Consider the following 144,179-nt stretch of genomic DNA (forward strand, 5'->3'; position numbering starts at 1 on the left):
CTAGAGTCTCCTCCTCCCATAATTATGTGTGATTTCATTTTAAGTTCCCAAATGTGTTCTTTGAAAATAACCCCTGTTTAAAATAATGACAGGCTCAGGATTTAAAATTTTATTTGGGGAATAAGGAAGAGAATGATATTGATTTAGGAAAAAGGAATGCATAAGAAATTATCTTGATTGTCATAAAATATAAATTATGTCATTATTTATCCAAGGGTTCAAAAAAGTAATATTTTTCTTGGTAATTGAGTCTATAGTCATAGAGGTATTTATTTAATAGCTGATTAGTGTAATATTTGTAATATTCTGCCAAAGCCCCAGGAAGTCTTTGAATATTCTAATGTATTTCTAAATAGTCTGCAATCAAGAAATGCTTATGGGATAAGATATTATACTCTTGAAGGATATGTTGAATAAATGTTCTGTGGTAAACCATGGCTTGTCAATAAAGGTGTGCACAAAAATAGGTAATCACTATCCTAGATTTTTCAATTATCAAAGCATCTTAACCACTTGAAATAGGAATAAAATGAGAGGACCTACATTTCTATGGTTATCTCATCTAGTAAATGTATGTTTTGTTGTCTAGACTGTAACTTCATGCAAATTGTCAGTCTCGTCTATATTTTCACATAATCTGACAGATTGGTAACAATGACAAAGCTCATTATATGAGCACATAGAGCCTTAGCTAGTTGAGCTGATTTTGAGCATACGATATTTTTATTTTTTCATTCCGAGAATTCAAAACCCCTTCTTATATATGAACTGTAACTTATATATGAAATGTAACTTATATATGAAATGTAATACTTTAATTTTATAACTGAATACTAAGTGTGGTTTCTACTTAAAATATGATTCCTAAATTCTGACATTTTGTTTCTTTTAATTAGATTACATATAGAACTAGTTATTAGATTTAATCTATAAATAGAATACTGAGCCATAACTGTCTATATCTCTTTTTCTTCATCTTTAAAATTAAAATAATAATAGCTAACTTGCAAGTCTGTTTTAAAGCTTAAATGCAATGTGTTATATCTGTTCATATAAAGTGCATACCAGAATGCCTAGTGTGTGAAGGTGGTTGTTATAGTTGTCACCACTGATAAAGATCACAGAAAATATTTTTTAAAACCTGATTAATATTTATTTTGTATTAATCAGAGATATAGGAAGCAAATGGTCCAAATGGTCTTTAAGTATGTTTCTTTTTTCTTGTTAGGATCCTTTTGTTTGAAAAAAGACAGAAAAATTCCACTCAAATGGCTTAAGTAAAAGAGCCTTCATTATTTCATCAAGCTGATACATTCAAGGGAAGTACTGGCTTTAGGCATGACTTATTGCAGGAGCTTCAGCATTTTCCCTCAACCCTATTACTCTTATTTCTCTTGATTCTGCTCTCTTCCATGTCATCATTCTCATTTTCCATATACTAATAAGGCAGCTGCCAACAACGCTAGATTGATCTCTCTGTCAGGTTCAAATGCAATGAAAAAGAAGGGATACCTCTCTATGTACATCTCATTGGCCATGATTGGACCATTTGTTCAACCTTTAATCATTCATAATGTCCAAAGGAATGTGATACTCAACTGGCCAGGTATGTTTGCAACCCTAGGGACCCAAGGTAAATGGAATGATAGTAAAGCAAGAATGGGTCTTTAGATAAATGTTGTGGTAAGCTTACTCGAAGGAAAAAATACATAGATTCAGACCATGTATACAACATGCTGAAAAAATTAGAATGTATTCAAAGAATGCTGCTCACTTTTTTTTTTTCTATTTTGCCCGCTGTCTTTTCTTTTTACCTTTTTAGATATGGGTATATCCCATATCTAGATTTGTTCTCATGTATGCAGACTTCTCTCTCTCTGATATTTCAGTGGCACTTTTCAGTCTGTCATCTAAATAGACTCATAAATGTATTTTGAGCTCCACTTTCTGTATCAGTTAGCTGTTATTGCACAACATACCTCTCTTAATGATTCTGAAGGTTGGCAACTTTGGCTGGACTCAGCTAATAAGATCCTCTGGTCTTGGCTAAGGTCAATCATACATCTCAGTCAACTTCCACTCTGGTTAAGTTGAAGTACTTTACAGTATGTAACACATAAAAGGAGTCACAAATTATTATGATTGTCACTGATAATATTTTTTTTCCAAATAAGAAAAGGAGTTTGTCTTTCTTTGTCTAAGTACAACTCTCTTTATAAAAGCAAAAGCTTTATGTATTTTTTCTGTAGCATCACTAATCCATAAACATGTAAGATAACACCATAAATGATGAACTCCCATTAATACAAATATCCTAATAAACTGTGTAATCTATGGCTACACTGGAATATCATTAATACCTTATATTTACTTGCGATGACTGTTGCTGCTGCCTATGCTACTGCTACTGGCCTTAAAAACCACATGTTAATCATATCAATATTTTTCAACTATGTGTTGTGTCCTCTGGAAAACACTGGGAATATCTAACACTGCCCAGATGACTGAAGTTTTAGATGTTTAAATGTCTGCTTGTAAAAAGACTTCTTTCAGAATATATTTGATTTCGTTCCCTGTTCCCAACCATTCTTGGCTATATTGATCTCAATTTTAACAGTAAACATTATATTTGTGCTATGATTTGAGTGTTTGTCTTTTTCAAAACTCATGTTGAAACTTAATCCTCTATGTGACAGTGTTGAGAGTTAGAACCCTTAAGAGGTGATTAAACCATGAGGGTTCTGCCTTCATAAGTGAGTTAATACATTCATGGATTAACGAATTAATAGATTAATAGATTAGTGAGTTAGCAGGGAGTGGGACTGGTGGCTTCATAAGAAGAGGAAGAGAGACCTGAGTTAGTACACTCGGCCCCCTCTCCATAAGATAACCTGAGCTCTTTTGGGACTCTGTAGAGAGACCATGCCATCAGATGATGTTCCTCAATCTTAGACTTTCTATCCTCCAGAATGTAAGAAATAATATCTTTTTCTTTGTATGTTACCCAGTTTCAAGTATGCTGTTATAAGCAACAGAAGACAAACACACACACACACACACACACACACACACACATATGGAAAGAGAGAGGGCAAAGGAGAGAGAGAGAGAGGTATGATGAGACAGTATTGCTAATTCAAAAACTCAAATAACTGGGGAAGAGTTCCAATTTTGGGTTTGTTTTTTACCCTTCCAAGAAAGATTCTAGTTAGTAAATGTATAGGCTAAATGTGAAAGACTAAGTTATGTGAATTAAAACATTCATTATAATCAAATATTTTACTATGGAGTTATTCCTTACTACCATCTTCTCTTTCTATGAAAAAAAGCAAAAATGTTTCTAAAACATGAAAATTATAGCCACAAACTACATGTGTATTAGGGAATGTAGCAAAGTCATTGAGTAAAAAAAAAAAAAAATACTGCTATATAGACAGTGTCATACTCTTCTTTCTGGTATCTATGTAAAGACTTCTATCGTATTCTTTGGTAAATTTTCTACATGTAGTCTTGGTTGTTAGCTGTAAATGGAGCCGTGTCCACCAGTTTACAGGCATGCATTTATGTTCTTTACGCTTGCATGGGTGTCACTGGGATCTCTAAAATTTGAGGTTGTTCCCTGGTATTATCTTGAATCCTGTTCCAATATGTGACCAAAATAATTGTCTCAAAATTATTATTCAGGAAAAAATTCATCAATTATGATTGAGAAACTTATAAATCTAGAGGGGAGTTGTAAATGAATGTTAATTATAGAAATTATAGTTGGAATATGTCTACCTTATCTTTGTAGCCCTTCGTAACTTTATAGTTACTACAATAAGTAAGTAATACTCTTCGTTGAATGAACGAATGAGTCAATGGATGAACTGATTAACATTGATCAACTATATTATTTTCTAGAAAATTTAAGTTTATGACAAACTGCCTCCCCGCCATATACTAATCATGTAATATCAGAGGAAGCAGCTTTCCATTTTAAGGAATCAGCAAATAAAAAGACAGTTAATTTTAACCATGCAAAGGATATTTGAAGAATATCAAGAAGGCCAGTACAGTTGGGATAAAAGGGAGTTAGAGAGGTAAGGAGCATCTAGATTATTTACTGCTTTTCAGGGTATGAAAATGTCTAATGAGTTATTGGAGGAATTGAGAAAATGAGTGACATAATCTGACCCATGTCATTTTATTACTTTTTAAAGAATATTCTGGCTGTGAGGAGAAAATGAAAGGGGAGGGGAGGAACACTTAAATAGAGAGATAAGTTAGGAGTGGGGGCCAAGTATTGTCCAGGAAAGAGATGCTAATGGCTTAAAATAGGGCAGAAGCAGTGGAGGTGGTTAAAAGAAGTCAAGTTGTTAATTTTTTCAAAAAAGAGAATAAACTGGTCTTGACCAACAGACTCAATGTTGATTGTGGAAGAAAGAGATGAGTCAAGGATGATCAACTAGGATCTTTTTAAAGAAATGGAGAAGACAGGAGGGGATCAAGTTTAAAGAATAAAGTTCAACAGTTATATTTTGAACCCACTAAACTTCAGAGCCCTATGGTAAGTAAGATTGGGGCTCTAAGTTTGGGCTATTTCTTCCTGGCTGAGTAAGCAACGTGACATTTTTGTATCTCATTTATGTCCTCTACTAAATAGAATTATAATAATAATATCTACCTCCTAAGGTTGTCGTGAGGATCAAATTAGTTAATCCATATAAAAATCTTAGAATAGTTTCCAGCACATTGTAAGCATTTATTGTTATCATTCTAGTAGAAATGTTTGTTATGTGAGTGTGGAACTCATTGATAAGCCAGAATTAAAGCTATAGATAGGATGTAAAGCCATGAGGCCAGATAAGCCCATATATGAGCACATATAGGGCAAAGAAAAACACCAGAAACAGAGCCCTGGGATATTCTTCCAGGTCAGGAAGAGGAGAAAGAGTTAGCAAAGGCGACTCAGAAAGATTGTCCAGTGCAGTTAGAGGAGAACCAGGAGTATGTGATGTTCTACAAGCCAAGGAAAAATGTCGTTAAAATGAAGGAATAATCTTGTTTGTTGGATGGAAATTAATAAATGAACATTGGATTGACTAAGAAGGAAGTTGTTGGCAACCTTGTCCCCAGCCTTTAGAACAGTTGTTAAAATAGAAACATGAATATACTGACTTAATGTGAAAATGACTGAAAAAATAAGTTACTTAGAATAAATTCTTTTTTAGAAGTTTTGCTTTTTGTGGAGCAGATAAGTGTGGTAGGATGTTGGAGGTGAATGGAGATTGAGGGGTGAATTATGATTCAGATGGGAGACATTTCAGCATGTTTGCAGGTTGATGGGAATAATCTTACCATAGACATTAAGGGAATTCTCCTAGTCTCATTCGTACCACAACATATTTGAAATGGAATGAAGGCACATTCGGATAAAGGGAACATTATCTACCTGCCTCCAAACAGAGAAGCAGCAATTGCCCCCATAGAGAGTAAAAATAAGATTTTGATTATACTACTTTCCATAGTCTATTTGTGTAAACATAAAAAAGACCACTTTTATTTTAACATAGAGAATATGGGATGGACACTCTAAGGAGAAGTTTTATGGTATTACTAAATTGTTTTTTTGTCTTTTACAAAAGAGATATATTGATATTTTATTACTAAATTAAAAATAATCTTATTCTCAATTGAGATAAAATAATGTCATGAAGCATATGGGATATGTACCTATCATATTACTAATATTGTTCCTAAGCTCCAAACAGTTAAATTTGTAATATACAATGATAAGCAAGAAGTTGGTCTATTTATTTCAGGTTCCCCATTCAGTTCTTTCAGTCTAGCTAGATCCAATCTTTCACTGAATATTTATGCATCTTGCTTCCTCTAGACCAAGTTATCTTTATAGAAGTGACTAATAACTTTCCAGGATCCTCGCAACTTAGGAATCTATGATTATACCATCTCGCCAATATCCTTTCCATTTTACATAAAATTAGGTCAAATAAAATTTTTAATGCTTTCCTGATAACTAACTTCTTTAAAAAGTGTTTCCTAAGTTAGTATTAGTTTGTTCTGAGCATTTGTCTTTGCTCCATATTTTCTAATCATTTGCATTTGCAGTAACAAATTTGAGCATTTAATATATGTTAATGGGCTCTTTCTAAGAGCTATATGTTGCTTTCTTATAAATAAACAAATGATTGACTCAAATATTGCCAGAGTGGAGAATCCTCATGTTAAATTGGCGTTGCTAGTTTATAGGCACAAAATATCTAGAGGGTCCCCATGGTCTAAATTTTTGGACAGAATGCTGTCTTTGGGAAGTAGCTTTTTATTACAAAGAGAATTAAGAAAAGATTAAGGATGGCTGTGACCATTATTACCACTTGTAAAAAAAAAAAAATCCTCAAGAATAATAACTACTCTCAAAGAGCAGCACCCTTCCCATCATTGTGACCACATTCATTAATGTGTTCAGCATTTATTGACCACCTAGTGTATTAACACCATGTGGGATGCTCAATAAAAAAATTGAAAATTGGAAAACACTCAGTCACGGCTACCAGAAAACTAATTGTCTAATGAAAAATAAACACAATGTGCATCTTTGCAGCACTGGTGGATAAGTCCTATAATAATGATGTAAAGTGTTCAATGGGAACAAAAATGGAGCTTTACATCATAACAGTTATAATGAGGAATCAGGGAAGCAAGCCTTCTTGAGAAAGTGACTGTTTTCTCAATTTTGAGGAATTAAATGTTAGATAACAAAATAAATCTGAGAAAGTGAAATCCTTCCAGGAGTACTTTTGTGTTAGATTTAATATACACAAATACGTGTATATGTGCACATGTGCATGTGGGTGTGTTTGGTGTTTGTGTGTGTGTATGTATGTGTGCCTGAGTGTGTGTTTAGTGTGAGGAGAGGCAAGCATGCTGGAGAGGAGGGGAGTGAAAGAAGTAGGAGAAAGTTAGGCATGCATCAGGCATACTCTGGGCCTACAGTATTGTCAGACATGCAAGGGTAAGGTCCTACATTAAGGCAGTTAAAGGGAACCAGGCATTGTCTATAACACATGCAAGTTTTAAATGAATCTTTGCCCTTAGTAGTATAAAAACAAATTGCCTCCTTAATAAAAAAAAATGAGGTCTTCCCTCTCTTCTTTTATAAACTTTATAGTTTTTTATTGTTGTTGTAACTAGTAGGAAAAACACCATAAAATTATTATTTTACAGTTCAGGATGTCAGAAGTCTGAAATGGATATTCTGGGGTAAAACCAAGGTGTCCACGAACCGCTAAGGGACACTCTGTTTCCTTGCCTTTTCCAATTTCTAGAGGCTGCCTGTATTCCTTGGCATACAGCTCCTCCTTTTATCGTCTAAATGCTGCTTCTGGCATCGTATCTTCTGTCTCGGACTTTGCCCTCTTGTCTCCCTCTTATAAGAATCCTTGTGATTACAATGGTCCATTTGTTTTTTGTTGTTGCTGTTGCCAAAAAAAAAAAAAAAAAAAAAAAAAAAAAACACACCTCAGACTGGGTAATTTATAAATAATAGAAATTTATTTCTTACAGTTCTGGAGGGTGGGAAGTCCAATATCAAGGTGCCAGCAGACTCAGTGTCTGGTGAAGTCTGCTCTCTGCTTCCAAGATGGTGCTTTCTTGCTGTGTCCTCACATGATGGAAGAGGCAGAAAGGCAAAAAAGGGACGAAATCTCTCTCTCAAGGCCCTTTAGAACATCACTAATCCATCCATGAGGGTGAAGCTCTCATGACCTAATCACCTCCTCAGGGCCCAACCTCTTAATACCACCATGTTGGAGGTTAAAGTTACAACATGTGAATTATGGAGGAACACACATATTCAAACCATAGCAGTCCCACCCAGATAATTAAGCATAATCTCCCCATTTCATATTTTTTGATCATATCCATGAAGTCCTTTTTTCCATGTAAAGTAATACATTTATAGGTTCCCAAAATTAAGATATGTCAATCTTAGAAGGGCTTTTATTCTGACTGCCAAATAAAATATCTGTTAATCATTGTGACTCCTACCTAGCTGTGAAATAGTTCAGTTTCTTTGTGTACATAGGACTGAGAAATCACTAGAGTCTTACTTCTGCTCCTCTTTAGCCCTATGATATGCTCATTCATTGGTTTAGCATAAATGAAGAAGAGGCAAAAGCTATTTTTGCTACTATAAATACTCTTAACCTCCTTTTTCCACTCCATGGTAAATAAGAGTTGCTGGGTCAGAATATGTTTTATATGAGCAGCTCTCACTTGCATATATTAGGCAAGTGAAAGATTGGGGTCAAAAGGGGTTTGTTTAAAATATCATCTTATTGAAATTTGCTCTGCAGATTGCTTCAAATTTAAATTCATGCCAATAGTGACAATAGATACCAGAAAATGATTTCATTTTGTTCTCATTTTTAAAATAAATTCATATTTAAAGAAAACTTTAAAATTATTATTATTGCACAATTCTCTCAAGAATGCGTGTTCTTTATATTATCTTCGCCTTCTAGATAATATAATAGAGGAATTGAAAAACTGAGATTTTGCCAGTTTCAAAGTATACGCAGAATCAGTGCTAACAGCATGTTGTTTCATCTGCTAGTGTTCTGCTTTAATGTGTGTGAATCTTCTTTATTCCTTTTTTATTTAACTCCCTCAAAAAAATGTTCTGCACAATCTGATTATGCTACGTTTACTCCTGACAAATAATCAGAAAGGATTACTTGGACTTTCTTAACCATGAAAGGAAACAAACATTAGCAGTACCCAAAGACATTCGGAATCCCACTGAAGAAAAATTACAGATTTGGGCTGTAGCTATTCAAAGTCATTTCTCTCCCTGAGCTCATGTTTATCTGAAAATGAATACAGTTTGGGCATGTTGTCTATGATAAATATGCAACATGTTGTAAGTGATGTTTCAAGGCAGACACTCTTTATGTGTTGGCTTCTCTCTGGCTCTTCCTATTTATTGAAAAAGAAACTCAAACATTTAGGTGCATTGTATGCTTTTGTTTTTGGCTTTTATGGTGTTTTCTTGGGGGGGGAGTCGTCTTTCAGCTTTAGAGAGAAATTGAAGTTTATCATTTTCATACCTGTTGAATAAGAACATTGGATTTATTTTTTGAATTTATCCTTTCGGTAAGCCCTCCTTTTAGTACACCTAGGTGAACTGATTTTTAAGATACACAATAAATTTTTTGAACGCTGCTGCCCAGTGTTGAAGTCCATTAGATCCTAAAATCAGGAAACATACATCTGTCATTGGCTTTGAAGAGAGTTTAAAGAATGTTTCTTGGCAAAATCATAATTGCTCATAACTGCTTATTTCATGCAAATTCTGACACACGTGGGACTATTAATGTCGTAATGCCCTCAATGAAATTGTACAGCTGCTACTAAAGGGCAAAACTGGGAAAGAGAATGTATCACGTGTGTGTGTGTGTAAGCACGTTAAATACTGTAGTGTTAAGTTTGCTGAGTTAGTCCACTGCTAAGATGATAACCAGAATAACTTTTGTAGATAAGATAGAAATACATTTCTCTTTCAGTAACTGTCCAAACTGAAGCAGTGCATAGCTGGTTTGGTAGCTGCAATGCTGCCGACCTAGGTTATTTTTCTCTTGTTCTGCCATCCTCAACTTACAACTTCCATTTTGTGGTTAAAATGGCTTCTCTAAGCAGTAACAGCAAGAAGAAAAAAGGTCAGTGGAGGGCACAAAATTTCCCTTTAAAAGTATGGCCAAGAAGTTGCTCATATTATTTACTCTTCCCTCCCATTAACAAGAAGTTAATCATGGCCGGGCGCGGTGGCTCACGCCTGTAATCCCAGCACTTTGGGAGGCTGAGGTGGGCGGATCCACGAGGTCAGGAGATCGAGACCATCCTGGCTAACACAGTGAAACCCCGTCTCTACTAAAAATTACAAAAAAATTAGCCGGGTGTGGTGGCGGGCGCCTGTAGTCCCAGCTACTCGGGAGGCTGAGGCAGGAGAATGGCATGAACCCTGGGGGGCAGAGCCTGCAGTGAGCGGAGATCGCGCCACTGCAGTCCAGCCTGGACAACAGCGAAACTCCGTCTCAAAAAAAAAAAAAAAAAAAAAAAAAAAAAAGAAGTTAATCATTTGACCACATCCAGCTACAAGAAAGACTGGGAAAGACAGGGAAATTCTAAAATTAGAATTTCTAATACTAAAGAAGGGAAGAATGGGTATTGGTATTCAATCAGCAGCCTCTGCCATACACTCTGGCATTGCTTTGGAGTGCTTTCAAAATTACTATATATAGGAGATTCAAAGACACAGTAGCACACCAGTGAACATTTTTTTCATTGCTAAATGGGGCTGCTTTTCTTCCTTGTTGCCTTCCTTCCTTCATTCCTCCTTTTTCCTCTCTCTTCCTCCAACTCATTTCCTGTATTTCATTCTTTTAGCAGCTTCTATGTGTCAGAGATTGTCCTATGCAGTAAAGTTCAGAATTGAAAAAGGCATTTTCTCTCTCTCTAACATAGTCATATAGGGGAAAGCAAGATATCAGCAAGATATCAGCAAGATGGTGAGTGCTATTTTAACAATGTGCTGTAGGGACAGAAAACAAAATCGTCCTAGGTAGGTCAGGAAATCACCAATAGGTAACATTTGAATTTGATCTTCAGAATGCTGCCCAATGCTTTGACCTGTTCCTTCTCTCTGTTTTGTTCAGCTCCAATCCCATCTAAAGACTTTATTGAAGGCTGGGCACAGTGCCTCAAGCCTGTAATCCCAGCACTTTGGGAGGCTGAGGTGGGTGGATCACAAGGTCAGGAGTTCAAGACCAGCCTGGCCAACATGGTGAAACCCTGTCTCTACTAAAAATACAAAAATTAGCTGGGTGTGGTGGCAGGTGCCTGTAATCCCAGCTACTCGGGAGGCTGTGAGGCGGGAGAATCGCTTGAACCTGGGAGGCGGAGGTTGCAGTGAGCCAAGATTTGGCCACTGCACTCCAGCTTGGGTGTCAGAGTAAGACTATGTCTCCGAAAAAAAAAAAAAAAAAAAAAAAAAAAAAAAAAAGACGTTGATAGCTAGGGTGCCGAAGTCTGGTACTGTAGACACTAAGACTGCTCATCATTATTTCCAATTCATCTCCTCCCATGCATAAACTAAGAGTGTACTTATTCACTCAAAGTTAGAAGTAGCCATGTGACTTGCTTTGGCTAAAGATACGTGAGCACAAGTGAGAAATATTACCTATGAGTGAATGCATTTAAAAGTTGGTGTGCTAGCCTTCATTGTATCTCTCTTGCCAGCTGCAATGATAGTGGAAGCATAGTTGATATGGAGATACAGAGCTGAGCTATCACATTCAGATCAGCTATACTGGAGAACTGCCCAGACCTAAAATACACTCCCAGAAAGATAAATTTTTGCTGCTTTAAGACATAGAGATTTGTGAGCTATTTGTTAAGCAACAAAATCTAGCTTCCTGTTAACTAATAACCAATTTTTCCTTCAGTCCACTCCTCTTACATGCTCTTTCTTTCATATTCACACTCTTATCCAAGAACAAAATGATAGTGATGATGTATGATTAAGGGTAGAACATTAGTTCTGAATTTTTCTCAATGAAATTAATTCCTAATTATTTTTCGATAGTATTATTATTAAACATTTTTCTTTGTACAATTCATTGGGGTTCATTTTAGATTAATAGTTTGATTTATTCTTTTTAAAAAGATGCTAAAAATTATCAGTTCAACAAGAAAGCAAAATACTTGGAATTCACTCAAAACACAAGCTTTTAAGAGTGAAATAATAAGACAGATTCATTTTTTTTTTGCTAAAATAGGCATCTGTGTATTTATACAATTTAATATAATCCATAATAAAATCTATTGAGATTTTAATATCTTTTGCAATATTCACCATGTATGACCTAGTTTTCTCTTTTACCTGCATAAAGCCTAAGATATTAGAACATGTAATTATCAAAACATGTATACGATTATAACTTTTGGCCAGCAGACATATATATCAGGCAGGGAACAGTAGGGAACCTGCCCTTGGTAATTGACCCTGAGAAACTGATCCATCTTCACCTGGTCTATTAGTAAGCCTTGAGGAATGTGCTAGAGCTATTACCAGTGTGAGCATGCAGAGACTAAAGGAATCTCAAAATCAGAGAAGTCTGAAGGGTATTAATGACGAAAAAGCAGAGAGAATGGTAAAGAGGACTTGAAGGGGTCTTCACCAAGTCCATATGCATCATGGGATGCTCTGTAGGGACTTAGCTAATGATGCTTGTCCCTCTCCAAGAATACAGCTCTATCTCTTCTTTTCTACAGTCATGTTCAGAGTTAAATGCTTACCTGTTTTTCTTACATTAAAAGTATTTGTGTGACTTTCTTGTATTTGTTGGTATTTTTTTTATTATTATTATACTTTAAGTTTTAGGGTACATGTGCACAACCTGCAGGTTTGTTACATATGTAAACATGTGCCATGTTGGTGTGCTGCACCCATTAACTCGTCATTTAGCATTAGGTTGGTATGTTTTAATCAATCACTATTTACCCTACGTAACACTACCCTCACAAAGTATGTTTAAAAAGTCAGCAAACTTACATAAAATTGAATGTATGGAAACTTATCCTTTTTAAATATGAGGTGTGTTCATATAATACTGTGAATTTAAACACATAAATTGTCTACGCAATCTACCGAAAATATTTAACTTATAAAAACTAAAATATGTATGTTTGTCATTGTTATTATTGGCTTAAAATGTTCACAGTTAAGCAATGCAATAGGATAAAGTATGAAAATCCACCAGTGAAATAAAATATGCAAAATTCAGGATAGTGTTTGATTTAGGATGGGATATGGTAGAAAAGGAGATGTGATTAGGGAGAAGGATATTCAACTTTCATGAAGTTTTATTTTTCAAGCTGGACTGAGGATTGGTGCATGGATTTTGTCATAACATTTATACAATTTTAAGTGTCTGAAATATTTTTATAATTTTTAAAATCTCATACTCCCTCAAACCCCCTTTCCCTATTTCATTTTTCCAAAAGTTTCAGGAGTTTTAAAAAATGGAGATAGTAAATCTCTTTTTAAAAATATTTGTTCCAATCATTCATTTTTTTGCTCTGATTGAATCCATTTGTTTACTCATGGTTTCAGCTACTTCTGAACCCATTTGATGACTTTTGACATAAATGTATTAGTACACTAGTATAAGTACATTTCTTGTTGACTATCAAGAAAATTTCTTTATTTTGATATAGTGAAATTAAAAGACAAGTTACAGAATTATACTGGATATAATTATAATATCTATATGTTATGTAATATATATTTATAATTATAATTAATATAATATAAATGGCTTACACTTGGGATTTTAGATTTTAGACTTTAAGGTTTATATAATATAGATTTATATTAAAATTATAATGATTATAATTCTATATAATATCGATTATAATATATATTATAATCGATATATAATATCTGTATCATATAGTATATGAAATTATAGATAGGCATGTACATTTTTCCTTTCTACAGATAATTTTGGAGGAAAGTATTGATTTGAGGTTTGGGGGCCTGAATTTTCAAAATAAATGCAATAACTGTCTTTTACTTTGCCATTATAGATCAAAACAATGATATCACTAGTTTAGGAGGATGTAGTTTTGATTTTCATTTTACTGTTTTTATCTGTTTATCTGCTCTCATCAACTGAGAAGCCATATAATAGGTTTTCTGATGACAGAGATTACTTCAGTTAAATTCTTCCCGTGGGCTAAGATAAATGGGTCATGTTTTGAATATTTATGAAAAATCTGTGCAGACAGTGGATATTTTAAGTGTATTTTCTTGTATTGTGATTTGTAATGTCTTATTAATATGGAAAAGTGATCTGTTATTTCCATCTAACCGTGTTTTTCAGGTGCTGCCCTGACTTGCTCTGTTTACAGTTTTTTGTACCCTCATTGTGTGTACCTCTCTAACTTCAGGGCTTTCTTTGTAAAAGAAGGGTCAGAACTTGTCACAGAGTCACAAAACATGTCAGATTTCAGGCCATTTCTCTGAGCTTGTCTGGGTGCAAAGCATGCACATTTGCATGGTGACCTTTGCAAAACCAAACAGAGAAGGTGATGTGAGGGTCATTTCCTAAGCCCAGCTAATGAACTGATTATCCCCAAATGCCTGGTAGTCTGCATAACAATGAAGAGTGGCAAGCTCACTTCAAATCCAGAGGGGCACAATAAATCTCTGAAGTAGAATTTTTAATAAACCGATTGTATATTAGCATCAGTATTTTAATTATTTGCTACTGAACCACCCAATGCCAAGAGATCAAATTGTTTACTAGAAAGAGGTGTATTGTCTTGCTTTCCAATATACTTTAACTTTTAATTATTTTCTTGTCCCTGAAGTATTGTTCTTTAAAGAGTCCCCCTTTTTTTTTTTTTTTTGATGATGAAGGTGGGGTATGATTAACAAACATGTTCCAGAACATTTCCAGAAAGAAAATTTGCAGGCATTTTCAGTTAAGCTTTATTTTTTTCTCTAGGGCTAATTGGTATATAAACAAATTAAGGATATTTTTATTATTATTCTCTCCCTATATGTATAATTTCTACACAAGCATGTGGTATAATATTTCCAAATAGGTATCATTGTTATAATTAGTTACAATGGAAATGATGTTAACAATATTTCAATAGGTAAATCTCCCCTGTCAGAGCAATTTTTAAAAGAGGAGAAATGGCTTACACTTGGGATTTTAGATTTTAGACTACAAGTTTTAAACTTGTGTATGCCTCTATGTTTGTTAAAGGTGATGACTGAACCAGAGATACTAATATGTAATAGAGAGGACACCATTTTACATCCATGGCTACTTGATGTTGATGTTCACTGACTGATTAATGTTGAATAATGTTAACATTAACTGATTTTGCACTTGTTTTCCGGGCAACTTTTTTCCATCAGTTTCTCTATTAGCTAGCTGTTTCATTCAACTACCAGTCAATCTGGCCTAGTTGTAGCATTGTTGATAAAGATTTCATGTATTGGCTGGGCACGGTGGCTCACGCTTGTAATCCCAGCACTTTGGGAGGCCGAGGCGGGCGGATCATGAGGTCAGGAGATCGAGACCACGGTGAAACCCCGTCTCTACTAAAAATACAAAAAAATTAGCCGGGCGTGGTGGCGGGCGCCTGTAGTCCCAGCTACTCGGAGAGGCTGAGGCAGGAGAATGGCGTGAACCCGGGAGGCGGAGCTTGCAGTGAGCCAAGATCGCACCACTGCACTCCAGCCCGGGCGACAAAGCGAGACTCCGTCTCAAAAAAAAAAAAAAAAAAAAAAGATTTCATGTATTTGCTATCTGTGTTCTAAATCTTATTCTTTGAAAAATAAATAAATAAAAGGGTATGGCACTCATGGCTCCCTATTATTACATTTATTTAGTATTTAAGCATATGGAGGAGATGACAATAGTTGACAACATTGAGAAAATGGATTTATTCTCCTTTTAAAAACTTTGCTGATACCTAATGTGTATTTCCCCGAATCTCTTCTCTATAGCATCTGGTCTATGTCCTCTTTCTCTGCCTGCATCTTGAATTTCAATGTTCAGTGAAATTGTCTCCATGATACCCCTCTTTTTTTCCTGATTTGCATTATCTTTGGGCATTCTCATCTACTCCTCTTTCTTCAACTGTTATCATATTCATATATATGTGTATATATATATATGTGTATATATATATGTGTATATATATATATATGTGTATATATATATGTGTGTGTATATATATATGTGTATATATATATATATATGTGTGTGTATATATATATATATATATGTATATATCACAACCCTGTCTTTCAAGTGTTGACCAATGTTTTAAATTCTATTAGCTACTTCCAGCTATCACAGGTATCCTAAATTCATGTGTCTAAAATTGGGTCCATTATGTTCTTTCTCAGAGCCTCTTCTCCTTTTATTCTCTTTTATTCTAATGGAATAGTCAATACTTACCTAGTAAATTAAGTAGAAAATTGTCTCTACCTTTCTTTACCGCTTCCCCAGGATCCTATAAGTCATCAAGTATTGTTTATTCAACCCAAGAAATAGCACCTGAATTTGTATTCTGTTCTGCATTTAATAAATTAATGCAGAAATTAATTTTTTCTATTAATTTATTTTATAAATTAATTTTCTCCCTCATTATTTCTAAGTATGTTATCTTAAGGACATCCTTTATAGTCTATCCTTTAAATCCATCCTTAATTGCTGTAAAACAGAAATAGATTTCTATTTATTTCAGATTGCTTATATCACTTCTTTTTCCGAATTAAATACCATTGATAATTCACATCAAATCCTTGGCCACTGAGAAAAATTCCAAACTCCTTAGCTTGCTCAAACTATCTCACCATGCATTTCCAGACTCATTCCCTGTGACTTTCCCCACTCATCTATGCTGGTCACCAAGACAATATAACTTTGACAAAGAACAGTTTCTACATAAAATACTTCCCAAGCTGCGTTTCGTGAGCAGAATGGTCTTTTTCTCAGTGCTCCCATTGTCTTTTGGACAATCTATAGTTCGGTACACTTGCCTAAATTAAAGATTTAGAACTCTAAATTTCCCATTAAACATAGCTCTAACAGCATAACACAAGTTATGATGTTACATTTTTATTATCTTTTAATAAAAATATTTTTAATCTTCCATTATGATTACCTTTGACACATGAATTATGTAGAAATGTGGAAATATACAACATACGTGGTAAATATTTAATAATTTTCAGTTATATATTTTAGAATTAATTCCTAGTTTAGCTGTCCTGGGGTTAGGGAAAGTACTTTGAATAACTTAAGTTTTTGTGGTCAAATATTTTAATAGACAATTCTGGTAAATGTTTTATATGATCTTGGAAAGACTGAATATTCCTATGATGTTAATCATAGCATTTTAGACATTTCATACAGGTCAAGTTAATTGTGCTATTCATGTCTTCATATCCTTACTAATTGTTTTATGTGTTTATCTCATCAGTTACAGGAAGAGGTGTATTAAAATGACATTCTATGTTTGTGTATATCAATTTGTCATTTTAGATCTATCAGTTTTTCCTCTACATATTTTGAGGCTAGATTAAATAGAACATACAAATCTATTTCTTAGAAGTGTTTCTTGCCTTAAAATTGATGTGTTTTTATATTAGTACAGCACCTCCGGATTGCTTTTGGTTTGCGTTTACAAGGTATATCTTTTTCTAATGTTTTACATTCAAGATTTCTACGTCCTTACATTAAGGGATATCTATTTGGAAGTAGCATATAGTTGAATCTGTCTTTTGAACTCCAGCCTGAAAATCTTCGTATCTTAATTGAAATGTTCATACAGTGTACATTTATTATAACCATGGATGTGTCTGTTTATATCTACCATATCACTATTTATTCTCCATTGTTTCTGCCTGTTCTAGTCTTCTTTTTCTTTGCTTTTGAGACTTCTTTTGGATTAATCAATTATTTTCAGTTATCACAAATGTTTCCTCTATTAGCTTGTGTTTACATTTTTTACTCTTCCTTTAACTATTAACCTAGAAATCACAGCATATTTTTTCCTTATAACAGAGCATATTTACAATTTTCCAGATAATGTTAGACTCTTAGTAGAGTTCCATCTTTTTAAATTCTTCCTTTGATACTATTTTTGTCATACATTTAATTCTACCTATAATTTAATCCCATAAGATACTATTTTGTTTCTATGGTCAAGATTTACTTAAATGTATCTACATATTGGTACTTTCTATGGCTTTTTATTCTTTCTCCATTTCTTATTTTTTCTATATAGTTCTATTTTCCTTTTAAAGCACTACATTCCCTTTGGTATTGTTTATATTGGAAGTCTCCTACTTCAAATTATCTCATTATTCTGAAAATGTCTATATTTTGCTTTTTGGCTACTGTGATGGTTAATACTGAGTGTCAACTTGATTAGATTGAAATATGCAAAGTATGAATCCTGGGCGTGTCTGTGAGAGTATTGCCAAAGGAGATTAACATTTGAGTCAGTGGGTTGGGGAAGGCAGACTCACACTTAAGCTGGATGGGCACCGTCTAATCAACTGCCAGCAGATATAAAACAGGCAGAAAAAAATGTGAAGAGGCTAGGCTGGCTTAGCCTCCCAGTCTACATTTTTTTTTTCCCATGCTGGATGCTTCCTGCCCTCAAACATGGGACTCCAAGTTCTTCAGCTTTGGTACTTTGAATGGCTTCCTTGTTCCTCAGCTTGCAGCTGGCCGATTGTGTGATGTTATGATGTTTAAGTTAATACTACTTAATAAACTCCCCTTTATATTTACATTTATATCCCCTTTATATATTATATTTATATAAAGGGGAGTTTACATATAAAGGGTTCTCTAGAGGGACAGAACTAATAAGATATATATAATATATAAATATATATATTATATATAAAATATATAAAATGTCTATTATATATAAAATATATATTATGTTATATATAAAATAAGATATATTATGTATATCTTTTGTTATATATAAAATAAGACATATATAACATATATAAAATAAGATATATATTATATAAAATAAGATATATGTCTTATATCTTTTATATATAAAATAAGATATATATCATATATCTATATATAAAATAAGATATATATCATATATCTTTTATATATAAAATAAGATATATATCATATATCATATATATCATATCTTATTATATATAAAATAAGATATATATCATCTTATATATAATAAGATATATATCGTATCTTATATATAAAATATAATAAGATATATATCGTATCCTATATATAAAATATAATAAGATATATATCGTATCTTATTATATATAAAATATAATAAGATATATATCGTATTATATATAAAATATAATAAGATATATATCGTATCTTATTATATATAAAATATAATAAGATATATATCGTATCTTATTATATATAAAATATAATAAGATATATATCGTATCTTATATATAAAATATAATAAGATATATATCGTATCTTATATATATAAAATATAATAAGATATATATCGTATCTTATATATATAAAATATAATAAGATATATATCGTATCTTATATATATAAAATATAATAAGATATATATCGTATCTTATATATATAAAATATAATAAGATATATATCGTATCTTATATATAAAATATAATAAGATATATATCGTATCTTATATATAAAATATAATAAGATATATATCGTATCTTATATATAAAATATAATAAGATATATATCGTATCTTATATATAAAATATAATAAGATATATATCGTATCTTATATATAAAATATAATAAGATATATATCATATCTTATTTTATATATCATTACGTAAAAATAAGATATATATTATGTATCTTATATATTATATATAAAATAAGATATATATTATATACATAATATATATATGACCCACAACCCACACTGCCATCAGCCTTTCCACCTTTGTCTGAGGAGATAAACCCTTGCTGCCTGAGGCAACAGTTATGACATCCCCTGAGGCAGTTGCCAGGCAAGATAATGTTGATTCTCCTCAGGAGCCACCCACAACACCCCTAGTTGCTTCTAGACCTGTAACTATGCTAAAGTCCCAGCGGGCCCCCAGAGGCAAGTTTTAGAGTGTGACCCATGAGAGGGTGAGCTACATTCGAAAAGAGCTGCTTGAATGTTCTTATTTATAGAAACAGAAATATGGAGAACAGGCATGGGAATGGATATTAAGGATGTGAGATAATGGTGGAAGAAACATAAAGTTGGGTCAGGCTGAATATATTGATTTAGACCCACTAAGTAGGGATTCTGCATTTAATGTTGCAGCTGGGGAAATTAAAAAAGTTTCTAATAATGTATTTGCTTGGTTAGCTGAAATACAGATTAAAAGATGGCCCACTGTGGCCAACCTGGAAATGCCTGATCTCCCTTGGGTTAATGTAGAAGAAAGGATCCAAAACCTTAAGGAGATAGGGATAGTGATGTAGATTAGTCACTTTGGACCTACTCATCCCAGCTGGAAGGGTCCAGAAGATATACCCTTGACCAATGCTTTGTAAAATAGATTTGTGAGGGTAGCACCTGTATTTTTTTAGAACTCTATAATTTCTCTTTTCTGTATGTCAGATCTAACAGTGGAAACTGCAGTAACTCAACTACAACATTTAAATATGGGGGGAATAATTGGATTCTGAGGTGGCAGCACCGTCAAAAGCGAGGTAGACGTAGCTACCATAATGGACAGCAGAGGCAAAGTGGCAATCAGAATAGTCTGACTCATGTAGAACTCCGGCATTGGTTAAATAATCACAGTGTTCCTAGAAGTCATATTGATAGGAAGCCTACTGCATTCCTACTTTATTTTATAAAGCAGAAAACGTCTGGGTCTAATGGACAAAAGACCAATTTGAATTTTAAGAACAGAGAATCATGGCCCCTTAATCGATTTCCAGAAATGAGCCAGTTTACAGACCCAAACCCCTTGAGTGAAGGGGAGGCTGGGTCCCCTGGAGGAAGGACCCAAGTACACTACTAACAATTTATGCTGTTAATCTTTCTCCCATCCTTCCCCAATGAGACATCCAGCCTTTTACCAGGGTAACTATGCACTGGGGAAAGAGAAATGATCAGACATTTCAAAGACTAGTGGACACTGGCCTTGAGCTGACGTTGATTCCAGGGGACCCAAAACATTATTGTGATCCTCCAATTAAAGTAGGGGCTTATGGACGTCAGGTAATTAATGGAGTTTAAGCTCAGGTTCAAATTACAGTGGGTCCAGTGGGTCCCCGGACTCACCCTGTGGTCATTTTCACAGTGCCTAAATGCATAATTGACATAGACATACTTAGGTGGCAGAACTCCCACATTGGCTCCCTGACTGGTAGGATGAGGGCTATTATAGTGGGAAGGGCCAAATGGAAGCTGTTAGAGCTGCCTCTGCCTAGAAAAACAGTAAGCCCAAAACAATATCACATCCCTGTAGGGATTGCAGAAATTAGTGCCACCACCAAGGACTTGAAAGATGGAGGGGTGGTGATTCCAGCCACATCCCTGTTCAACTCTCCTATTTGGTCTGTGCAGAAGACAGGTGGATCTTGGAGAATGACAGTGGATTATTGTAAGCTTAACCAATTTGTGTCTGCAATTGAAGCTGTTGTACTAGATGTGGTTTCATTGTTTGAGCAAATTAACACATCTCCTGGTATCTGGTATGCAGCCATTGACTTGGCAAATGCCTTTTTCTCCATTCCTGTCCATAAGGCCCACAGAAGCAATTTGCCTTCAGCTGGCAAGGCCAGCAATATATCCTTACTGTCCTACCTCAGGACAGTAAGGCTTTGTGTCATATTCTTATCTGGAGAGTCTTTGATTGCTTTTCACTTCCATAAGATATCACACTGGTCCATTACATTAATGACATTATGCTGATTGGATCCAGTGAGCAAGGAGTAGCAAACACATTGGACTTATTGGTGAGACATTAGCATGCTAGAGGATGGGAAACAAATTTGACTAAAATTCAGGGTTCTTCTACCTCCGTAAAATTTCTAGGGGTTTAGTGGTGTGGGGCCTGTCAAGATATTCCTTCTAAGGTGAAGGATAAGTTGTTGCATTTGGCCCATCCTACAACCAAGAAAGAGGCACAACATCTAGTAGGCCTATTTGGATTTTGGAGGCAACATATTCCTTATTTGGGTGTGTTACTCTGGCCCATTTATCGAGTGACCTGAAAGGCTGCCAGTTTTGAGTGGGGTCAAGAACAAGATAAGTCTCTGAAAGGTCCAGGCTGCTGTGCAAGCTGCTCTGACACTTGGGCCATATGACCCAGCAGATCCAATGGTGCTTCAGGTGTTAGTGGCAGACAGGGATGCTGTTGGGAGCCTTTGGCAGGCCTGCATATGTGAATCACAGCAGAGGCCTCTAGGATTTTGGAGAAAGGCCCTGCCATCTTCTGCAGATAACTACTTTCCTTCTGCGAGACAGCTCTTGGCCTGTTACTGAGCTTTGGTGAAAACTGAACGTTTGACAATAGATCATTAAGTCAACATGCAACCTGAACTGGGTGCTTTCTCACCCATCTAGCCATAGAGTGGGTCATGCACAGCAGCATTCCGTCATCAAGTGGAAGTGGTACATACACAGTCGGGCTCAAGCAGGTCCTGAAGGCACAAGTAAGTTACATGAGGAAGTGGGGCAAATGCCCATGGTCTCCACTGCTGCTACCCTGCTTTCTCTCCCGCAGCCTGCACCGATGGCCTCATGGGGAGTTTCCTATGATCGGTATACAGAGGAAGAGTAGACTAGGGCCTGGTTCACAGATGGTTCTGCACGATATGCCAGCACCACCCGGAAGTGGACAGCTGCAGCACTACAGTCCCTTTCTAGGACATCCCTGAAGGACAGAGGTGAAGGGAAATCTTCCCAGTGGGCAGAGCTTCCAGCAGTGCACCTGGTTGTGCACTTTGCAAGGAAGGAGAAATGGCCAGATGTGTGATTATATACTGATTCATGAACTGTAGCCAATGGTTTGGCTGGATTGTCAGGAACTTGGAAGAAGCATGATTGGAAAATTGGTGACAAAGAAATTTGGGAAAGAGGTAGGTGGATGGACCTCTTTGGTCAAATACTGTGAAGATATTTGTATCCCCTATGAGTGCTCACCAATGAGTGACCGCAGCAGAGGAGGATATTAACAATCAAGTGGATAGGATGATCTGTTCTGTGGTTACCACTCAGCCTTATTCCCCAGCCACCCCTGTCATGGTGGCAGGGATGAAGGTTATGCATGGGCTCAGCAACATGGACTTTCACTCACCAAGGCTGACCTGGCTATGGCCACTGATGAGTGCCCAATTTGCCAGCAGCAGAGACCAACACTGAGCCCTCGATATGGCTCCATTCCTTGGGGTGATCAGCCAGCTACCTGGTGGCAGCTTGATTATATGGGACCTCTTCCATCGTGGAAAGGGCAGAGGTTTGTCCTCACTGGAATAGACACTTATTCTGAATATGGGTTGTTTGCCTATCTTGTACTCTATGCTTCTGCCAAGACTACCATCAATGGACTCACGAAATGCTTTATCCACCATCACGATATTCTACAAAGCTTTGCCGCTGTCCAAGGCACTCACTTTATGGCAAAGAAGTGCAGCAGTGGGCTCATGCTCATGGAATTCACTGGTCTTACCATGTTCCCCATTATCCTGAAGCAGCTGGATTGATAGAATGGTGGAATGGCCTTTTGAAGTCACAATTGCAATGCCAACTAGGTAATAATACTTTGCAGGGCTGGGTCAAAGTTCTTCAAAAGGCTGTGTATTCTCAGAATCAGTGTCCAATATATGGTACTGTTTCTCCCATAGCCAAGATTCATGAGTCCAGTAATCAAGGGGTGAAAGTGGAAGTGACAGCCCTTACCATCACCCCTAGTAATTCACTAGCAAAATTTTTGCTTCCTGTTTCTGCGATATTACATTCTGCTGGCCTAGAAGTCTTAGTTCCAGAAGGAGGAACGCTGCCACCAGGAGACACAACAATGCTTCCATTAAACTGAAAGTTAAGATTGCCACTTGGACACTTTGGATTCTTCCCACCTTTAAGACAACAGACTAAGAAGGGAGTTATAGTGTTGGCTGGGGTGATTGACCCAGACTATCAAGATGAAATTAGTCTACTACTCCACAACAGAGGTAAGGAAGAGTAGGCATGGAATACAGGAGATCTATTAGGGAGTCACTTAGTATTACCATGCTCTGTGATTAAGGTCAGTGGGAAACTTTAACAGCTCAATCCAGGCTGTTATGGGTTACAAATGACCCAGACCCTTCAGGAATGAAGGTTTGGGTCACTCCACCATGAAAAAAACCAGGATCTGCTGAGGTACTTGCTGAAGGCAAAGGGAATAAGAATGGGTAGTAGAAGAAGATAGTCATCCATACAAGCTACGAGAACATGACCAGCTGCAGAAACAAGGACTATAATTGTCATGAGTATTTCCTCCTTCTTTTGTTAAAAACATGTTTGTGCATGTATACTCTTATACAAAGAAAACATCTTCATTTTATTTCCTTTAACTGTTGTTAGCTTTATGTAATAGCATGTCGGTTGGAGACTCTTGCATTTCCAGTTGTACAAAGGATAGTTGTATTATGTTACTTGTAATTATGACGTTATTACTGTCTTTATTTGAAGATCATGTATGATCTCAGGAGATGTGTATGGGTTCAAGTTGACAAGGGATGGACTTGATGGTTAATACGGAGTGTCAACTTGATTGGATTGAAGGATGCAAAGTATTGATCCTAGGTGTGTCTGTGAGGGTGTTCCCAAAGGAGACTAACATTTGAGTCAGTGGGCTGGGGAAGGCAGACCCACCCTCAATCTGAGTGGGTACCATCTAATCAGCTGCCAGCAAGTATAAAGTAGGCAAAAAAACATGACAAGGTTAGACTGGCCCAGCCTCCTAGGCTACCTCTTTCTCCCATGCTGGATGCTTCCTGCCCTCAAACATCAGACTGCAAGTTCTTCAACTTTGGGACTTGGACTGGCTTCCTTGCTCCTCAGCTTGCAGACGGCATATTATGGGACCTTGTGATTATGTGAATTAATACTACATAAGAAACTCATATATATGTATGAGTATTAAGTGTGTGTATATATATACATATATGAGTTTCTTATGTACATATATATACACACACAATAAACTCATGTATGTATCTCCTATTAGCTCTATCTCTCTAGAGAACCCTGAGTAATAAAGCTACCTTCAATAAGCTTCTTTGTTCTATGGGGATATTTGTCTATCAAGTCCTGGATGCCTGATAAACCCTCTAGCTTTTCTACTTATTCTAGGTAGAAGCATTAATTTAATATGTTACAGTGTCATAATCAGAAGCTAAAGCCTACAAATTGGATTTTAGGGTGCTTTCCCTGTACTTACTGAAATAACCATATAGTTTTGTATGTTTATTTTTTAAATCTGGTAAATTATGTTAAGAAATTATAATTTCAATACATGTTTGTATTCCTAAATAACACCAAATTTAAATTATATATGAATAGATAAATATACATTGTAATGTATTTATATCAGTATATATAATAATATTTTTGCTGCATTGGGCTTATAATATTGTATATAATTTTGTCTTCTGAAAGAGTTTAGATAAAGACTAAAATTATCTTATCATTTGTTAAAGCTATATAACCTGGTATGCATTTTGGGGGATAGATTTTAAATGACGGATGTAATTTCTTTTGATGGTTATAGATTTATGTAGGCTTTTAAATTCTTTTTGAGCAATAAATGATATTTTTCTAAGAAATTACCCATTTTGTCCATGTTTCAAATTCTCATGAATTTATTCTTTGATATTATCTTGCTTTTATCTTTTATTTAATAGACTTATTATTAGAGTTCACTCTTTTTCTATTATTACTATTATTATACAGTTAATTTTTCTTGCTGATTTGTTTGGGTTCTTTGAAGATTCTGGATATTAGTCATTTAGTTCGAATGCGTAGTTTGCAAAAAATTTCTCCCACTCTGAGGGTTATTTGCTGATTTTTTTTCTGTGCAGAAGTTTTTTAGTTTAATTAGATCGCATATATTTGTTTTTGTTGCATTTGCTTTTGGGTTCTTAGTCATGGATTCTTTGTCTGGAAGCCAAATGTCTAGAAGTTTTTCCCATGGTATCTTCTAGAATTTTTATGGTTTCAGATCTTAGATTTACATCTTTGATCCATCTTGAGTTGATTTTTGTATAAGGTGAGAGAAGAGGATACAGTTTCATTCTTCTGCATGTGGCTTGCCAGTTTTCCCAGCACTAATTATTGAATAGGGTGTCCTTTCCCCACTTTGTGTGTTTGTTTGCTTTGTTGAAGATCAGTTGGCTGTAAGTATTTAGCTTTATTTCTGGGTTCTCAATTCTGTTCCATTTGTCTATGTGCCTATTTTTATATTATACCAGTACTATGCTGTTTTGGTGACTATAGCCTTGTAGTATTATAGTTTGAAGTCGGATAATGTGATGCCTCCAGATTTGTTCTTTTTGCTTAGTCTTGCTTTGGCTATGTAGGCTTTTTTGTCATTCCATATGAATTTTAGGATTTTTTTTTCTAGTTCTGTGAAGAATGATGATGGTATTTTGATGGGAACTGTATTGACTCTGTAGATTGCTTTTGGCAGTATGGTCATTTTCACAATATCGATTCTACCCATTCGTGAGCATGAGATGTTTCCATTTCTGTCATCTATGATTTCTTTCAGCAGTGTTTTGTAGTTTTCCTTATAAAGATATTTCAACTTCTTCATTAACTACATTCTTAGGTATTTTATTTTTTTGCAGCTGTTGTAAAAGGGATTGAGTTCTTGATTTGATTCTCAGCTTGGTTATTGTTGTCGTGTAACAGTGCAACTGATTTGTATAGACTGATTTTGATTCCTGAGACTTTACTGAATTTGTTTATGAGATCTAGGAGCTTTTTGGATGAGTCTTTAGGGTTTTCTAGGTATACAATCATATAATTGGCAAATGGTGACAGTTTAACTTTCTTTTTTGGATGCCCTTTATTTCTTTCTCTTGTCTGATTGTTCTGGTTAGTACTTCCAGTAGTATATTGAATAGATGTGGTGAAAGTGGGCATACTTGTCTGGTTCCAGTTCTCAGAGGGAATGCTTTCAACCTTTCCCCATTCGGTATGATGTTGGCTGTGGGTTTGTCATTGATGGCTTTTATTACTTTGAGGTGTTTCCTTTCTGTGCCAATTTTTGGAGGTTTTTTATCATAAAGGGATGCTAGATTTTGTCAAATGCTTTTTGTTGCCTATTGAGATGATCATACAATTTTTGTTTTTAATTCTATTTATGTGATGTATCACATTTATTGACTCGCATATGTTAAAAGATCCCTGCTATGAAGCCCACTTGATCATGATGTATTATCTTTTTTGATATGCTGTTAGATTCAGTTAGCTAGTATTTTGTTGAGGATTTTTGCATCTATGTTCATCAGGAATACTAGTATCTAGGTTTCTTTTGTAGTTATGTCCTTTCCCGATTTTGGTATTAGGTTATACTGGCTTCATAGAAAGAGGAAGGATTCTCTCTTTCTCTATCTTTTGGAATAGTTTCAGTAGGATTTGGTAACCATTCTTCTATGACTGTCTGATAGAATTCAGCTGTAAATCCTCCTGGTCCTGGACTTTCTTTTGTTGGCATTTTTTTTTTATTACTTATTCAATCTTGCTGCTTGTTACTGACCAATAACAAGAGTTTCTTTTTCTTCCTCATTTAATCTAGTAAGGTTGTATAGTTCCAGTAATTTTCCATCTCTTCTAGATGTTCTAATTTGTGTGCATAAAGGTGTTCATAGTAGCCTTGAATGATCTTTTGTATTTTTGTGGTATTGGTTATAGTATCCCCCCATTTTATTTCTAATTGAGCTTATTTGGATCTTCTTTAAGCTTGCTAATGGTCTATCAAGTTTGTTTATCTTTTCAAATAACTAGCTTTGTGTTTCATTTATCTTTTGTATTTTTTGTTTCAATTTTATTTAGTTCTGCTCTCATCTTTGTTATTTCTTTTCGTCTGCTGGCCTTGGGTTTAGTTTTTTCTTGTTTCTCTAGTTCCTTCAGGTCTTATACTTCTTTTCTATCTCTTTGTCTCTCTATGGTAAATTCTGGGTAATTTATTCAGATATCTTCCAGCTCACTAATTATGTATAATTTCTTGAGTAATCTATCCAGTAATTTAAAACTTTTGTGTATTTATTTCTATAAAGTTATTTGCCTTTTTCCACATATGCCTTGTCTTTTTTAATTGTATCCAATTTTTTGCTTATATTCCCCATTCTGTATTATATTTAAAAATATATTTTATACATACTCATTTTTAAATCTGTATTTAAAAGTTCTTATGAGAATAATCCTCCTATTGTTTTTGCTGACTCACATTTTGGCCAGATAAGTATGCTGACGCATATTTATTTCAACATAGGAAAACGTGGTGTGTGATTTGTTAACTCTTGGTTGGCTTTATTTGTGAGAATGCTACAAATTTTAATTTGTGGATACTTTCATTTAGAAACAATTTGGGATATTTAGTAACCAGAGATAACTTTAATTACTTCTAAATTGAGGTTTTCATAGATTAATCAGCTGTAAATCTGAATTCCACTATTACATGGAGAAAGTGCTATGGCTTAAAAATTCTGATAGAATACTTTCCTTATCTAGAGCCAAGGCTTTTAATAGTGACAGGAGGCAGACACATCCTAGGCAGACAGGGACAGGTCCCTGGTAAAACCCCACCATCAAGCTAAAGACAGTTGAAAGCCTAGCTTCAAGTCCTGGGGTAAATCCATGGACTGGATTGAGAACCTCTCTTCCTGTTTGGCACACTTTCCTCTGATTGATACCCACCCTTCACCTATTTTACATACACCTACTCTTCCCTAATTGTTTTGTTACACTGTCACGCCAACCTTTGAGTGGAGCCTTTGTTTTAGCCTTTTTTTTTGCATACTCACAAACCAAGCAGCACACACCCCCCATTCTGAGCACATAAAAGCCCCAGACCCAGCCACACTGGGGGGAGAAACCAATTGACTTCAGGTGGTAGACAACCCTCATGTCTCCTCTCCTCTGAGAGTTCAGTAAAATTCTTCTCTGCTCTCCTCATCCTTCAATTGTCAGTCTATCCTCATTCTTCTTGGATGTGGAACTATAACTCAAGACCCACCGAACATAAGTACAAAGAAAGTGGTAACACTGTGGCCCTCTGATGTCTCCCAGTAGAGGGCAGCTGCCCTATGTGATGGGAAGCAGCAGCAGAACTGAGCCAGCCCCAGAGCTGTGGCCCAGAGTAGGGTAACGGGGCTGACAGAGCTGTTAACACACTGTCATCTGCCTGGGCAGGGGCATTGCCAGACAGAGGTCTCTGGCTGGCAAAGTGACTGAGAAAAATCCTTCATCATTTTGATAGTAAGTTTTCTGGTCACCTCTTGGAAAACAAGTAATTTTAATTTTTTTAACTTTTTACTAAAAGGAGCTCTTTAACAGATTCAGATATATTCAGTGGTTTTGGTTTCTACTTTGCAACTAATACAGATAGTTCTCATACCCCTGGCCTACACCCACGTGCTACTCACATCAGCAAATGTCCTCAAGGCAGATGCCTGGAAAACTAATCCTAATCGCTGTTGTTTCCAGTTACCTTTTCATGTATTTATTTCCATATTATTAAAATATCAGATATACATTTCAAAAAATATTTGGAAGGCCTGATTTAGTATTTCTAGGTTCTTATTATAAGAGAATTTTTCAGGATATCTAATCTACCATATTATAAATATAAATTGATTTCTAACATTCCACATTGATATTTTTATCTGTTTACAGATCTGTCATTTCTAGAAAGATAACAAATTTCCTGAAGGTAGAAAGGATATGGTATTCATTGTTATATATCCTGAACCTAGCATGTGTCTGATTAATATATAGTAAGTGCTAAATAAATGATTGTTGAATTAATGTCTCCTTTCTTAAGATAGATATCTTTTTAGTCTTATTTTATAAACTAAGTCATAATATATTAAGAATGAAAGCCTATATAGTTATATTCTAATGATTGATATCATTATTTTTATCTTTCTAACATCTGTTAATCAACTTAGATTTATTCTTCTATCATTTCATGTTAGCATCATACTTTTTAAATATCAGTGGTTATATCTTGCGTATCGTAATCATTAATATTTTTTATCAATCTCAATAAAACGCACAAGTAATTCTATGTGTCAAAACTAAAAGCAAATCAATAGTACAAATTTAATCATTAATTTATTCTCAGTTATTTCAATATTCCAGTTTCTTTGAAAGAAACAATTATCCATGGAGCATTTATCTCAGTACTTTGCCACTGTAAGTAAACATACATTTAAAAAATATTTCTTAATAATAGAAAAAAATGGGCTAATCTTCCATATATAAAAGGAAGAATTATAATGGAAATATAAAAACCATTTAATAAATAGTATAATTTTTATAGTCATAATGGAACATATACAAAGGAAAGAAACATAAGTATAGAGAATGGACTACATGTCATTATTAGTGAGGTTCTTTTTTTATAGTCTATTCCTTTGTATGGTTTTGGACATTTTTCTAAATTTCTTTATTTCTCTTATTTATGAAATTGGGAAGATCTTTCTTGATGGAGAAAGATGCAAAAGACAATAAATAGAATTATCATTAAACAAAATACTGAGGTTACACCAATGCCTACTGGAATACAGTATAACTAATTTTAGATTTAACTCCCCTCTAAATTCTACAAGTTTGGGCAGATTTTTACTATGTCTCAAAGTTCTCTTTTTGTTGAGTAATATCAAGTTATGTTACATCCATTGTCATGATAGACTCACTGAGATTATTGGTTCTCTCTAATTATAAAGTCCCCTCAGAGGGGAAAACAGAAATTTAGGTGAATTATTAGTGTCTGAAGTGGTGGGTACAACAATAATACAAAATGACATGCTCAGGACTGTTGATTCATTTCAAAGAATGTTTGGCATTTTTTCTCTGCAATTGAAATTTGAAAGTAATTAATCACTTAGGCTAGAGATAGAGATTCCAATTATTCAAAAATCCCTATTGAGCACATGCTATGTTCTTGGTCCATGCCATAAGAAACAGACCATAACAAACAACTTCCACTCAAATGTAAAAATAAACAATTCTATTTTGTCATTGGAACCCAGGCATCTATAAATAGGCATATTTGGTGGGCCCCAAAGAAAGTGAATTATGAATGGAAATAGTCCTATCAGAGGACATTGACCATATATCAAAAGTGGAGCACAAGTTCTGTTACAATGAGTTAAATTGATGCAGAGAATAAAATATTTCAGTGAAAGCACTGGATCCGGGTAAGACATGACTTTTATCAGGCGAAATCCTTTGTGATTTGGAAAATAAAATAGCATGTGGCACCTGAAAGAAAAGGAGCTGTCTTACTAAAGTTTAAAATGTTTTAGGAGTCTGAATCCCTCCTCACACCAGTAGCTGTGAATAACAAATACAGGGGAGGAAGTCATTCATTTTCTTCCCAAGATACTGCCAAACTTATGTATCACTTTAAGAATTGAAAACATAGGTACCTGTAGTAATAGTTCCTTAAAGAAAACCAAAGTTAGTGGAAGTAATGATGGTGGTTCTGAGTCAGATCATCAGCAAATGGCAGCATGTGTTGATTTGTGTATGCAAATAAGATATCCTTTCCAGGAACCTTGAAAAACCTAGGGCAGACAATGAAGTTGATAATTAACAATTTGTTGTTATGCATTTAAAGCCTAGGAACAATGGTAATGTGGACATTGAGTTATAAGAGGCTTCATATTTACCCAAATTCTGTTAAGGCCAGGACACATTTGAATTGCATATATGACCTGCCTGATTTTCATCTCACTCCTGATGGCAAACATCTATTGCACACAATAGTTGGTTATAAAATAATACTTTGCATACAGCACCAAAGTGTTCTTATAGATATATTTAAAAAGCTGAATCAAAATACTCTCTATGTAAGGACCTTGCAGTGTTACATTCAGCTTTGGCATCCATAAGAAGACACTTCATAGGAAACATGATATTGAGCAATCTTTTGAAAAATATGAGCATTCTTACTACTTCTTTCTATCCAAGAAGAGGTCAAGTGTTATTAAAGAGACAGTATACTGTGCCAGATATATATATATATATATATATATATATATATATATATATATATCTACATGTATATGTGACAGTATGCTATGCAAGATATATATAAATATATAAAATGGGTTAAGACTACGTTGGCATATTACTTTAGAATAAAAACTGAAGAGGACACAATTTATGGTAAACCCAATCACATATACAAATTAATGAACATATTAAACACCAATTTTGATAAACATGGTTTTCTCATAATTGTTTGACATACAATTCAGTGATACTGGTGTTTGTTTTTTGATGGCTTCCTAAGTAAATTAAAAAATGAGACTCCTATGCTTCCCCATTTGCCACATAGAGTAGGATACTGTCTTACAAACAAAGGCCTGCAAAATTGACAATGGTGCACCAATCCTCATTTAGCTATTGTATCCATGAATGTTAATTAAAGATTCTCTTAGAAAGAAGTTCAAGGCCGGGCGCGGTGGCTCAAGCCTGTAATCCCAGCACTTTGGGAGGCCGAGGCGGGCGGATCACGAGGTCAGGAGATCGAGACCATCCTGGCTAACACAGTGAAACCCCATCTCTACTAAAAATACAAAAAATTAGCCGGACGTGTTGGCAGGCGCCTGTAGTCCCAGCTACTCGGGAGGCTGAGGCAGGAGAATGGCATGAACCCGGGAGGCGGAGCTTGCAGTGAGCCGAGATCGCGCCATTGCACTCCAGCCTGGGAGACAGAGCAAGACTCTGTCTCAAAAAAAAAAAAAAAAAAAAAAAAAAAAAAAAGAAAGAAGTTCAAGATTAGATAGTATCATCTTTTCAAATTAAATTTTTCAAATACAAAGAGACAAAATCGTATCAATAGCCATAAAGGAAAAATGTTTACTCTTGGTCTAGTCTAGCATTCCATACCCTGGCACTATTGACATTTATGTCTAGATGCCATTTTCTTGTTGAGGGGCTAGCTACCCTTTGCATTCTAATATGTTTTGCAGCATCATTGGCCTCAACCAACTAAATACCAGTAGCATTCTTTCCCCATTTGTGATCAACAAAACTGTCTCCAGACATTGTGAATTGTCCCAAGGGCAATATTGCTTCTAATTACGAGCCCTTAGTTTTACCTTTCCCACCCACCAATTTATAGTGCCCTCAAAAAATTACCTTTATTAATTCTGAGTATGCTTCTAGAGTTTCTTCATGTAAAAATCTCTTTTTTTTTTAAACATGTTCTCATCCTTGTTTTGTCATTTAAAGACTTCTGGCACATTTTACAAATTTAGGGGATTATCATAATTTTTAATCTTTTAATGAACACTTGGATTGCTTCCAATTCTTTTGTTATGTCTTAAAATGGACAAATTTATACATCCATCATTTATATGTGTACAAGTAATAGTAAAATAAATTCACAGAAGTAGTGTGTGTATATATATATATATTTACACTCTCATCAACATTATAGTTTCACTAAATATAGTATTTGTAAGTTCGTTGTAATTCTTTTTTTTCCATTTTGCTTTGCTTGATTGGCAAGATAAAAAGGCACAAGATATTGAACTACACTACTGTCATTTTCATACTATAGTTTCTTTTACAAAATTTAAACTTGGTGGGCCAGGCGCGGTGGCTCACGCCTGTAATCCCAGCAGTTTGGGAGCCTGAGGCAGGCAGATCATGAGATAAGGAGTTCAAGATCAGCCTGGCCAATATGGTGAAACCCCATCTTTACTAAAAGACACAAAAAGTTAGCCGGGCGTGATGGTGCCCGCCTGTAATCCCAGCTACTCAGGAGGCTGAGGCAGGAGAATTGCTTGAACCCGGGGGGGCGGAGGTTGCAGTGAGCCGAGATTGTGCCACTGCACTCCAGCCTGGGTCACAGCGCGAGACTCCATCTAAAAAAAAAAAAAAAAAATTGGAAACCAATTAAAGCAATAGTAAAACTTTAGTGAGGGTAATAGAGAAAAACAATTTTTTTTAGAGAGACAGAGGAAAGTGACAAAGTCTAATGTGCTAAGGTCATTGGCTTCTAGAGATGTAGATAAAATACTCTTATATTCTATTCTTATATTCTATTTATCTGGCAAGAAAGGGTGATAATCCAACTGGTCCTAAGGGTTATTAACTAGTAGAACAATTTAAGCATGGAATTTCAGAGTCATAAAGTTATTAAGAATTTCACTGGCTTAAGCAAGATTAGGATAACAGAAACTTCTGTGGAGAAGAAAAAAAAAAACCCTGCATCATCATTTTCAGTATAAATATGGAACTCAATAGGTGAAATTTGTGATACTTTTGACTTTTGGGAAAAGCCTAATGAGTCAACAGTATTCATCTACTTAGAGAGGCGATACATATTATCTTTCATTACCCCTATTTTTTTTTAAGTATGATTTTTAAAATGAGCCCAACTGGTCAGCATCTGCCTTCATTCAATGAAAATCTACTCATTATAGAAACTGCATATAGACTGCTTTCCATTTATTCATTTGATGCAGAAAGAAGACCGTCATGTAGGAGCATCATTCTGAATCTTAATTAACCAAAGATTTAATTTTGTTCAGAAAATGTGAGCTCATCAGGTATATTTAAATGATGCTTGTTAACATCTACTGCTTTGCCTTTTAGAATAGAAGCCATTCTCCTTGTATTTGAATTAAATTATTTACTATGGATGATTTGAAAGGTTTATAATAGTGTACTTACTGGAACTCACAGCACCAAAGTATTCATTTTCATGTCTGTAAAATGGAATGCAATTATTTATATATGATTATGCTCTTTCAAAAATCTTCTCCCAGCCAAGACAATATTAAAGTCATCAGGTAGTCAACACTGATGGCATATGAGGAGCTCTAAAATTATGAACATGACTACCTTTTATGTCTATAAATCTGAAACTACTTAGAAGACTCTAAAATTTATGACTACTGTAGGTATTACAAATTTTTATCAAGTGTGGCCTTTAAAAGTAAAGTTTTTATTCATGTTACGTGAGATTTTTACACAGCTCATCTTGCCTAAAACCAACTTTCCATATGAACATTGATTGCCAGATACCAGCTATTTGATAATCATGTGTCCTAAAAAGCCATCACTTTGAGCTTAGTTCAAGAATAAGTTGAATTGATTAGTATTCATTTACTAAATGACTCCCATGGGAGAGGAAAAAGAAAAGATGCAGCAACTTAAGAAGATCTTTTCCCCTCTCATCCTTGATGGCTTTAACTTTTAGTATGTCTCTCCAAATCAGTTCCCTCTGAGATAACATTGTTGGAACACCTTCCTCTTCCAGGAAAGCAGAAACAAAGTAGAGTTGACCTGATGGATATAAAATTGACCTTTATTAAACAAAATTGTATAAATTTTGCTTTATGCATCCTGCTGTATTTTGGCTAGGTCCTAGAGAGTCTTCTTGGAATAGTTTACTTCCTCTCTTAGAAGACACAGCACTTCCTAAATTATGTTTGAACTTAATACCATTTGTTTATCTACTGTTCAGGAATGGAGAAAGATCCTGAGGGGGCTCATTTTTTTCTAGCAAAGCAGAGTCCTCTACCTTCTCTCCAAACAAAAAGAAATAAGCACACACGTTGTACCAAGAGAAAAAACACCTCCACATGTTCAGGGGTTCAAGGAAACCTGGAAAGCCAAAAATGTTCAGTGCATGCCCCCATCTCATGTCTGTAAGTCCCACTCTCTAACAATCAGAGATCTTCTTTAATGCATAGTCCTGATACAGCCAATTTTCTAGTGTTGATAATTTTATCTTCTCTGAAGCTCTGCTATTATTTACATCAGTTTTAGTTCTGATCCCTTAGCTTTTCTTGCCTTCTGGATGCCAGACATGATAGTCTATTTATATGCTCCCACATTTATCCTTTCTTAGTTTTTATAATTTATTCATCCTAAAAATGATGATTAACAGGCCGGGCGCAGTGGCTCACACCTGACGCCTGTAATCCCAGCACTTTGGGAGGACGAGGTGGGTGGATCACTAGGTCAAGAGATCGAGACCATTGTGGCCAACACGGTGAAACCCTGTCTCTACTAAAAATACAAAAATTAGCCGGGCGTGGTGGTTGGTGCCTGAAATCCCAGCTACTCAGGAGGCTGAGGCAGGAGAATCGCTTGAACCCGGGAGCCCGAGGTTGCAGTGAGCCGAGATCGTGCCACTGCACTCCAGCCTGGCCACAGAGTGAGACTGCATCTCAAAAAAAAAAAAATTGACAATTAACCTACCTAACTCTTTCATTGCCCTTAAACAATACATCCATTTTTCAGAGTAGGGGCCATCTAATTTCATAGTTTTTTGTAATTATAACTTCGTTCTGATCTCTCAAAAAGCAGAGATAGTGCACCTTCCAGTGCATTTCCTTTAACTACTATACCAGTTAACCACAAATAAAAGATTGAACAGTTGCACTGTGACCTTGTGCAAAGGGCTGGTGCTCCATCTACCAATGGTAATAGTTCCTCCCCTGTCAGCCAGTCAGAAGGTGACCTAACTTCAGAATCCTTCTTAGATTCTACATCCTAGGATACTCCTGGTATCAAATATCATAAGTTGGGTTTCCTGGCAAACAGTATCCAAGATAGAGACTTGCACACAAGTGTTATATTGAATGGTGTTCTTCGGAATAACACTTGTGAGGAAGTGAGGGAAGCAGGATTAGAAAGAGGAACAAATGAAACTATTAAATAGTGTCAACTGAGAGCTCAGCTGATCACACTGGGACCTTTGGAGCTTGTATTTCTCTCTCTCTCTCTCACACACACACACACACACACACCCCTCTCATGCACACACACAAATGCAAACATATTTATGTTCTTACTTTCTTGTATTTAAAAAAACCATAAGATTCAGAGTCATATTGACTTGCTATTACATGTCTGTCTTTGTCCAAGCTATTCAAAGGGGACTCTCTCTGCGTTTTGTATTTGAAAATTGAAGAGATAGTGTCTCTCTCATGGAGTAATTGTCGGAAATTGGTGAGATAATGTAAAACATTTGCCTGGAGTGGGACCTCGTATATGATAACTGCTCTTAAAAATATTACGATTTTTCCAACTCTTTCCTCATTTTGCTCTTCTCATGCCTAGAGATTGTTTCCTGTCTACAGTTATTTCTATGCTAATTTTGATAAAGAATATATATTTGATTTGACAGCTATCAAGTTATACAGCTTTTATTAGTAATAGCAGCAGCAATTTGAATTAGGTTTTTTGAAAAACACTAGTTAATAGCTAATTTTGGAAAGTACATAATTATAATAACACTTATATATCATTTGATGAAAAGACAGGTATGCACCTTAACTCTTAAATGCGTAACTGGGAAGTAAACAACCATATCTCAAATGTACTAAAAATTACAATACAGAATGACTATTGCTTTTATGCCCAGCAAACAGTCCTCAATTCTTATTATTTCTGGAGCATTTTTCCTATGACAAATCTATTTGGTGCAATTTGAGAGGGCTGCCTCACAGCCGTCTGTCCCCTTCTAATCCCTCCACAACAATAGATGCGTAACCCAGGGACAGCCAGTCGGATACTTCTTTCCCAAGTGATTGGTTGAGGGATGGTCCATAGCAGGACAGTTTAGAGCTTCCTCTAAGATTTATGGTGCTGAAAGAGAAAATGTGTCTTATTCTTGGCTCACAAAGCAATAGAAATATAGACTTGAGGCTATCAGAGACCTTCTTTTCTGCAATGCAGAATAAGCCTATGCAAAGAGGAAATCTATTCAGAGGAAAGCATCCATTCTGGAGATGGAAAAAGACTCAGAAAACAATATTCAACATTAAGCTATGACCTACCAGATCCATCTTTGGATTTTTCAGTCATATGAGCTAAATTCTTCTCCTCTTTAAAAATTATTATTATTATTATTTTAATTGACAAATAATAATTGTATATGTTTATTGGGTACATAGTGATGTTTTGATACATATAATGTATAATGATTAGGTCAGGGTAATTAGTATATCTATCTCAAACATTTATTATTTCTTGGTGTTAGAAATGTTCAGTAGCCTCCTTTTAGTAATTTTAAACTGATACATTAGTGTTAACTATAGGCTTCTTACAGTGGTACAGGACACTATAACTTATTCCTCCTGTCTGGATGTAAGAACCATTTTAAGTTAGATTTCTGTTACTTTCAACCAAGTCATAACAAAAAATATACAAACTATTACTTAAATATTTTCGAAGCACTGACTATATTGGAGAACTTAATTTCTGATTATAAATCATCTGTGTTGTATCTTCATTGTCTAGAATTATGCCTAGCATAGCATAAGCATTCAATAGGAATTAGTGGAATTACATAATTCATAAACCAAAAATTGACCTCAAAATGTGTCACATAATAGTGCTAATGGAAGAGAAAGTTGAGTGTGAGTGTGTGTGTGTGTGTGTGTGTGTGTATGTGTATTCATTGGGAGCAAAAGTACAGTAAGGTATAACCATTGTTCCTCTTTTTTGAAGTCCATAACTACTTTCTATTTCCTGAAGAAATTTAAATTTTTAAGTTTTAAAGAAATGAAAATATTTAGGATACGATTACTTAGTTTCATTTCTGGCTCTACCAATGTTTTTGATAAATAGTAACATCTCAAATCTCAGTTTCCATACTTTATCAAGAATAGTTGTTTTTGGATATTCTTGCCTGAACTATGCATTTCAGGTTAAATTTAAATAATTTCTGTGCTTTTATAACAAAATTTTCAATTCTAAATTTTTAATTCAAAAATAATTTTTGGAAATTGAAAGTCATATAATACTTGGGGGAATAGTGTGGATGACCACGGGTAATAAGTGAGAAGCATACTAGCTAGCATCTCTAGAGGCATTAGCAAGGCCCTTGAGCAATGAAAGTAGCAGTTACTTTGTAGAATATCTTCATACAAACAACAATTTATTTTCTTTTTTCTATTTTTTTTTTTTTGAGACAGAGTCTTGCTCTGTTGCCCAAGCTGGAGTGCAGTGGCACGGTCTCAACTCACTGCAACCTCCACCTCCAGGGCTCAAGCAATCCTCCTGCCTCAGCCTCCCAAGTAGCTGGGACTACAGGCACAGATCGCCATGCCTGGCTAATTTTTTGTATTTTAGTAGAGACCGGGTTTCTGTGTGGCCCAGGCTGGTCGCCAACTCCTGAGCTCAGGCAATCCGCCCGCCTCGGCCTCCTGTGTTGCATATCTGTAAAGTGAAGATTTATTCAATCAAAGATATGTTGTTAGTCATTTAATATAATTACACATTCAAAATATAAATTATTTCGAAAGCAACCTAATGCTTTTAAAGGCTAAGTAAATGTTTTGAGAAATACTCAGATGAGTCCCACTTGAAAAACTGTATTTATTATACTCCAAAACAACATATGTTTTTAAATAACTTGTTTATTAGGAAAAACAAATGATGGCTCTCCAGCTCATTCAGAACACTTTTAGGAAAACTGACAGTAATTTGATAAAGAGAGCCCTTGTCATACACTGACCTGGGAATGGGGTTGAAAATTGGAATGGGATTTACAGACTTGGCAATTGTGATTCCGTGCATCACTGATAAGTGTTGCATCCATCCCATTTTTCCTTGGTCTTTTCTTTTTCTTTCATATTTTTTGGTCCCTGAAAAGATCTTTTATTTTCAAATAATAAAGAATGGTTTCTATAATGGCACCTAAAATTTTCAGATTAATCTTAGATCCTCTCATTGATTTTTTTTTATTTATTTGACCTTAAGCACAAATAAATATTTTCCAAGAAGATTTTCTTCTCTTAAGCAGAAATCATGAGAGCTGCTTGAATGTATTGAGGTGACCTACACTGAGGTGATTCTATCCAAATATAATTGTTCAGTAATCACTTAAAATTTAGTTTTGAGTTACTATAAGAATTTGGGCTTATATTATTAAAAGCTAAGTAATGGTATGATAATTTGATAATATCTGAATTAAAACTTAATTCTTATGCATATATCAAATGTGCTAACATAATTCATTTATAGTTCATAGTTCATTGATCTTTCATAGGTGAGAACAGGAAAAGAGTTCCATCAAATAAATAAAGAATTAACATGATTATTTAGGTAATTTAAGAAATGGGGCCGGGTGCGTTGGCTCACGCCTGTAATCCCAGCACTTTGCGAGACTGAGATGGGTGGATCACGAGGTCAGGAGATCGAGACCATCCTGGCTAACATGGTGAAACCCTGTCTCTACTAAAAATACAAAAAAAAAAAAAAAAAAAAAAAAAAAAAAAGCCGGGGGTGGTGGCAGGCGCCTGTAGTCCCAGCTACTCAAGAGGCTGAGGCAGGAGAATGGCGTGAACCCAGAAGGCGGAGCTTGCAGTGAGCCGAGATCACGCCACTGCACTCCAGCCTGGGCGACAGAGCGAGACTCCGTCTCAAAAAAAAAAAAACGAAATGAATCCTGGTTATTTTTAACATCTCTGCCAGAAGATGGCCAGAAATTAAGAATTTGTTTCTGGCTTACTTCTACTAATTAACTCATACTACAAACCCAAATTAATAGTCAGAAAAGCAGGGCCTGCCCCCAAAGTGGAATATGTATTCTATTTTCACCTAGGATATTGTCCAATGTGTGATATGTGTATTCTTTAGAAATCCAGCAAAATAATATAGACTAATGATATTTTACCCAAGAACTTTGTCTTCCTTTATCAAAATAAAGCACTTGAATCAATATTTATCTCAATATGTGATTCCATATCTCACTCAGTAATTTTGTACTGCTTTTTAACTTTTCAGTTGAAATCATCTACTAAAATGTAGCAATGATATAGTAATGATATCCTGGGTTTCTTTTTTCCATAGAAGTAATTGTTTTTAGTTGCTGATTATATCAAAATCTCATTTTTGAATGCCAGTAGCACTAATTAATAACATGGTAAACTTAATAAAAATTTATCTGTATTACTCAGTAGGAATAACTGAATCCATTATGCCTTTAGAAATAATATATTTAGGTAAGCAAGCATGCATTCGATTCCACAGTTGGGTGAATTAGTTTTAATATGGATTGCTGCAATGTAATTCCTTTAGGAAGTTTCTGATCATTGTCTTACCTATGATTACTAAGAAATATATACTAATTTCTTAACCTGAATAATATAGTGTTTCTGTTTCTTCATAAATTTTGGGTTTGAAAGATATTAGCTATGAAACATTACAGTAGATAGAGTGCAGCAGTTTAAAAATTGTGCCTTGATTACGTGTGTGGGACACTATTTTGTTTGTTATATTTGCAATAAACATACGTCTGGAAGCATGCAAGGTTGACTTCAACTTCAAATAATCTCACTGCTCTCATGAACAACTGATTATTGTGGAAATACTTGTCCTTCTTAGTTTAGGCCGCTGAGTATCTTTCTCCACATCCATGAGAAGTGTGTCCAGCAACACCTTTCATGCCCAACTAAAAGTCACAATGGATGATTTCAATATTTGTTCTAGACAAATTGCATTTAATTAATGTGTACTTCACTCTTTTCCTTCATTTCCTTTTTTGTGGGATCTGATGCCCAATATTATTAACCTAATTTATCAACTGGCTACTTTCTAGGCTTTGGGATCTGTCTCTGTTTCTTAACTTCTGTACTTATCTAAGCCCTATATCGTTGAGTCTTTGGAAATGTTGCCCTTGTTTGGAATAACTTTAGGACCCAGAGATGACTCATCTGAACTGAGGCTTAAGAAAAACTGAAAATATAAAAGGACAAGGATCTTGAGCAGGACTACTAAAACAGAAACATTAACCTAGATACACATTGCTTAAGTTGTATCAAAATATTAAGAACAAATTGGTAGCTACTTCTAGAACCACACTCTAGTTATATGTATATATTTTAAAAACATACTACTATGTTTATATTTTATCATAGTTAATAAATTACATATAATAATCATAGAGTATAAGCTTAATCATTTCACCTAAATTTTGGTTTTGCTTAAAGAACCACTGGTTATAAAGGTCACATTTTGTTATTTCAAAGGAGAGTTACTAGAACAGGAAGTTACAACAAACATTTGCCTTGGTTATTCTATTTTCTTCATTAGAAAATACAAATTAAGTATATTTCTTAAATATCTTAAAAATAATGGTCATAAATAAAACTTATATTGTGTATTGGGATGAGCAAAATGCAAAGGAGACTTAAACCCCTAAAGTTCCAACATTTGGAAAAGAGTACATTGTTACATCTTCCTTTCAAAGACTTGGTAATTTCTAGTAAAGGTACCACACACTTCTAAGGCTAATACTGAAGCAGTACACTCTCTATCGCCCCCTGGCGGCAACTACTTTGATTGACAGTACCTCTGTCATGGAGGCTATTAAACCTTTCGGATGTCACTCCTATGATCCAAAAAGTCCACTTCTTGGTCCATGTTCTCTTACATGTATATTTCGGAACATATATTCAAGGATGCTCATTGCAATAATTATAATGTCAGAAATCACCATTGAGGGCAATTTACAAACATCAGTAGGCATAAGAAAAAGGAAAGATTTTGATGGGGGCAATTATGCTGCATACATTTTGATTGGAAACTGGAATATTAGTTATAAAGTTCTGCTATCAAGAACTACTAGAATGAAGGATGCCTGGCTGGCCCACTGCTTCAGGGAAGGCTTTACACATGGTGTTGTTACAATCCGATCTCAAGCCTTTAGGTATGCAACCTGAGGACCTCAAGCTGTCAGCCTTCTTAGATGTGATTTGCTCAGAAGAACTGATTCCCAGCGGCTAATATCACAAAAGAAAGGGACAGATAAACAAGAATGCTGATTTATACACTCACAATGACAGAGACATCTAACTGGATAACTAGCACCTGCCATTTCCCCAGATTCTCCCTCCTCAAGTAAATCAACCTAAGGCAACCAAATAAGAGATTAGAAGGTTAGTCTGTGTGCACTGGGTTAGAACAAAGGGTCATATATTTAGGGATATTTCAATATATGACTCAGAACTAGTTGAGCTTACTTTTTCCTGCTTAAAAGATATTGTCACCCAAGTGATTGATAATAGTTTTTAAAGTTAGCCATCTTTTCCCTTTTCTGAACTAAAGAAATATTTTCATATTGTATTTGTTTTTAAAAAACAAAAAACAAAATACGAAGCCATGCAGATAACTTCTGTCCTTCTCTTACTACTTAAAGTTGCTATGTATTTATATATTTGATATATGTGAAATTATTCAGCTTTTTCTTTAGCACAGGGTGGGGGGATACCATTGGCTTCAGGATATACTCTCAACAATTTGACTATGCTTTGGAATGATCTGTAGGCCCATTCAAGCTTCATTTAAAAAAACTTATATTCCCAGCCATAATAGGCTTTGACAAGAAAAAAACCACTCAGTTCTGACTTTCAAAAAATATACCATTCAGGGAAAAGAAGAGTAAGCACAGAACCTTTCTAATTTCCAATGGTAATTGAGATAGGCATTAATATACAATGGTATAGTAAAATCAAAGAGAAGAAAACAAAACCCCAAACAGCTGATATTTGGAAAAAGATTTCTAGAGAATAAAGAATTTGAATTGATCTGAAGAAAGAGTAGGAATAAGTTCTTTGACTACCAAAAGGAATGTGCAGTTAAGATAATGTACAAGGGTACGCAGTCCTGATTTACGAGAAACCCTGGTTTTCTTGATTAGAATTTAGAAACATCCTGATCTTGGTAGCCTCTCCATTCTAAACCTCTTAAGCAAACCCTGTTGGTTGAGATGATGAATGCTGTCTTTCATATTTACTAATTTTAATATCAGAGAAGAATTTTTTTCAGCTTCATAGAACAATTTTGAAGGTTTACCTGATTTGGAGTTTTAGTCTATAGTGGAATCATCATAACTAGAACAGCCCATATCTGAATCTCACTGGTTAATTGGGGAGTTTGATATAATTTGAATTCTTAGTTTATTGCCCTATCAAAGCAAATCCTGTATAGTTGGTAACATTGGCCTTCAGGCTATGAAAACTAGAAAAACCCATCATTGATTTATTCAGTGTTGAGTGTGCATATTTGAAATTTTAATAAAAGTGCCACATTTCTACTGCTTCAAAATCCTTCATTACTAGGGTCAGGGTATTACTAATTTTATGCTTTCTAACATTTTAATGTTGAACCATGCACAGTATCTCCCTCTCCTTTATCTTCAGTTGCCAACTGCAACAACAAAGACTACTTTTATCATTAGCCTTTTCCCCGAAGTGATTTAATGCAGCTTCTAGAAAAAGCATAAATCCTCATGATGAAAAGACGTTGTGCAACTGAGCCTATACCATTCTGCCATATTCTAAATACTAATATCAGAAATTGGCGATAATAAGAATTATAGTCCTTTAGCAAGAAGGGCCTCCCTAAACCAAATATTGCATTGGCCAGGTCACAAAAAATGGGAAGCGGTGTAACAGATTCAGGTCAGCATTCTTTGAAAAGTGCTTGCCACCAACGTTTTGCAGAAAATTTTTAGAAAACTTGGTGTCACAATAACAGTTTGACTTAAGGACTGTTTCTGTGCCATTGTTTATTACATATAACTTGTATATGACCTTTTGAAAACATTTTTATTTTTGTCACCAATATATTGTAAGTATAATCCAAAGACTTTAAATAATCTTCAGATATATACTTCATAGCATTACATTGTATAAAATGCTATAATTTATTTAATCTATTATATATATATTTAGATTATTTTCCAGTTAGACTATTACAATAATTAAAACTACAAATCCACAGCTTTAAATAAATTCTCGATAGTTTCTCCAAGAAAAAAAAAAAAAACTTAGAAGCTGAGTTATTAGATTAGGGGTTTAAGCATATGGAAGGGTCTTGATATAACTTGTCAAATTGACCTCCCAAAATTGTGTGCTAGTTTCCACTGCAGTGGCTTTGAATGAATAAAAAAACATACAAATAAAATGTGTCTCATTCTGGCCTCATTGAAAATAGGTGTTGGGTTCTCTATTAAATTTTATTCTCTCAGCTCTCAAAAATCATAACACAGCTAACTTTAATTGGAACTGCTGCTATGTGGTTCAGCCAATAAGCAAACATCTTGCTTTATTATTTAGATTTTAAGCCTGTTTGGGCTATGTTATCCTTGGAGAGCAAAAGTAACTTTTATTTTTTTTCTGATTACTACATTTAAATCCTATCTTTTCACCTGGCTTGCTGAAATGGTCTGATTTAAAAAATAAATGAGTAGCCCTTCAGGGTTTCTATTAAAAAAATGCAGCAAAATAATGTAAATTCTGTGTATTTATACCAAACAAAACATATATAATGGTTGTATTTATGGCCTATTTTACTTGTGAAACATTTTGATAAATAGGATACTAATAGAATGAACTGGGGTATATGGTCATAGAACCTGAACGTTTATTTTAGCACTTATCTTTGCATTAGCGACAAGAAATAATTTTCCAAATCCTCAACTGTGACGATTAACTCATGGTGTTAGGTAGTTCCAATCAGGCTTCTCTATCTTAGATGATTTCAAAGTGTTCTTTCTGTGGATTTTGGAGGCTTTATCAGAAACAGACATAGAAAAACCTGCTAATTATTTCTGACCCTGACAAGAGCGAGTTTGTTTTCTTGAGCACAATTAGAGATGATGTGTGTGACTAAGGAAGAGGTGCGATTTCCCTGTAACAAGCTGAACTTTAAAAGGAAAGTACAAAAACTTAAGTCATAAAATGAATGAAAACAACACATATAAACTTCTAGACATTCTTTCAAAACCACAGTCTATTTTTATTCTCAGAATTTCATGGGAACCTCTTTCAAATTTCCACACATAATTTGCAAATGTTTTATATCCTAGTGGGCGGTATATTTGTTTAGAGGTCCGGCTTTAATTGAGAGGTCAGGCTTCATATTTATTTATTTAGAGGTCAGGCTTTATATCCTAGTGGGTGGTATGTTTATTTAGAAGTCAGTATAAATTTTTACACTTGGTTTGTATTGACATATTATTGGCTCTCCATTTTTTTGTGTTAAAATTATTCAGAGTTAGTTTTCATCAGTATGAATTTAAACACAACCAAATAAGTCAACAAGCCATATATATATAAAATATTCTTGATTTTTCACTACTTTAGCTATTGCTTACTATAATATAAACAGCATGAATACAATAGCTGTAAAATCAATCATTATTCTTTCTTAATAATAAGTAAAATGAAGCTTAGATTGTTTAAAATTTGCCTCCAAACATACATGCAGTAAATGATAGACATGAGATTAACTTCTACGTCTATATTCTGTAAAGTCTTAACTCTTAACTACAAAAAAATGTTATATAAAAGCATAAAAATTGCTTCATGGGCTGACAACACTAACAGATCTGTAGATTTTCCAAATGACAATATGTGAAACAAAGCAAAACAAGAAGGATCAATCACATTAGAGCTTTCCCAAGAGAGCTATCCATTTGCAAAATTATTAGTGAGCATCCAGATTTAAAACACAGTTTCTTTCAGTTATAATAATATTCATCCCCTGAGCAATACCTATAGTCACTTAGCCTTAGTTTATTCTTTATTATTATCTAAAATCTTAGAACTATAATAATGCCCTCAGCATGTTAGAAATATATCAACTAGCTAAAAATAAATGGTAATTTACATCTACATTAAAAATATCATTACCCATATCTTACCTTCATTCAATAAAAATGTGCCAAATAACTTTAAAATATTTAATGGAACCGTGATCAAATATATTTATTTTTGAAATTCAAATTTGCTTAAATGAAAGTAATCAAAGGAAGGATAATAAACTTACAATGTTAAAATGAAAATTTGCAAGCAAGTAATGCTTATAATGTGAATTTCAGATATTAATAGCACACAAAAGTCCTGAAACACTGCCAATTGTTCCATGGAGGTATTTTATGTGGAAATATGAATTTTATATTTTCTAATATTTTATTATGAATATTTTCAAAAGTGCAGAAAAGTTGAAAGAATTTTACAGTTAACTTGTGGACTAACCACCCAGATTCTATAATCAATATTTTGACCTTACTTGCTCCATAGTTCATCTGTCTCTCTATTCATACATCAATGCATCTCATTTTTTATACATTTCAAAGTAAGTTGTAGACATTAGTACACTTTCTCCCAAATACTTCATTGCACATAGTTAATCATTATTAACTGGAGTTTAATGTTTGTTTACGATTTTTTTCTTTTGAGGTAAAAATTATACATGATAAAATGCATAAATCTCAAATGTATGACTCAGTGAGTTATGACAAATGCATAAGCTCAGGCAACTGAAACCTCTCTCAAAATACTAAACAGCAACGTCTCCCAGGAATTTTCCTCACAACCTTTCCCAGTATATCTCTAACCCTTCCCCTCACTACCCAGAGACAATCATTGTTCTGATTTTTTTTTGCCACAAATGAAATATAATACAGTATGTAGTCAATCATTTGTGTGAGACCTCTTTGACCCAACATAATATGTTTGAGATCCATCCATGTTGTATGAATCAGTACTTAATTCCTTCTTATTGCTGAGTAGTTTTCTCTGTATAAATATAATAGAATTTATCTATTTTCCTACCAATAAATATCTAGACTGTTTCTAACTTTGAGATATTATAAAGCTGCTGTGAATGTAAATCTTGTTATGTAATTACACACTTTTCATATCTCTTGGAATAAAATTCGAGATTATGGGGTAGTGTGTGTTTGGTTTTATAAGAAACTACCAGAATGTTTTCCAAAGTTGTATCATTTTACAATCTCAAATTACCATATGAGACTCCTGATTGCTCTGTATCTTTGCAAACATACAGTGTGGTCTGTCATTTTAATTTTAGCTATTCTGATGGGAGTTTATTGGTATCTCAGTACCATCCGTGAGAATAGCATATTAAATTACATTTCTCTGAAGACAAACCATTTAGGGCACTATTATAATTACGTATTGCTATTTGTATATCTTCCTTTTTGAAGTGACTCCATACTTTTGTGATTTTTGAAGGGTTGAGTTTTTTAAATGGCTGAGTTGTAGGACTTATTGAAATATGCTAGATACCAGTTCTTTGCCGTATAAAGTTTTGCAGATATTTTTCCCCTAATTTTTGGCTAGTCTATTCATTTTCTTAAAGGTATCTTTTGGTAATCAGAAATGTTCTTTATATAATCTAATTAATGTTCTTCAAATATGGTTATTTTTTTCTGCATCTTTTGTAAAAAGTCTTTGCCTGCCTCCAAGTAGCAAATATATTTTCCTATTTTTTTTCAGAGCTTTACACCTTTAGCTTTTAGATTTAGATAAAAAATACACATACACACACACAAACACACACAACATTCTTCTTAAGTAAAGAGTAGCATATCAAATATATCAAAATATTTAAAGAGTAATAATTTATGACCAAGTATAGTTTAGCCTGAGAATACAACATTGGGTTAATTTCACTGTGATTTATCACATTAACATACTAAAAGAAAATATCGTATGATCATTTCAATAATGCAAAAAAGGCATTTGACAAAAACAATTCATAATAAAATAAAACAAACTCTTGCCACTCTAGAAATACGAATGGATTTTCTCAATCTAAAAAAAGCACCTATAAAAAACCTGCAGCTAAATAATATTTAGGGGTGATGTATTGAATGTTTTCTCCCTATGATTTCCAATTTTATCTCATATATTTAAAACTGTCATGATGTGCTAAATGCTTCCCAAATTCCTCTTGTTCCTTCTCTAAATTACTTAAATCAAGAATATAAGCAAATAAAAGAAATAAAATGAAGCACATATTGTCTCCAAAATAAGTGGAACAGATAATCAGTACAGAAGGGTTTTATGAAGATGATTGATCACAAATAGCATGGACTTTGTAGATAATATAGAAAATGGAAACAGAGCTGGCAGAATTTCAGAAGTTTCAGAAGGTGGGGAGAGAGAGGCAATAGGGATTGGGTAGAGCCTTACGAGGATTTGAGTGGAGAAGAAAAATTGCCTCAGACTGTGGGGCTTTAGGGGATGACCAAAATAAATTAAGAATAAAATGAGATTAGTCCCGGTAAACCCAAGTCAGACAATTGTGGTTAAATTATAAACACTGGCTATAAGAAGGGCTGACTTTTGAAGACTCCCATTTCACCATTGATGGTGAGGCCCTGAGGAGGGTAGAGGGTGGGTCTAGGTTTCTTATTTAAGGCCTCTTCCTAACCCATGATGATGAAGGGCAGGAGAAAATATGAAAGTAGGAAACAAAAATATTTTCAAGTATATAGAAGTTTTAAACAACATAATTTGCAAATTGATCTAATTGGAAAGACATTTATTACAAGCGTATCTGGGTATAACAAAATTTAGCCATTTAGGGTATATACAAATTTCACAGGTTTCAAAGAATAAGTCCCTTGTAGACCTCATTTACTGATTATAGAACATTTAATTTACAAAGTCTATACACTTAAAAATTAAGAACATCTAAAGAAGTCCTTCATCAAAGAAGAAATCATGATGAAAATTGGAATTAAATAAAATTGAACATAATGAAAATACCACATATCAGCATTTGCCAGTGTGAGCCAAATAGTGCAGAAGTAAAATTTGTAGCTTTAAATGTATTGTTTGCAAATAAAGAGACTTTGAATATTAATGTATTAAACACTTTTGAGCTCAGAAAAAAATCTAAAAAATTTTGTTAAAGTGAAATAATGTATTTTCAAAAAAAAATTGAAATATAAACCTAGATAATACAAATTGAGTCTTAAGAAGCCAAAAGTTACGCCTGTGGACCCAGCTACTCAAGAAGCTGAGGGCAGAGAATTGCTTGATCCTGGGAGGTAGAGGCTGTAGTGAACTGTGATGGTACCACTGCACTTCAGCCCAGGTAACAGAGCAAGACCGTGTGTGTGTGTGTGTGTGTGTGTGTGTGTGTGTGTGTGTGCGTGCGTGCGTGCGTGAGAGAGAGAGGAAGGAAGGAGGGAGAGAGGGAGGGAAGAAGGAAAGGAAGGAAGGAAGGAGAGAAGAGAAGAGATAGAGGAAAAGGGAGGGAGGGAGGGAAGGAGGAGCCAAAAGTTGGTTTTCTAAAATGACCAAGAAACTTGATGTATCTCTGGAAAGATGGCTTAAGAATATTAAAGAGAAACTATAAATAAGTTAGAAAATAAAGGGGACCATAAGTACAGGTATAGAAGATACTAACAAGAAATTATGAAAAATGTGTGCCAATAACATTAAATAATTTCAAGGCTGAAATAATTTAATAAAACCAACTTAGGAAAGAAAAGCTTAAATATTCTATAACTATGAAGAAATTAAAATTGTAATTAAAAATCTTTAAACTCTTTCACATTGATTGCTAGTGGAAATGTGACCACTTTGGAGAAATGTTTGGCAGTATCTTACAAATATAAACACATACCTACCCTTTGAACCAGCAATTCCACTCCTAAGTATTTACTCTCCCGGATGAAAACACATCCACACAAAGATTTGCACAAAATGTTTATAGCAGCTTTACTAACAATAGGCAAAACTCTAGAAACAATACAAATGTCCAACAACAGGAGAGTAGATAAATTGTTATATAATGGAATTCTACTTAGCAATAGAAGGGAATGAACTATAGGCAACATCATGGGTGAATTGCACAGACATTACGTTGAGTTAAAGAAAATGAACACATTAGAGTACCTACTGTATGATTCCATTCATATGATGTTTCAAAGCAGATAAAACTATTTTTTGGTGAAAAAATTTAGATTAGCAGCTGTCTCTGGATGTGAATGAGGCAAAAAATAACTTTCTGGAACGATAAAAATGTTTTTATATCTTAATAGATTATACTATATCAATTTGTCATAATTATACAATTAGGATTTGTGAAATTTAATGTATTTGAAGATCATATAGAATATTAAAATAATAGGGGGCATGGAGGGGGAAAGGTATAGATGAAGCAAGAATAGCAAAATGTTGATAGTTGTTGAGCCTGAGTGATGGGAGTTTACTGTATTCTTCCATTGAATTTGTATAAGTTGAAATTCATTTAATATTAGCAACTCTAACTACAAAGAGATCCTCTACAATTCATGAAGGATTAAAGGTAGAAAACTATGATTATTTTAATACATATTTTTAAAAGTCCATAAAATTCATCATTGTTCTTGAGAACAATTTTTGTGAATGGTAAATAAAAAGGAACTCTGTAACTTAAAGGAATATCTATCAAAATGTATAGAAAGCATCAACAATTTCATTGGTGACTATTTAGAAATATTCTCTAAAATGAGAGGCAAAACAGGGATGATCATTGTCAACAATTTTACTCAATAATATATTTCAAGTCTTAACAATACAGGAAGGAAACCAAAAAAGACTACAAAATTTTAATGAAATAAAATTCTAATTATTCAGAGATAGTATTATAGTATACATGTTAAATCCAAAATAACACAAAGAAAAAATTTTAGAATTAAGAGTTGACCTAAGGTTGGATATAGATTCAATATGTAAAATATAATTGTATTTTTTGTAATAACAATAAAGAGATGATAACAATTTTAAAATTCCACTTAGGATGCAACAAAAAATATAAAATACCTAACAATAAATCTAACAAAATATATGTAAAATATTTGTGGAGAAAATTGTACAACCTTATTAAAAGATTATTTAAAGGATTTCTACAGAAACAAATATTCACAGTGAAATCAAATATCATAAAGATGTCACCTCACTCAATGTGTGGATTCCATGTGATTCCAATAAAAAGTCAACAGGGTTTTTCCTAAAACTTGGCAAATATTTTTCTAAAATTTTTTGGAGAAAAAAGGACAAGATACTCCTAAAACGTACCCAAATGAATATTTGCTGTTGTAGAGTTAAAGACCTACCATAAGTCTATGGTCATTAAAACCATGTGGTGCTACTACGGTGGTAGACAAATAGGCTGATGGAACAAGATACAGAATCTGGAAACAGAGCCATGTTGATATTGAAGCTTGATTCACAAGGAAGTGGAATTTTAAAGAAGAGGGTAAATGATGGAATGAGTGGTACTAGAATAGCTGATTTTCAAAAAATCAAAAAGAAAGATGAAATTGGATTCTGCTTATACCATAAACAAAATCAATTCAAGGTGTATTACATACAAACAAGTAAACAAGACTTTAACTATTTTTAAAGAATATATAAAGGAGGATACCTTTATGAGTTCTAGATGAAAAATATTTTTTAAATGAGACAAAAATGTTTAAGCATAAAAAAATTGATTACATTAAAATTGAGTTTGTATTCATCAAAAGATTGTATTAAAATTCAAAGAAAAATTATAAAATGGGAGAAGACATTTGTCATACACCTAATTGATAATTAATAACCAGCATGCATATCTAAAATTTCAATAAAAATTAAAGTTTAAAAATATAAACAATCATTTCACAGGGGATGAAACACAAATGTCCCTGGCATGTAAGAAAATGTCCTTACTGATTATTATTCAGGGAAATCCAGGTAGAAACCACAGTAAGATTGCATCATGTGTATAAAGTTTGTACAAAAAGGCTGAGTGATAGGCTAAATAATGCCCTCTCCTGCCACACCCTAATCTCCACAATTTATGAATGTCACCTTATATGGTAAGGGGAAATTTGGAGATGTGATTCTTTGAGATGAAGAGCGTATCCTGGGTTATCCAGGTGTTCTCTAAATGCAATCACAATGTCCTTATAGGAGTGACACAAACATAGGTTTGACTACAACAGAAAAGGAGGTGATGAGATGACAGAAGCCGAGACTGGAAACATGCACTTGAAGGTGGAGGAAGGAACCATACACCAGGCGCTACAGCCAGCCACTAGAAGCTGAAAAAGATAAGAACATTGATTTTCCCCCCAAAATCCTCCAGAAGAAATTAGCCCTACTAGCGTCTTGACTTTAGCCCAGTGAAACTGACTTTGGAATTACAGCCTCCAGAATTCTAAGAGGATATATGTGTGTTATTTTAAACCACCAAATCGTGATAATCTGTTACAGCAACAGTAGGAAACTAAAAAATACAGTCTGATAATATCATGTGTTGGCAATAATCTAGATCTTTATACTGAGGAAGGCAAAGTGAGTTGATATTACTACTGCGTAACTGTCTTGTAAATTAAACCTAGATTTACAATGTAAGACCCAGGGATTCTAATCTTAAATGCTGACCCAGATAAATCCTCAAATATGTGACCCAGTAGATATGTACAAAAAGTTTCAAAGAGTTATTGATTGAATAGAAAATAACTGTAAACAAAATATCAGTTGGAGAATAGATAAATGAATGGTGGTGTGTTCAAACAATCCAATAGTACATACAAGTAAAAATAAATAACAATAGCTACTCACACCAAAGTATATGCATATTTGACGTCTGTTAAGTGAAAAAAGCATACCTGAGAGAAACACCGTGCCACCATTTTTTAAATCTCAAAAGCAAGATGAAAGAAAAAAGCAAGAGGATATATTTTTAAATTCAATATGGTGGTTCAGTATTGTGATTCTTTGAGAGAAGTAGAAGGACATGAGCAGGGAAGAGCTCTAAGAAAGCTTCAAATATGACAATGTGTTCTTAAGGAGGCTGGGAAATTCATGGATGTGATGGCTTTATTGATGTGGCAACTCTACTCAGATATAGTTCCCAGTTACTCAAACATTTATCTAGGTGTTGCTGTGGAGGCATTTTGTATCTATGTATTTAAAGCCCATAGTCAGGTGACAAAAAGTAAAGAAATATTCCCTCAGGTAATCTGGGCAAACCTAACTGAATCTGTGGGAAGGCCTCAAAAGCAGGTTTGAAGTTTCCCTGGGAGAAAGAGAGAGAAAAAAAAATCTGCTTGTTCTCCTAGAGATCTGTACTGCTCATTATCTCCCCTTCCTGACTGCCTGTCCTGTGGTTTTGGACTGGCTTAGCCAACCCACATATCCTGTTAGCCAATTCCTTGTAATAAATAATACATATATCTGTCCTATGAGTTCTATTTCTCTGGCTGAATCCTGACTGATAGAATAGATGTTGCTTTACCATTTTCCTATTATGTTATTTACATGTAATGATTATATTCACTGTTTTTGGAGCAGGGTAAAACATCATTCTTTAAAAATTCTTCGTCTTCTTTTATTTTTCTTATTTTTTGGAGGGGTAACCAGATCATATAAAATGCATTACTGTTTAAAATGAAGGGCTGGGGCGGGAGCGGTGGCTCATGCCTGTAATCCCAGCACCTTGGGAGGCCAAGGCGGGTGGATCACGAGGTCAGGAGATCGAGACCATCCTGGCTAACACGGTGAAACCCCGTCTCTACTAAAAATACAAAAATTAGCCGGGCGTGGTGGCGGGCACCTGTAGTCCCAGCTACTCGGGAGGCTGAGGCAGGAGAATGGCAGGAACCCAGGAGGCGGAGCTTGCAGTGAGCAGAGATCACACCACTGCACTCCAGCCTGGGCGACAGAGCAAGACTCCATCTCTAAATAAATAAACAAATAAATAAATAAATGAAATGAAATGAAGGGCTGAATGTTGTTTGATAAAGACTAAAAGGATTGTTATCTAAATGAATTAAAATAATCCCATAATTCTGAAAAAATACTTAAACGAGTTATGTTTTAGATCTATAAAGTACTACATAGTAGTCCCTGAAAATAAGGTCTCATTCTGAAAAGGGAATTTGTTTTTAAAGCATTTATAACTTACAGGTGTCTGGCCAGTCCAATCTCACAGTCTGTTTAAATAAAATACAGGAAGACACAAATATCTCAACTGAAAACACACCCACACACAAACACAAAGTAAAAATTTTAAAGTGCGTTTTTGTCTGAAGTCACTTCACTGAACCTTCTTCTCATGATCGCTAGCAGCTGCTATAGTGCCTCAGCAGTTACCTGTCACCTGCTCTCAGGAATGTGGCAAACCAAATGCTTGAAAAATCCTAGTTTGAAACCACTCAAGAGGCTAGAAAGGATCAGACCACTGTGACAGTTGCCTGAGGAGGTGGAGAAAAAGAAGGCTGAGACTTAAACATTGCACCAAAGGGAGAAACTGTTCTGTAGAATAGGGAGAGCTAAATGAATTAATGCTTTAATTAACCAAAATGAAACTGGAGCCAAGAGTTAACTTCTGCAGCAGGTAAGCAGAAGGGAGAAGAGGAGCGTGAATGGAAGAAAAATCTGGTAGAGAAAGTGACTGAGTAGTGACACCAGCATAGTGTGTGATATTCACTGCCTGTGTGGCCTTGGAAGGTTACGCTTCGCAGAACTGACCTCCTACTCTGCCAGAATGAGTGTGCTAATAATGTCCACATCATAAGCAATGGTGGCTTGAGATTTTCTACAGAAGAATGGTTTGTATGGCAATCTAATGGAAGTGAAGAAGAAGATGGAGGATTCTCTTAAGTCTATAAAGCAATCATACTGTTTTTACTTAGACTCTTTATTTACTGTTTAAGATACAGTACTAATAGAATTGTAGTGATGAATAATGAGATAACGCACACAGTGCAGTTTGTGTTTGCAGCATGATGCTGGCAAACAAAAACACTTTATAAATTATAGCAGTAATAATACTAATTATTATACCAAGTGTTCTTTTCTTATTTCTATATATATTTGTCAAATGTTCATAACCTAAAATAAATGACTTTAATTTGAATTTGATTGAAATTTATATTATGCAATATACCTAAATATATGAGACAACTTAATATTTGATTTGTAAAGATTTTACTTCTATATTTATAAAAGGTTGACTCCTGGTTTTTCAGAATGGAAAGCAAAATTCATACAGAGATTCTTTTAAAGCAAAAAACACCAGGTGTTAAAAAATGAAATTAATAGTGCTTTTAAAAACTTCTAAATCACTTTCATAGTCTCCATTACATGCATTTTGTACACACTAAATTAGTCAATATTGCATGTTAACAAGATTCCTTATATTTATTCTAGGCATGTGGCCATATGTGTGTTGCTTTTTATCTTCAATATGCCCACATGACAATAAATGATCATTTTGTTAATTTAAAGTGTTGCTGTTTCTAACATTTATCGTACTTTCAATAAAATAATCAGACAGGCTAGGCCAGAAACATTACCTCTGGAAAATCATTTCCATAACACACAGGCTCATCGGTGGTATACTAACTAGGGTACTTTCTAAAATAATCACTTAGAACATAGCAATTAAACAAAAATACCCCAGACTGAAAATGTGCTCTATACAGAGTTATTGTCATCATCATACTATTAAATAATAACTCATATTTCACATGGAAATGCATATATGTTTTCCATGATTTACACAGGCTGGCTAAATTTAGGTAAACCCATTAACTTGGAAGATTAAAAACATCATGAGTAGTGAACTATGAAATGTGGTTCTCATGAAGGCAATCGTGTCAGAAAACTTTATCATAATGAAACTGCTTCTTCTTGGAAATGCTCTATCAAACTTTTGGACAGACTATGTTAATTGCAAAGAACAGTTATTGACTGTGTTTCTAGAGAACTTATAGCACAGTAATTATTAAAACAAACAAGATGAAATTCGTTATTTATCTGTTTTGTCTTATATTCTGAGTTCAAGCTCTGGAATCATAGGTGCATTATATAGGAATTGGTCATTATATTCACTGATGCCTAAGGACATCATTAGACTTTCTTAAAACTTAATTTCTCACCTTTTAAACTTTCATCACTCTTATAGATGTCTCATATATTCAGTTTTCTCTTCAGCCTTTCTCATGTAATTTATCTTTTTGCTATACCATTTAAAAATTATAATAACATTTACATAGCATACTTCTGAGTCAGCATGGCTCCAAACTTTTTACATAAACAAATTTGATCTTAGTAACACTCCTAATAGTAAACATTAGTTTGCTGTTATCATTTCTACTTTATGAATAATGTAAATTGAAGTTAAGACAAAGATAGTATGTGATTTGTCTAAAATCACACATAGCTGAATATGGGTAAGTGGCAGATCCAGGATTTTTATTTACTTTTATTTTTTAAATTTTCAATATGAATTTAATACCATTTAACTATCCGATGCTGATTAACTGACAGTTCACATCTACTCTTGTTTTTATATAATTCCATTTCACTTCCTTTCCCAAGTGGCTTATTTGAAGCAAATTTCAGACATATTATTATTTATTTGTAAGTATTCCAGCAAGCATCTCTAAAATATGAGAACTTCCTTAAACATAACAACAAAAAAATTGTCAAACTCAAATTAATAATTATTTCTCAAAATCCAGTCTTTCAATTCTCATGGCTTTTTTTCATAAACATACTTTTCTATTGGCTTGTTTGAATCAGAATCCAAACAGATCCGCATAGTCTATATGATTGATATGTCTCAAGTTCCTTTTAATTCCTTCTCTCTCTGTTTTCCCTCTTTGTTGCAAAAATCAAGTTTTGTTCTCTGGAGTTTTCAGAATTTTGGATTTTGCTGATTGATTTAATATGTCCTCCTTCACTTTGTACTCTCTGTAAACTGGAAATTAAGTCTAGGGGCTTGATACGATTTGCCGTTTTGTATGTTTTTGTTGTTATTGTTTTGTATTTTCAGTTGGCTTGGTTTGGTTTGAAAAACTATGCCATAGGTATAGATCCTGGGCTTGAAACCAGTCTGGCTTCAGAATCTGTGCTCTTAATGACCTCACTACATATCCTCATAAATATTACATGCTCCTTCCATTCTTATTTGTGACTTCATTGACTCTCTTTAGAGAAGCCTTCCATTATACCAGCAGACTGTCACAGAACCTTAGTCCTCCATTGTCCATAATACCCTACTTACTTTGTATGTCATCTCTTTTGTAGCATTTTTCACATCCGAAGATATTGAAAAAAAAATGTTGATATATCTCATCACTAGTAATTTGAAACAAAGGAATGTGTTTTCATTTTTGTATTTCTAGTATCCAGCTAATATCTGATACATAGTGATAAATATTCATGAGAGAAAATGTGTAAGTGAATACCTAAGTATAGGATTGAAGTAGAATTGCTTAAAAATCATAAAACAGCTAAGTATAGAGGAATTAAAGACATAAGCTGGAAGATATCCATTTAAAATGACAGCTACCAAAAAAGTCTCCAAACCCAGGGTTCTAATCCAGAATCCCAAGCAAATCATGAAGTATTTTTGACATGTTAGAAGAAAAGAAAAAACTAAAAGCTATCTATGAGGGTACCTTTTTGTAAACAAAAGAAAAGAAAATTGATTAATTTAAGGAAAGCAAAATTCATTACAAATAAAGAGCCCGGAGAAGTAACAGCAGGTGAGAGTAGTAGTGTTGGGAAAGAGAAGGCACTAAAGCAGCTCGCTGGGGCTGAGACAGGAACTTCAGAAGTGGTCATAGTGCGGCCACTCGGAAGGAACTAACTCCGGAGCTCTGCTTTCTTGGCACCCTGATCCAGATTCGATTTCCAGGGAGGGATCTACCAATCACCCACATTTGATCTTATCCTTGACCTTGGACTTGGGAAGGGTAGGGCCCCTGCCTTGAGGTCCCACTGAACCGTATCCCATGGAAAATAGACAATTCCTCCAAAGGAAAAGTGGTGCTGTTAAGAAGGAAAAAGGTAGTTTAAATTCCTCTATAAAAGTCCCAGCACTACCAATATTTCCAAAGTATTTCTGAAGTGCCTATGCTGAGGATACAGCCAAGAACTGGACAAATATGAAACCTGCCTTTATGAAGTTAATAAAAAGCACAAACATGTAATAGTTCCAAAAAGGTAAGTGGTTAAGTGTTGTAGAAACATAACAGGAGTAACTGACTCAACGTGGGTTTTCAGAGAGGCCTCCTTGAAGAATAAACAAATGATCTGGATCCTGAAAGATGACAAGGGCTACCTAAATAATGGAGGGGTAAAGGGTGTACCCGGGTAAAGGAATAAAATGTGTCAAGTTGCTCAGACAAGACAACAGTGTTCTTTTATTAAACAGAGATAAGCCCAATGTAGATATAGTGCAAAAAAAAAACCCACAAACAAATAAACAAACTGAATTGTGCAGCCAGGAACCCAGAGAGGAGCCAGGCTAAGGAGAATCCCATGAAGATTTTGAATTTCATGCCAGTAACAAAGAGGAAATATAACAGGCTTCCAAATGGTTATGTGGCATACAAATTTTACAGCAATCAGTATAGCATCAGTAAAAAGAATGGCTTGGCTAGAAAAAGAGTAGAAATAGGAAGATTAATGCAACTAGTGGCATTGGGAATCTAAATAAATGGACTGATTTAAAAAATACTGTTAAGGCGGAATGAGCAGAACAGATTAAATGGATGGGGCTAAGTGAGAAGAAACTAGTCAAAAGACCATCATTTCTGGCATGAGCAACAGAGTAGAGGGTAAGGGTCATTTGTTGAGATAACTTATACTAAACAAACATCAAGGGTTATATAAGGAATGTAAAGCTCTTCGATTCAATTAGTCAACAACCAAGTAGAGATGCCAAGGAGGGCATCTGGAAATACGTACCTGGAGCCCAGGAGAGATGTTTTTGCTGCAAATACAGAGTTAAGAGGCCTTAGGCATAGAGATGGTAATCTGAGACATGGGAGGGAATGAGTTCACCCAGGGAAGAACATACAAAGGAAAAAGAAAAAAAGAACTTTGCTCAGAGACATAAAAAACAACAGTTAAAACATTTGGTTGTACATTTTGGAAGGGGCAAAAAAAGACGGAAGAACAAAGACTGAAAAAGAAACCCAAGAGTGTGTTAGGATAGATTGACGAGAAAAGGTTGAGACAGGAAACAATTAGCAGTATTGAAGGCTACTTGGAAATCAAGAAAAATAAAGAGTAAAAGTTGTTTGTTGGATTTAATCACATAGAAATAATCGTTAATATGAGTGAAGAAGATTCAGTAAAGTGTCGGGATGGAAGCCAAATTGGAGAAAGTTAAGGGGTTGGAGGTGATATAAGCAATAAATATTGGCAATTTGTTTAGAAGGTTTGTGAAAAGAAGGCAAGAGGAATAGGTGACGATAAAGAAATTTTAATTTTGTTACCATTGGTAGTTGGAATTTTGAAAGCTATTATTGGTGCATTGGAATGTATAAGTTATTATCTTTAAATGAAATAACTACTTCAATTGAATTACTTTTATATCTTATGAGCCATTTTGTTTTACATACATGATCTTCAAGTTTTGTAACCCAGAAGAGCTGCCCAAAACTGGGATTGCAAATACAATCTTTTGCAACACAATTCTTCAGGCAGCTATTATATAATAGACTTGGCACTTGCGATGATACCTAAGGCTGAATCTGGACTCGGCAAGCAAGAGTGCTATGATTGATTAACCATGTCTGCCATTAGCTCGGAACTAGGGACTGATCCTGCCAAATACATGCTGACACCAACCTAGAAGTTTCACTTGGCAATACAGCCCTTCTCAAAGAACTGGTTAGGTGATACTTAAGTCAAAATTAGTTTGATATAAATTCTCTTTATGTCTCAAATCCTGTTTATGCTCAACATGATATGATATGTGTTTATTAACACAGGGCCTATCTTTTGGTTTTCATCTAATGATATTGTCTCTTTGTATTTTGACAATATACTTTTGTAGAGCTGTCTGAATTTATAATTATGTTTTTTAAAACTCTTTACATTTACACAGTGGTTGAGATATTTCATATACAATTCTATTAACTTTTCCATGTCAGCACATAAATTACTCAAATTACACGTTACTCAAATAAATATGTCCCTCTCTGAAGAACAGCTGATTGCAACATGTTACATCTTTGAGAAAAATGTCTTTTTGCAGTTCAGTTGAGATTCACATGTGAATATAGACCCCTAAACTACAGATTACATCCACCTCATTGTCAGTGCTGCAACAGGGGTCTGAATGTGTTGCTTTTATCTCCCTATGGGTGAAGAATTATGGCAGCCAAAGAAAGGCAACAGAGAAATAAGCAAAGCATCAATTTTAAGAGAAAGCATTCAATCTGAGTGTTAAATCTGAAAGGACAGAGCCAGAAAAGAAGGAAAAGTTGTAGGGAGAAATCCCAGACTATTAATTATTTGTGTTGAAATTTTCCTTCGCCTTAACAGACATACCCCAGAGGTCATGTTCAGTCACCCCAAGAACACTACAGTTGGACCTCATTGACAAGATAACTAATAGACAATTAGGGTACAATGGGGGTCATTTATTTTCTTAACATATCTCTAATTTGCCAGTCAGTTGAATCTTTAGAGGAATAAACTCACTGTTTAGTAGGTCTTTTTGGTAGCTATACTGTAGAACCTAATATTTTTGATTATGAAAAACAGATGAAGTAGACAGCGAACATTTAAAAAAAGCATATATTATTAAATTAATTAGACACATAAACTGCTACTCAATCCAAATGCTATTAGAAAATTTTCATAAAAGAATATTTCACTTCAAGGAGTTTCAGATGTTACTATCTCTAAGAGCATCTTTCTGTGATTTTGTTTCGTTTTGGATTTTAAAAACTGGATATTGAATGAGACTAATTTAAATAAATGTACGGTGAAACAAGGCTCCAGGAAAAATGACTTATCCCATGGATGAAAACAACACAGAAGCAAGGTTGCATTGAAATTTGAAGGACCCAATTATTTTAATGGGATAGTGTTATGTGTGAATATAGGTCTAAGTAAAACTGATTTCACTCATAATCTGCTGTTGATATTTTTATGATTGGTTTCAAAGGCACAGTCATAATGATAAACAAGTACTTTGAGTCCTATGAGCTGAGCCACTTAATAGAAACCTATAAATAAATAGGATTCATAAAGATTTCTGTCTGCACATATGAGATTATTGGATTTGAGATCAATGAACTTTTTTTCACCACATTCACAAGTCATTTGAAACCACTGGGAAACATTTTACTAAAGAAGATCAATATTTTCTAGAAATGTAAGAGGCACCCATGTTGATGTAAAAAAAGGAAATAACATTGAGAAAATAGAGTTCTTAGGAGAAATGCAAAGACCAACTTTATAGAAGTTCAAAAATGTATCACTTACCAGTTTTTAGGAAAGTAAGGGAAGATGGTTTGTTCTGTAAATGTCCAGTACAGAGAACTATCAGAATCACTTTACCCCAAAGAAAAGTTTGTAGCGTGCTCTTCTAACCAAGTGCCTACATATATCAAACACTTTTCCTAATAGCAGAAAAAATGAATGCAATTGTCACCATAAAGATGCTATTATGGAAGATATAATTTTTTAAAAAAGGGAATTATGAAAGGAATTTTCCTTTAAAATAGATTAAAATTACATATTTATTTATATTTGTATATTATTTTTAGTTATGGCAACAACCTGATCTGTCAAACTTATCAGACAAGTGGTTATTAATCCTTTCATTTTGGTATGCCTGATTCTATAGTATCCTAGTATTCTGTGCTTTGTCTTTGAGCTGTAAATTATCAGAAAAAAATATTTTCTCTCTTAAAAATCCAGTTGCAGAATCATTGTGTGATACGGCATGGAGTCACTAAACAATTGCAATACAAATCAGTCCAGTGATTTTTATAATTAACAAGTTCTCTTTACATTCTATTTTCATAAAATGTTTATATACTTTTTTTAAGCAAAAAATATTTTTTGTGTTTTGAGCAGAAAGTCAAAAAGTCTGAATTTTTTAAATAATCGATCAAAATAAGAATAAAAAGATTAAGTCACAGATGTCTTTTGAATCTTGAGTCTTTTGAACCATGAGTAACTGATGGTTAAATATTAATGATATGTATTTTTAAACAATCTGGCCCTGCTCACAATACCCCATGAAAACAAACAGGTATCAGTGTCACTTCCTTCTTATTGAAAATGCAGAAAGAAGCAAACACTGAAATCTCACAATGCTATTCTTGAGTTTGTCCCTAGGGATTACTTTATGTAAAAGAAATACTGATGCTAAAAGTAAAAATAAAAAAAAAATAAGAAAATAAAATCTGGCAACATGCATGCAGCCAGAGGGGGCCAATAAATTTGAATATGGTCCTAAATTCAGATCCTAAAACCCATGCTCTTCCCTCTGTGTCATGCTTGATATCTCCTTTGGTTTTCTTCACCTTGAACACCACTGCCATCCATATTCCTTGCTACGACTCTGTCGAAGATTCTAGCCCCAGGCTCAAAATTTCCATGGGAACTTTAATATATACTGAAAGGAGAAAAAAGCAAAGCAAATTCAAGAAGCAAAAAAAAAAAATACTTAATTTCATAAAAATGGAGGTGCCTGATTCTGTCTTTTGACTATTTCTTGTTTATGTTTTCTAAGATCAATTTAATTCCTAACCCTGATGTTACCCTGTTTTATTTCTTATGCTTTTCTATTCTAAAGGAGAATTTGCCTTGAGAGAATCATAGAAGGCCAAGTAGATCAAGACTGGAGATGATAACTTCTCCTTGTTTCAAGATCTGCTTTATTTTAAAAAGTTTATTTCATAATATATAAATAATTGTTTAACTATGATTGGGTGCCACACTTGGACTTCCTTCCATGTGTGTCTGAGAATATAGATAGATAGATAGATAGATAGATAGATAGATAGATAGATAGATAGAGATATAGAAAATATATCTATATCTATATAAATTTATACACATGCTGCAGGAAGAGGGAGAGCAAGAGAGAAAACAACACATGAACAAAACCACTTTTTATTACTATTACCATCCGAGAAATATCTTTATTGCCTTTTTCTCAAAGTTTTTGAAACTTGACGCTCTTAGGGAAACAGTTTAGGAAAAAAATTATAAGTTTTTCTTTTCAGGAAGAAAAGAAACACAATTATGTCCCTGGTTTTGTTTTCTTATACGATTTCTCGCATACTACGTTTGATCATAATTGTATGACTTTTATCTTCCCTTAACTGGTTTTGAAAATTGGCATAAAATGTCTTACTATTTTTCTTTAATATGTGATAATTCCTAGAAGAGGGTGTGATGCATACTAAGTATTTGTCAAATAAACGACCTTGATATATCACAAGTTATGTTTGTGTTTCTCCTACGTGAGTGAAATAAATCGTGATTGAAATAAATATTGAGTTGATTCTGGCCATCGCCAGTCTCAGACTCTGGTCATCCCCAGTCTCAGTTTGGAAAAAGGTCTCTAAATTTGGAAATGGGCATTCCTAGTGTAGTAGAATGGACCTGAGGCTGGTTAAAGAGGACCTTCCTGGGAGGATTAGGCTCCTGAAAGGATTCGTAACCAAGCTGTGTAGAAACCAAAAGTGAATTACCGTTGTTTTAAAGAGTACATACACATAGTCAAGGCCAGGATACTAAAGTAGGTCAAACCTGGAGTGAGCTGCCACTATCTCCATGTCAGGGTGCAGGAATCAGGGCACCTGGCCACATGGAAGGCGATGAATGTCTGAAGTCATAAGCAGAGGAGGGCAGGTGCAGCATCTGACTGAACGTGCTGGGTGCCGGGAACTGCCCCACTGGCCGTTATTCCTACCTTTCCAGGTAGAGGCTTCTGCCCCAGAATAATCTGAAAAAAGTATCTTCCAGTTTCTAACAATGATAAATAATTGCATTGCTTAAATGACTTGCTTTGAAATAGATACATTAATTATGCAATTCTAATTTTAGAAAATAAATGAATTGGGTGAAACTAAAAAAGGAGAGAGTTTCAACAGAAGATTAGCATTCTGATTATCAGAATTGGAGAAAGGAGAGATCTTCATCTGAAAACTTCTAAGGAAAACAGTGGGTGTTGGTGAATGCTCTCTCTTATCCCATCTTTTTCTGTTTTTAACATATTAAGAGAATGAATTCTAGAAAATCTACAAAGTAAATTAATTCTAAAATTTATATATACAAATAGAAGGTAATATTTATGTAAAGCAAACTACTTTTCATTTTGATGGTAAAATACAAAGCTCAGTTTTGCTCATTAGTCAAAAGAGAACAGGGAAAAAAATTCATAAAATCAGTTTTATCAAACTCAAAATTGTATTTTGTTTTATATAGAGATGCTTATGAAAATATTTTCATCAATGAAGTTTATTAAGCAAATAAAAAAATAAAATTGTATTGTAAAGGCATACAGGTTAACTTCAGCAGTAGCCCTTTATGAAAAATCATAAAACTGTGGAACTGAAAGGAATGGTGTTCTATTACAAGAAAAACATAACGATATTTGAGGAAACTGAAGAGCTCTAAAACAACCATGTGGACATCATAGCATATATTATATGAGTAACCAGTTAATTTATCAATAATATGTAATCTTACAGAATATAGTTTTTAGGTTTATATGGTATAAAAAGAGAAAGCCTTTAACTGATTTATCTTTAAAATGGAAAATGAAAATTCAGCCGAGTGGGGTATAATATTGCATACAGGAGAAAAATGGCAGATATTTTTACATCTTCCAATTCTGTGATTCATATATGATAAGGGGAAAAATACTCAACCAAAAGTGAATTACCATTTTATTAGAAAGTTGTTTGGATATTTGAGAGTTATATTATTCTTTAGTGTATATTTCTAAATTATTAATTTCACTATACTTTCGCCTTAAGCTAATTTAATAATTTGAGGTCCCTGACACATTTGCAAACCCTCTATTCCCAGAAAAATGCAGATGTATGCATGCAAAAGACACTGTATTTCAAAGGGTTCTTGGAAGTTTAGGTTTAGAATATCTGAATTAATCCCTAATTTAAATATGTCACCCCTTGGAGTAGAAATATTAAGCAGCTTTTAAAAATTTTGTTGTTTTTTGTTTTCTTATAAGACGATTTAAAGAAGATAAAAAGACAATATTGCATTTTGCTCTTCAGAGGGGTAAATAAGCAACACTATGCAGGTTGTACTCTATACAAAAGCTGTTAGCAGTGGAGGTAAAGATGGGTGAGGGTTGAAATGAGCAAACCATGAGCCCTGTAACTAAGCTGGAGAAAAACAGTAGTTTTCTTTCCTATTTGCCCAGAAGGTCTCCTTTTCCACCAAGCTTGTGTTAGTTGCTGGCTTGCAACTAGATCCTCCAATTTGGCTATTTTTGTAAATCAGGCATAGAGAAAACTTACATGTATACAAATTATTGTGCATATACATACACAACACACAATGAGAGATTTTGGGAATTAAAAGTTAAAAACTCATTATTCTGGGAGTAGTTTTCATTCATTCCCTTCAAACTCATTTTCATTCTTAGGGAGACGGGACTTTCTTTGTTTATATTTTCCAACTTGCTATTGATGATCAAGATGGGACAAAGAGAAATTTCCCAAAACAAATTCTCTTTCTTCATAGCAAACATAGTCTAACAGTGAGAGGTCATTTTTAGTTAGCAGGAAAAAATATTTTGTATTCTACACAGCTCTGGACACAGACTACTCTTTATAACCTAAGAGAAAAGAGACTTGAGATCCCTTAAGGGGAAAGAGAATTTTCTTTTAACTCTTGCCTATATGTGTGTATGCGGTTTTGCTTCTCTTGCCCACAGGGATTTGGATATTTAGTCTAGATCCTACTCTTCAAGTTGATTAGCTCTCCTGCATCAGTGCTTGTTGGAATAATGTTTGACATCCCTGGAAGCTAAACCTTCCTCACGTAGGAAAGCACATTTGTTCCTTCTATCCATGTCCCCTGAATCAGTAACCATTCTCTGGTGGTTTCTATAAAATTGAATCCTTATGAGTCCAAACAACATCACTTTGCCACCTTAGTTAGGATATCTACTCAAGCAGAGAGCCCTAGTTAATTGGGAAAGTGCTGCTGGATTTACAGAAGATCAAGATCTTCACATAAAAAGGAAACCTTTCTTTCTGTGACTTTAAGAGGTTTTTCTTCAACCACAAAGACCCTGGATGCTGTTAGGCTCTGAGGTTTTTGATTATGTAAGCAGCTGTTTATCATTTCTTTAGGAAAGAATTCTGCCATGTATCTTTAATATGCGTTGTCTAAATCAGAAGGTTTTTTAATACTCTACTACAAATTCAGCTTTGCTACCATGTGCTCACTAAACATGCAATAAACATTTATTGCTGCTGATGAGTTCAGGAACTGGAATTTGCTGAAGCCCACTGTGATCGACAGCTGCCGAAAAACTGAATGTAGTCATTGTTTAGCACAAGCTCCCATGTGCTGCAAAAATCTGGAGAGGCTATCAGAATGACTGGTGTATGGCTCGCTGCCCTCAACTACCAGGTGTCATAGGTTAAGCCTCCCTTGTCCCAGTCCAGCCCAGACTACGTGAAGCAGAATTACTGTTGTTGCACATGCTCTTGATTCAAATGCATGCTGAGCTCTCCCCGATCAGCTTGTTCCTTTGGGCGATATCACAATTTCATCTTGTTCAAGCTGTCTACATTCCTGTTTACTTAGGTTTGCAAATAGAACTTTAGCACTCAAATTAGTACCGACAGAACAACCTGCAAGTATTCTAAATCCTCATTTGCCTTCCTTCCAAGGGACAGCACTCTATTTTCAAAGCAATATTGTTTTATATCAAAATTGTTCTCGTGGCTTGAAAACATAATGACATGGAAATGCATGGCATGAAAACCCTGCATTCCTAATTTCAAATGCAGTCATCTAGGTGTTAAAATCGACACCAAAGGGCATCTAACTCCTTGACCAACACTGCTGCTTCTTCCATTTGAACTGTCTGTTTTTCTCATAGGGCACAGAGGTATGTGTAAACAACAGAAAAAAAAATATTTTTAAGATAGTAATTCAGTAGTGCGTAGGAGTGATTTTTTTCCCCTTAATATATAAACAACTCTGACCTACAAAATTCTTTTCTGCTAGTGTTCTGGTTCAATTGCCTGGAGACTCAGTGTCATGATTAGCTGAGAATAAGTTCCACTGCCTCTAATTGGCAGGACTGGAGGCAAGATGGCCAGTGAAAAGAAATCCTAAGGGGAGTGAACTGCTTCTTATCCCAACTCGGTCTTATTAGAATGGAAATCTTGGGTAAGGTCACTAAATCATAGCCCACTTCTCTTTCTAAACAATGGTCAATATGTACGAGAGCAGTAGTTCTCACCCCTGACTACATGTCAGAATCACCTCAGGAGCTTTTACAAAGTAATATACCTTGGTGCCATTCAGACTAAGTTAAATCAGAATTTCTGGACATGGAGCCTGGATGTTGGTATGATTTGAATGTCCTGTGGGACCCTGCAGTTCACTAGATGAGCAGAATCTAATATTCTGTTTATGCAGACATACAAACAACCCTCACACAGGCTGTCAGGGTTAAGTGGTGCCTCCAATTCTTAAGACTTTTTGGGATACTCCTTCATGAATAGGCTTGCTTCTCATTGGAGTTTTCTTTGCATTCACCTTTCTCTTCTTTCTTTCTTCTTTCTTTGTATTCACTTTTCTCTTCTCTGCAAACTTCCATCCACTTTCTGGCTTTTACAAATTAGTTTTCATCTCTTATCTGCTCTTGTGTCCCTTTTTAAAGGATTTCTATTTCTTTTTTTTTTTTACTTTACTGACATTTTAATGGTGTCTTGAGGAAGAGTAGAGATCTGAGTATTCGATCCACTGTGTTTAGCCAGACATATTTCCTTCTCTAAGTATCAGTTTGAATTTCTCATTTGTTTGGAGAGGCTTGGTTCGATGTTCTATTTTTTTCTGATATGCCATATCTCTAGCATCACTCCAGAGCTCAGTTGCCACCCATCTGAGAAAAATATATGATGCATCGTTCACCCTGATTTTCCTCAGAGTCAGCAACTCACCTGTTGCATGATCTTAGTCTCTCCAGGCTTTCAGGGCGGAGGATCTTGCCACATTCTTCCAGAAGCATTCTTCTCTCTTTGTACGTCTGTCCCACCTCCCTAAATATGTCAGTGCCCTCTCTTTTGTGTGCTCTTCACAAATCTTACTCCTGACCTTCCTCATGAGAGGTCTTGCAAAACCCCTACATATAACCTGTGTTATAACCAGTTTAAGGGAGAAATAATAGCAATTCAAAAAGATTTAAGAAAACAGATTATTTTAAGAAGAGGTTTCTTTTAAATGGTTCCAGAAAACATTCTTCTCTATCTTAAATATTATAAAGATGAAAACGAAGAAGGACCTAGAGTCCTCCATGACGTTTTAGTAAATGAAACCAATAAGACACATGGCCAAAAAATTTAGAGTTTAGAGAGATACAACATGAAATTTGAAAGTTTCCATCACCACCTACAAGCCTCCACCCCAAAGTTAACCACTATTAACTAAGTTTTTACATTTTATTTTTTAGCATATTCATGTACATATAAATATATACTTCTGTATATCTATATTAATAGCAGTATCAATCTCTGTTACATAAAAGAGGTTGTACTACTCACTCTACATTGCAGCTTCCCCTTTTCATTTAATATAGTGTAAGTCTAGAAATAACTCAAACCTGAATGTTCTATTTGATGACTAGAAATGTCTACAGGAAGTGGACATTATAAGGAAATGTACAGTATGTGAATAATATGAGTTTGTCTTCGAAAATCCGAAAGGCTTTATGAAAAGAAAACTTTTCAATAAAATTATAAACTTCTTTTTCAAGTCATTTCTCAGTGTTAGTTTAATTATAATTTTAATTACCATTTTCTGACATTTTTTCAATGTGAGCAGTAATGAAAATTCAGATGGATGACTGATGCCACCCCTAGAGATACACCTGAATGCAGCTCAAAACAAAATCACCCCGATCAGTAAACACTTTATTAAACTCACTGAAGCTTAACGACTTCAATTGTTTTTATCATCACATATGTCATTAAAAGCATTCTAATTTCATAACTTTGACAAAAGTAATTATTCTCAACTTCAACATTTTGAAGCTCTGACAGTACCAAAAAAATAAAAACAAGCTAAAGACAATCTACACGCTTAACCATATAAGAGATTCAAAATTCTGCCCCGTAGTTAGCAATTTATTACTATTTTATGCTATGTTTGTGTGTGTATGTGATGTGTGTGTTAGTCATGGTTCTCTAGAGGAACAGAAACACTATGAATTGGCTCATGTGAAATCTGATTGCTGGAAGTCCCAAGATCTGCAGCTAGCAAGCTGGAGACCCAGGAAGGCCAATGGTGTAGTTCCAGTCCACATCCAATGTCTGACAGCCAGGATAGCTGATGATGTGAGTTCCAGTTCGAGTTTGAGTCTAAAAACAGAAGACATCTGTCCCAGCTTACAGTCAGGCAGAGAGAAAGAGGAGATTATCTCTTTTCCCCTTCTTGTTCTATTCAGGCCTTCAACAGATTAAATGAAGCCCACTTACATTGGGGAGTGAAATATCCTTTCTTAGTCTATGGATTCCAATGTTAATCACATCCAACAACATGCTCAAAAATACACCAAGAATAATATTTATCTAAATATATGGGTATCCTACAGACACATAAAATTAACCATCATAACATATTTATGTATATTTGTATACAAATACATATACCATATAGCACTTCCTTATTAGATATACACATTTGTATGTAAGTGTATATTTTTCAGTTCTTCTTAGAGAAATAAAAGTGGAAGATATCAGAGTCAGCTTATCTTTTAAGATATTCTCTTATTAGTCATACAATTTTTTCCTGTTTCAAAAAATCAATATACTCTAGAATTTTTAAACCATATATATGATTCTATCAAATCAGTGATTTAAAGAGTTGATCTGTTTAAACTCGTAGGAGTGGATGCCAACCAGATATCTCATTATGGTGGATGTGGAGACCTACTTTCATCCTGTTTGTGAATTTTTTTTAATGTATAACTACTTCATATGTAAAAATCTGTTAAGCCTTCTTGACTGGAATGTCGACTCAAATACATAAAGAAGAAGTTTTGATTTTAATAAAATACTACAAACGCATACCCTTTTCATTTAAAATTGTAAAGAAAAATATTCGAACTATTAGACACTGGGAAACATAGAATTCTTTCTTGCCAAGTCAGAACTGGATTTTTGTCATCCACAGTCAGAGACAAAAAGAGATTTTAGTGATCACATTATAGAAATTTAACATCTCTGAGGTTAAATAACTTTTTTTTTTACGAATAAAAAAAAGTTTTTATTTTACCCTCAGGTATAAACTGTTAAACAATTCAATTCATCAGTTAACTCTTGAGCACCCATACCATCCTAAGACATGGTTACATTTGCTGGGGTAAACTAAATAAAAGGGTGTTCTCCTAGACTTTACAACCTGAGCTGATTGCAGAAATTAGATTTAAATGTATTAATTTAAGAGGAACACTAGAATTGCACATTTTTAATTTATGCCAATAGACCAGAACAAAGAGCAAAAATAGACAAGGCGCCAATCCTTGCAGAATTGATAGTCTTATTCTCACTTATCTCCTCTCCTTTTCCTACTCCAAGACTCAGTCATCACAGCTCTGTTTCCTTCCTGGACTCTACCCATACAGCCACAATCTGTCTCCCTTTTAATGAAAAGCAATCCTCTAAAGTCATGTGGAAAGTCATCAGGGAGTCCATCGCTAAGCTTTGCAAATGTGGAAAGGGGCTGTAATAAATAGGGATTTTTCCCCCTTTCTCTCCTTGCCTCTCAAATTCTGTTTCTATACTGTGTGTATATGTAATGAATACATTCCAAAAGCCTTAACATGAATCCCTTGCTTCTGAGCCATTGATTGAAAGTTGCATGCATCTAGGTAGAGATTACAAAATGTGGACCCTTCTTTTTTGGTTTCCAAAGTCCAAAGGGTAAGAAAAATATGTGATAACTTTAAAATTTTCAAAGAAAGTAAGATAGAATTGAAAAGCTGTGGTTCTAAGAGTCTATGGTCATAACTGAGTTTCTGACTATATTGGAATGCAACATATTAACAAAGTAAGAATGAAGGCCTGGTGAAGAAATATCCCTTCCGCATCACTAAATGTGTAGGAGTGATATGCCTTGATTTGCACATATGCCTTGGCTGTGTTGTTTCTGGTTGGTGCTGTGCTTGCAACGAAATCAGCTGTGATTAATTAACTCCATTAGGAAACTCAAGTATGAAATATTTCAAATCAACTCTAAGTGCATATTTGAAAATTATAAATGGTTTTAAACTTTAAAGCCAATCCATCATCTTTTCCGGAACTATGTTTCCTGCAGTATTAATGTTGCTTCCAATTATGCACATTTTTGCACATGACTATTAACTACAGATTTAACAAGGTAAAGTCTCAGGTTCACATTTGCAGTTTTAGGATGATTTATCCTCCATTTCTCTTTACAGAAATATTATGGGCATAATACATAGAACTTACTGTCTGTGGGTTCGGTACCACCATTCTTTCTAGTTTCTCTCATGTTTCTATGAGCTGCCTGTCAGGTCTTCAAGACACCTTGCTTATGGAAGCAAAGACGATGGACAGTCCTAGCTGCTGCCCCTTTGAATTCGTGACTGCATTTGCACCAAGGTCACACTTTCCCTGGACTGTTCCCAGTTAAGGACTGAGCATGGTACCAGTGACCACCCATTGCTGCCTGCACAGGACACATCTGAAAGGTAACCGGTGCTCAGGGACTTCCCATTAGTCTGGTCTAAAGTTTTGAGAAGGGCACTGCAGTGTGAGATTCTTCCTATCCAATTCTTCCTTATCTCTTCTCTTTCATAGGTGTCAGATTCATATCTTCATGTGAAGTCTCTCCCTCCTAGTACTTCTCACTTTCCCCTTTATCCTTTACAGATGTTTTCCTTAGCAAATATCTTTAGCCTTTAATTCAACCTACTTCTTGGAGGACCCAAACTAGCACTGTCTTCCTTGTAGAAGTTTCTTCAACTGCTTCTTAAATGTTGATGTTTCCCAGGGTTCTAGCCTCTGTTCTTTTTCTTTCATATCATAATTCATTTTAGCTACTCCAATATATACAACATAGCATTTATCTGTTAGTATTTTTCGGATTTTTATCTCTATCTCACATCACTTTCTGGACAACCAGAACTGTCTATACAGCTCACAACTAGATATATTCACTCAAAAGAACTATAGGCATCAAAAACCAACATATTATAAAGTGAGTGCATATTACTCTTTAACTCACCAAACCCATTCTTTCTGTTGTATTATCTAACTCAGTAAATTTTATCACCATCTGCTGGGAAACACCCCGTTACCCAAATCAGAAAACTGGTATTCATCCCTGACATATTTATTCCTTTATCTTGCCAATCAGTCATTACAGTCTGTCAGTCCTTCCCTATTGGTGCCTCATGGCTCTATTCTTCTCATGCCATGTCTCAGTCAGCTATTAAGTTAATGTTTGCAGAGAAGAGGAAGCTGAATACCAAGTGACTACAAGGAGGACTCCAATGAGAAGCAAGCCTAATCATGATACAGAATTTCAGAAACTCTCAAGAATTGGAGGTACCATTCATCTCTGATATTTCATGTGAGGCATGGGATGAAAACAGATTCTTTGACTGTCTATAGAAGGAACTTTAGATCCTGCACAGCCAGACAATAGCTGGAGACTGAAAGTTTCCTCAGAAGGTATACTGAACCACAGCAGAACAAGATTTAGGGAATCAACAAAATAGAGGGCTGGGAATGGTTCAGTATTGAGAAGTGAAAGTCTACGTGTTGAATGGAAAGATGCCTCATCCCTGCTTCGGCCTGGCTCTAGTAATGATGGTTGTCGGACATAAAATCACCATTTTACCCCTAAGACTCCACAAGAATATATATATATATATATATATAGTGAGAGAGAGAGAGAGCGAGACTGATTTTGGAGGGCTCTCTAATAACACAGTGGGTTTCTGCTTGTTGTAATTCTCTCTTGGTAAAACCCATCAGTGGACAAGTTCCACTATAAATACAGGGCTTCCGTTCTATTTTTAGTGATTTGTCTTAAAAATGAAAAAACAACAACCAAAAAAACCAACTCTGATATGTAAGAGTAGAATAAAAGAATTTCTCATAAACAAGTTTCAAAAATGTCAACTTACATTTATCTTTTATCAAGGAGGAGAAAAAGGTAGAAAGGAGTTAAGAGAAACTGAGAGTGGATGCAGGGGAAATGAGATCCACACAGAGGAGAGGATAAAGGCCAGTCTGGATGGAGGGTCTGTCTAAGATTTAGAAAATAATCCACACAGTAGAAGCGAAAGGCATCCAGCAGGAAAGTTTCATTTGGATGTATGGGACAGAAGTTGACCAAGAGCAAAATAGTGTTTAGACTAATTTTACAATTCTGTTAGATGGTTTTGGAAGAATTGCTAATGGCACACAGGAAATAAAGCAAATGAAAAGGCAATAATTAACTCTAGGAAATTTTATAAAAAGAAAGTGTAATCATAAAACATGGCTTAGAAGAGAACAAAGTGAATATAATCACAATAAGATAAAAAGTTGAATATTGCTTTCACTAAGACATATGATATTAGAAATTAAAGGATATATGAAACTAACTTTATTAAAACATTTGTACAGGTAGCTTAAAGGAAAGGAAGATGACTCTATTCTTCTCATGCCATGTCTCAGTCAGCTATTAAGTTAATGTAGCTACTTGGCAAACTAAGTTTACTACCTGGCAAATGTTCTCAAACATCAGTGAGCATCAAAATCACCTAGAGAGTTTGTCAAAACAGAGATTACTGGGCCCCATCCTCAGTAGATCTGGAGTGGGGTCCAGAAATTTGTATTTCTAGCAGGTCACTAGGTGATGCTGCTGCTTTTCGTTTGGAAACCACATTTTGACAAATACTTCTATAGGATGTTTCACCTGCTATGAGATCAACTGGGCCTTCCCTTGCAGCTGGAATTATTCGAAATCTTTAATAAAGATGCTTGGGATGCAACAAACATTGTTAAAATGTGATAATCACAGCCTTCCCTTCTCCTGCTCCCTCCCACAAAAGAGAGTCTATATTTGCTCACTCTTTGCTTCTCTTCAGAGAAAAACTCTTACCAATGAAAAAGGGGCCCAGTTATTCTACATAGTAAGAAATGGTTTTTGGGAAAGACTATAAAAAGTAGTAGTTGTTATACCTGTGAGTGATTTGATACATGCAAAAAGAGAAGTGAATTCCAATTATTGTATTGATTTTAGCTCCTGAATCATTATTTTGGCATACAAGACAGTTTTGGGACCTATACATGTAGATTCCTCAAACTAATAATATATTATGTACTTAGGAAATAACAATAGAGTACGTGAAAAAAATTCTACTATCCTGAGTCATCTAGCAGGTGCCAAAAATAAAAAAAAAAATTCTGAAGCTGGTAGAGTGGGCTGTTCTGTTTTTCTGAGAAAATTGAGTTTTAATTATTAGCTAAGGGTAAAAAGTCAGAAATGAATAGATAAAGCCAGCAAAGAAAGGCCTTGTGTGAATTCATCTGTGATTAATCTCTAAACCCATAGGAGCAGTCTTAGAACACTCAGCCAGATGTAAATAGAATTAACCTATATTAATCTCTGTTCTCCAAAGGGATAAATTGAATTCCTAAGTACCTAAAATTAAAAAAAAAATCATTGAGAAAATAAATTTAGGTAATCGTACCAAAATATGCTAATTCTTTACATATATATATATATATATTTTATTATTATTATACTTTAAGTTTTAGGGTACACGTGCACAATGTGCAGGTTTGTTACATATGTATCCATGTGCCGTGTTGGTGTGCTGCACCCATTAACTCCTCATTTAGCATTAGGTATGTCTCCTAATGCTGTCCCTCCCCGCTCCCCCCACCTCACAACAGTCCCCAGAGTGTGATGTTCCCCTTCCTGTGTCCACGTGTTCTCATTGTTCAATTCCCACCTATGAGTGAGAACATGCGGTGTTTGGTTTTTTGTCCTTGTGATAGTTTACTGAGAATGATGGTTTCCAGTTTCATCCATGTCCCTACAAAGGACATGAACTCATCATTTTTTATGTCTGCATAGTATTCCATGGTGTATATGTGCCACATTTTCTTAATCCAGTCTGTCGTTGTTGGACATTTGGGTTGGTTCCAAGTCTTTGCTATTGTGAATAGTGCCGCAATAAACATACGTGTGCATGTGTCTTTATAGCAGCATGATTTATGTTCCTTTGGGTATATACCCAGTAATGGGATGGCTGGGTCAAATGGTATTTCTAGTTCGAGATCCCTGAGGAATCGCCACACTGACTTCCACAATGGTTGAACTAGTTTACAGTCCCACCAACAGTGTAAAAGTGTTCCTATTTCTCCACATCCTCTCCAGCACCTGTTGATTCCTGACTTCTTACTGATGGCCATTCTAACTGGTGTGAGATGGTATCTCACTGTGGTTTTGATTTGCATTTCTCTGATGGCCAGTGATGATGAGCATTTTTTCATGTGCTTTTTGGCTGCATAAATGTCTTCTTTTAAGAAGTGTCTGTTCATGTCCTTTGCCCACTTTTTGATGGGGTGGTTTGTTTTTTTCTTGTAAATTTGTTTGAGTTCATTGTAGATTCTGGATATTAGCCCTTTGTCAGATGAGTAGGTTGTGAAAATTTTCTCCCATTTTGTAGGTTGCCTGTTGACTCTGATGGTAGTTTCTTTTGCTGTGCAGAAGTTCTTTAGTTTAATTAGATCCCATTTGTTAATTTTGGCTTTTGTTGCCATTGCTTTTGGTGTTTTAGACATGAAGTCCTTGCCCATGCCTATGTCCTGAATGGTATCACCTAGGTTTTCTTCTAGGGTTTTTATGGTTTTAGGTCTAACATTTAAGTCTTTAATCCATCTTGAATTAATTTTTGTATAAGGTGTAAGGAAGGGATCCAGTTTCAGCTTTCTACATGTGGCTAGGCAGTTTTCCCAGCACCATTTATTAAATAGGGAATCCTTTACTCATTGCTTGTTTTTGTCAGGTTTGTCAAAGATCAGATAGTTGTAGATAGGCGGCATTATTTCTGAGGGCTCTGTTCTGATCCATTGATCTATGTCTCTGTTTTGGTACCAGCACCATGCTGTTTTGGTTACTGTAGCCTTGTAGTATAGTTTGAAGTCAGGTAGCGTGATGCTTCCAGCTTTCTTCTTTTGGCTTAGGATTGACTTGGTGATGTGGGCTCTTTTTTGGTTCCATATGAACTTTAAAGTAGTTTTTTCCAATTCTGTGAAGAAAGTCATTGGTAGCTTGATGAGGATGGCATTGAATCTATAAATTACCTTGGGCAGTATGGCCATTTTCACGATATTGATTCTTCCAACCCATGAACATGGAATGTTCTTCCATTTGTTTGTATCCTCTTTTATTTCATTGAACAGTGGTTTGTAGTTCTCCTTGAAGAGGTCCTTCACATCCCTTGTAAGTTGGAATCCTAGGTATTTTATTCTCTTTGAAGCAATTATGAATGGGAGTTCACTCATGATTTGGCTCTCTGTTTGTCTGTGATTGGTGTACAAGAATGCTTGTGATTTTTGTACACTGATTTTGTATCCTGAGACTTTGCTGTAGTTGCTTATCAGCTTAAGGAGATTTTGGGCTGAGACAATGGGGTTTTCTAGATATACAATCATATCATCTGCAAACAGGGACAATTTGACTTCCTCTTTTCCTAATTGAATACCCTTTATTTCCTTCTCCTGCCTGATTGCCCTGGCCAGAACTTCCAGCACTATGTTGAATAGGAGTAGTGAGAGAGGGCATCCCTGTCTTGTGCCAGTTTTGAAAGGGAATGCTTCCAGTTTTTGCCCATTCAGTATGATATTGGCTGTGGGTTTGTCATAGATAGCTCTTATGATTTTGAGATACGTCCCATCAATACCTAATTTATTGAGAGTTTTTAGCATGAAGGGTTGTTGAATTTTGTCAAAGGCCTTTTCTGCATCTATTGAGATAATCATGTGGTGTTTCTCTTTGGTTCTGTTTATATGCTGGATTACATTTATTGATTTGCGTATGTTGAACCAGCCTTGCATCACAGGGATGAAGCCCACTTGATCATGGTGGATAAGCTTTTTGATGTGCTGCTGGATTCAGTTTGAGGATTTTTGCATCAATGTTCATCAAGGATATTGGCCTAAACTTCTCTTTTTTTGTTGTGTCTCTGCCAGGCTTTGGTATCAGGATGATGCTGGCCTCATAAAATGTGTTAGGGAGGATTCCCTCTTTGTCTATTGTTTGGAATAGTTTCAGAAGGAATGGTACCAGTTCCTCCTTGTACCTCTGGTAGAATTCGGCTGTGAATCCATCAGGTCCTGGACTCGGTTGGTAAGCTATTGATTATTGCCACAATTTCAGAGCCTGTTTTTGGTCTATTCAGAGATTCAGCTTCTTCCTGGTTTAGTCTTGGGAGAGTGTATTTGTCGAGGAATTTATGCGTTTCTTCTAGATTTTCCAGTTTATTTGCGTAGAGGTGTTTGTAGTATTCTCTGATGGTAGATTGTATTTCTGTGGGATCGGTGGTGATATCCCCTTTATCATTTTTTATTGCGTCTGTTTGATTCTTCTCTGTTTTCTTCTTTATTAGTCCTGCTAGCAGTCTATCAATTTTGTTGATCTTTTCAAAAAACCAGCTCCTGGATTCATTAATTTTTTTGAAGGGTTTTCTGTGTCTCTATTTCCTTCAGTTCTGCTCTGATTTTAGTTATTTCTTGCCTTCCACTAGCTTTTGAATGTGTTTGCTCTTGCTTTTCTAGGTCTTTTAATAGTGATGTTAGGGTGTCAATTTTGGATCTTTCCTGCTTTCTCTTGTGGGCAGTTAGTGCTATAAATTTCCCTCTACACACTGCTTTGAATGTGTCCCAGAGATTCTGGTATGTTGTGTCTTCGTTCTCATTGGTTTCAAAGAACATCTTTATTTCTGCCTTTATTTCGTTATGTACCCAGTAGTCATTCAGGAGCAGGTTGTTCAGTTTCCATGTAGTTGAGCGGTTTTGAGTGAGTTTCTTGATCCTAAGTTCTAGTTTGATTGCACTGTGGTCTGAGAGACAGTTTGTTATAATTTCTGTTCTTTTACATTTGCTGAGGAGTGCTTTACTTCCAACTATGTGGTCAATTTTGGAATAGGTGTGGTGTGGTGCTGAAAAGAATGTATATTCTGTTGATTTGGGGTGGAGAGGTCTGTAGATGTCTATTAGGTCCGCTTGGTGCAGAGCTGAGTTCAATTCCTGGGTATCCTTGTTAACTTGCTGTCTCGTTGATCTGTCTAATGTTGACAGTGGGGTGTTAAAATCTCCCATTATCATTGTGTGGGAGTTTAAGTCTCTTTGTAGGTCACTCAGGACTTGCTTTATGAATCTGGGTGCTCCTGTGTTGGGTGCATATATATTTAGGATAGTTAGCTCTTCTTGTTGAATTGATCCCTTTACCATTATGTAATGGCCTTCTTTGTCTCTTTTGATCTTTGTTGGTTTAAAGTCTATTTTATCAGAGACTAGGATTGCAACCCCTGCCTTTTTTTGTTTTCCATTTGCTTGGTAGATCTTCCTCCATCCCTTTATTTTGAGTCTATGTGTGTCTCTGCACGCGAGATGGGTTTCCTGAATACAGCACCCTGATGGGTCTTGACTCCTTATCCAATTTGCCAGTCTGTGTCTTTTAAGTGGAGCATTTAGCCCACTTACATTTAAAGTTAATATCGTTATGTGTGAATTTGATCCTGTCATTATGATGTTAGTTGGTTATGTTGCTCGTTAGTTGATGCAGTTTCTTCCTAGCCTCGATGGTCTTTACAATTTGGCCTGTTTTTGCAGTGGCTGGTACCAGTTGTTCCTTTCCATGTTTAGTGCTTCCTTCAGGAGCTCTTTTAGGGCAGGCCTGGTGGTGAAAAAATCACTCAGCATTTGCTTGTCTGTTAAGTATTTTATTTCTGCTTCACTTATGAAGCTTAGTTTGGCTGGATATGAGATTCTGGGTTGAAAATTCTTTTCTTTAAGAATGTTGAATGTCAGCCCCCACTCTCTTCTGGCTTGTAGAGTTTCTGCCAAGACATCAGCTCTTAGTCTGATGGGCTTCCCTTTGTGAGTAACCCGACCTTTCTCTCTGGCCGCCCTTAACATTTTTTCCTTCATTTCAACTTTGGTGAATCTGACAATTTTATGTGTCTTGGAGTTGCTCTTCTTGAGGAGTATCCTTGTCGCATTCTCTGTATTTCTTGAATCTGAATGTTGGCCTACCTTGCTAGATTGGGGAAGTTCTCCTGGATAATATCTTGCAGAGCGTTTTCCAACTTGGTTCCATTCTCCCTGTCACTTTCAGGTACACCAATCAGATGTAGGTTTGGTCTTTTCACATAGTCCCATATTTCTTGGAGGCTTTGTTCGTTTCTTTTTCTTCTTTTTTCTCTAAACTTCTCTTCTCGCTTCATTTCATTCATTTCATCTTCCATCGCTAATACGCTTTCTTCCAATTGATCGCATCGGCTACCGAGGCTTCTTCTATCATCACGTAGTTCTCGAAACTTGGCTTTCAGCTCCATCAGCTCCTTTAAGCCCTTCTCTGCATTGGTTATCTCAGTTAAACATTCATCTATTTTTTTTTTTCAAAGTTTTTAACTTCTTTGCCATTGGTTTGAATTTCCTCCCGTAGCTCGGAGTAGCTTGATCATCTGAAGCCTTCTTCTCTCAACTCGTCAAAGTCATTCTCCATCCAGCTTTGTTCCGTTGCGGTGAGGAACTGCATTCCTTTGGTGGAGGAGAGGTGCTCTGCTTTTTAGAATTTCCAGTTTTTCTGCTCTGTTTTTTCCCCATCTTTGTGGTTTTATCTACTTTTGGTCTTTGATGATGGTGATGTACAGATGGGTTTTTGGTGTGGATGTCCTTTCTGTTTGTTAGTTTTCCTTCTACCAGACAGGACCCTCAGCTGCAGGTCTGTTGGAGTTTGCTAGAGGTCCACTCCAAACCTGTTTGGCTGGGTGTCAGCAGCGGTGGCTGCAGAACAGCAGATTTTCATGGACCGCAAATTCAGCTGTCTGATTGTTCCTCTGGAAGTTTTGTCTCAGAGGAGTACCTGGGCGAGTGAGGTGTCAGTCTGTCCCTACTGGGGGGTGCCTCCCAGTTAGGATGTTTGGGGAGTCAGGGACCCACTTTAGGAGGCAGTCTGCCCGTTCTCAGATCTCCAGCTGCATGCTGGGAGAACCACTACTCTCTTCAAAGCTGTCAGACACGGACATTTAAGACTGCAGAGGTTCCTGCTGTCTTTTTGTTTGTCTTTGCCCTGCCCCCAGAGGTGGAGCCTACAGAGGCCAGCAGGCCTCCTTGAGCTGTGGTGGACTCCACCCAATTCAAGCTTCTTGGCTGCTTTGTTTACCTAAGCAAGCCTGGGCAATGGCGGGCGCCCCTGCCCCAGCCTCACTGCCACCCTGCAGTTTGATCACAGACTGCTGTGCTAGCAATCAGCAAGACTCCGTGGGCGTAGGACCTTGTGAGCCAGGTGCGGGACACAATATCCTGGTGTGCCGTTTTCCAAGCCCGTTGGAAAAGCGCAGTATTAGGGTGGGAGTGACCCGATTTTCCAGGTGCCGTCTGTTACCCCTTTCTTTGACTAGGAAAGGGAACTCCCTGACCCCTGGTGCTTCTCGAGTGAGGCAATGCCTCACCCTGTTTCGGCTCGCACACAGTGCGCTGCACCGACTGTCCTGCACCCACTGTTTGGCACTCCCTAGTGAGATGAACCCGGTACCTCAGATGGAAATGCAGAAATCACCCGTCTTCTGCGTCGCTCATGCTGGGAGCTGTAGACGGGAGCTGTTCCTATTCGGCCATCTTGGCTCCACTGGCTAGTTCTTAATTATATTGCATATTACTCTGAAATCATCCCCACCTGTGCATTCTTCGGTATTGCATTTTGTTGCCACCTGCTTTATGCACATAAAATGTAATGCAGCATTTTGAGAGGGGGTTGGGGGAATTGCTTCCATCATAAGCCTTCACATTTTTCTAGTGTTTTATCTACTTTTTCAAAGCACTTTCACAGCCGTTACACTTAATTTTACTTTCAGAGCTGAGCAAGAAAACCTTGTTTTGGTTTCTTGGGGAATCCCTGACTTACTATATTTCCTAAAGTAGTGCATATTCATTGAGGGATATGTCTCCAGTCCCTCTTCCCAGCCTAATTACTTAAGTACAGACTGTAAGGTTACTCTTTTCTAGCACTTAGCTCTCCCTTGAGGGAACTGCACAGGAGCAAGGAAATGAGCATGTTCAAGCTCCCTCACTATGCAGCAGTGAACAAATTGGCAACCTTCTTCTCCCACTTGTGCCAAATAGTAAAAGAGTAGAGGCTAAACTTGAGTCCTTCGTGATTTCATGTGGAGATGATTCAAGGAACTGTGGAAATAAATGAGTAGATTCTTGTCAGTACCCTCTCAAAAGAGGCAGCCTCCTTTTACAGGTATACTCCTGAGGAACTGCCTCCCAGAAAGGGTAAATCTCAAAAGTAGTGGTAAATGGTAGAATACTGTGTCCATTTGTAACTTTGTTTTACTTTTTCATAGCTCTTCAAACATGAAAGAGAAACGTGTTCACTGCTTAGTGCCTGGGGACTAATACTTTTTTACTTCTTTCTGATAGATGCAATATGCATGCAGTAGTTATTAGCCTTCTTTGTTTATTTTATTTGTTTTACTTTTTGTTCACAGTCCTTTTAAAAATCTGATGATATCCACAGATTGCTCCCATAAATAAATCACATCCAAACTTATAAACAACATTTTGCATATTGTTTCAAGAGATTTATAAACACCTTAAAGCTCCTTTCTGAGATTTAGTTTACTAATTCCTGATAGTGAAATATGCACTAGTTTTGAAGTTAAAATAGGGTCAAGTCTTAGCCATGTTACTCTTTGGACTTGTGCATTTATGTTTCCAAGTTTTCAGTTTCTCCATTTGTAAAATTGAAAACATAATGTATGTTCTGCCTTCTTCACATAATAAAGCTAGCAATATTTTAATTGTCGAGTATTTTAGTTGTCATAACAGCCACAACAATAGAAGAAAGAGCACTCTGATTTTCCTGTAGGAATGTATTCTTCCCACCATAGAAATAATCTTGGTGACGCAGTCAATCAAGTTGCCCCAAACTCTGACCAAGTGGTGGACACGTGGCAAAATGTTACACCTCAGATATTCCCTTGAACTTTGAAAGTAGTGACATAAAAAATGAAAATATTTGTACGTACTTTATTCTAACCCTGATTATAATACTCTGATTATAATCTCCTCTAATTGTTTTATTGAAGACTGCAGTTAAGAACTGGTAATCAATTTGAAACAAAGTAAGTGGGGTTTTTAAATCTTTGATAATGTTTCATAGTTCTAAATGCATAGAAAAGCAAGGATTCATAGATTTGATAAATCTAATGCTCCCTGCTGTACTGTTGACTCCAGGAGAACAGGCACATAATGGTGCCTGTCTTTTTACTCTTGGATGCTCAGTATACATTGAAGAGTGTCTGGCAAAGAGCTGGTAGTCAGTATATAGTTATAGAAGGAAAGGAAGAACAGATTGAGATCAGTGAGACAGGCAGGGGCTAGATTACAGAGGACATCATAAATCGTAGTAAAATGAGTGGATTTAATTCTTTCTAACCACTAAACAGTTTTAATCAGGGGTGATATGATCATTGCCTACAACTGAACTCCAGGTGAATTTCTCATACATTTCAGATCCCATGATTGACTTATAGAAGGCACAAAATATGTAAGTAACCAAAATACAAGTCTAAGAATTAGAACATAAGGAATTATAGAGATAGAGATAAAAGACAGAGCAAAAAGCTATAACTTTAAAGATACTACATGTTTAATCTCTTTATTTCTCTGAAATATTGTATATTTTTGTAAAAACATTGCTATTAATAAAGAGAATTTCAAAAAGAAAATATCATTTTCCATAGTGAATTGAGTTGCAGACATCTTCTCTGCCAGACTTCTGTGCTTACAGCATTAAAGTTACGAAGTCCCTGAGGTTAGAGGTATTGTCCATTCCATCTGGTAACTACAAGGATAGGAGGAAAATGTTATTAAGTTTTGGATTCTTTCTCTCAAATAACCGGTCAGTGCAATACGATGCCAGTGATATCTGTTATCATTTCATGGACTACACAAAATAATTGCAATGTTCATGACAAAACAATTCATACAGATACAATCTAAGAGTTCTGAAAAGATAGCAGTAATGACCTGTGCTCCAGAAATTAAAATAAGGCTACAAAATTTTAAATTTTTTTTACCTTGAAATAATTATAGATTCAGCAGAATGTCCAAAGACAGTAAGATGTTCCATGTACTCTTTACCTAGTTTACTCTGATGGTCACATCTTATTTAATTACAATACACTGTCAAAGGTAGGAAATTAACATTGGTACAATGTGCACACACAGTTCTGTGTCATTTTATTACATGTATTAATTTGTGTTAATACCACTGAAGTCAAGAAAAGGAACTATTCTATCTCCACAAAGATCTCTTTTGTGATACCCCTTTACAGTTATGGTTTGGTTCAGGTACATCAGCATCCTGAGTCTGGTCATCCTTGATACCCTAACCTGAAGAAGCTAAAGCCTCAATCAATGATGAGAACTCCAACTGGCCAAACCTGGCCTTTCTGGAGTATACCTTTGGTGTCAAAGTCTGAAATCAAAAATTAGAATTGTGGATAAAATTATTGATGCCTAAACAATTATTTGGAAGTAAAATGTTGAATTATAATTGAAATATACTCAGGAATATGTTGTTTTCTAGAATCCAATGAATTGAGTTTTACTGAATGCAAAAAATCAGACCTATGTTTTCTTTAAAAGTTGTTTTACATTAAAGCTTCAATTTGCTGAAATTATCATTTTATGAGTTCTGTTTAGACAGTGTAGTACAGTGGGTTATCTTAATACCTTATAGCATTTGAGCAAACTTGATTATTTTTCACTGTTTTGATATTTCATCTATTTTAGCATTTATACATTATATTAAGCTAAAATGTATTAAAACATACATTTTTATGTATGTTTAGAGTAATTTTACAATTCTGTTAGATGATTTGGGAAGAATTGCTAATGGCACATAGGAAATGAAGCAAATGGAAAGGCAATCATTAACTCCAGGAAATTTTATAAAAAGAAAATGTAATCATAAAACATGGCTTAGAAGAGAACAATGTGAATTTAATCACAATGAGATAAAAGTTTTTTTTTTTTTTTTTTTTTTTTTTTTTTTTTTTTTTTTTTTATGAGAAGGAGTCTTGCTCTGTCACCCAGGATGGAGTGCAGTGGAGCGATCTCGGCTCACTGCAGGCTCCGCCTCCCGGGTTCATGCCATTCTCCTGCCTCAGCCTCGCCGAGTAGCTGGGATTACAGGCGCCCGCCACCACTCCCGGCTAATTTTTTGTATTTTTTTTTAGTAGAGACGGGGTTTCACCGTGGTCTCGATCTCCTGACCTCGTGATCTGCCCACCTCAGCCTCCCAAAGTGCTGGGATTACAAGCGTGAGCCACCACGCCACTAAATCTCAAGACACGTTGGAATAAAACACAAGGAGGCAAGGAAAGTAAAACAGATAAATGAGAAAGAGGAGGCAAACAGAAAAATAATATCATACCCTAACATATCGATATTTTCTTTAAGTGTAAGTAATTTAGTACCAATTAAAAGATAGAGTTGATTTTTTTTTTCTTTTTTCTTTTTTTTTTGAGATGGAATCTCGCTGTGTTACCCAGGCTGGAGTGCAGTGGTGCAATCTCTGCTCACTGCAAGCTCTGCCTCCCAGGTTCACGCCATTCTCCTGCCTCAGCCTCCCATGTAGCTGGGACTATAGGTGCCTGCCACTATGCCTGACTAATTTTTTGTATTTTTAGTAGAGACGGGGTTTCACTGTAGCCAGGATGGTCTCAATCTCCTGACCTCATGATCCGCCCACCTCGGCCTCCCAAAGTGCTGGGATTACAGGCATGAGCCACCGTGCCTGGCCAGCAGAGTTGATTTTATAAAAGACATGAATCAATTATAATTGATTCCTATTGTTCATGGTATCTATGTTCTATAAAGTTGACACAAATGCTAATTCATTGCTCCTAGTAGAAATACAGGGTCAGGTTCCTGCAAGCTTCTGGTCACAACATTTTCATCGATTGATTAATGTATAACCACGTATTATATGTGTTTCTGTTAAAAGACACTTATTTAATACATATTGCAATTTATTAACATTGAATTCACAGCCAACAATATCATAACTCATGCCTGAATGAAGCTTTTCTAACATGCAGTTTCTTCATAAGGCACATGATAGCCTTCTTGTGCTAAGGGGCACTGGACAACCCTTTAGCACTATGCTTAGGGGTCATAATAAACAGTGAAATGACCAACTGAAAGTACAAAAATATGAAACTATGGCACTAACTAGATCACATAAAGGACACTTGCTTTCAGCATAAGAACTGAAACAAGAGAAAGTGTCACCTTGATTGATTTCAGCTAAGAATGTATATATTAGTTGACAGGTTTTTTGCCATTCTTTATATGTCTGTGAATGATGGCAAAAATGCTGTATTTATTTTGAGTTATGAATAAATTTTAGTAAGTAGGCTATTTGAAAATATGGACTTGCAAATGTTGAGAATTGATTATATATGTAATTTATAAGAAACTCACTTGAAGTTTATTGAAATAGGTAAATCGAAAGTAAAAGAATAAAAATTAGTTTTCATATGCAAATATTGATTTTTGAAAGACGCGTGCATGCATAGCTATATTAGTATCAGTTACAATAGACTTCAGAGTGAAGAAAATTAGTAGCAACAAGGAGGGATATTATATGATGCTAAAAGATTCATCCACCAGGAAGATATAATGAAACTAAATGTGTATCCGCCAACAAACAAAGCCTCAAAAGTTGTGAGGCAAAAATTGGTAGAAATAAAAGGAGAAATCAACAAGTACACAATTTTTAATTGTGAACTTTAATATAAATTATAAAACATTTGATTAAAAAATCAACAAGAATATAGAAGATCCAAATAACCCAATTAACCAACAGTACCTAATCAACATATATATACTAACTGACATAATACTCCAGCCAATAACAACAGAATACATATTTTTTCAATTATTCATGAAGTATCTATCAAAATAGACCATATCCTGGCCAGAACAAACCCTAATAAATTTAAACTACTTGTAATTATACAGGATATGTTTTCTGACCATGATGAAATTAAAGTAGAAATCATTAACAGAAAGATAAGAGTAAAACTCTCTAAGAAATTTAGAAACATACTTCTAAATAGTTCAATGGTAAAAGAAGATGTCTCAAAGGAAGTAAGATATCTATAGAACTGAATGAAAATGGAAATAAAGTTAATCAAAACACATGATTTTGCAGCGCTGTTCACAATAGCAAAGACTTGGAACCAACCCAAATGTCCAACAATGATAGACTGGATTAAGAAAATGTGGCACATATACACCATGGAATACTATGCAGCCATAAAAATGATGAGTTCATGTCCTTTGTAGGGACATGGATGAAGCTGGAAACCATCATTCTCAACAAACTATCGCAAGGACAAAAAAACAAACACTGCATGTTCTAATTCACAGGTGGGAATTGAACAATGAGAAGACCTGGACACAGGAAGGGGAACATCACACACCAGGGCCTGTTGTGGGGTGGGGGGAAGGGGGAGGGATAGCATTAAGAGATATACCTAATGTAAATGATGAGTTAATGGGTGCAGCACACCAACATGACACATGTATACATATGTAACAAACCTGCACGTTGTGCATATGTACCCTAAACCTCAAAGTATAATAAAACCCATGATTTTGCAGCTGAACAATGCTGATATGCTTATAAATGCTTACATTGGAAAAGATGAACAGTCTTAAATCAATAGTCTAACTTTTTATCTCAAGAAACTAGCAAAAGTGGAGCAAAGTAAACCTAAAGCATAAAATGGAATAATTTAATAAAGATAGTAGCAGAAATCAATGAAATTCAAAATAAATAATACAGAAAGTCAATAAAGCAAAAAGTTTTCTTCAGAAAAAAAAAATCAATAAGAATGATAATCTTCTAGTAAAACTGGCAAAAAATGAGAAAGACATAACTAATATTAGGAATGAAACAGAAATATCACCACTGCTCCCACAGCCTGTAAAAAGATAATAAGGCAATATAGAAAATAAATGTATACTCATATATATTTAAATGCAGAAGACATAGACTAATTTCTTGAAAACCACAGACTACTAACACTCAACCAAAATGAAACAGCCTAAATAGCCCTATAATAGTTTTCAAAAATTAAATTGAGAATCAAAAGCTTTCCAAAAGTAATCTCAGGCCCAGATTGTTTCACTGGGGAACTCTATAAGTATTTAAAGAAGAATTAACACTAATTTTACACAAAATCTTACAAAAAAAAGAAGAGGAAACATTTTCTAACTCATTTTATGAAGTCAGATTTATACTGATTCCAAACTCAGACAGTGTCCACCACCCCAAAAAGCAGAAGGATAAAAGAAAACTGGAAATATTAGCAAATTTAACAAAACAATATATAAAAATAATTATACATCATAACCATGTGAGATTTATTCCAGTTATGTAAGACTGGTTTAACATTCAAAAGTCAAACATTGTAACTCACCATCTCAACAATCTATAATGAAAAAAATCATACGATCATATTAGTTGGTACAGAAAAAGCACTTGATAAACTCCATAGCCATTCATAGTAAAAGCTCTCAGCATGTTATGAATAGAGAGGAATTGTGATATTGAAAAATTTGATCTTCAGCCCATTTCTTGACATACATCTCCTAAAAATCCTTAGACTCTCCAAAAATATGTCTTTTTGTATGCTACTGAGTTGACTGGTGGCTGGCAGTGCCTACGTAGCTTCCAAATGAGGGCTGTTCATCAGAAAGACCAAGGCATAATTACAGTGGTGAGACTTTCAGATACACCCTCCAACCTATGGGGAGGGGAAAAGGGCTGAAGTCAAAGTGATTACCAATGGGCAATGGCTAAATCATGCCTACATAGTTAAGCCTGTATGAACACTCCAAAAGACTAGGTTCAGAGAGCTGAACATGTGGAGGCTTACAAGCCGGTGAACAAAAACTCATCCTTGTAGCAGGAAGGTGGCACACCTCAACTCTATGGGGACGGAAGCTCTTATACTCAGGATCCTTCTAGACCTCACCCTATGTATCTCTTCATCTGGCTGTCCATTTGTATCCCTTGAAATATTCTTTGGGTCAGATCCAGTGGCTCATGCCTGTAATCCCAGCACTTTGGGAGGCTGAAATTGATGGATTGCTTGAGCCCAGGAGTCTGAGACCAGACTGGGCAACATGGCGAAACCCTGTCTCTACTAAAAATACAAAAATTAGCTGGGCATGGTGGCACACGCCTATAATCTCAGCTACTCGGGAGGCTGCAGCAGGAGAATTGCTTGAACCTGGGAAGCGGAGGTTGCAGTGAGCCGAGATCATGCCACTGCAATCCAGCCTGGGCAACAGAGCGAGACTGTCTCAAAAAAAAAAAAAAAAAAGAAAAAGAAAATAAATTAAAATAAAATAAAATAAAAATTATCTGTAACAAACCAGTAAATTTAAGTGTTTTCCTGAATTTTGTGGGCAAGTCTAGAAAATTCATCAAACCCAAAGTGGAAACCCCAACTTGAAGCCAGCTGATCAGAATTTTGGAGGCCTGAACTTGTGTCTGGTGAGAAAGACAGGACAATCTTACGGGACTGACACCTCAACCTGTGGTGTCTGAGGCTAGCTCCAGGTAGATTGCATAGGAATTGAATTGAATTAGAGGACACCTAGCTGGCGTCCACTGCAGAATTGATTGCTTGCTTGGTGTGTGGTAAGAAATCCCCATACATTTGGTCACAGAAGTCTTGTGAGTTGATTGTTGTGAGAACAGAAGGGAAAAAAACAGTTTGAGTTGGTTTTTCTCCACAGGAACTCTATCATCTTGATAAAGAGCATCTACAACAAATCTAATACTACTGTGAAATCATACTTCATTGTGAAAGACTAAATGCTTTCCTCATGAGATTGGTAATGAGGCAAGTGTGGTCACTCTCATCACCCCTATTCAGTGGAGTACTGGCAGTTCTAGCCACTGAAATAAGACAAGAAAAAATAATGAAAGACATAAAGATTGGAATGAAAGAGAGAAACTACCCAATTTTCAGATGGCATAATTGTCTACATTTTTTAAAAAATCCCAGGTAACCTACAAAAGAAAACTTTCTAGAACTATTAAGTAAGTTCAGCCAAGTTGCAGAATATAAGATCAACACATGAAAATCAATCCTATTCATTTATTGGAGGAGGAAGAATGATAGTATTGTAGATGGAGGAGATGCTGGATTAGTTAGAACAAATTAATCCTATGGTAACAATGAACATGTGGAAACCAAAATTAAAAACTCAATACCTTTGACAATTGACAAAGGCTGTGTCCTTGACCAAACTTGTTAGGCTCCTCTCAGCCCTCTTCTCAACTAGATCTCAACCCTGGCCTGCCTTAAGCAAAGAATCCTGCCAAGTGAGATTTGCAAGAATCATTCACCTTTGATAACTAATCCCCCTTTATATCTGATCAAGTATCTCATTCCCCACCCTTGACGTTAAGTCCTTCACCTGCCTTTAGCAAGAATCTTCCTACTGTGACGTCTCCTCTGAGTAATTTTCCACCCACTGATCTCCTTCTTCTGATAGTTGACTATAAATTCCCACTTGTCTTTACTGTATTTGGAGTTGAATTCAAAGATCTCCCCTATTGCAATATAATTAACCTCTACTATAGTTGTCTTAAAGTCTTCCTTACCATTTTCACAAGTCTCAGAATAATTTTTCCTTTACACAATAATTCTAAATACAATAAAATATTTAAGTATCCACTTAGTAAAACATGTACAGGATCTGTATGCTAAACATTTTTTATTTCTAGTGTGATTCTGAAAATTGCTTTGTTATCTTAGTCTAGGGCATTTTGCCAGCACTCCATGCATTTCTTGGAGGAGGGAGAATGATAGTATTGTAGATGGAGGAGATGCTGGATTAGTTAGAACAAAACTATACACATGAGTTTTTCTTTGCAAAAATTATGAGAAATATACAATTACAGGTATTCTGTTCTCTCAGTTTCTCCCCCATGCCCCATTTAATGAATAGATGTAAAGAAATTGGGTGAAAACAGGCTGTAGCTTTAGTATTCTTAAGAATGCATTTGGGAAAAAGTTTTCACCTGCATTGGACCCTGAAACATATTCACACATTGAACAAAAGTCATTACCATTATACAATGCAACTAAAGCAAAAAGATTTTAATCAGTGATTGTTCCACAGAACAAGTCATAACAAACCTGCAATTATACTGAAAATTAAATTATTAGCTCTGAATAATGGCTTTATCCACTTGCCAGATATACTTTATGTTTTCTGATTTTAAGTAATAAGTTCCTTTTCTTGGACTTTTAAAAAGTCACATTTGCCTTCTGAGATTCTGAAAATTTTAAAAAGAAAAATAAAGGAAGATACATTCTAATTTATTTTGTAGTTCTGCCAAAATCTCTCTATGGCCACAAAATAAATCTCAGTTCTTTAGAGTTTCCTATATAACGCAAGATTAAAAATAGCCACTATCTATAGGCTGAGTTCTTTAGAAGAAACACGCAATATGGATATATATGATTTTTTTCTGTGTGCCATCATTTGACAGTACTGTGTATCTTCCAGTAGAATTTTCTGGGTAATAGAGGCTTCTATAAACTGTATTAACACCAGCAAATGAAAGAAAGAGTGTCTGGTAAATTTGGCATTGTAGGAGGCAGGGAGTATGTTATTCTGAGAAAAGCCATTCAAAACAGATTTCCCACAGCTATACGACTAAGTTACTTCAAGTAGGACAAGTATCTAAGGTGTATGAGGCTTAAAACCTTAAAACCTAGATGATGGGTTGATAGGTGCAGCAAACCACCATGGCACATGTATGCTTATGTAACAAACCTGCATGTTCTGCACATGTATCTCAGAACTTAAGGTGAAATTTAAAAAAATTATCTCTTAGGGAATAAATTATCTCAAAAAGAATTTATAGATGATGATATTTAAGGTTACCTTGGTTAATTTAAAGTTATGTAATTTCACGATAGTAAATATATTTTCAGTGCCATCCCTCATTTTCTTGTTGGCTTCTCCTTCCTCTCCAAACCCTATTCCCTTAACACACACACACACAGACACACACACACACACACACCCCACAACAATGAAAGTTTGCTACTCAATAGTTTCCTAGTTCAATAAATTAAAACCTATAGGTCTAAATATGAAGAAGAAATTTTATGTTTTGCCTCATAATCTTATACATTATTTTATCGCTAGGATTTAGTTAGTATACAGAAAGAAATTATAATGCCTAATAAATTTATTTTCACTTTCCTGGACCATGACAGAAAAAAGTTTTATGAAAATGAAGTTTGATCTGCCTAGAAAAGGGTGTTCAAAGACTACAAATAATCATGGAGGCCAGAAATAGTACTAAGAATAGTAAAGACCAGGCAACGTAGACTGTCTGAAGTTTACTTTTTTTTCTGCTCTTAATTATTATTATACTTTAAGTTCTGGGATACATGTGCAGAACGTGCAGTTTTGTTACATAGGTATACATGTGCCATGGTGGTTTGCTGCACCCATCAAGCCGTCATCTACATTAGGTATTTCTGATAATGCTATCCCTCCCCTAGCCCCCTACCCTCCAACAGGCCCTGGTGTGTGATGTTCCCCTCTTTGTGTCCTTGTGTTCTCGTTGTTCCTGAAGTTTACTTTTCTGGCAAATACGAAAAGGATCCTACCAGGAAGACCAGTGCTGACTTCCTTTACCCTAAATTCATCTAAAAACTCACTTTCTTTCTTTCTGCTGTTCTAAGAATTAACTTTGCCTCTCTCTTTTTATACTTACTCTCATGGTGAGCAGTGCAGCAATATTTCCAGTTTCATGGGTCCTCCCCTTTTTAAAATTCCATTACTTGTAATATATGGGAACAAATAAATATGTTTCTTCTAAAACCTGTAAATATTGCTTATTGTGACTCTATTCATTAACAAGAAACACATATTAAAAGTAGTGATTTTCAACAGACTATGGAGAAAGATAATATCTAGATCAGTCGGCAGCATTTCCTAACTACACAGAAAATCTCCCTTAAAGATTCTGATGTCCATTTGGCTATAAGCAACAATTAAACAAGGATCTTCCCTCTCTTGATTATTTTTTGCTCAGAAATGTAACTGGCATATGGTGGGTAGAGAGAAGAAGTACATATAACACCTCCCAGATCACAAAATACCACTGTCAGGCCAGGCGCAGTGGCTCATGCCTGTAATACCAGAATTTTGAGAGGCCAAGGTGAGAAGATCTCTTGAGCTCAGGAGTTAGAGACCAGCTTGGGCAACATAGTGAGACCTCATCTCAACTAAAAAAAAAAAAAAAAAAAAAAAAGTAGCCAGGTACAATGACACAGGCCTGTAGTCCTAGATATTCTGAAGGGATTGAGGTTGCAGTGAGCCGTGATTGTGTCACTGTGCTTCAGCCTCAATGACAAAGCAAGACTCTATGAAAGAAAGAAAGAGAGAAAGAAGAGAAGAGAATTCCACTGTTACGACTCAATGTTTTGAAATGCACCCTATTCTCAGAAGTATTGGGGAACAAGCAAGATTGAGAAATATTGCTGTGCATACAACAAACCAAATTACCACTTTGCATGCTGGTCATCATAAGTAATATTACTACAAATATAATATGAACCCACTGTCTTCAGAGTTGCTTTAGAAGTTAGGCCATGTCATTCTAATCTCCACATTACTCAGAGTTCTCAACTCAAGGGTTTTCAAGAGAAAATAATAAATATACATTGAAATAACCCAAATAAAAATTAGAGTAACTATTCTCTCTGAAGAAAGATGGCTGTTATAAATGTGTTTGTGCTTTTATTTCTCAATCAAATCACAAGAATCCTTCTAATTGTTTAACACAATTTTAAAGAACACAGAATCTGGAGTTTCTGACAAGAATTCAAATTCTTAATACTCAAACAAATTATGTGTGACTCTAGAAAATCTAGTTAAGCCTCTAATGGAAAATCTATTTCCTCATCAGTAAAATTAGAATAATTATTTTAAAGTGCTTATCACAGCCACCGTACAAATTAGGCACTCAGTAAATGGTAGCTATCATTATATGAAATTAACTTTGTGGGAAATTGACCAATAAGTCAATATATATTTAAATATCTGTTTAATCCAAAGAAAAGTTTTTGATTTTATTATAAAGTGAATTCAAGATCAAACACACATAAATACTTGTAATTGAGATATTTTATAATTATAGATTATTCTAGGTTTATTGCTAAAGAAAGCTTAAACTAAATGATAAAGAAATTCTGATTAATTATGAATTTCCTTTGATGTTTGAGCACATTGTCGTGAGATAAAAAAGAATAAAACATTCACCTCTGCCCTCTAAGAACTTATAATTTAATTCAATAATTGCATTCAAATTCAAATCTATTGGATTTGTATTTAATTTTATTGAGGGAAAATGTGTCAGCGTATCATGGGAGTCAAATAACATTAACAACTACCACTTTCTCCAAACTACTAAGTTTATAAAATGCTTGTTTATTTCAGAGAAGAAAAGAAAGACAAGTCTAAAAAGCTAAAAGGAGACAAATATGAAAAAAAAAACTTATCTAGAGAAGGTAAAAATCAATTTTTTGAAACTATGAAGAAAACACAAACTGATGTCTTGGAAGAGTGCTATTGCCATCCCCTCACTAGTCTTGTTTCTTCAAAATATGTGGTACAAAGAGAAGGAAAAGCGTAACTGCTCGTTGACTTCCAAGGAATCTTAATCAGAAACTCAAAGATTGAGTCCTAGGTACTCTGAAGAATTTCTATTCTTATCCTCAAAACACTCTAAGAACTCAATTTGCTTCCAGTGGTTTAGCTGAATCCAGAGTGAAAAAGAAAAAAGTATATTTTATAAGAAAATTTCATTTTTCTGCTTGATAAAATTCTCAAAATAGCAATTTCGAGCCAAAATCTACAGAATGTTCTATTTTGAGTGTCTTTACTTTCGAAAAATTTTTAGAAATAGTAGTGGCATAGAAACATTATGTCTTACTGTGCTTCTACTTATAAGTGAGGGATCATGAAATAAACACATGTAACTTGCATGTGTGTGGCTGTTTATTGATAATAATATTAAAACAACCAAAGTTCAATGCCTCCAATTGAGCTTTATAGTAAAGGTAAAAATTAAGGAAAGAAAAATAATCCTATTTGAATGAAAGAGTGAGGTACATTATTTAACTGTTTTTAAACATGATTCCTCTAAAATGTTTTTACAAAAGACCAGAGGAAATTATGCAGTTAAGAATCAGGTAGGCTTCAAGGATCTTGGGTTGTTTTAGTTTTATTTGAATAAACCTTAGAATCTCTAAATTAAATGAATGAATTCTCAGTTTTATTATTTTTAATATCATTTATTCTCTTGCTCTTGTGAGAAAAGGAAAATTATTTCATTATTTCAGCTAAGACACAAGGTAGACAACTCTAGTACTAACAGTCTGTTATAGGAAAAAAAAAGTTGATCAATTATTGTAAAAAATGTGAATTTAAACTTCTTTTTAGTTTAAATAAAAGAAAAAGGGCAGAAAATAACCTCTCCAAACACTTTTCCAAACTTTTGTCTCCCTCAATTTGGGTATGAAATTTTACATGTTCATAATTTCTTGATAATTCACTGCTTATATTCAAAATAGAAATGAGCTGAATTAGAAGTCAGGAGACCTGGGAGTCCTTTCTTGGCTACTAAGATGGCATAAGACTTGGGAATGAAGTACTTTTATAAAACATCATAAAACTTTCATGTCTAATGTCTGGACTGTGGCCAGAATTACTAAGTAGGCATAGGAAAATAACTGGTGTTTCAGATGGGTTCCATACCAAAAACTAAACAAAATCTGTTTTACTCTGGGTGCCACATTTTCAATTTTCATTTCCTTTCCACCCATACACACAGACAAGCTCTTCAGATAGCACCCTACTACTGCTCTGATTTAAAAATAACCAGAGCAGATGATTTCATATCTTACTTTTAGCCACTGAAGCCACACAGCTGCATTAGCCTATGTTTTCTTTTTCGGGAAGAAATAAACTGATCTTAAATGATAGTTATGCCATGCCTATGCTCCTTAGACATGTAACTGCAGAAACAGCTCTTGGTCTCTGTATGTTTTGAGGGATGGAGTATCTATAGTCCTGGGTAGCTGAGCACCTTTTTTTTTAATGACCTAAAAAATGATGGGTACCTCAGTTTTGATTAGATCTCCACAACTGTGATATTCTTTACTGTGTATCCCTTTCACCACCAGTAAATGACAACACTCATCATTACATCTTTCTTGCCAGCCCTTTCTTTCTGAGCATCAGGTAATTGTTAAGCCCTTCCTTAAATGTCTTTCTCAGTGCTTGTTGCTATAATCGTTTTCTTGAACTGTGTTTCAGCTTATAACAGTAATCTTCTCGGATGCATTTCTCCCAGCCTCTGGGGACTCTTCATAACTTCCTTAAAAGTAGATCTATTCTAGACAGCCTCTTTCTTATCAGAAACTAATTTTCACCTTTGACCCGCTTTTTCCTAGACGGCAAGACAGTACAGGAATTGCTTCATAAAGATTAGAGGGATCAGTCACCTACAGAGGCCTAGATCCCTCCTGAGATGACAAATATCTATCATGATGAGAACCCCACAGCTTCACAAGAACTCTCATTATAGTTTTGGGCAGTCTTAGTTGGTGGGAAGATTTTCCTTTTTATTGTGCCAAAATTTGCTTCTATGTAACTCCTTCCCATTGGTCCTAATTATGCTTTCGGTATCCGACTCGAATCAAGTCTCTCCTATAGGTCAGGAGAGCCAGCAAGCACTAATGTTCCATTTGGATCCAAAGAAGGAAAGAGTGATGTGCAAGGGCTGCAAAATAAAGCTACATATGCAGGTTATTTTATTTACTTCATTGGTTATTTAACAAAGACATGCCAGAGTATCTGAATCATTGTTTATAGTGGGGACTGACTGACATACAACCAGAGTAGAAGAACTGTATTTGTCTGCTAGGGCTGCCATAACTAAGTTCAACAAACTGGGTCCTTAAACAACAGAAATTAGTTGTCTCACAGTTTTTGAGATGAAAAGTCTGAGGTCACGGTGTCAGTGGGGTGAGTTCCTTCTGAAGGTGTGAGGGTGAATCTCCCCCAGGTTTGTCTCCAGCTTCTGGTGGCTTGCTGGCAATCTTTGTCATTCCTTGGTTTATAGATTCATCACCTCAATTTTTGCCTTCATGTTCACATGGTGTTCTCCTTGTGTGTACATATTTTTCCTTTTTACAAGGATATCAGTTATATTTGTACTAGGCCCCAGCACAATGACATCATTTTAACATGATCATTTGCCAAGACCCTATTTCCAAATAAAGTCACATTCTGAGATACTAAGGGTTAGGACTTCAGCATATGAATTTTGGGAGGATATAAGTTAACCCATGATAGTAATGAAATTTACAGGCTTATTAACCATGACTTTGAAGATTTACTTAATTTGTCTTATTCTCCTGTTCTATATAATGGCAATAAAAATAGGACTTAACTTTCCAGAATCCTGGTGCAATCAAATGAGTTAGCATAGGTAAAATGTTAGATCAGTGTCTAATAGTAAATACTTGATAAATATATTTGTTATTGTTTTTATTATTACTCATAATTAGCTAGGTTAATATCATGTAACCATTTGTGAATGACAGTGTCCTCTGATTATCTGCAGTAATGTGGACTGCCATTCTCCTGGCTGCAGAACTCCAGACACATTCTATGGCAAGTACTAGCAGGTCCTAAGCCTCAGGTAGGAAGAGCTTGACACCCAAGCAGAGGACTATAAAATGGGGAACTTTCTCTGAAAAGGGATGGGCAGCTTGAGTATATAGGAACTAGAATTCACCTGTCCAAACTACTGACAGCTACACAACTAGAATTCACCTGTCCAAACTACTAGTCACTAATTCATTTGTAAGTGGGAGTCACTCCCATAAAATATATTTCTGTCAAACTAGTTGCCCAGTCAACTAGAAAGTAGCCCTTCTACTTTCTCAGCCTCATGTCCAGGTTAACAACCCAAATGGTTCCAGTAGTTCCTTATATGGTACGGTTTATTTATCATCATCAGCCAGTTGCCCTTCTCTGCACATGATCCATTTCACCATAATTCTTTTAAAAGAAGATCCCTGGATTTGAAAACAAGACTTAAGTACAGTGCAGACAATATTTTTTCATGACATTATAATTCTTAATGTTTATCAGTTACTATTTTGTTGTTGTTCTTTAGCAGATACATCACAATGAATTCATAATGTTCTCTGATATTTGCTCAAAAGTGACCTTTGTTTATGATGATGAAAATGTATATGCCAGTAAAACAGAACTTGTAGAAGATAGATAGGTAGGTAGGTAGGTAGGTAGATTGGATAGATAGATAGATAGATAGATAGATAGATAGATAGATAGATAGATAATTTCAAGAAATTTCCTTAGAACTGGCCAGACAAATCTGAAGTCCATAGGGTGAGTCATCAGAAAGGGTAGAGCAGAAACTTTGAAGGAGCTGAATTCCAAAAGTGGAATTACTTCAAGGAAACCTTAATTCCATTCATAATGTCTCTCAGCTGATTGGCTCATGTCCATCCAGATTATCCAAAATAATCTCCTTTACAAAAACTCAACTGATTGAGTTATAAATGTTAGTCATATTCACAAAATACCTTCACAGCAACATCTACATTAGTGTTTGATTGAATGATTGGTAGTATAGCCAAGCTAAGTGGATACATAAAACTTACCATCACAGAGGCCCATTCCCACTCTGAAAAATTATTAATGACTGCCTGAAATGCAATTTTTAGATGGATTCTGAGGCTGCTTCTAGCCTCACAATAAGAGTACTTAGCAGTATCTGCCTAGCACTTTCTCTATAAACAAGAGATATACAAACAGAAATATTTTCTTGTACAAGAAAAAAAAAATGAATGATCTAGTCACAGGAAAGCATGAGATAGTTTGAGTTTTTACAAGATGAATATATTCAACACGGGGAAGGTCAAAGGGCTACAAAAATGGAATTTGCTATTTCTAATCTAATAACGGAAACTGACAAACATAAATGTAAATAGCATGACCACTGTAATCAGTATGATAAAAGAGTCTCAAAAATAGTATGATACTATCAAAGAAATGCAGTGGTATGTCATGATGTGAGCACAATTTCTCCAGGCCAATGGTATATGCCTACAAATTTTTCAGTTGCCATTTTCTACGTAGAATATATAATTTGGTACATTCATTTGACAATAAAAGTAATATCTAAAGATATATAAGATGGATTGCATTTTCCTTCTTGGGAATTTAAGTCATTCAAGTGTTGGTAACATACATCTGATGCATCAGATGTATAGTATGCTGCGTAGTGAGAATAAGTGGGGGAAAATGGCTGACGTCAGAAAAGAGATTTCACTACCTCTTTTGAATATTTAGAAAAACACTTGAAAATCCAATAAATGTTTTAATCCTTTGTGTTTGGTAAGAGTTTTTTTTTTTCTTTTTTTGACATAACTCTTAGACATGACATTTAAACTGCAATTCACCCTCCAGGCACAGTTGTTTTCCAATGCTGACTTGTACTTTCAATATCTTTGAAACCTGTATTTTCTCATTCAATTAGGTGATGTTTCTCATTTCCTTTTTTAAAATGAAACCTCTAATTGTAGGTGAAATAATAACTATCATTTATTATCATAAAGCTTTCTTCATGCAGAGAGGCAATGAAACAAATTAAAATAATTACAAAGGCATGATTGCATAAAAATATTATTTAAATAAGAGGGAAAAGAAAAATATTTTCTCTATATACGATAAAAAATCATGATGATCTAGTCACAGGAAAGGCTGAGAAAGTTTCTGAGGTTGTCAATGTGCTACAAGATGAATACAATAACAGAACTTACTTCATATTTACCTTTTGCTTACCTTGTACTCAGAATGTATACTCAAAGCAATTGTGTAAGCAACTCTTTCCAGAACAGTGTTTTGTGAAGAGCAAGTACAAGAGGGTGTCCCGTGTCGTTGACTCCATGTTTAGTGAGATTCCTAACACTACAGAAGATTCTGCAGGCTTGCCCGGCCATCTACCCAATCAGTGCACACATCCTTAATGTTTAGTCTTCTGATCCTAAACTCATCTCTTCATTTCTCTTCTTTAAGATCTATAATGGACATTACTTTGTACCTTATATGTAACTCCCTACCAAAAACCCTATAGTGCTCAAGGCACCTTCTAATACTCAAGACTCTTAGGGTCCCCAGAAGCCCTACCTATATCACTTATAGAGCTCTTTTTTCTCTGCTAATCAAATACCAGTTCTAGCCACAGATATTTTTTTTTTTTTTTTTTTTTTTTTTTGAGACGGAGCCTTGCTCTGTCGCCCAGGCTGGAGTGCAGTGGTGTGATCTGGGCTCGCTGCAAGCTCCGCCTCCCGGGTTCATGCCATTCTCCTGCTTCAGCCTCCCGAGTAGCTGGGACTACAGGCGCCTGCCACCACGCCTGGCTAATTTTTGTATTTTTAGTAGAGACGGGGTTTCACCTTGGTCTTGATCTCCTGACCTCGTGATCCACCCACCTCGGCCTCCCAAAGTGCTGGGATTACAGGCGTGAGCCACCGCGCCCAGCCGGGCCGCCTTAAATAGATTTAATTAGTATAAGACACCAATCTAACCAATGTTTTGAGTTAGAGACAAGCTTGGAGAAGATAAAGCAGTGGTTCTCAACCATGGGATTCCATGGCCCTCAATGGACATTTTTTAAATGTCTCAGTCATATTTGGTTGTCACAACTGGAGGGGTGGATGCAACACGTGTTTAATAGACAGAGACCAAGAATGCTGTTAGACATCTTACAAAACACAGAACAGCCTTCTTGCAGAACAAAGTGCCCATTCCAAAATGTTAGTAGTGCAGAGGAGTAGTAGCCCTGTCATAAATCAAAGCAGACTTAAAACTACTTTTTGGTATGGATGAGTAATAAAGACATGGGTGAATTATCAATGTCTATATTTACCAGAAAGAAAATAAGCTTCAGTCTCTGAGGTATATTGTCTAGCTAAAAGAAGAACTTCATGATTCTAAATTGTTTTAGCAAATGTCCAGAGTATGTAGGCATTTTTCTTGAATGGTTTCAGTATATTCCTGCCTAAAGGCAGCAGAGAAAATGTGGAAACATTTCAGAATTTTTACAATATTACTGGCACTCTGGGAATCGCAAATATCAGTTCACCGAATAAGCAAAAAATAAATAAATAAAAAATAAAAGAACTCAAAAGACACTGCTCTGGGACTTACTCCTGATTTTCATTTACTATTGTCAATTATGAAATCATCATCTTCCTATAATAATATTGTATCTTCAGTCTCATCACTGCAGGTTATAATATTAGATACTATTAACGAAATAGCCTAATGATTAAGATAAAAAATTTTGTCTCATGTCTTCAAGATACATATTGGTGTTAACTCAATGGCAATGTTATTTAGAATTATTCGTGTTCAACTATTTGGAGTTGATTTGCGTTCTTCTACATTTGAGCTGCAAGTTGTGTTTTCAATTGATAGCTGTTTTTAACACAAGATAAACACAAATGCACTTTCATAACAGTTCTTGTGGGTGCAGGCTCCCTCCCATTTTTGAAAAACTGAGAGCTCATCCCGTGGCTGTGTAGTTGTTCTGTTCATCTTTTTGTCTTTGCTTGTTTGTGCTGAAAACAGCATTTTAAAAAAATAATTTTGAATAGAAGTTTTAGGTGACTGACACTTGATGAAAGAGAAGAATTTTTCACAATTATAACTTATTATATTTTTAGTTAAATTATAGAAAGTTCCTTCATCAAATGATATGATGTCATTTCTTGCCTATTTAAAGCAGCCATTTTGAGCGGCTTTGAAAGATTCTATTTTTTCCTAGTATTAGTAATTTCTCCTTCTACTACTTACCTTGCTTCAGGAAAGCATGTCTCTTTCTACCTTGGATTATAGTTAATGTATGTACATGTCTTCTATTTTCTTTCAGATTACAAACTGTTTACAAAGAGGAAATGAGCTCTTCTCAACCTTCTATCTCCTGGCACACTCTATTTCTATAGTAAAGTGAAACTGAATTGATATTATAATTTGAGCCAAATTCCTAGAAATTAGAGGTTTATATATAACTGTATAAACAAAGGTGTGTATCTTCTATATCTACAGTAAAGCGAAACTGAATTGATACTGTATTGTAACAGAAAAAACTCAGGAGTAAAAGTGTTTGATCTGGCTCTGGCATTCATGAGCATCAAGTCTAATAGCCTAGGTATGATTTGTAATATAGTCCACCCAAATATGAAATTAACAATAAGCTCTGTTCCCATTTTCTCTCAGAGATGGGTAGAAATAAAGATCCTTTATTCTAGCTAAAATATCTGCTGATGCTAGCTTTAATCAGATACTCTTAAAGTCATGGTCTACTTGCAGCTGCTATTGTAAGTGAAGAACCTAACTGATGGCAGCTACTACTCTTGGAAGCCTCTGGCAGTTACAGCTTAACAGCTCTTTTCAATAGAGTCCCCAGAGTCCGTTTCTTTTCTGCTGAGTGTTTAACCTGGAATATGGCTAGGGCTCATTATACCTAGGCAAGTAGGACAGAGCAGGTCCAGATAGGTACAAGATAAATGTTGCCCAGCCAAGCTGATAGAAAATCGAGGTGCAGTTAGTAATGAACCTACTGTTCAACTCCATATCCACTCTACTTTGCTCTGCTTTGTGATCCTGGAACTGACACTGTGCAAAGCACACTTCTCTATCCAGCTGGCTCCCTGTTAAGCTCTGCCAGTAGGGAGGTCAGAGGAACACTGTTAAGTGGAGGAGAGAAAAGGAAGTTGTTCTTTCCTGTTTGCTTGCTCTTTCCTGTTTATTTTCCCTAACATACATCACCATGGCTGCAACATCTGGTCCAGTTTCCAATTTCTTTTCTATATCCTCAGTAGCAACCTCGTTTTACCCCTCAAGAGTATCAGCCCAGTTGGGATACTCCCTTTTCAGAAGCCTTAGGATGTGCTCCAGGGTGCTCCTTGTCCAATATGCTATGTTTTGGTAACCCCAATCTTATTCTTTTGTTCCCCCAGTTTAAGCTGTGGTAGCTATTCCTTAGATAGAGTTGCTATCTCTGTGTTACTTTGACCATATTTTTTACTTTTAAAGCCCTCCAATACTTGTGTAACCAATTCCTTATATTAAATGAAAAAATTTCCTGACTGGATTACAACTAATACACCAGTTACATTCAAATATCCAAGCAGGTAGATGCACAAAGCCATTAGCCAACAATGGAAATCGAAGCTCATGTCTGGGGTTTGAAGGTGGGACTCTGGTTCCATGATCTGTGTATACAATTGTGCATGTGTGTACACATAGCCTGATGAGCAGGAAGGATCCAGTTTGTCCAAAGAGATTGGGAAATTAAGGCAGTTACTAATATAGAAGTTTGAGGATTCTTAAGTTGGCAAAATAGCCCAGCTTCTAACTTCATCCTGCAACATCAACTCTTGACTATAGCAGTAAAAAAGAATCTTGGAGTTTACTAGCAAGATAAAATAATAAAAATTATAACATGCATGGAAAGAATCAAAGCTGCCTTGATGTGATATGTTTGTGAGATGCAAAGGCTAAGGCGCAAGATGAAAGGTAACCACAGGCAAGAGTAGAAGAAAAGAGTTTTAATTTATGCTCTAGCATCTGTCCTCCATGCCATCGTTGTCTTTGGACAAACAATGCCTTCCCCTTCACCTCAAATATTGACAGAAACAGTCAGACTACAAGGACCTTTATATGATATCCTAGAGAAATAGAAATGCCCTACTCATGGGAGAAGTAGAAGAAAATAGATACAGACTGAGTGGCCACCTTCTGGCATTGATTCTTCCACTGTCTTTTTTTAACCTGAGGCCTGATGAATTACAAATCTCAAGGGACTGCCTTCTCCCTAGGCTGCTGTTTTGAAAAGAAAAAAACAAGAAAATTTGAGGAGACTATGCCTGGAAAGGTGGTTGAAAATAGGTACAATGAACAAGGGCTCTGTCATCCTGGGACCCTCTATCCTAGGAACCAACTGGAACAAATCAAAAGATTTATACTAACTGAAGAATATAAAACTATCAGACAGAAGAATTTCCCAGAAAGCAGCAGCAAAGAAAAAGAAAATGTAAAAGAAATATATGAAGTGTAAAAGATTAGACAATAGAGTTAGAAATAACAGCCTCAGAAGTTTTAGTGTACAAAGACCCACACTGAATATGCTTTTGGAGAAAGAAACAAGTTTTGCAATTTAAGAGTTGCTACAAAAGACTATGGAAAGTAAAATAATCAAATCCTTGGTCAGTTTACTGTGGTGTCAGGGAAAAGAAAAAGCTAATACAAAGGAAAATGAGAAGTATGTCCTCAGTAATTTCATATTAAAATTTTAGACAACATCAGATCATTAAAAACCCAATACATTCTAAAATATAAAAATCATGTATACTGTGTTTTTGTTTATAATTCAGTAAAATTAGAGATTAATAACAAAAATCTAATACATAGAAACTGAATAATAATAATAATAGCTCACTGAATAATCATTGTATTTAAAGGGAAATTAAGAATTATTTAAAGCTGAACAGTAAGTAAAATACTGTATGGTAAATTTGTGGGACATAGCTAAGGTGTAGTTAGAGGGAAATTTAGAGCTTTGAATACATTTACCTTTAAATTATTCATTTGGATACCATTTTGATCTAACTAAGGTAGTGGCTGAGCACACAAGATGGGAAGAACTGAGTTAGTATCTGTTTGGTGTTATTATTAGAACTCTGGAGTTGCACATATGTAGGTATAAATCTCACGTAAGCCACTAGCTGTGTAATCTTGAGCAAAATATTTTGCCTCTTATATTCACTTTCTGTCTCTATATAATAAGTCTGATAGAAGTACCTCTCAGGGTGGATGCAAGGAACAAATTTAAAAATCTATTTGTTGTAAGTGTTAGCTATTATTACTTTTAGCAAGAAAAAAGTGAGGTAATAACACTGACAAAGGTATAACACTGTCAGTGAGTCCAACTTTTAGTGGCAACTACTTTGTGTTACCAGTTTTTATAAAAGAGAATTCCTTGTATACATACCTTTATAGAGTATTGAAGCCAGACATTCACAAACTCCACATTGCAAAATCCTAACTTAAAGCCAGACATTCCTAAACTCCACATCATAAAATCCCAGCTTATGCTACCTCGTAGCCCATCTATTCTTCTCTGAAGCCTGGGAGAGGGATCGTGACATTACTTTGGCCAATTTTGATTTTTTCCCCTGAAGATGTAACACTTCCTCTGTCCTCCACCACAACCATCCTGTCTTACTAAGTAAAGCCTGTCACTCATTTGGGTACAAGGAGGACTTTGGGGTGATAGTTTGGTTCTCAATATGGTTATCATCTTGAGAAGTAAAGTCTGTCACTCATTTGGGTACAAGGAGGACTTTGGGGTGACAGTTTGATTCTCAATATGGTTATCATCTTGAGAACTAAACTATCACCCCAAAGTCCTCCTTGTATCTTTCCCAAAACCAAAAAGACAACAAATGCCTAAGTGCGCACATGGAAATGCCTGCTGCTCCCAAGTAAGACGTGCAAACTTAAATAACTAGTAGTACCATAATAACTTCTCATTTGCAAGCAAAAAAAACTATGAATATGTCAAATTTTAAGTAGTAAAATCATTTGTGCTGTGGGTAGATTCCTTTGAAGAAAGAGCTCAGTCTGCAAAATTTCTAGGACCTTTCCTTCAAGATCAGATCAACACACTTAGGTTTGACAATTAAAGTTTCCCTGTCATCTTTTGGATATGTGACTTCTCCAATAGTTTGAATAAAATGAATAATTGCTTTGAAACCATGCCGTTAGTTTCAGTATACGCTGAAAGTTTGATGCTGATTGTCTTACTTAATCAGCAGACCAGTCCTTTGTGATTATTTTAGACCCATTTTACAGGTAAAAAACTAAGCTTTGGAGAGATTAAATAGTTAATTCAAAATCATATAATTACAAAGAGGTGGCTCAAGGCAAGTATTATGAGGGTTCATAGATAATAGAGATCACATCCAATAGCAGACAATTAGCATTAGTTACTCAGATGACTACACGTATCTCTTAACCTCTTACCACTGAAGTAATTTTCTGAAGATCCTAGCCTATGGCAGTTTGTGCATGTGTTATGTCTGGCTGCCCTTTATTAGTACCTTTGTTTAGCTTGGAATATTTTCATTAGTTTGCATTTTCCTGGTTTATTCTTGTGAGAGAACATTTTCCTGGAAGAAGGTAAAGAATATGGCTCCATTTAATTAGGGTCAAGGCAGTGCAAAGGAATCATCTCCACAAAAGCTGATATTTGAATGAAGTAGTCCTTCGAAGCTGGCTGAGGAAATGAACTTTAAACTAAATTTGAAGGAACTTGAGTTGAGAACTACCAGGGCAAAGAGGCCCAGACCATTTGAAGCTCTCTGAATAAAATGTGGCCTTGGTCAGCAAGGGTAAGAATACAATTTTAATTTTATTCATCACAAGATACCTAAGAAAATGGAAAGGATAGTTGTTAAATTTGAAAGTTGCATGCAAATTGTAATACATAAGTGACAGGACCTCAAAAAAGTAAGGAAAGTAGTTCCAAGAGCAGAGAACTTGTTTCTGCAGAATCCTGCCCACGGAAGACAAAGGCTTGCATTCCACTTGGGTTTCACCTTAAAGAAGTTTGCCTCAGTTGACTATTTGTGCTCTGTGTCAATCGGGAATGTTATAAAGTCAAACCAAGCATTGTACAATGGCTTGCTGAGAAAAGAGGGTATAGTGCATTACAGAATCCATTTCTGTAAGTTATGATTTGAACAGAAGTCCTCAAGTTCTTGAGCACAAGGATTTCAAATAGAGGAAACTATAATAGCTTGCACGATTTTTTCTATTCATCCAGAAAATTTGCACTCTGGCAGAATACAAAACTATGAATAAGCTTTAGGAATATGCTATTGTTCTCTTACAGTTCTTACTTAAATAGTCAATTAAAATAATTGCTATTTTTGTATCATTATAAAAAAAGTAAGAAAGCTTGTTTTATAAATTTAAAAATAAATTTGTTCATTAAATAAGTTAAGCCTCTTCAAGATTGGGTGGAACATGCTATTAATTCAGATCTTTGTTTAAAATAGCATAAACACACAAGCTTGCACATTTGAGTCTTAAAAGCATTGCTTCCTGTTGCTTTGGCAAAAAAATAAAATACCTATTAATTAATGTTTTTATTTTTTATGTGGGCTAATACCTAGGCTTTATTCTGAAGAGTTTTATTTTTTATTCCTGTATGGCTCTATGCTCCAATAGTACTTTGATGAATCATAAATATAAAGATATGCTTTGTAATTGGTTATAAAATATCATCTTTTATTTAAGTTTTTCTCTCTTACAAAACATGGTGCTTTATTTTGCATCTTTTTCATGCAGCACAAAGACAAATTCCATGATCCTTATTGAATTACACATATTTAGTGACTGATAAGATCAGGTTGCCAATCATTTATTGCCATGCATCCCACTCAGTGTAATATTTCCAACTGTAACCTAAAAAAAAAAAAAAAAAAAAAAAAAAAAGAGGAGATATAATAGTAAAACAAATCAACTTACTTGATGTGGGCAAATGAGAATGGAATAAGCAAGGTAGAATGATGGAATGCTCCACCATGGCAAGAACACTTTGAGGCACAAACAAAAGCAACCCTGCATTGCATTTAATTACTACACAATAATTGATTTACTAAACTTAGTATGGGGTTGTAATTCACAACTCTTGTTGCACATTTCCCTCACCAGAGGGAGCTTTTAACCAGTATCACCCTAATGCCAAAACCAGGAAAGGACATAACGAAAAAAACTACAGACCAATATCTCTGATTAACATAGATGCAAAAATCCCCGACAAAATACTAGCTAACTGAATCCAACAGCATATCAAAAAGATAATTCACCATGATCAAGTGGGTTTCATACCAGGGATGTAGGTATGGTTTGACATCCACAAGTCAATAAATGTGATACATCACATAAAGAGGAGTAAAAATGAAAATCACATGATCATCTCAATAGATGCAGAAAAAGCATTTGACAAAACCCAGCATCCCTTTATGATTAAAATCCTCAGCAAAATTGACATAGAAGGGACATAGCTTAATGTAATAAAAGCCATCTATGACAAATCCACAGCCAACATTATGCTGAATGGGGAAAAGTTAGAAGCATTCCCACTGAGAACTGGAACAAGACAAGGATACATACTTTCACCACTTCTATTCAACATAGTACCAGAAGTCCTACTCAGAGCAATCAGACAAGAGAAAGAAATAAAGGGCATCCAAATTGGTAAGGAGGAAGTCAAACTGTCACTGTTTGCTGATGATACGATCATATACCTAGAAGACCCTCAAACTCCTCCAAAAAGTTCCTAGAACTGATAAATGAATTCAGCAACGTTCAGGATACAAAATCCATCTACACAAATCAGTAGCACTGCTATACCCCAACAGCGATTAAGTTGATAAGAACACAACCCTTTTTACAAGAGCTGCAAAAATAAAAAATAAAATGCTTAGAAATATACCTAGCCAAGAAGATGAAAGACCTCTACAAGGAAAACTATGAAACACTGCTGAAAGAAATCATAGATGACACAGACAAATAGAAACACATTCCATGTTCATGGATGGGTAGAATCAATATTGTAAAAATGACCATACTGTAAAAGCAATCTACAAATTCCATGCAATATCCATCAAAATACCACCATCATTCTTCACAGAACTAGAAAAAAAAATCCTAAAATTCATATGCAATCAAACAAGAGCCTGCATAATGAAAGCAAGACTATGCAAAAAGAACAATTTGGAGGCATCACATTACCTAAATTTAAAAATTATACTATAACGCCATAGTCACCAAAACAGCATGGTACTGGTATAAAAATAGGCACATAGACCAATGGAACAGAACAGAGAACCAAGGAATAAAGCCAAATACTTACAGTCAACTGATCTTTGACAAAGCAAACAAAAACATAAAGTGGGGAAGGGACACCCTATTCAACAAATAGTGCTGAGATAATTGGCAAGCAACATGTAGGAGAATGAAGCTGGATCCTCGCCTCTCAACTTATACAAAAATCAACTCAAGATGGAACAAAGACATAAATTTAATACCTGAAACCATAAAATTCTAGAAGATACCATTGGAAAACCCTTCCAAATATTGGCTTAAGCAAAGACTTCATGACCAAAAACCTAAAAGCAAATGCAATGTAAACAAAGATAAATAGATGGGACTTAATTAAACTAAAAAGCTTCTGTATAGCAAAAGAAACAATCAGCAGAGTAAACAGACAACCATGAGTGAGAGAAAATTTTTGTAATTTATACATCTGATAAAGGACTAATATCTAGACTCTACAAGAAACTCAAACATATCAGCAAAATAAAAACAATCCCATCGAACAGTGGGCTAAGGACATGTATAGAAAATTTTCAAACATAGATATGCAAATGGCCAACAAACATATGAAAAAAATGCTCAACATCACTAATGATCGAGGAAATGCAAATAAAACCACAATGTGATACCACCTAACTCCTGCAAGAATGGCCATTATCAAAAAATCAAAAAATAATAGATGTTGGCAGGGATGTGTTGAAAAGGGAACACTTTTACACTGTTGGTGGGAATGTAAACTAGTAAAACCACTATGGAAACAGTGTGGAGATTCCTTAAAGAACTAAATGTAGAACTACCATTTGATCCAGCAATCCCACTGCTAGGTTTCTACCCAGAGGAAAACAAGTCATTATACGAAAAAGATACTTGCACACCCATGTTTAAGCAGCACAATTAGCAATTGCAAAAACATGTAACCAGCCCAAATGCCCATCAATGAGTGGATAAAGAATTGTGTGTGTATATATGTATATACACACACACACACACACACACCCCATGGAATACTACTCAGCCATAAAAAGGAATGAAATAATGGCATTTGCAGCAACCTGGATGTAATCAGAGACCATTATTCTAAGTGAAATAACTCAAGTGTGGAAAGCCAAACATGATATGTTCTCTCTCGTAAGTGGGAACTAAGCTATGAGAACCCAGAGGCATAAGAATGATACAATGGACTTTGGGGACTCAGGAAAGGACAGGAGGTGGGTGAGGAATAAGACTATACATTGGGTACAGTGTACAGTGCTCGGGTGATGGGTGCACCAAAATTTCAGAAAACACCACTAAAGAACTCTTCATCTAACCAAACACCACCTACTCCCCAAAACCAATTGAAATAAAAAATAAGAAAAAGAAAAGGAGAAAAACAAATAAAAAGTGAATACTAATAGTTGAACCCCTTCCAAAGGAAAACCACATACGTTGGAGGAGAACTCAAGCACTGATATTTTTAAAGAAGTTCCTCAGCTAATTTTAAGTTGCCACCAAGAAGGTCTAAGAATCACTGGTCTAGCACAAATGGTTTGGTTTCTGAACCAGAAGCGTGGCATCACCGAGAAGTTATTAGAAATACAAATTCTCAGCTCCACCTCACGCCTTCTGAATCAGAAACTTTGGAGAGAAGGCTCACCAATCTGTGTTTTAAAGACTTCAAGAGATTGTATTTTATGCTAATGTAATCAAAGACTTATTTCTTCATCTGGTTTATTGCATCAAATTATTTTTCTGGCTATGCTAGTTTCCTCAAGAGTTGCTAAGGAGAGACGGAACTGGATATTTTTCATTGTAGAAAGGAACCTGAGAGGCTGGGTGCGGTGGCTCACGCTTGTAATCCCAGCACTTTGGGAGGCCGAGGTGGGCGGATCACGAGGTCAGGAGATCGAGACCACGGTGAAACCCCGTCTCTACTAAAAAATACAAAAAATTAGCCGGGCGTGGTGGCGGGCGCCTGTAGTCCCAGCTACTCGGAGAGGCTGAGGCGGGAGAATGGCGTGAACCCAGGAGGCGGAGCTTGCAGTGAGCCGAGATTGCGCCACTGCACTCCAGCCTGGGCGACAGAGCGAGACTCCGTCTCAAAAAAAAATAAAAAAAGAAAAAAAAGAAGAAAAGAACCTGAGAATGACTTCCTGAATACCATCAAACATATGAGAAGCCTTTCTAGCTCTTATGTAGTCTATAAACCACTAGAGTTTTAGAAAATGAATAGCAACATATCCATGCTGCATGTGACTTCAGGAACAAATAAGAGATGTATTCAAGAACCAGAGAGATAAAAACCCAAAATACCATCTTTATTACTAATAAATTGGCCTTATATCTGAGGCAGGTGAGCATTTCCTGTGAATTAGCAGATTTACTCTACCCCTCCAATTATTGATACAGCTAGATGAGGATAGGCCTCGCCCTAAAGGGACAGGATCCTAACAGCAACACGCAAGATCATAAGCCTGTGTAAACTTCGGCAGGAAATTACAATTAAAAGGAGAAAGAAGTAGCTGACACTAACATGTCCAGTTGCTTCTTCTAAAGTCATAAAGGAGGTAAATTCTTCTTCCAGTAGAAGTTCCTACAGAAACATGAAGAATGAGGCAAAAGAGTTTTCTCCTAAAGTGGACAATAATCAAAGTGGTATCACAAATCTTGAATCTCATTCATTCAACTCAAATTTATTGGGCATTTACTCTTTCAAGATTTATGTGAATATGGTATGGGGTATAAGAATGGGAAGTTAAAATGGTGGTAGCTATGGATACATTTGAGAATTGTATTTATCCATGGCCAAGATTTGTACTTTAAATGCAACTGAAATTTTTATTTTGATTTATATTCAAAAGTTTTACTTGGTGTTTGAGAAGTTAATGCAACATGATTATATAAGCAACATAGATATTCCAAAATTTTTGTGCATCAAAAGATAATTAAAATATTCCATTGATAAAGAATTAATCCATATTGTGTCTGGACAGTCTACCTGAGGTCACTTTTTTACCTTATCTCTCAAGAGCATAGCTCCAAATAATTCCCAATAGAAAGTCCAAGGCAGGATCCTTTTGAAGGATGACACATAAATAAAGGAAATTATTGTCGGAAGGGTGAGTGAGGTAAACAAGAGCAAGACCACATGGGCAAATCCAAACAACAAATTTCAGTATCTTTCCAAAAGCCAGAAATATTCATACAGATGAAAATAAATGTTAATTCAAAAATAAACTTTGCAAGTTGACAATAAATCACTTGCTATTTATAGTAAAGACAGGAGTTTTTAAAGCTAAAAAGAAAATTGCTCTTCCAGCACTAAAAGATGCTTATCAGAATGTGACAGGACAGGGGTTACACATTCAAATGTAACAAGATTAGGCTTTGAATTCCCAAAGTAGAAAGAATGTGTTCAGCAGAAATGGTTTTTACGTTGCCTGTTGGGCTGCTTTTGAATCAATTCTATTTATCTTTGGTATCAGCTGTGGTTCTGTGACTGGAGATTTTTAGTTAGAGAAAAAATCAGAAATACTGAATTCAAGAGTTTTCTTGCTGGTAAAATGCAATGCAAAATAGCCTTTATTATACACAGGTTTGACCTAACTTTAATTAACTTCAATATAATTATAGGATGTGACTTTTATACTTGATTTTAAGGTTTGTGCTAAGTGGGAAAAACTTGATAAATATACTCATCGATACTTAAATCATTTATTATAGAAAAAATATTCTACATTCACATCACAATATTTAATACTTAGTTTTTGTTTAGTAAAAGAAACTTAAGAGAAATTCTAAAATCTGAGTGCCCTTTTGTTTATATTTTCCTGACAAGATTCGATGTGTGAGAAAAATAAAATTTCAATGACGTATTAATACTGCATTTTATCAAGTAAAACATGTAAATGTATAAACTGAATATGAACCTTCATGCTAAGGTCATAGTTCTTTCTTAGATAATTTTGTCAAGTTTCCCAAACTTTCTAGTTCCCCTTGAAATAAATAATAGCACCAAAAGTGGTCCCTGTTTTTTCTTAAAATTATATATCATCTCTACAGAAACTCCATTTTATTAAAGTTTGATATATGGAGTATTTCAGTATACATATGTATGTTTATGTGTGTGTGTGTGTAAGTGTGGTAGGATATAATATACATTATCACACAACATTTGCTATTCTCTATAATAAATATTATTTTATGAAATGATGATACAATGGAAATAGTGTAAAACTGCAAGATTATAAAATAGGTCCTTCTGTGTCTGGCTTCTTATACTTGGTACAGTGTTTTCAAAATTCAGCCATGTTGTAGCATCTATCAGACCTTTACTTTTTATGGCTAAATTCATTGTGTGTACCACATTTGGATTATCCATTTATCTATTGATGGACACTTGAGTTGTTTCTATCTTTTGGTTATGCAGATAATTCTGCAATCAACTTTTGCGTACAAGTATCTGTTTGAGTTCCCCTTTTAATTTTTCTGGTATATTCTGAGGAGCAGAATTGCTGGGTTATATGGTAATTCCATGTTTTGCCTTTTAAGGAGCTGCCAAACTGTTTTCTACAGTTGCTATATCATTTTACATTTCCACCAGCAAAGTTCTAGGGATCCACTTTTTCCACATTGTCACCAATACTTGTTATTTTCCATTTTTGTTGATTATAGCTATCCTAGTAGGTGTGAAGTGCTATCTCCTTGTGGTTTTCACTTATGTTTCCCAAATGACCAAAATCTTTTCATTTGCTTATTGGCCATTTGTACATCTTTGTTGGAGAAATGTCTATTCAAGTATTTTGCCTATTTTTTCATTTGATTATTTGTTGTTGAGTTGTAGGAGTTCTTTATATATTTTGGACACTAAACCCTCATTGGATATATAATTTCAAAATATATTATTTCATTCTATAGTTTGTCTTTTCATTCTTCGATAATGTCCTTTGATACACAAAAGTTATTAATGTTGATGAAGTCTACCTTAACTTTTCTTTAGTTGTTCATGCTTTTGGTGTCAAATATCTCATATGGGAAAATTTATAGAAACATAAGGTAAATTAAAGGTTAACAGAAACTCCAGAGAGTGGAGAATGGGGAGGTAGTGCTTAATGTTTAGAGTTTCTGCTTGGAGTGATGAAAACGTTATGGAAATAGATGATGCTGATCATTGCACAACATTGTGAATATAAATATTGTCGCTGAATTGTGAATTTAAAAATAGTAAAACGGAGGAGGAGGTGGAGTAAGATGGCTGATTAAATTGCTCCAGTGATCATTGTCTCCCACGGAGGAACACCAGATTAAATGACTATCCACACAAGAAAGCACCTTCGTACGAACTAAAAATCAGGTGAGCAATCACAGTACCTGATTTTAACAACATATCAAGGAAACAGACACTGAAAAGCAAAGGAAAGACAGTCTTGAATTGCCGAGACCACCCCTCCCCAAGCCCCGGCAGTAGCTACCTGGCACAGACAGAATCTCTGTGCTTGATGGTGGGGGAACACAGTGATTGGTGATTGCGGACTTTCCACTGGAACTCAGTGCTCTCTGTCACAGCAGAAAGCAGCACAGCAGAATTTAGCCAGCACCGCAAAGGGAGCATTTAGACTAGCCCTAGCCAGAGGGGAGTCACCCATCCCAGCAGTTAGAATTTGAATTTTGGCTAGCCCCACCACTGTGAGCTAAAGTGCTCTTATAAATAAACCTGAAAGGCAGTCTAGGCCACAAGGACTGCAATTCCTGGGCAAGTCCCAGTGCTGTGCTCGGCTCAGAGCTAGTGGACTTGAGCACATGACCCAGTAAGTCCACTAGCTGGGGCAGCCAAGGGAGTGCTTGCATCATCCCTTCTCCAACCCCAGGTAGCACCGCACACAACTCTGGGAGAGACTCCTTCCTCCTGCTTGATGACACTAGAGGGGAGAGTAAAGAGGACTTTGTTTTGCAACGTGGATGCCAGCTCAGCCACTGTAAAATTTGATGCCAGGCAGAGTCCTAAGGCTGATTCCAGGCCCTAGATCTCAGATGACATTTCTAGACATACCCTGAGCCAGATAGGAGACTACTGCCTTGAAGGAAAGGGTCCATTTCTGGCAGGATTCATCATATGCTGACTAACGAGCCTGTGGGCTTTGAAAAACATCAGCAGTACCCAGAGAGTTCACGCCATGAGCCTTGGGTAAAACCCTGAGCCATGTTGCCTTCAGGTATCACTCAGCACATTCCCAGTTCTGGTGGCCACAGGGAGAAAATCGTCTTGCTTGAGGCAAAGAGAGGGAAGAGTAAAGGGAACTTGGTCTTGCAGCTTGATCACCAGATTGAGGTAGAGCACTAAGGAGGCTCCTAGGGCCTTTGATTTCAGGCCTTGGTTCCTGGAAAGCATTTCTGGACCTACCCTGGGCCACAGGTGAGCCCACTGATCTGAAGAGAGAGGCTTGGCAGTATTTACCACGAGCTGACTGAAGAGACCTCGGGCTTTGAGTAAATATTGGCAGTAGCCAGGCAGTACTCGCCGCAGGCCTGCGTGGTGGTGGCACAAGAAGAGACTCCTTCTGCATGAGGAAAGGAAGGGAAGAGGGAAAAGGACTTTGTCTTGCAGATTGAGTGCCAGCTCAGCCACAGTAGAATAGTCTACCAAATACATTCCTAAGGTTCCCAACTCCAGGCCCTGGCTCCCAGATTTTTGGTCCTGCCCTGCACCAAAGAAGAGCATACCATGCTAAAAGGAAGAACACAAGCCTGGCTGGATTCACCACCTGCTGACTGAAGAGCGCTTGGGTGACTACAGTCAACAATAATTTACTGTACATTTTTAAATAACTTAAAGAGTATAATTAGAATGCTTGTAACACAAAGAAATTATAAATGCTTGAAGTAATAGATACCCCTTATACCCTGATGTGATTATTATATATTGCATGCCTGTATCAAAATATCTCATAAATATATACACCTACGATGTACCCACAAAAAATTGAAAATCAAAAAATAGTTAAAATGGTCAATTTTATGTCAAGTATATTTTATGACGTTAAAAACAGTTTAAAAATTGCCAAAAAAGTAGCACAGCTTTTTGGGTTTTTTGTTTTTGTTTTTGTTTTTTTTGAGATGGAGTCTTGCTCTGTCACCAGGCTGGAGTGCAGTGGCGCAAACTTGGCTCACTGCAACCTCCGCCTCCTGGGTTCAAGTGATTCCCATGCCTCAGCCTCCTGAGTAGCTGGGATTACAGGCATGCGCCACCACACCTGGCTAAATTTTTGTATTTTAGTAGAGACGGTGATTCACCATATTGGCCAGGATGGTCTTGATCTCTTGACCTCGTGATCTGCCTGCCTCGGCCTCTCAAAGTGCTGGAAGTTTTCAATTAAAAAATTTAAAAAAATTAAAATAATGATAACTAGATAGCCAAAATATTCTTAAATTCAAGGAAGAATTATTCTAATTATATGAAAGAAGGAAAACAAACAAAATTAGAAGTATTTGTTAACTATATATTTAGTGATTACTAGGAAACTGAAAAGTTGCAAATGCCTGAAGCGTCTTCTTAGTATCTTTCTTGGGGCATTCTATACAGTTTGAACTGAAAGATCTCAACTTTATAATCTCACAAAAATTATATAAATTAAAATAGACAAGAAGATTCCTTCTGAATATAAAAAGTTTTGTTTGTTTTTTCTTCCTCCTGGGTGGAAAAAAAAAATGATATTCTGAACACAACTTTGAAGTGCTGAAATTAAGTAATAACCAGTTCTTGCCCAGGAAGATTTTCTAAGATCTTTGTGAGAGTGTTCTGTCCTTATTGGTCCTCTTAAGAAAATTAAAGGCTTTGGTGTTCTGCTGAAAATAACTGCTGGGATGACCATGGTGTGTCTCTTTCACACTCTCAGGGCCCTCCATACTGAGCTACCATAGTGCCTAATGCACCATTTCCCTCCCTCTACCCTGTACCGCACCTCTCCTTGGATTAGGCATACATTCTCCTTCTAGCACCCTCATCTCTTTGTCCCTTTTATCTAATTCTTTCTCATCCTTAAGTTCTCATGTTAGAATCTGTAGCCCAGTATGTCTCTTTTCCCCAGTTTGATTAGGTGTCTCTCTTTGTGCATTCTTATCACATTTAAACTACTTGCTTCACTATGTTATAATTCATTTTTAAAACTTGTTTATTTCCATAATACATCAAGCTTAAAATAGATCTTTAAGATAAATTTATAAAATAGACTACTGGATATTTCTCAGGCATACCTCTCTTCATTGCTGTGTTGATTAAGCAAATAATTTTATTTTGTCTAAATTTCAAGAGTGGGGTCATTTAATCCAAGGGTCCATGTTCTTTTCATAATATTACGCTACCTAATGAATGAATGAGTAAACAAATGAACAAATGCACAAGAAATAAGCTGTACTAAAATTTGTAATATAAACAGGCTTTCTCATATCAAAGAATATGATTCAAAATTTAAAGGATCCCAAAATCCTTTAAATTCTTCTGAATTGTCCACCCACATGTAGAAGGCACATTACTCTCCAAATGTGTCCTGCTAGCAAGATCCTACTTTTTGTCAGGTGGCAATGGGGACAAAGAGAGTTCCTTCTTCCAAGTAGAAGGTCAGATGGTTTTAGAGTCTATCAAAAATAAACCTTCATAGAAAGAAAACAAATAAGGCTCAGCACAGTGGCTCATGCTTGTAATCCCAGCACTTTGGGAGTCCGAGGTGGGTGGATAGGCAGGCAGATTGCTTGAGCCCAGGAGTTGGAGACCAGCCTGGGCAACATGACAAAACGCCATCTCTACAAAATACAAAAAAAAAAAAAAAAAATAGTCGGGCATAGTGATCAATGCCTGTAGTCCCAGCTACTCAGGAGGCTGAGATGGGAGAAAGGCTTGAGCTGGAGGAGGTCAAGCCTGCAGTGAGCTGTGATTTCACCACTGCACTCCAGCGTGGGCAACAGTGGGACCCTATCTCAAAAATAAATAAATAAATAGGTAAAAATAAGCCAAAAACCTAATGAATCTCCCTTACTATCTGCAATGGGGACAACTTTTAAGAATGTGTTATTACCTGTCTCTTTTATTGTTTTTCATTTTAAGCTTTCTACTGTTTTCCAGCAGTGTTACCACTGTTTTCTAGAATATAACCTGGCTTGTTCACTGTTTTCCAAATAGAGACCCCATAACGTATAGTTCTGAGTCTATAAGTTAATAGTAAAATCAGTGATGAAATAATCTTAGCTCATAGATGACCTTGGAATATGAAGGTGTAGAAAGGGTATGTTGTTAGAGTTGGATTTTTATTTTTATTTGTTGCCATATCAATCCTGCTAGGTATTGCTTGGTACCCTGCATTCTTTAAAAATGCAGAGCCTCCCAATCAACTTTAGATTCTAGCCAGTAAAGTCCTCAAATCCCTTCATTTCCAATAAAAAACTTCCTATTTGAAAAATAGCATCTGCTTTCCCATGTTGCCAGTGTCATGACGTAGATCCCCATGGAGAAGATCCTGTGGAGATGACACCAGGAGGTGGGAGCTGTTGTAAAAGAGCAGTAGGGGACAGTGACAGAGACAGTATTAAAAGTAGAATGCTGCTGACTTGAATCCCAATCTGTGTTGGAGCAAATGATCCCCTTAGGGTAAATCAACAGAGTAAATGTCTATTCATGCTGAATATGTGAAGAGAAAGAGGACAGGAAATTTTATTTTCCGAAGTAGAAATTGACAAAGTAGAAGAATTATTATCTATCTTCTTTCAAAAATAGCACTAGACGATTGATGCTTGATTGTGCTAATCATCCTTGATTTTTCTTGTTTTGAATTGAATTTAGAAAAAACACTAAGGATGATTTGCACATTTATCTTCTTAAAGGAATTGCCCAAACTCCTTAGTCTGGCATTCAAGGACCTTTATAATCTTGTGGTAACGTATGTTTGATTTTGACCTGTTCTTACTCTCTGCGTAAACTCTTTTATTGGCCATGGTGGCTGACTTGCTGCTCCTTAAAGCTTTCTTCATGTTATTGCACCATCTGAACTGCTATCCTTTTCCCAGCTCATAGGAGCCCATCCATTTTTCGGGGTAAGGATGGTGGTTGGTCACTGTTATACATACAATGTCTGACCCACACTATGGGGGCTAGTATATATTTACTGAATAGATGAATACTTGTTGGTTAGCCTTCTCTTGGAGTTCAGATTCATTAGCTACTCCTTATGTCTAGAATATTATGGAGTGCAGTCAAAAGCACCACCATCCTATGGATCCTTTCTCTCAAGGGAATTAAGGCACAGTATTTTATTAAAGGAATATTGCCAAAGCCTCCTTAGCACTAATTTTCCACTTAATAGTCTTTTTGTAATACAAACCTTCAGAAAGATATCCTAGTCTGTTCAAAAAGTGGATGAGAAGAGCTATACTAAGCTAGAGAATTTTCTAATTGATGAGAAGGCCAGTTTACCTTGGGCTACTTAGATTCTTTGTATCAGGGGACTCTATGATAGAACATTGACTTTGGAATCAGATAGACCTGATGTGTGCTGTGCTACCTTCCAGATATGTGACCCTAGTTAGTGACTTGATGGCTCTGAGTCTCATTTTGCCATCTTTGAGATATAGTTGCTATGAGTATTCTGGAAATAATGTTAGTAAAATTGTTTAGCACATTATCTAGCACATAATAGGTATTCAATAAATGTCTGTGGCTCCTACTTTCTAGGGACACAGAGTAAAATGTCTGTTTTAAACACTGTGTTATGGTTACTGTATTAGTCTATTTCATACTGCCATAAAGAACTGCCTGACTCGGAGAGGCTGAGGCAGGAGAATGGCGTGAACCCGGGAGGCGGAGCTTGCAGTGAGCCGAGATTGCGCCACTGAACTCCAGCCTGGGTGACAGAGCGAGACTCTGTCTCAAAAAAAAAAAAAAAAAAAAAAAAAAAAAAAGAACTGCCTGAGACTGGGAAATTACTGGGTAATTTATAAAGAAAAGAGGTTTAATTGACTCACAGTTTAGCATGTCTGGGGAGGCCTCAGGAAATTTAAAATCATGGTGGAAGTTGAAGGGGAAGCAAGGTATCTTCTTCACAGGGCAGCAGGAAGGAGAAGTGCCAAGCGAAGGGGGAGGAGCCCCATATAAATCTATTAAATCTTGTGAGAACTCACTGTCATGTAAATGGCACTGGGGAAACTGCCCCAATGATTCAATTACCTCCTGCTAGTCTCTCCCTTGACACATGGGGATTATAAGGATTATGAGGATTACAATTCAAGATGAAATTTGGGTGGGTACACAAAGCCTAACCATATCAGTGACACGATATAATGTGTTTAATGTCTAAAATGTAAACTTTTAAAGAACATAGAAATTCTATAATCCAACAACTGAATTCTATACATAAGAAGGCTTAGAGAGTTGAAGTAACAGATTAATCGATGGCAGTCTATTGTGATATGTCATATTTCATTTTATCTTTTATTATATACTTGAAAAGTACACACACACACAGTTTTTGACTCAGAGTAAACCTCAATAAGACTGCACAAAAATTCTTTTTAGGAATATTTGTTTAAAGGTATCTATGGTATTTGACTTAAAGCTTAGCAGACTATTTTAGATCTTATACTACCGAAGATGAAATGTGGATATAACTTAAAACAGGAATAAACCAGAATGGATTCCCTAGTTGCCTATAAATATTGAAAACAGAGCTCATAGAAAAAAAATTAATGGAACTACAGTGGATATTGGCCAATTTTGATTGATTCTGTTGTCTAGGGTTTTAAAATTTTTTCAGAACAACTAAAATGTAAGTGGAATGGAATTTAAAGTTTTGACCAGTTAAAACTTCTGATAACAGAATTTTCTTACCACCTCTTAAAGGCCAAACCTTTCAGATTATGGCTAACCCAGAGAAGTTAGAAAATATGCTTTGTGACCTCATGTGACTATAAGCCATATTGCAACAGGCGATGGAAATTTCAAACCTAGCTCAGATTGGTAAAATTAGAGCAAAATTTGTATAAGTTAAAAAACTGGACAATTGTAATAACTAAAATAGTGCTTACAGAGTATTTTTTTCTCTGATAAATTATTTTATTTAAGCTTCACAACAATCCCAATTAGGTAGGCATTATCATTCCCATCTTATACATGTAGAAATTTAGGCCCCAGAGCTTAAGTTGCTCAAGGTCTTATAGCTAATAAGAGATGGGACCAGTGCTTGAACCAAGGCACTCTGACTCTAGAATCTGAACTCAGCTCTTTTATGAAACTGAACCATGTCATAGGTCCCTTCCAATGCATGTCTCTTCTCATATCACTATGGCAATCAGCATCTCATGACAAACAGCAAGAGGCATGAGTAGGAGAGACCAGAGACCAGAGTCCTGACAGCTAATGTGCTGTTTGATCCATCACAATTTGGAGAATTGTCCTGAAAGACCTCATTTTATCTTTTCATGTTATATACTTGGTGCCCATGAGCACCAAGTAGAAGTGTGAAGGTAGATACCAAAAGTATTGTTGGTTATTTCACCCATTTCCACTACAATAGATCATAAAAACACTAAAATCAAATAATACCACATTTTATTTGAGGGATTTGAGGGGAGGGGTATTGAAGAGAGAAAGTAGCACACATAGCATATATTAAGACAAAGTGAAGTGTTGATTTTTACAGTGATCCTATGTAACTGTTGGGCAATGCAGAATAAGAGTTACATAAGCCTTGCTGGATGGTTTGCAGATGGCCTTGGCCAACTCAGGCCTTCCTCTGTCTTCCTACTTACAGTTCTCAGAATAATTGTAGAATGAGCTGGAAATATAACAACGTGAGATAAGGAGAAACTGTCAGGGACAGCCTAGGAAGCTCTGTTTCAGTCTCTCCAGAAAAAGATGTCCTATAAGACTTTAGCTCAGCAAATCACAGTGCCCCTGGGTATCAACCCAGTGCAATTGGCTTTCAGGGTCCCTCAGCTTCAGTGCCACATGAGACATGCACAGATGAAATTCCCTGGGCAGCTTTCATGAGCCTTTGGGAACCAGATCTCCACGAATCCTAGGTTTTTATTGTCCTTCGCTGCCTATCTGTGAGTAATAAGGCTGCTTCACCTAACTTGTGTGAGCGTTCTGTCTCACCAAACTCGTGCAAGTGGATTGATGCCACTGCTTGATATTGGCAAGGTGTTTAGAGTTTGCTCCTGTGGTAGATACTAGTGGATGGTGAACCTTCTTCACAAGCAGAAGAACAAATAATCAGATCTCTTTTGTATAACTAGGGAAGGCATAAAAGCAACCTTAATTCCAATGAAAACCCTATTTATAGTGAGAAGGTCAGCAAGTGTTTATTAACATTGGGAGAAAATAAGTAGGACAAGAAAGATACGCCCAGAAAGATAAACCCCAATGAGTAAGGAAGGCCCCTCATAAACATTTAGTGTAGAGATTGGTAGGGGGAGTAAAGGGTTTTCACCTGTTCAGAAAAGGGATATAAGGATAAAACTGGAGACACTGAGGACATCCAACTAATGTTCTGTTAATACGGCCCCTAGAGTGGTTTTCTTAATATTTTTCAAGGGAAGAAATCAGTTTTCAATTTCCTTAGGCACAATTCAGGACCCAGTTTGCTGAGGCCACATGGGATTATGCAATTGTGAATAGTGGATTTAGAGGAAAAAGGAATAGCTCATATGCATACAAGTAGGTGAATTAAACTTGTTCCTAATGAATGGTATCCAGTAAGCATAGCTAGATAGTCCAGAATAGAGTATCCTATGATAAATCATGTTTTGCTGGGGTTCATAAAGACAATACATAGGCATAGGGAAACCCATTCTCCTAGAATATCCTGCTTTCACTTTGAGTTATTCCCCTGTGTCCCTGGAGACAGGCTGTGAGCATGGAATCAGAGCTGGGCTGTGATTTTTTATTTGTCATTCATAATAAGCCTCTAGCAATGACTGGAAAATATTGGAAGCAGGAGGTGAAAGCCAAGCGGTGTATTTAGTTGTAAATGAGATGGCTGGAGTTCAGAAAATGATGCCTACTTAGTGGTTAAAAGGAGGAGCCACATATATTATAGGATAGTTTTTAAGTGTCCAGTATCTGGAATAAGATTTCATAGTTCAAATTCTTACTCGGTCACTTATTATGTTAGTTACCTTAGTCAAGTTAGTTTTTTTTTTTGCAAACCATGAATAATGATAGTACTTATCTCACAGGGGTGTTGTGAGAGTTATGTAAGTGATTACATGTACAGTTCTCAGAACTATTCCTTGTACATCAAATATCAGCTTTTCTTATTATATAGGCTAAAGAAGTCAACCATGGATGGGGGAAAGACTTTTAAGTGAAAACATCTGTGAAAACACTAGGCAAGAAGGGTATCCTGAATTATTTCACTGGGAAATGACATGCATCTGGGTTCCCTTGCCAGGCTACAGAGAGATGAGCAGTCTATTCTATCCCGAGCCTTGGGGCTAAGTCTTCTGCTATGAGTTTTACTTCTCAAAGTGTTTCCCCATTGCAGTTAGAGAAATATTTTTACAAAATCCAAATCTGATTATGTTACTCCTTTGGCTAAACCATCTAGTGACTCCTGATTTATTTAATAACCAAAAGCATAATATTATGTGTAAGTAGATGATTATATAATTTATTATTCAAAGCAGGACACTTTACGAGTTAAAGAGGGCACAATTATTACTCATACCAGGACAATAACTATAACCCAGGCCTACTCCCCAAGCAAAGAGGGTCATCTGTTCATCCTATCTACAAGTCCCTGTGTGAATGTATGATCTGGTCCCTGCCTTTTTTATGCCAACCTCATTTCATATCACTTTCCTTCTTGAACCTTGGTTTCCAGCCACACTATTTTTCTTTCAGTTTCTTTCAATATTCTTCTTCCTGCCTTTGCATATGTTGTTTTATCCCACCCAACCTCCCCTTCGCTTGGCTAACTCCTTTTTCTGCAAATTTCTTTTCATTTCCCTTTGTTAGACAAGCTTCCCTGACTCTCACAGACTAGATAAGGTTTCAAGAAGAATGCTCTCTTTACTTTGCTTACTTGTCCTTCATATTTCATATAACAGTTTTAAATATTATGTTTGTATCCTTATTCAATCATTACTTGTTTATTCTGGCTAAGTTATGAGCTCCTATCTGCTTTGCTCACTCTGCTTTGTACCCCAGTGTGGTATCTAGCACAATGTACGCGTGCAACGTTGAATGGAAGCATACTATGTTTGCTTCAGTAACTAAGGCGGAGCAAAACTGCAATGTGACTGTCATCCTTAGATTCAACTCTGCAGAGCCAGAAGGACAGAGGCAAAGGACTACTTAGAGTTATGGTTAAAGTAGCGACTCTCCGCATCTAAGTATGAGATCTGGGTAGTGGCAACTGCTTCTCTTATTAAAACATGGTGGCAGCTGATGGCCATGTGACAAACTATGATGGGCTGATGTCATTGTATTGTACTTGCCAATATTCACATATACTCTGTCTTCTGAGAAACTGAAACTGAATAAATTATAATAGAAAATACATTGAGTCTACAATATGCATTGTTACCTTTCTCTATTATTAAACATACTTTCCCCTGCTTTGCCATAGTATATCATTTGTCAGTTTTTCTAGTACATTTCTCTGTTGAGAAGCCAGTTAGAGCTGATGAATACTTACCCATAGGGAAATTGCAGGTGAAATCTTTATAGGGAAACTGTTGTACATTAACCTAAAATTATTTCATCTTTTAAGGAAATTAAGCCCTAAAATTATTAGTGTTTGCTTTGTGTTGACTGCAGAGAATGCCTTTTATTTAATTCTACTTAAATGGGTTTGTTCTTTAAACTCTGATATCATTCTTGAGATGGGGGAAAAAAAAGAAGCACTTCCAGTACTATTCACAGAAATCCTGTGTATTTACTAAGAAATCAAGCCAAGATAATTACTTCATTTTTTTTTTGTCACTAAAAAAGTAAAAGTTGAATACTAACACACAATGCTGCAAATGTAGTATTTCTAGGAAGTCTGATGGGAGTTATTTACAAAAAGATTTACCTTGTCTTCTGGGAAACTATTTCTTCCCTTAATTATTTTCGACTTCTCACCTATTACACCTTAAACTTCCTCAGAGGGTAGCAGTTGAATGACATGCTCTCTTTAGAAATCACAATGTGAGTAGAATATGTGAAGAAAACAAACAAACAAACAAGAAAACCACCACCACTTGGCTAAGGCAGCTAAGTTTTCAAATGCCGGAGGGACAGTTGTCAAGCTAGAGTACTCACTGAATTAGGTCCAGCTATTTCAGAACAAAGGAAAGTGATCAGTTATGCCTGGGGACTGCACACTTGGTCCATTTTCTTTTCTTACAGATTTCATGTTACTGTCTCAAACAGTTACACCATTCTCAAGAATCACCTCCCAAAATGCACAAATCTTACTGCAAACAGTAGCTGCCTTTTGCAGCCAGAACCTTTAAAAAAAAAAAAAAAAAAAGATTTTTTTTTTTTTAATGTATACCTGGATTTGCCTAAATCTTAAATGCCACATCTCTGCCTTATAGGTCTTTTTCATTGAATTCCAAGTTCTTTCTCACAATAGAATAAAATAGGCACATGACAGTATTTCTATATGTCAGAAATATAGTACTATATATAATATAATGTTTTGTTTTTGAAATAAATTCCAAATTCTTGATACATGTAGCTAATTCCAATGTTTCCATGATAGTTTTATTATAAGGACTAAATATAGTCTTCTACTAATAAACACATTTATTGGAAACATTGATATAAATTGGAGAGGAAAATAATTCATTCTATACTTTCTATATCACTGTCCCTTATAAATACATAAATTAATCAGAATCATGACTGATTCTATAACTTTAACAATAGACCACCAGCACTCTCTACAATGTCAACAGTATTACCCAATTTATAACTGAATGATAAATGGACTTTCAGTGCCCATAAAAGTCTCTCATGCATTTTCTCTTTCTTGGAAATTAGAACAATTCTATTTTTTGACTTTATGTAAAATGCATAAAATCTATATATTTGTTAGTTGAAAGAAATTTAGCTGAAAGAAATTTGTTAGTTGAAAGAAAAATTTCTTCAAAATTCAACTCATAAATCACATAAATCTTTTCATTTGCCTATAAGAGAAATCTATTCTGGGTTGAGCAATACTACAGATTTCTAAAATTGGTGCAGTTATTTCTAAGCTATAAAGATTTTTCACAGACAGTAGCACACATTATCATTATATTCATAATTTTCATAATCATAGCTAATATCAGCATAGGCTTACTATGTAACTAGCCTTGTTTTAAGCAGTTTACATGAGTTAACATGTTTAATTCCTCAACAGCATACAAATTGAGTTCTAATACTTTTAAAAGCAAGGTATGTGAGACACAGAGTAAACTAATGTTCTAAGATGACTCAGTTTAGATTAATGATCTAGCATTTTTAATAACTTTCCAGTTGAGAAGCTGGGAATGCTGAAACCTGAAAGACTTCCAACTCTGAGGAAATTGTGGTAGAAATGGAAGCAGTATAACCTATGATTGAACTTAACCATTGTAGGTGATCAAGATTGTACTTGCAGAGACAATGCTTAAAGAAATAAAAGAAACCCAGACATAAAAACTGAAGCTTTTGTGGAGATACATAAATACATAGGTCCTTGGAAAACAAATGAAGTAATATAACTGTGTATAATTTGTTTACATATATAAAACATAGGAAAATGGAAATACAGTGTGTACTTAAGTGTACATTTCTCTGTGTGAAATTTATTGTGTGCTTTTACTTTACATAATCTGTGGAAAGTATAGAACATGATCCCTACCCTCGAGGGATAATGAGAGGTCAGTTTGTACTTCAGGGAAGAGACTATAAATGCTATGAGCGTCTTATACTTGCATGAACTTGCATGAAAGTACATATTTTTCAGAGATGTTTCATAAATTATTTCACATTAAGTTTGTTTAATAGCTACATAAAAATCCTTCCTTTTCCCAGCACTTTGGGAGGCCAAGGTGGGCAGGTCATGAAGTCAGGAGATCGAGACCATCCTGGCTAACATGGTGAAACTCCGACTCTACTAAAAATACAAAAAATTAGGCGGGCGTGGTGGCAGGTGCCTGTGGTCCCAGCTACTTGGGAGGCTGAGGCAGGAGAATGGCGTGAACCTGGCAGGTGGAGCTTGCAGTGAGCTGAGATCACGCCACTGCACTCCTGCCTGGGCGACAAAGTGACAGACTACGTCTCAAAAAAAAAAAAAAAATCCTTCTTTTACAGATGAGTAAACAGGCTGGAAGAGGCGATATGACTCACCCAAATTGACAGTTATTAATAAATATATTAAGGAGAAGAAAATAAAGATAATAAAAGAGGTATGAACAGGATGCTGTGTGACTATCAAAAGGTGAAGATGGAGACATTGGAGAAGCCTTCATGGAAGAGGTGACAGTTAAATTGACCATTGCAGGATTCATTGCTACAGGTAGAGAAGGAACGTGAGCATTGAAATTTTGGGGAACAGTGAGAGTAGGACAGATGAGGCCAGAAACTGTCAATATATTTGCAAAACAACAATCAGTGTAACTTTACTAAAGTTTTGGTAAAGACTAAAGAATGGAAGATATAATCAGCAGAATAAAACCAGACTGTGGGGAACTTAGGATGTTTTAGAATGTAAGTTCTAATTTAACAAAAAAACACTGGAAGATTTTTTTTTTCTTTTCGAGAAAGAGTCTTGCTCTGTCACCCAGGCTGGAAGGCAGTGGTATTAGCTCACTACAACCTCTGCCTCCTGGATCCAAGTGATTCTCCTGCCTCAGCCTCCTGAGTAGCTGAGATTGCAGGCACGAACCACCACATCCAGCTAATTTTTTGTATTTTTTGTAGGGATGGGGTTTCACCATGTTGGTCAGGCTGGTCTTGAACTCCTGATCTCAAGTGATCCACCCACCTGGGCCTCTGGAAGAGATTTTTCTTTAATCAGAAATACGACATGAAAATAATTTTAAATTGAGAAAATTAACCTGGGACTCTTGAATCATATAAACTAGAAAGGAGGAAACTGGAATCCAAGTTCATCTTCATCCAACCCAGGTTAGTTGCTTCTCAAATGTTAATGTTCGTATGAATCACCTGAGGATGTAGTTAAAAATGCAGATTTGAATCCGTAGGTCTCTGATGAGGGCTGAAATTCTGAATTCCTAACAAGCTCACAGCTGACGTAATGCTTTTGCTGCTGACCTGCAGGAGTTAGGTGGCGAGGAGGTAGATCATTCCCTGTTCACGTCTCTGAAAATAGAGTGTAGAGAGCTTTCTTTTCTCTGTAGAGTGAATAGAGCCTTACACCTCCAATTCCTAAGGATGTTTCTTTGAGTTGAAGCTTGAGTCTTGAAAGTTAAATTTTTTATTAAGATCTTCACAGAAAGAGACAAAAATAATAGAGATTTAACTTACAAATCTAAGCTCAGAAGGCACTCCATGGATCAGAAGAGACTTATGTTGTGGAATAGACACAGAGGCCTCAAGATGTCAATGCACCCCACAACTAACAGAGTTCATACTACCATCCCCAATTTCCTGTCCTCTCAATAGACTGCACATGTCTCAGGGTCAACCATTATAACCTATTATGCAGGTCCTGACCCAGCCCGTTCTTCCTACCTTCTTGATTCAGCAGGCCAGGTTCACAGTAGACAACAAGATAAAAATCATTATCATCAAAATATCATCCACACCAGCTCTCCATACATGTGACATTTTCTATCCTAGTCATTGAACCTCCGTATTTCTGATAAAGAAGGAATATATTTCTCCTCCAAAATATGAACCTGTGATGCCACACCAAAGACATTATCATCATCATGTTTTGTATCTTCCAGTTACAATGTTTGTCATTCTCTTTTCTTAAATATCTGTTCCTTGGATTCATCTCTCTTTTTAAACAACTTTAGATCTGTCCATACCAAACTGAAACAAGGGCAGAAACTGAAACAGAGCATTCTAAGGCCCAAAAGAAAAATTTAACAAGATCCCATTGAATCTAAGAGGGTCACTATGGCACACCACAATTCTTCTAAAATTTTAACATTCATAAGAATCACCTGGGATCTTTTTAATAATACAAATTGCTAGACCACACCCCAGAGATTCCAATTCACTGATATAGGAAGGGATCTAGGCATCTGTATCATAAGTATCTCCTCAGCTTACTCTAATTCATGTGGTCTTAGGTTTTCCACTAAAAAGCACAGATACAGTCTAAATAATCCAGAGATGTGTGTACATATTTGATCTCAATCACAAATTAGCCAAGTAACATTGGACAAGGCACTTAGTTTATTTGGGTCATAGCTTCACAACTAATTAATTTTTAAATATCCATTTCAGCTGTTTTTTATGATTGTAGAAATATCTATTAACCCAACATATATTGAATGCCAAAGGAAAGAGTTCCAAATGTAGTAGAATAAATATAATGCAAGACCAATTGGAGAATTAGGGAGTAAAGAAAAGAGAGACAAAGATGGAGGGATAAAAAAAATCTCTCTCATTCACAAGCCAAGATTAAATTCAGCATACTGAACACTTAATGTAACTGCTTTTTGTTACTTCCTTTTGTAGAACCGAGCTATCAGGTGTTTTTCATACTATTTGATATTCTTTTTTTCCCATTTGTTCCTGGATGTAGGAGCCAGTGTGCTATAGGGGAAGAATGTTGTCATGCACAATCCAAGATCAGATTATTTGTATTGGTTAATTCCAGGTCAGGATGAGTTAGGGTTGTTTCTTTGGGGTGACAGATTCCTTTAGCAGAACAGGTTAAATTTTGCTGCAGTAAATTATCATATGCTGTCATCAGTACGCCTTCTTCCTTGGTAACTTTCATAGTATGTAGAAGTAGCCTCTGAATTATGCTAATGAATTATTACCTCCTGCCCAGACTTGCATGCACACGTCTTCAATGCAGCTGCTTGCATGCAGTGGAAATGAGAAAATTTTATGAAATAATTATCTTCAGAATAAGTTTGAAAATTTATGAAATTAAATGCTATTTATTCATTAACATTTGAAAAACCAGAAATATCTTTCCATCTGCCTTTGATGAAATCAGCCCTTTATTCAGTTCAATATTACCACAAATTAGTCTGCTTGCTTTCATAGCCTTTTCACACTCTCCATTTCCTTCAACTCTTAGAAGTGATGCTCACTATAGCTTAAAGACAATGCTCTCTGCTGATGAAACAACTGCAAATTACAGATAGACAATACAGGAACATTTAATAAGCTGAATAGAAGGATTTACAATATGCATCTATGCATGGCTGTCTGAACACTTTTGCTTAGATTTCATATTTTACTTTCTATGGCTGGTTTGATGGAAGTCTTAAGAGAATAATACCATTTTGTAGCTTTTCATGATTACTATTGTACTCTGTTATAAACTGTATATTCTTCATTTAGATATGCTAAACAGTTTTTTTCTTTTTTAATAATGGGGAAAATCTCCTTTTATACAGTGTTCAGAATGAAAATTAATATTGTTCTCTGGGTTAGTAAAATGAATTTCAATAACTTCAACTGTGGAAGAGAAAAGATGTTGAAATAAATGGATAAGATTTGGGCATATGATCTAAAACTGTTTAGCTGGTAATGATTTACACTGAAGGTACTTTTATTATAAAAGAAATTGGTGTGATCGAGTAAGTTTAGTTACTTCTACTAACTTTGTTATATTAAAATGGGGATTGCTCACATAACAGTGGAATTTATTCTTACACATTAAAAAGTGTTTGAGAGACCATCCTGGCTAACACGGTGAAACTCCATCTCTACTAAAAAATACAAAAAATTAGCCGGTCATGGTGGTGGGCCCCTGTAGTCCCAGCTACTCGGGAGGCTGAGGCAGGAGAATGGCGTAAACCCAGGAGGCGGAGCTTGCAGTGAGCCAAGATCGTGCCACTGCACTCCAGCCTGGGGGACAGAGCGAGACTCCATCTCAAAAAAAAAAAAAAAAAAGAATGGACTTCCATCAAGCCATTGAGGCAGTTCTTCATTTTTTGTATGGGACAGGGTTGATTTCATTTCGCATATTTTGTTTCTTTCTTTTTTCCCCAACAAATTAATGTCAAAACTACTACAGCTGGTGAAACATCTTTCATAGTTTGCTTTTGTTTTTTCCTCTGTATGCCAGTTGTAAGAGTTTAATATTTTAGCAACATATTCAGCTAAATGTAAGACTCTTAAGCAATCATAATAGTTGGTAGTTTCCATCTTAACAAAAGATTAGTTCTGAAAAAGTCATTAGATATCCTTGAATTATGTAGTTATTCTGTCCAAGACTTTGAACATGCATTGTTATAGAAGTCATTCTCATTCTGTTAGGCGTGTCTACCAGATACCCTTATTTTCATGAGCGTTATCATATAACATGTGTGTAATATGTATGTGTAATGACCAATAAAAATGAATGCCTTATAATCTCCAAGGATGTGAACCAGCAATGATATACATATATGTGTGTGTGTGTGTGTGTATATATCTCAACAGAACCAGAGTATTATCAATATATGTATATATTTTTTTGTTGTTCTGTTTATTATACACTGATTTTATATGTTTTTTTGTTATTCTGTTGATTATACTCTGGTTCATTGCATTTACTTTATTTCTCCATTTTATTATCCTCACAATAAACTTTTCTGACTTGATGTTTCCCTTTTGTAACCTATTTCAGCACAGTGCTGCTACTTACTCATTGTCCCAAGTCTCTACTGGTTAGGTTGGCAATGACCATGTCTATCTTGCTAATAGTTCAGTCCTCAGCAGCTGGCACTGCCTGAGCTTCTAAAGGCAATCAGTGTTTGGGTTTTTGTTCAATTTGTTTTTATTCTTTTATTGATACATGATCTCACTATGTTGCCCAAGCTGGTCTCGAACTCCTGGCTTCAAGTGATCCTCCTGCCTTGGCCTCATAAAGTACTAGAATTACAGGTGTGAGTCACCATGCCCAGCCATCAGTGTTTGTTAAGTGAATGGATAAAGGATTGTTCTTCACGGCTTAAAAAAAAAATCAGTGGTTTCACATTTCTTATAGAATATAATTCAAATTCATTACCATGACCTCAAGGTCTTTTTCAACTGGCTACACAACCTGTCTCATTCATCTCTCACTGATCTTTCCTCACACCTTACAAACAATATACATAAAAGACTTTCAGCTTACTTTTCTCCAACAACACCCATGACAGTTGATATTCATGGGCGTGGCACACTTCTATAAGCACAACCTTTGACACAGACAGAGAGCACGATTTATAGAACATGACTCATAACATCACCTTTATGTCTCTCACTCAGGAAATCTTATTAGAATGCCAGTGAGTTATGTGGGTGGTTATTTTAGTGAGCATTTTAAACTCACTCTAATTTATTTTATTAAAAAATTAAGAAAATTCAGTGTACTTTAATTATTACTTTTAAGATATTATTGTTGAAATATCATCCCATTGGGACTCCCTGTTTGAGAACTCTTTTTAATAATAATAGTTAGCATGGTTTGCTTACCTTCCAAATATTGGGATTTTGTTATGTACTTTATATGTATTAAATTTTCCAAAAACCTGTGACGTAAATTACACTATTATTCTCATTTTATAGAAGGTGACATTTAAGTGCAACGAGCCTAAGTAATTTACTCAAGGTTACACTTCAGTTTATGTGTTTTTCAATTAAAGATTTGTTTTAAAGTACTAAAGATGGTTCTCAAAAAGTCAGGAAACAACAGATGCTGGAGAGGATGTGGAGAAATAGGAACGCTTTTACACTGTTGGTGAGAGTGTAAATTAGTTCAACTGTTGTGGAAGACAGTGTGGCGATTCCTCAAGGATCTAGAACCAGAAATACCATTTGACCGAGCAATCCCATTACTGGGTATATACCCAAAGGATTATAAATCATTCTACTATAAAGACACATGCATGCATATGTTTACTGCAGCACTATTCACTATAGCAAAGACTTGGAACCAACCCAAATGCCCATCAATGATAGACTGGATAAAGAAAATGTGGCACGTATACACCATGGAATACTATGCAGCCATAAAAAAGAATGAGTTCATATCCATTGCAGGGACATGGATGAAGGTGAAAACCATCATTCTCAGCAAACAGGAACAGGAACAGAAAACCAAACACCACATGTTCTCACTCATAAGTGGGAGTTGAACAACGAGAACACATGGACACAGGGAGGGGAACATCACACACCAGGGCCTGTTGGGGGCTGGGGAAGACAGAGCATTAGGACAAATACCTAATGCACATGGGGCTTAAAACCTAGGTCATGGGTTGATAGATGCAGCAAAGCACCATGGCACATGTATACCTATGTTAACAAACCTGCACATTCTGCACATGTATCCCAGAACTATAAAATAAAATAATATAAAAATAAAATATGTTTGTCAAACTACTTCCTTTCCCTGTCTCCCATTTTATACCTTGAGGCTGACATGTAACATACATAGACACATACATACACACATACGCACTCACACTAAATTTTAGGGCCTTTGGTACAAACTATGTTTAAGAGTTCTATGATATTGTTATAAATAAGAAAAAAATGTAAAGGTATTTTTTGGCTGGGCGTGGTGGCTTACGTCTGTAATCTTAGCATTTTGGGAGGCTGAGGCGGAAGGATCACTTCCAGGAGTGCAAAACCAGCTTCGGCAACACGGTGACACCCTGTCTCTACAAAAAATAAATAAAATAAAGTACTTCTTTAGTAGAGTAGATATGATTATATAGGTAAGTATGTAACAGGCATACTTGAACCTAACACAGGAGAGTTTGGTTTGGATGTCATTTTTGCTAATAATGCTTTAAGCTTTGTCTTATGGCAAGGCTCAAAGGGAGCATCCCATTTTTAAAAATTTAATATCAAATTGAATTCCATGTTCTCCAAATTGGTCAGACCAAAGCCTGTTGTTTTTGTTTCACACAGGAATGTGCTGTCTTCACCCTTTGCTCTGTGAGCAAACTATGCCCTGATCTGATATGTATTATGTGGTTAAATACTTTTTTGCATCAGAGGTCCTATATAAAAGTTGGTGATACCTCCCTAAATGTAGTTATCACGCCTTTAAAATATTTTTTAAATGATTCCACTGCTTTATCTTCCATGTATAGGAAGTGGAATTTCACACACACACACACACACACACACACACACACACAAGCAAAGTATATTTTTACAAGTGTGGGTCGGTGCTCCTTTCCTTGATAAGGATATTTCATGAATCTTCCAACTTTTCCTTGAGATGCTGTAAAAAGTAAACATCCTCTGGGGAAACCTCTTGCTGAATCTGATGCTTTACTTTAGAAACTTAGTAACTGCCCTCTGCATCTCAGTGAACGTGGCTAAAGGACCCTACTGGATAGCACACACTTCTGCGGAAACAGACATTTACATTTTTATTTGTTTTTCATTATAACCAAAGACAATATTTTTTAGTTGGTATAAACGACCAACGTATTGGAAAGGATAAACATATACAGAAAAGTTTACAATTAAAATATAGAATGTCGAATGCCTTATCTTCTTAACAGGCTCGATGATGCTGAAAAGTAGAAGAATGAAGATGAAGACAATGTTTTGACTTTGATAAAAAATATCAGAGGCCGGGCGTGGTGACTCATGCCTGTAATCCCAACACTTTGGGAGGCCGAGGTGGGCAGATCACCTGAGGTCGGGAGTTCAAGACCATCCTGAACAACATGGAGAAATATAAAAATACAAAATTAGCTGGGCATGGTGGTGCATGCCTGTAACCCCAGCCAATAGGGAGGCTGAGGCAGGAGAATCACTTGAACCTGGGAGGTAGAGGTTGCAGTGAACTGAGATCGCGCCATTGCATCCTAGCCTGGGCAACAAGAGTGAAACTCCATCTAAAAAAAAAAAAAAAGAAAGAAAAGAAAAAAAAATCAGAAAGAAAAAGTTAATGAAAGATTCTTATTTATTATTAGATAAGTGAAAATGAACAAATAAATAAATATCAGCAAGAAGATAAATGGCCTTAAGCCCAGGATCACAGAAGAACCCGAGTAAACAAACTAGTTTGGCAACTTTGAAAAAGTGTGGTCAGCACTGGAAGATAAATAAAAAGGGAAGAAATAAGATAGAAAGGATTTCCTTCCAAAGGGCAGGCTAGATTTTTTTTTTTTGGAGACAGTGTCTTGCTCTGCCGTCCAGGCTGCAGTGCAGTGACGCAATCTTGATTCAATGCAACCTCCGCCTCTTGGATTCAAGCAATTCTTATGCCTCAGCCTCCTGAGTAGCTGGAATTACAGGCATGTGCCAACACGCCCAGCTAATTTTTGTATTGTTAGTACAGATGAGATTTCATCATATTGGCCAGGATGGTCTCAAACTTCTGACCACAAGTGATCCGTCCACCTCAACCTCCCAAAGTGCTGGGATTACAGGTGTGAGCCACTGCACCTGGCCTAGATTCTTACTAGGTTAGAATGCCATGATCAGTTTTTGAGAGATGGAGAACTTGAGAATAATTAAGAAGGCAGATTTTAATGCTTTAATATTTGGAAAATAAGAGAGCTTAAGACAGGTTTTTCTCAACCTCAGCCTTATTGACATTTTAGACCAGATAATTATTTGTTTTGGGAGCTACGAATTGTAAATATTTGGCAGCATCTGTGGCTTCTTCTTACTAGTTTCCAATAGCACCCCCACTTCCCCAGTTGTAATAATCTACAGTGTCTCAAGACATTGCCAAACATTCTTTGGGGAAACGAAATATCTCCTAGTTGATGATCCCTGGCTTAAAGGTACTATAATCATTAATTTAGGCAGGAGGTGAGTGAAAAAGAAACTGTGGATTATAATGGATTATTATACAGAATATATTATTAACTTTTTTCATTCCACCAAAGCGCAAATGAGAAGCAAACTAGATCTTTTTAATTGTATAATTAGTTCTTTTGAGAATATGCAATGCCTTTCAATTTATAGATTTCTAAAACAGGTATCTATAGTAAGTATAATTCTGAGGTTAAAATATTGTCTGTTGGTAAAGCAGGCTTTTGAAAAATTTTGACATTATATCTACAATATTTGATTATTTTCTTTTTGTTAATCCTTTATGAAATAAATATTGAGGACTTCAAACATATTCTAATGTTAATAAGGAAATAGATAATATGCAGGTACCACCCACTCAGATTTAACAATACCTGGTCCTATTAGCTTCAGATATTTTTCTTTCTTAGGATTTATGTTTGTTTCATTTGTTTTCAAATCTTATAGTTATACTTAGAGTGTCTTCTTGCCCATCCTAATATGTATGTTTCCTGCCCAGGGGTAATCAATTACCTGTAGATATTCTTTCTGTGTATGTTTTTATTGTAGAATTTAGCTATGTCTATTTGCATCCATGATAGCACATAGTGTTGAGTTCTTGGTGGCTTTGTATGTTTTTACCTAAACGGCATCTCTCTGTGTTTATCTTTTAATTTTTTATTTTTCATTCAATTCATATGTGCAAGATTTATTCATGTTGGCATATATAAGTATTTGCACAGTAGGTACAATAAAATGCTGTGAAGCAATTAAAATAAATGAGCTGACTTAAGCACTTATAAACAGCACAGCTATAGACAAAATAGGGACAATGTACAGTGCTATTTAGTTCACTTGTATCCTAAACTTAGCAGCTAAACCAAGGCATGAAAATTCCAGAGTTGAAAATGTTTGATCTGTCATGACTCTAACGGTACAGGAAGAACTGAAACATGGTCAGAAAAATATTCAGCCTCTTTTTGTTTTCCACGGGAAAAACATTAGCTTCCTAGAATCTGAGAGAGTGCCTGGATGGGCAGAAAAGCCTGACCCTTCTCATGGGAGTAGAGGCCTGAAGAGCCTTTCCAATGGCTTACGTGGATTTTAAAAAGGAACACATGGGAAAACCACTAGGCAAGAACCCTTTACTCAACAGCAGGCTGTGGATGACTCTAAACAGCAGCTTATTTCTGAGCTAGCCTGTCTTTGTTGGGTACAGCCTATGTATGAAGCCCAGGGGTAGCAAGCACAGGGTTTTTGAGAGCTGGAGACCTTGGTGGTTGGAAGGGGCCATATGCAGAAAGTAGTGTGGGGCTTAGAGGAATTTAGCATATTGTGACCATAGCTCCAGTGAAAGTGGCCACTACAGGAGGTAGAAATAATGCTGAAAGGGAAGAAACATGCCCTGTGATCATGACCAAAGGCCCTACTAGTTCTGCCCAGGGGTCCAGGATAAAAGACTTGGACAGCAATAGCAGGGATTCTTGAGCCATGGTACAGGGCGGATGACACCTGGAGGAGGCTAGGGGTTCAGTGTGTCCACTGATGGGTGTTTGAGTGACAGGGTTTTATTGTGTTGCCTTTCTTTGGTTAGTGCTCCTTGATTTAAAGTCCTCAGGCTGGTGGGACCTAGAAGAGCATCTGAAATTTGTGAAAGCAAGTAGTGTTTATCTGTGTTTTGGTGAGCATTTCTTTAGACCTGGTGACTTGTCTAATGTTAAAGTTCTTTGAAAAATTAATGTTCGATTTAAAGCTCAATAAAGCTGATAGGGCCAAGAAGATTCCAACATCAATTTCCCATATGCTGAGTAGATCATTCTTTGTCTATATTTTTGCATCAAGAAAGAACACAATCTCAAGATTTTTAAATTTGAGACTTGTGTCTCCTGAAATAAAATTTGGATGCTGTGTTAGTTTTAGTTCACTACAAAAGCAGAGTCTGAGGCTCTGAGGCAATGACTTTCAGGCTGATGGTTTATTTAGGATGTGGCTTTAAGGAAAAGGAGGAAGGGAATGAGAGAGTGGAAAATAGAAGAACAGTCAAAACAAATATGCGTTATCAAGCTGGATACGAACTAAATTCTACCACAACCTCTCTTGATGCATTATAGGATTATCCACAGAAAATGTCAACCTATGGGCTCCTTCCCTATGGGTGGAGGGTTGTTAACTTCATCCTACTCCCAGGTTGTACATGTCTGAGTGCTCAGCAGGTGCTTGCAAGAATCTCATGCACCAGAGAAGACCCAGGTGGAAAACTAGAGATCGCCGGTACAATTGAATTGAGGAGCTCTCCAGTTGTACCTGCACTAAGCAGGCTGCCACGGCAGTGGCAGGAGGAAACCCTGGACTCAGGGGATGTGAGAGAGGGCACAAGAAGTATTCTAAGACAGATGTGGAATTTTCAAGAATTAATTTACAGACCAACTTCAAGTTATAAAGATGTGGTTCTCAATTTTGGCCAAAGGTCAAATATGAATAGATATCAAATTTTAGGTTTGAGAAAAACTGCATGTTGAAAAACATTTTTTCTTCCTTAGTCTAAAATAGTCTTTGCAAAAGACATCGACAGTAGACAACTTTTAGTTGGAGACGTTCTTAAATTGCACTGATTTTTGATTTTGGAGGGAGCAGAGAGTAGTGATAGTATTGTTAATTAAAGAAACTATTAAGGAAGATAGCATTTTATAGGAAAGATTTGAATAGGCTTATCAGTAATAATTTTGCATAGTTGGCAGTCAGACTCCAAATGAATAGAGTAGATGTTATCTCAAACTAAGGGCATTCAGATGCTGAGTCTATCAAATTATTATCAGGAGTGCTACGAGTGATATAAGCCCATAACTATGAAGACAAAATCTTACAGTGATATTCTGAAAATTCAACTTTCAACAGGTAGATTGAAAGAATTACACATTTTTTTCCAAAAGGCACCCGTGACCCAAGTTATATAGTTTAAAATGTAGATGGATGTATTATAATGCCCCACCTGCTGTCCTATCTAATTTAAAAGTAGTCTAGCGCAACTCATCAGGGAAGAAAAGAGAAAACAGGAAAAGAAATAAAATGAGCTTCTGCTACATTTAAATAGTGCTGAATAATGATCCTTAGTTTTGTTGCTAACCCAGCAAGTACGCTGATCAATATTGTGCAAAGCCAAATGTAGTAGACTCAAAGCCAAATGCTATTTCAGAATACTTCATCATTTTTGCCAGCCTCGTGCAATGTTCAAAATGGGAAATATTTCATATGATCTCAGATATAGCAAAGTTCTTCTTGAGCTTGAAGTATAACTGAGAATTACAAGAAAAATGAAAAGTCTAGGGAATTTATCCCAAACTTAACAACAAAAGAAGATAAAATTAGGTATCTACTTTTTTATGTGTAACTATTTCCTTTATTTTTAATAAAGTATAAACCAATATTTAGATTTTTTTGCTTTTAGTTTTAGAGGAATGATCATACATAGTTATACTTTAAAACAACACCAATTAAAAATCTTATTATGGTCAACTTTGTATTAGAATAAACACTGGCATTATAAGCATAGTATTTAAATTATCTTTGTTAAACCTTTGGCAAAATGTGTCATGCCTATGCCTAAATTGATCTTTTCTTAAAGAACACAGATGTTTTTCAGTTATTGTATTTTATCACACCAATATATGCAAGTATACATGTATGGAATACAAGTCTCCTCTTTTACATTATAATATAATTCTAATTACACTTTATCTCATCATCAACTCCTTTTTTCTCCATGATGACTTCTATCTGATTTTCAACCGAAAGTTTTGTTTTTAAGTTGATATTTAGTTTGTTAAAAAGACTTTTAGAACATTAAATAAATGTCAGTAATTCTGAGAGACTGAAAATCTATCACAGAAATATTTTTCAAGGAAATAGTGTCAGGTAGAAATGAACTGAATCTGAGAAGTTCTCATATCTTTCTGAGGTATCTTTTCTCCTTGGGTATTCCTACTCATTTAGTATCTTCATTAATTTAGGGGATTCAATGTGTTATGTCCTTCAAGGAAAATAAAGCATGACTTAATTTCCAAAGGATTGAAGTAATATTATTTTATAAAAATTGGTAGATACATTTTTTTTTTGCTTTGCTTTTTTTTGTTTCCTCTTTTTTTTTAATTATACTTTAAGTTCTAGTGCACAATGTGCAGGTTTGTTACATATGTATACAGGGGCTATGTTGGTGTGCTGCACCCATTAACTCGTCATTTACATAAGGTATATCTCCTAATGCTATCCATCCCCCCTTCCCCCACCCCACAACAGGCCCTGGTGTGTGATGTTCCCCTTCCTGTGTCCAAGTGTTCTCATTGTTCAATTCTCAACTCTGAGTGAGAATATGCGGTGTTTGGTTTTTTGCCCATGCGATATTTTGCTGAGAATGATGGTTTCCAGCTTCATCCACGTCCCTACAAAGGACATGAACTCATCCTTTTTTATGGCTGCATAGTATTCCTTGGTGTGTATGTGCCACATTTTCTTAATCCAGTCTATCATTGTTGGACATTTGGCTTGGTTCCAAGTCTTTGCTATTGTGAATAGTGCTGCAGTAAACATACGTGTGCATCTGTCTTTATAGCAGCATGATTTATGTTCCTTTGGGTATATACCCAGTAATGGGATGCCTGGGTCAAATGGTATTTCTAGTTCTAGATCCCTGAGGAATCGCCACACTGACTTCCACAATGGTTGAACTAGTTTACAGTCCCACCAACAGTGTAAAAGTGTTCCTATTTCTCCACATCCTCTCCAGCACCTGTTGTTTCCTGACTTTTTAATGATGGCCATTCTAACTGGTGTGAGATGGTATCTCACTGTGGTTTTGATTTGCATTTCTCTGATGGCCAGTGATAATGAGCATTTTTTCATGTGTCTTTTGGCTAAATAAATGTCATCTTTTGAGAAGTGTCTGTTCATATCCTTTGCCCACTTTTTCATGGGGTTGTTTTTTTCTTATAAATTTGTTTGTGTTCATTGTAGATTCTGGATATTAGCCCTTTGTCAGATGAGTAGATTGCAAAAATTTTCTCCCATTCTGTAGGTTACCTGTTCACTCTGATGTTAGTTTCTTTTGCTGTGCAGAAGCTCTTTAGTTTCATTAGATCCTATTTGTCAATTTTGGCTTTTGTTGCCATTGCTTTTGGTGTTTTGGACATGAAGTCCTTGCCCCTGCCTATGTCCTGAATGGTATTGCCTAGGTTTTCTTTCAGGGTTTTTATGGTTTTAGGTCTAACATTTAAGTCTTTAATCCATCTTGAATTAATTTTTGTATAAGGTGTAAGGAAGGGATCCAGTTTCAGCTTTCTACATATGGCTAGCCAGTTTTCCCAGCACCATTTGTTAAATAGGCAATCGTTTCCCCATTTCTTGTTTTTGTCAGGTTTGCCAAAGATCAGATAGTTGTAGATGTGTGGTATTATTGCTGAGGGCTCTGTTCTGTTCCATTGATCTATATCTCTGTTGTGGTACCAGTACCATGCTGTTTTGGTTACTGTAGCCTTGTAGTATAGTTTGAAGTCAGGTAGTGTGATGCCTCCAGCTTTGTTCTTTTGGCTTAGGATTGACTTGGCGATGCAGGCTCTTTTTTGGTTCCATATGAACTTTAAAGTAATTTTTTCCAATTCTGTGAAGAAAGTCATTGGTAGCTTGATGGGGATGGCATTGAATCTATAAATTACCTTGGGCAGTATGGCCATTTTTATAATATTGATTCTTCCTATCCATGAGCATGGAATGTTCTTCCATTTGTTTGTATCCTCTTTTATTTTATTGAGCAGTGGTTTGTAGTTCTCCTTGAAGAGGTTCTTCACATCCCTTGTAAGTTGGAATCCTAGGTATTTTAGTCTCTTTGAAGCAATTGTGAATGGGAGTTCACTCATGATTTGGCTCTCTGTTAGTCTATTATTGGTGTATAAGAATGCTTTTGATTTTTGCACATTGATTTTGTGTCCTGAGACTTTGCTGAAGTTGCTTATCAGCTTAAGGAGATTTTGGGCTGAGATGATGGGGTTTTCTATATATACAATTATGTTATCTGCAAACAGGGACAATTTGGCTTCCTCTTTTCGTAATTGAATACCCTTTATTTCTTTCTCCTGCCTGATTGCCCTGGCCAGAACTTCCAACACTATGTTGAAAAGGAGTGGGGAGAGAGGGAATCCCTGTCTTGTGCCAGTTTTCAAAGGGAATGCTTCCAGTTTTTGCCCATTTAGTATGATATTGGCTGTGGGTTTGCCATAGATAGCTCTTATTATTTTGAGATACGTCCCATCAATACCTAATTTATTGAGAGTTTTTAGCATGAAGGGTTGTTGAATTTTGTCAAAGGCTTTTCTGCATCTGTTGAGATAATCATGTGGTTTTTATCTTTGGTTCTGTTTATATGCTGGATTATGTTTATTGATTTGCATATGTTGAACCAGCCTTGCATCCCAGGGATGAAGCCCACTTGATCATGGTGGATAAGCTTTTTGATGTGCTGCTGGATTTGGTTTGCCAGTATTTTATTGAGGATTTTTGAATTGATTGTTCATCAAGGATATTGGTCTAAAATTCTCTTTTTTGTTGTTGTGTCTCTGCCAGGCTTTGGTATCAGGATGATGCTGGCCTCATAAAATGAGTTAGGGAGGATTCCCTCTTTTTCTATTGATTGGAATAGTTTCAGAAGGAATGGTAGCAGCTTCTCCTTGTACCTCTGGTAGAATTTGGCTGTGAATCTGTCTGGTCCTGGACTTTTTTTGGTTGCTAAGCTATTAATTATTGCCTCAATTTCAGAGCATGTTATTGGTCTATTCAGGGATTCAACTTCTTCCTGGTTTAGTCTTGGGAGGGTGTATGTGTCCAGGAATTTATCCATTTCTTCTAGATTTTCTATTTTTTTTGAATAGAGGTGTTTATAGCATTCTCTGATGATAGTTTGTATTTCTGTGGGATCGGTGATGCTTCTATTTAGGTGTTTTATTCAAGTAGCATCACTATTAAGTTGCTATTCTATTGGGGAATGCCAATTTTCTAGATTGTTGACAAATCAAGAATGTTAGAATAGGATATTTAAGAAACTGAAATTATTTTAAATAGTATGAGAATAAAGAGAATATCATTCCAAGTAAGTACCATTTTTCATCCAGCCTAGCATTCAGACTGAGAAAGACATCAAAGAATTTGGGAGTTTTTTCGAATGTCAAACTAAAAATTCATAGGTGTTCCTTAAAACACCCATAACATTCTAGGTCAATCATCTTGACTGTTCTCCAAAATATACTTCCAAACCCATTTACATTCCAGAAGTTGGTATTATTATTCCACATCTTCTAACTGGGAGCAATGTCCATGTATTTTCTTCTTTCATTGTTAAAAATTAAGTATCTTTATTAACAAGACCTCTGGCACATCCCTCGGGGCCTAAAACACTGAAGATCTGAATTGGTTTTCTTCTGTGTATATGCTTGAATATAGATGTTTTTGTTTTTGTTCATTTTTTAGGGGACTAGGGAGGAAAAGAGGTTTTGTTTTAAAAGTTTACCTAAACCACCCCCTGTACATCAATCACGTTCTATTTAACTGGGATGATCTGGAAGGGTTGTCTTTGAAATTTGTACCTAAAACTTTTGCTAATCCCTCAAGCCTCTGCTTGCTTATATGTATAAAGACTCTACAGATCAGTGAGTTTTAATAGGTACTAGTATGTTAGAGAAGTTTCCAGAAGAAAAACGAATTTAGTCTTTCTTGGCAACTCCCTCTTAAGGTGAAAGTATTGACAACAAGCAGTTTTAACACATTCACTAGAAAATATGGTGTATCCTGAGAAAATACAACAAAGATCTTCTAGAGAACTTTTAAAACCTTGCGAAAACTTATTGATCACTGATTTTTTCCACTGGAAACACCAGTAGTGTAAGAATAAGTCTGAAATCAATTTCTGTTGATATGTGTAAGCCCTTTATTGAAGGTTCAAAACATTGCATGAATTAGTGTCTAAAATATTTAGCACATTTTCAATTACTACATTTTCATCATCATCATTATCAACATCATGTCTAACATTTTTTGAAGATTTACTACATATTAAGCACAATTTTAAGCACTGCACACATTAACTTTTTAAATCTTTATGAAAACCCTGTAAATACCCCTATATTACTAATATGTAGATAATGTTCTTAAAATTAATTGTAGTTAAAAAATTTAGATAGATGATAGACAGATTGGTAGATAAATATTAGATAGCTAGACAGATATTAGATACCTGATATTAGA

Source organism: Symphalangus syndactylus, chromosome 8 (assembly GCF_028878055.3).
Source record: "Symphalangus syndactylus isolate Jambi chromosome 8, NHGRI_mSymSyn1-v2.1_pri, whole genome shotgun sequence".
Classification (NCBI taxonomy): Eukaryota; Metazoa; Chordata; class Mammalia; order Primates; family Hylobatidae; genus Symphalangus; species Symphalangus syndactylus.